This window comes from Hemiscyllium ocellatum, chromosome 9 (genome assembly GCF_020745735.1).
Source record: "Hemiscyllium ocellatum isolate sHemOce1 chromosome 9, sHemOce1.pat.X.cur, whole genome shotgun sequence".
Taxonomy (NCBI): domain Eukaryota; kingdom Metazoa; phylum Chordata; class Chondrichthyes; order Orectolobiformes; family Hemiscylliidae; genus Hemiscyllium; species Hemiscyllium ocellatum.
Genome location: NC_083409.1, coordinates 98,147,242 through 98,274,369, shown reverse-complemented (window position 1 = coordinate 98,274,369; position 127,128 = coordinate 98,147,242). Strand labels below are relative to the sequence as shown.

The 127,128-nt window shown below is 41.7% G+C and overlaps 1 protein-coding gene across 2 annotated transcripts; it reads left to right on the top strand.

Annotated features, from left to right (window-relative positions):
* Positions 1-5,732: 5,732 nt before the first annotated feature.
* Positions 5,733-106,128, top strand: cdc7 (cell division cycle 7 homolog (S. cerevisiae)). 2 transcript variants are annotated; one of them, XM_060829971.1, is made up of 12 exons: positions 5,733-5,921; positions 29,351-29,468; positions 38,593-38,676; positions 48,645-48,780; positions 65,967-66,060; positions 66,173-66,315; positions 66,809-67,043; positions 76,574-76,660; positions 78,775-78,950; positions 83,693-83,775; positions 97,552-97,701; positions 104,866-106,128. In XM_060829971.1, exons 2-12 carry the CDS (start codon positions 29,360-29,362, stop codon positions 105,270-105,272), a joined length of 1,704 nt encoding a protein of 567 aa, XP_060685954.1. In that variant the 5' UTR covers positions 5,733-5,921; positions 29,351-29,359; the 3' UTR covers positions 105,273-106,128. The 2 variants fall into 2 exon arrangements, with proteins under 2 accessions (XP_060685954.1, XP_060685953.1); XM_060829970.1 differs by having other exon boundaries at positions 38,590-38,676.
* The last annotated feature ends 21,000 nt before the right edge of the window (positions 106,129-127,128 follow it).

The window sequence follows — 127,128 nt, the reverse complement described above, 5'->3', positions numbered from 1 at the left end:
ATGTCTCTGAAATGGCCACAACATCGAAATCCCAGATACCAACCCATGCTGCAAGTTCACCCACCTTATTCCAGATGCTCCTGGCACTGAAGTGGATACACTTCAAACCAATTTCTTGCTTGCCGATGCCTTCTTGCGATCTTGAAACCTTATTTCTTACCTCACTATTCTCAACCCCCTGTATACTGGAGCTGCAATTTAGGTTCCATTCCCCTGCTGAATTAATTTAAATCCACCCGGAAAGCATTAGCACATTTCCCCCCCCCAAGATATTGGTACCCCTCTGGTTCAGGTGAAGACCGTCCTGTTTGTAGTGGTCCACCTTCCCTAGAAAAAGTGCCTATTATTTAGGAATCAAAAACCCTCCCTCCTGCACCATCCCTGTAGCCATGTGTTCAATTCTTCTCTCTCCCTATTCCTCACCTTGCTTGCAAGTGGCACAGGCAACAAACCAGATATTACAACTCTGTTTGTTCTAGCTCTGAGCTACCACCCTAGCTCCCTGAATTTCTACCTTAAGACCCCATCTCTCTTCCTACTTATATCATTGGTGCCTATGTGGACCATGACTTGGGGCTGCTCCCCCCCTCCGTCAAGAATCCCGAAAACATTATCAGAGACATCACAAATCCTGGCACCTGGAAGGCAACACATCAACTGTGAGTCTCTCTTGCTCCGACAAAACATCCTATCTGTCCCCCTAACTATGGAGTCCCCAATGCTCCTCTTCCCTCTTGCCTTCTGAGCAACAGAGACAGATTCTGTGCCAGAGACCTGTGCCCCATTGCCTACCCCTGGTAAGTCCCCCTGCTCCCCTCCCCAGCTGTATCCAAAATGGTCTACTTGTTGTCTAGAGGAACCGCCACAGGTGATCCTTGCATTCTGCTGGAGGAACATTCAACTGCCCTAACCTTCATTCCCACTATTATAAATTTCCAACGAGACTACTGAAAAACTAAAGAATAAATAAACTAGTCACCTGACCAATCAGGAACACAGAACCTTTCTTTATTTTGGTTAGAGGAGGAGGACGGGTGGGAGACACTACCCGAGTAGTGTTTCAGGTAAAGCAATCACCCAAATATAAAACCTCACTTATCCAGCAGTCCCATGTCCACTCCTGCTCAGTGTGCCCTCTACCTATACACGAGGTACGTTTTTATATTTAAAATTTACCTTCCCATCTTCGCCATCGCTCCTTCCACTCCAACTGCCACTGAAAAGATTATAACCTGTGTGATGTCATCTACTCTGATTTTAACAATGTATTTGACGATGTTTAGCAGAATGGATTAAGTAAGAAAGTTAAAACTTTCCAGCATCCAAAGGAAGACAGTAAATTGGATCCAGAACTGTCTCAATGGGAGGAAGCAAAAGGATTTGGTCAGAAGTGTAATATGTAATGGGTGTTTTTTATTATTTGAAGATTGTTTCCAGTTGGCTCGGGCAGGTTTTTGTGGTACAGTGGTAATGTTCCTACACCTGAGTCAGGAGGTCTGGGTTCAAGTCTCACCTACCCCAGAGTTGTGACATAGCCTATCTGCCTTGGTTGCTTCAAGATATCTCCAGTTGGCCCAGTTCAATTCTGAAGAGAGGTCATTGCAAATGAAACGTTAACTCTGCCTTCATCTCTACAGATGCTACCAGACCAGCTGAGTTTCTCTAGCACTTTCTGTGTTTCAGATTTCCAATACCTCTTGTCATGCTTGTAGGTATGTTCACCAGGCTGGGGAGTTGATTTGCAGACTTTTGATCCCCTGTCCTGGTGACATCCTCAGTGCTTTGGAGCCTACTGTGAGGTACTGTGTCTTCTGGAATTAATTTGGTATCAAACCGGTTGCCAGTTCCGGTTGTTTGTTGTAGTGGCCGGGATATTGGTTCTAGATCAATGTGCTTGGTGACAGAGTCCGTGGATGAGTGTCGTGCTTCTAGAAATTATTAGTGGGCGGCACGGTGGCACAGTGGTTAGCACTGCTGCCTCACAGCGCCAGAGACTCGGGTTCAATTCCCGACTCAGGTGACTGACTCTGTGGAGTTTGCACATTCTCCCTGTGTCTGCGTGGGTTTCCTCCGGGTGCTCCGGTTTCCTCCCACAGTCCAAAGATGTGCAAATTAGGTCAATTGGCCATGCTAAATTAGTCCACACCGACACTCCAAAGAGTAACCCACCCACATCCATTTCCCTCTGACTAATGCACCTAACACTATGGGCAATTTAACATGGCCAATTCATCTGACCTGCACATCTTTGGACTTTGGTTGGAAACTGGAGCATCCGGAGGAAACCCACGCAGACACGGGGAGAATGTGCAAACTCCACACAGACAGTCGCCTGAGGCTGGAATCGAACCTAGGACCCTGGTGCTGTGAGACAGCAGTACTAACCACTGAGCTACTGCATCACCCCACAAAAGCAACTTGTGGTATTGCATGCTGTTAGGCAAGGTACCACCTCAAGCATGATACATCCCAAACAATTTAGATTGAAAGCATGGCGGGAAAAGCACCAAGCAATATAATTGGCAGGATTTATGGTACAAAAGTGTTATCTGTGTATCTGATCCAGAGTCTGGGTTGGATTTGTGGTAGGGCTGTTTGTTTCAATCTTTTCATCACTGCCTCTGCTGTGAGCCCAGAGATGGGTGAGCCCATAGGTGTTCTATTCATTTGTCCCAATATCTCTAGATGGTGTGCGGTGGCCCAGTATTGGGTCCCTTATTTTTCAATGATTTTGACGTAAATCTAACTGGGATAATTAAGACATTTGAAGCTGATATGACAGTTGGAAGTAGCATTATCCAGGGTCCAGGCTGGATGGTGTTATTCTGAGTATGGAGCAGAGAGAAAGGGTTTCCAAGGCAAGAGGTGATGCATATTCATGGAAACATTGAAAATGGGGACAGGAGAAGCCCATTTCGTCCTTTGAGCCTGTTCTGCCATTTAATATGATCTCAGTTGATTATGTAACTCAGAACCTTGTTCCCACTTTCTCCTGATAACCTTTGACCACCTAAGAACTACATCTGCAACAATCTTGGAATCATTTAATGTTTTGGGCTCAACAATTTACTCTAATTCCACAGGCTCACCGCTCTCTGGATGAAGACATTCTGCTCATCTCATTTCTAAATGGTCCAACCTTAGACTGTAACCACTGGTTCAGGACTGCCCAGTCATCAAAGACATCCTTCCTGTTTTTACCTTGTCTAGTCCTATTAACATTTTATAGGCATCTGTGAGGTCCCCTCATTCTTCTAGATTCTAGTGAACATAATCTGATCTGATTAGATTATCTACAGTGTGGAAACAGGTCCTTTGACCCAACAAGTCCAAACCAACCTCCTGAAGACTAACCCACCCAGACCCATTATTTACTCCTAACTAATGATTCTAACACTATGGGCAATTTAGAATGGCCAATTCACCTGACCTGCACATCTTTGGACTGTGGGAGGAAACCGGAGCACCCGGAGGAAACCCATGCAGACATGGGTAGAATGTGCAAACTCCACACAGACAGCCGCCCAAGGCTGGAATTGAACCTGCATTCCTGGTGCTGTGAGGCAGCAGTGCTAGCCACTGTGCCACCGTGCCACCTCTGATCCAGCTTCTCTTCATACGCCAGTCCTGACATCCCAAGAATCAGTCAGGTAAACTTTTATTGCTTTCCCTCCACAGCCAGAACATCCTTACTTAGATCAAGATAAGAGAACCTAGGAGTCCTGGGTGGGATGGTGTCAGTTACCAGGCTTTGGGACAGGCTGTCAAGTTATCTGGAGTCTGGAGCAGGAGGTGCGGGCTACACAGCGTCCATGGTGAGAAGCGTAGGTTATACAAAGATGGGGTGGGAGTTCACGGGCAGGGATCTGTGGTTTATCCAAGGCCCCCACAAGGAGGTTTGTGTTATCCAGGGTTAGAGTGGGGAGGTGTCAGTTATCAGGGACAGGGTGGGTAAGTGTCAGTTATCAGGTTTAGGGGAAGGGATTTGTGTTTATCTGTGGTAAGGGCGAGAAGGTGTGTATGATCTGGGGTGGGGAGGTGTTTGTTATCCATAGTCCGGGTCAGGGAGTTGGCTGATATCCGTGATCTGGGTTGGGAGGTGATAGTCCATGGTAGGGATGTATCGGTTATCCAGGGACCATTGTGGGGAGGAGTAAATTATCTGAGGTCCAAGGGAAGGAGGCATTAGTTATTCAGGGTTTGTGGCGGGGAAGAATTAGTTATCAGTTATCTGGGGTCCAGAGCAGGGAGTTATTAGTTATTCAGAGTCTGGAATGGGGAGGTATCTAGGTGCAGGGCAAGGAGTATTGGTTATCCAGTGTGGGGAGATATTAGTTATTCAGGATCTGGGACAGATTAGTTATCTGTAATCCATGGTCTGGTGTGGGCAGGGATTAATTATCAGTTGTCTCGTGTCCGGGGCAGGAAGGGATTAGTTATCTCAGGTTCAGAGCAAGGATGATTTGGAGGTGCCAGTGTTGGACTGGGGTGTACAAAGTTAAAAATCACACAACATCAGGTTATAGTCCAACAGATTTATTTGGAAGCACTAGCTTTCAGAGCGATGCTCCTTCATCAGGTGGTCGTAAGACACAGAATTTATCGCAAAAGTTTACAGTATGATGCAACTGAAGATATATACTGAAAAAGACCTGGAATGGGTGTGTTGGTTTCTGAACTGAAACCAGTATTGGTTATCCAGTGTGGGGAGAGATTAGTTATCCCCTCTCATTTATCTCTCCACCCTGGAGGCTCCCTGCCTTCATTCCTGATGAAGGGTTTTTGCCCGAAATGTCGATTTCTCTGCTTCTCGGATGCTGCCAGACCTGCTGTGCTCTTCCAGCACCACTGATCCAGAATCTGTTATCCAGTGTCCCGGGCGGTGGGGTATCGGGTATCCAGTGTCCCGGGAGGGGCGGGGTGTGTCAGTTATCCAGTGTCCCGGGAGGGGCGGGATGTATCGGTTATCCAGTGTCCCGGGCGGTGGGGCGGGGTGTATCGGTTATCCAGAGTCCTGGGCGGTGGGGTATCGGTTATCCAGTGTCCCGGGAGGGTCGGGGTGTATCGGTTATCCAGTGTCCCGGGCGGTGGGGCGGGGTGTATCGGTTATCCGGAGTCCTGGGCGGTGGGGTATCGGTTATCCAGTATCCCGGGCGGGGCGGTGGGGTATCGGTTATCCATTGTCCCGGGCGGTGGGGTATCGGTTATCCAGTGTCCCGGGCGGTGGGGTATCGGTTATCCAGTGTCCTGGGCGGTGGGGTATCGGTTATCCAGTGTCCCGGGCGGTGGGGTATCGGTTATCCAGAGTCCTGGGTGGTGGGGTATCGGTTATCCAGTGTCCCGGGCGGTGGGGTATCGGTTATCCAGTGTCCTGGGCGGTGGGGTATCGGTTATCCAGTGTCCCGGGAGGGGCGGGATGTATCGGTTATCCAGTGTCCCGGGCGGGATGTATCGGTTATCCAGTGTCCTGGGCGGTGGGGTATCGGTTATCCAGTGTCCCGGGCGGGGCGGCGGGGTATCGGTTATCCAGTGTCCCGGGCGGTGGGGTATCGGTTATCCAGTGTCCCGGGCGGTGGGGTATCGGATATCCAGTGTCCCGGGCGGCGGGGTATCGGTTATCCAGTGTCCCGGGCGGCGGGGTATCGGTTATCCAGTGTCCCGGGCGGTGGGGTATCGGTTATCCAGTGTCCCGGGCGGGGCGGTGGGGTATCGGTTATCCAGTGTCCCGGGCGGTGGGGTATCGGTTATCCAGTGTCCCGGGCGGTGGGGTATCGGTTATCCAGTGTCCCGGGCGGGTACGGGCCGGCCGCCGGGGGGCGGAGTTACTTTCGGCGGGCAGTTTGGCGCTTTCTCCGTCGGTGTGCCGGGCCGGGCCGAGCCTTGTGTGTCGGGAATCGGCGGTCGGTGCTCACTTTCCTTCGGTAAGAGCCGCCTTTGAGGACGGTGCCGGGCCGTGTGTGTGAGATGTGGTTGATCCCGGGGGAGGACTCTCTCAGACCCGGCCCTGAGTGTGGAAGGCCTCCTCATGTGGAAGTGAAGCCAATTCAGTCAGAAATGTCTCCGTTTAACATTCAAATAAACCCGCAGGTTAAAATAAGGCAAGATTAGATGTGGGAGAGTGGGGTTGTTCTTTTTTGGCTCATTGATTATACAGTCATTAGAATCTGTACAGTGTGGAAGCAGGCCATTCAGCCCATCGAGGAACCAGATTCTGGATCAGTGGTGCTGGAAGAGCACAGCAGCTCGGGCAGATTTCCAGCTCCTCGGATGCTGCCTTGAACTGCTGTGCTCTTCCAGCACCACTCATCCAGAATTCAGCCCATCGAGTCCATACTGGCCCTCCAAACATCATCCCACCCAGACCCACCCCCATTCCTGTAACCCTGCACTCCCCACGACTAACCCACCCTAACCTGACAGAGATGCTGGTGTTGGACTGGGGTGTACAAAGTTACACACAAAAATCACACAACACCAGGTTATAGTGCAACAGGTTTAATTGGAAGCACTAGCTTTCGGAGCGACGCTCCTTCATCAGGTGGTCGGCAAGGGAGCATCGCTCCGAAACCTAGTGCTTCCAATTAAACCTGTTGGACTATAACCTGGTATGTTATTTTTAACTTTGTTCAAGGATGCGCAGGTGAGGTGGACACTATGGGCAATTTCCCATGTCCAATCCACCAAAGAGTTCAGTTCCATGCCCCAGTCTCAATGGGTAATAATACATTCAGGTGATAGTTTGAAGGTAATTGCTGACATTTTATCTGAGGGTTTCTCTTTGATACTTTGGACAATTAAAACAACTCAAATCTCCAGTAATCTGCTGACAGGGGTATAGTGATTGGAATGAGGCCAGTCAGGTGGACTCTCATAGAATGAGTTCCCTGATTTGAAATTGTACATCTAGTTCAGTTATAGAGATGTACAGCACAAAAATAGATCCTTCAACCCAACTCACCCATGCCTGCCAGATGTCTAAATAAACAATCGTCTCATTTGCCAGCATTTGGACCAATACTTCTCTAAGCCTTTTTCTGTCTAGATGCTTTTTAAATGTCGTAATTGTACCAGCTTCCACCAATCAGGGAGTCCTTGTTGACAGATATACTGTCAGAGGTTCTGTTTATTTGGAGCTGGCTTTGAGGAAGCTGGATCAGTGTGAAGGACTCTCCATGTGTAAATAAAGAGCCACTTGGAAACTGGATACCGGCCTCCGGAGTTATTTCAAGAAACTGGGAAATAAATTGGATAATCTGGTCCTTTTAATTGAAAAAGATATTCCACGTCCAGACAAAATCCAAGAGCTGCCCTGATTCTTGGGCTGACGTTAGTCAATCAAATCAATGCCAATGCCAATGAAGTGCAGACTTGCATTTATATAGTGCCTCCCACAAACACTGGATGTCCTAAACTGTTTTCCAGCTGATGTTGTCTTGAGTTGTGGACACTGCTGTGCTGTGGCTTCTCACAGCTTGTGTGGGCAAGAGAGGAGGGGAGGCTGCGAGATGGGTGAACAAACTGACTAAACCACTACATGGCAGTGTTCAAGCTGTTTTGGAGAATGCAGTTTTAGTCTTTGTGGTTCCTTATGCTGACAACCAATGTAGGATTGGCAAAAACTGGAAGCTACGTATATTGACACACAGGACTCTATTCACAACAGATAGGATATTTATACTCATTGCCCCTGTTTCAGCATCAACATGTTGACAGAAATTCTCTGGTTCCTTTTCTAAGGGCAGTCCCTTAACCAATCAGAGTGAACCTGTTTGGCTAAAATTTAAACAAAGCTGGCAGTTAGCTGTCAGTTATTATTAATTGGTGCATTTTCCATGGCAGTGGTTCAACATGGGTAAAAGTGACGACTGCAGATGCTGGATACCACAGTCTAGATTAGAGTGGTGCTGGAAAAGCACAGAAGGTCCTGCTGCTCCTCGGATGCTGCCTGACCTGCTGTACCTTTCCAGCACCACTCTGGACAGTGGTTCAACATATCAGGCACTGCTTGCTTAGCGATCAGAACTCCTCGTGCAGTACAAATATTGTTTTGCCTTGATTTTGCTCTTGTTAATTGACCTGGTGAGTGCAAAATGAAAAGCTTCAGTCGTGTTTTTTTTAAAGCAACAAGGACAAAATCACAAAAAAGAGAATTCAAAGAATTGAGAGAAAACTAGCTTAAAGTCTTAAACACAGATTGTAAATATTTGTTGGCACTCCTTAGAAAAATAAACTACTGGTGTGAGTGTACCTCCCTTGGAGGGCAAGACGGTGGAATTATTAATAGAAAACACTGAACTGGTGGAAACATCAAACAGTTTATTTTGTCTGTCTTCACTGTGACAATGCTGTGAAAGAAACTAAGGACAAAATAACTTTTGTTTTTAAAAGAGAAGTGGTAAAGGCAGAGGCACTCAAGTGTCCAGTTTAACAGTGACCATTCTCCCAGTTCAGGTTTTTTCTTGTTTGGTTTAGCTGTAGCAGTCGCAGGTGCTAGAGTCCAGAGAAAAGGTTCCAAGGTTTAGCGAATGACTTTTCTCTCTGAAGCCTCTTTGGAAGCTATTCCCTCCTGCCTGTAAGGCTCTGTAAGGCCCTTTTTGCCAAGGCATGTGTTTATGGAGCATTACTGGATTGCACAGCTCATTAGTTAAATTGCTGTATTGGATTGGTTAAGTTTTCCAATAGTTAAGATATTCTAAATTCTGTCTTGTTTTGTTCGTGTTTCAACTGTAGTGTTTAAATAAATTCTGTTTTGCTTAAAGCCAAGTGATTTGACCAGCTGTGTCACGTTTGGAATATCCACTTCACATCTGCTTTTAAAACAAGAAAAGTTAGGATCTAGGCAATGTTGTTAAAATATTTTGAGGGGGTCTGGCCTGGTCCGTAACATCACTTTAGAACTCAAAAACCAGTAGTTGAAGATCAAGATGTAAATGCATCAGAGAAATTTAAACAAATCACACTTACCGAGAAAGAAGTAATGGGAAACAAGCAGAAATAAAGTCTGACAAGCCCTCTCGTCTGGATGGCATGTTCTGTCAGTTTTCAACAAAATGGCTGCAGAGATAGTAGCTGCATTGGTTATGCAATCTAAAATCCTAGATTCCTGTTTCATCAGATTGAAAATTCGCAAGTACAACATCTCAATTCAAGAAAGGGGGAGTCCGAACGTACCAGTGAACACACAATACCATAAAAGGAGGAGTTCCAGACTTTTGACTTGTGCAGAGAAGTCCTGAAAATGAAATGACTGAGCTCCTACCATCTCAATGACCCACCTTTGTGTCAGGTATACCCCCAACCAGTACAGAATTGACCCCCCACCGCCATCCCACAATTCTCAGTGACTCCAGTTTTGGAGATTTCCATGATCCTGCTCTCGAATGCAGTCACACTCACATCGCCTCTGGAATTCAGATTTTGGGCAGCAACTGGAATAAAGTCATGAACTCTAGTCCTTGTAGAACCCAAACTGAGTGTCGTTGAGCAGATTATTGCCAGTGCTGCTTGATAGCTCTGTTGATGGTAACATGCATCAATTTACTGATGAGGGAGAGGGGACTGCTGAAGCAGTAATTGTTTGGGTTGGATTTGTCCTGTATTTTTGTGTACAGGACATATCTGGTAGTTTTCCCATATTATCGGGTAACTGCCAATATTGTAACTGTACTGGTACAGCTTGCGAGGGTTCTGCCAACTTCTGGAGGATGTCTTCAGTACTCTTGCTGAAATGTTGTCAGGGACCATATCCTTTTCCATATCGAATGCCTCCAATTCTCTCTCACATATCACAGAGAGTGAATCAAATTGGCTGAGGACTGGCCTGTGATGCTGGAAATTTCCTGGAGATGGATCAACCACTCTTCACTACTAGCTGAAGGTTGTTGCATTTGCTTCAATCTTATCTTTTGTGCTGAAATACTGGGCTCTTCCGTCACTGATGACTGGGATACTTATGGAGCCACCAGCTCCAAAAAGTGGTTTAATGTCCACCACTATTCATGACTAGATATGGCAGGACTGTGGAATCACTTAGCTCTGTCTGTCGCTTCAGATAATTTTGGCACACAGTCCTGTTTTGGAGTTTCACCAGGTTGGCACCTGTTATGGACCAGATCAGATTCCACCCCCCTCAAAATATTTTGGGAAGGTAGCCTAGACTCAAAATTTTTATTTTAAAGATAGATGTGAAGAGCTGTCTTCCAGACACGATACAACTAGTCAAACTACTTGATGTTAAGCAAAATAATTTGTTTAAGCACTATAGTTAAATGCAAATAAAATAAAGAGGAATTTAGAATGACTTAACTGCAAGGTTTGTAGCTCAGGTTGAGGTTTAGGGTGTAGGTTTGCTCGCTGAGCTGTAGGTTTGATATCCAGACGTTTCATTACCTGGCTAGGTAACATCATCAGTGGCGACCTCCAAGTGAAGCAAAGCTGTTGTCTCCTGCTTTCTATTTATATGTTTGTCCTGGATGGGGTTCCTGGGGTTTGTGGTGATGTCATTTCCTGTTCATTTTCTGAGCAGTTGATAGATGGTATCTAGATCTATGTGTTTGTTTATGGCGTTGTGGTTGGAGTGCCAGGCCTCTAGGAATTCTCTGGCATGTCTTTGCTTAGCCTGGCCCAGGATAGATGTATTGTCCCAGTCGAACTGGTGTTTTTTTTCCATCCGTGTGTAGGGCTATGAGGGAGAGAGGGTCATGTCTTTTTGTGGCTAGCTGGTGTTTGTGTATCCTGGTGGCTAACTTTCTTCCTGTTTGTCCTACGTAGTGTTTGTGGCAGTCCTTGCATGGAATTTTGTAGATGACGTTGGTTTGGTCCATGGGTTCTACTGGGTCTTTTAAGTTTGTTAGTTTTTGTTTGAGAGTGTTGATGGGTTTGTGTGCTACTAGGATTCCAAGGAGACTTAGTAGTCTGGCTGTCATTTCTGAAACTTTTTTGATGTATGGTAAGGTGGTTAGGGTTTCTGGCTGTGTTTGGTCTGCTTGTTGTGGTTTGTTTTTGAGGAATCTGCGCACTGTATGTTTTGAGTATCCGTTCTTCTCGAATACGTTGTATAGGTGGTTCTCCTCTGTTTTCCGAAGTTCGTCTGTGCTACAGTATGTAGCGGCTCATTGGAATAGTGTTCTGATACAGCTACGAAACAAGATAGAAGAGACATTTAACATCATCAACAACACCCTCATAGGCATAAAGTTCACCAAGGAGGAAGAAACCGACAACAAACTTGCATTCCTGGACGTCACAGTTGAAAGAAAGGACAACGGAGAGCTACAAACCTGCAAAAACAGAAAACCGACAAACACTGACCAAATACTTAACTACACCAGCAACGACCCCAACACACACAAACGAAGCTGTATCAGAACACTATTCCAACGAGCCACCACACACTGCAACACAGACAAGCTTCGGAAAACAGAGGAGAACCACCTATACAATGTATTCGAGAAGAACGGATACTCAAAAAATACAGGATTGAAAAGTGGCAGGGTGGTTCAGCATTTAGCACTATTGTCTCTCAGCACCAGGCACCCAGGTTCGATTCTGGCCTTGGGCATCTGCCCAAGTTTGCACATTCTCCCTGTGTCTGCGTGGGTTTTCGCCAGATTCTCGAGTTTCCTCCCACAGTCGAAAGATGTTTGGTGAATTAGCCATGCTAAGTTGTCCATAGTGTTCAGGGATGTGTAGGTTAGGTACATTAGTTAGGGATGAATGTAGAGTAATAGGGTCAGGGAATGGGTCTGGGTGGGTTACTCTTCAGATGGTCGGTGTGGACTTGGTTGGGCCGACAGGCCTGTTTCCACAATGTAGGGATTCTGCAATTTAAAAACATTAAAAAAAACTAGAAATCTTGGTCTGTAAGAGCTGGCCACACCCAGGCTGTTTCCATTGTTCCAGCTTCTTAAAAAAAACCCAAGGCCGTACAAATTGTTTACTTTCTCAGTGACAGCTCAATACCTCTGCCTTACAATCTCTTAAAGTGACAGCATCATCATTCATCTTATTTTTAGGTTTGCCCAGTGCTGCTCCTGACATACTCTCGTGTATTCTTTACTCAATGAGGGTTGTTTCCCTGGCTTGGTGTTAATGTGCTGGAGTATGATTTTGTCACTGCTGATGGCCCATGGCATCTCATGCGTGCCCAACCTTGTGTTGCTAGATCTATTCAAATCCAAGCCATTTCAAAAGGTGATAGTGTTGCAGAACACAATGTGAGATACTCTCAATGTAAAGGTGAGATATACAGAGGAACCTCAATTGTCCGAATTTCGGATTATCGCTAGGTTCTGATGCTTGGCTAAATTATGTTATCCAGCATTCGATTATCCGAACAAAATACTCACTGCTCATGTCATTCGGATAATCGAGGTTCTTCTGTAGTCTCCACAAGGACTGAGAGATGGTCTCTCTTACCAATACTGTCAGGGGCAGAGGAATCTACAGCAGGTAGATTGGTAAGGATTAAGTAGAGTATGAAACAAAAACAGAAATTGCTGGAAAAGCTTAATATTTTGGGTCCAGTTCTGACGTGTCATGAGATGTAACATGTTAACTCTGATTTCTCTCCACAGATGCTGCCAGACCAGCTGAGCTTTTCCAGCACTTTCTGTTTTTGTTTCTGATTTCCAGCATCCTTTGGGGTTTTTTATTAGGTTATATTTATATTTTTAAAAATGGATAATTTTACTCTTGTTGGTTCCCTCACCATCCATTCTAGCAGAAACTGATCAGTAGTAATGCTGCTGAGTCACTTGGTGAACATTTGAAATCTCCAGCTGAAAATTGTGTTGCTGGAAAAGCGCAGCAGGTCAGGTAGCATCTAAGGAGCAAGAGAATCAACGTTTTAGGCATAAGCCCTTCTTCAGGAATTTGAAATCCCCACCCAAGGTGCATTCTGTGCTGTTGGCACCAGCAGTGATTTTTGCAAGTGGTGCTCAGCTTGAAGAAGGACTGCTTGATCAGCTGAAGCAGGAGCTTTCCTTTCCCACGTTTAATATGCTGTCATGACATTGGGATCCAGAGTTGATTTTGAGGGTTCCGAGGGCAAGCCCCTCCTGAAAGTATACTACCGTGCTGGGTCTGTCCATCAGAGTGTTGGGGACAATGTTTGTAAGGTATCATACTGTGAGTATGTCCATATCAGGCTGTTGCTTAACTGGTCTGTGAGATAGTTCTCCCAATTTTCACAGTAGCCGCCAGATGTTGGTAAGGAGGACTTTGTGAGAATTGTATTTGCTGTTATCATTTTGGTGCCTAGTTCAGTGTCAGGTAGTGTGGTTTGCCCAGTTTTTGGAATATCTCATAGAAACCTATGAAATTCTAACAAGTTTAGACACAGTTAACACAGGAGGGATATTTCTGATGACTGGGGATTCTGGCATGAACAGTCAGTCTAAGGATACTGGGTAGGGCAGTTTGGACTGAGAGGAGAAGAAATTTCTTCACCCAGAGAGTGATGAGCCTTTGCAATTTTCTACCACAGAAAGTAGTTGCAATTAAAACATTAATGTTTTCAAGAAGCAGTTGGATGCTAAAGAGGTCAAAGAATTTGGGAGGGAAAGTGGGAACATGGCTGATCATACAACTCAGTCCCATGATTGTATTGAGTAGCAGTGCAAACTCCAAAGGTCTGAATGGCTTACTCCTGCTTCGATTTTCTATGTTTTTGTGTTTCTCTCCCTGAGCAAAACTTGCACATTTATTGGCCATTTGGATGCTTCTCTTCTTCTAAAACATAACACGTTCTGTTTGTTTCCCTGTGTCATAGGACACCTCATTGCTCAACCGCAGCCAATATGTTTATTCTCTTCTACCTTCACTTTAAAGCAGTAAACTATTCACATGATTTTTTTCAAAGCCTAATTTTAATGCACCTGAGCACATTTATACATGTCGTATCATCATTCAGAATTCAAGCATGAAACTAAACCTATGTCTCCAAATCAGTACAGAACTACAAATCAAATGTGAAGCTCTATACTTTGAAATCTAAGTTTCCAATTAATAAAACCTTGTGAATTCTTATCATATCAGTTACATGAAGACCCATAGCAGAAACTCATGACCTTCAACAACAATGACTTCAATGAGTCCATCTGCTCCCACTTCCTTCAGACCATGGGCACCCACATGGGCCCCAGCTATGCTTGCCTGTTCGTCGGATACATGAAACAGTCCATCTTCTGCAGTTACACTGGCACCATCCCCCACCTCTTCCTCCCCTACATTGATGACTGTATTGACGCCACCTCATGCACCCATGAGGAGGTTGAACAGTTCATCAACTTCACAAACACCTTCCATCCTGACCTTAAGTTCCCCTGGACCATCTCAGACACCTCCCTCCCCTTTCTGGACCTTTCCATCTCCAGCAACCAACTCAACAGGGACATCTTCAAACCCATTGACTCCCACAGTTAGCTGGATTATATTTCCCACCACCCATCCCCCCTCCTGTAAAAACATTATCCCTTACTCCCAATTCCTCTGCCTTAGCCGTATCTGCTCCAGGGAAGAGCAGTTCCATTCCAGGACATCACAGATGGCCTCCTATTTCAGGGACTGCAATTTCCCCTCCCACATGGTCAACAATGCCCTCCAGTGCATCTTCTCCACTTGCTGCACCTCCACCCTTGAACCCCACCCCTCAGGGAACATCAGTGGGACGCACACATCAAACAATCCCACCACCCTCTCTCCAACCACTTCAACACTCCGTTCCACTGTGCCAAGAGCATGCAAGTCCTGGGCTTCCTCCACTGCCAAATCTAAGCCAACCAACAACTGGTGGAAGAACGCCTCATCCTCTGGACCCTCCAACCACATGGCATCAACATTGACTTCACTGTTTCCTTATCTCCCCTCCCCTCACCTCATCCCAGATCCAATCCTCCAACTCTGCATCATCCTCTTGAACTGTCCTACCTGTCCATCTTCCTTCCCATTTACCTGCTTCACCCTCCCCACCGACCTATCATTATCAACCCCCATCTGCATCTACCTTCCCAGCTACCTTCACCCCACCCCCACATTCCAATTTATATCTCCGCTCCGCCTGTCCCCTCCACAACAAATACATTCCTGATAAAGGGATTATGCCCAAAATGTCGACTTGCCTGCTGCTCGGATACTGCCTGAACTTCTGTGCTTTCCTAGCGCCACACTTTTCCATCAGCTTGCAGACCAAGTATATCCAGAAACACAGAGCAGTTTCCAGGCTGACATCTATGTGGACATGATCACAATACGCCAGCTACAAGAACAGTATAAGGAACAAAGCATATCACTTTTTACTTTGTCTTAACAAAAACCTTAAAGTATTGAACACTGTCAGCAGAACAGAATTCTTCAAGATCTTGGGAAAAATTGGCTATCCACCAAAATTCTGCAGTCTCACCTCACCTTCCATGGTATGTCATGAGCCATGATGGGAATTTTAGACAAGTTATTGTGTTTAAGACCAGGGTGGTTATGTTGGAATTGCTTTTAAAAAAAAGTCAGGCCACAAGTAGAGTTTTTTTGTGTCCAGTTCTGGATTCCACATTACAGGGTAGACCTGATTGCACTGGAGAGTTTACAGAAGACATGTACCAGCATATTGCCTGGGGTAGAATGTTTTAGTTATGAAGAGAGATTGGATAGATGCAGGTTATTTTTCTTGGAATGGAGGAGACTGACAACGGGATGGTGATTGAAATGCATTAACATTTTCAGGAGTATCGATGGGAAGAAGCTTATTCCTTTCATCAATGTCAAGTGAACGTCATTTTAAGGTAAGGGGACAAGAGGATTAGAGGGGATGTGAGGCAGGTGGTGAGAATCTGGAACTCACTGCCTGTAAGGGAAGTAGAGACAGATACTTTTATAACATTTTAGAAGTATTTAAAGAAGCATTTGGCCTACAGCCTACAGGCCTTGGTATTACATGTGCTGGAAAATGGGATTAGAATAGTTAGGTGGTTCTTTTTGAGTGACACAGACTCAATGGGCCAAAGGGCCTTTTTCTGTGCTGCGGACCTTTGACTTTATGGAAGGGTGTGCTGGTGATCAAGCCTCATTATTTGTGATAGCTCATGGAATATATAAATAACCCATTGAATCACTAAGATGGTTCATTTATATGGCTTTAATTATAGAGTCATACAGCACAGAAACTGACGTTTTGGTCCAAACAGTCTATGCTGACCTTAATCTCAAACTGGACTAGTCCCATCAGCCTTATTTGACCCATAACCATCCAAACATTTCCTATTAATGTACTTATCTAAATGTCTTTTAAACATTGTGACTGTAGCTACATCCACCACTTTCTCTGGATACTCATTCCACACGAACTCTGTGTAAACATTTTTTTAAAATGCCTCTGATCTCTCATTTAAATCTTTCTCCTTCCACCTTTTAAAAATATGGTCCCTAGTTTTGAAATCCCCCACTCAAGTGAAAATACACTGGCCATTCACCTTACATATGCCTCTCATTATTTTATAACCTCTGTAAGGTCACCTCTCAACCTCCTTTGCTCCAATGAAAAATGTAGCAGCTTATCCAGCCTTTCCTTATAACTCAAACCCTCCATAAGATATAGGAGTGGAAGTAAGGCCATTCGGCCCATCGAGTCCACTCCGCCATTGAATCATGGCTGATGGGTATTTCAACTCCACTTACCAGCGTTCTCCCTGTAGCCCTTAATTCCTCAAGACAACAAGAATCTATCAATCATTCCATGCTTCATCCTGGTAAATCTTTTCTGAACCCTCTCTTGCGTATAATATCCTTCCTATAACAGGGTGACCAGAACTGGACACAGTACTCCAAAAGAGGCCTCACCAACATCCCGTACAACCTCAACCTAACGTCCCAAATATATTCAAAGGTATGCCAGAAATCTGTTGTCAAGAACAAAGGAAACTTGCCAGGTTTTGTCAATAAACTAAACTAAACTACTTTATCATGAATAACTTTTCCTTCAAGTGACAATGCACATCTTAAGTACTGCTATGCATACTAAAATTACATTTCGTTTAAACATAAGCAAGCACACTTTTAATTTTGTGGTGACAAGAGCAGGCCAGAGGCTAGGAATACAGTAAACATGAATTGGCTCTAATGTGATTGAAGAATTTAGACCATTATTGTAAAACGCCAACTTTCCTTACCTGCATTGGCTATAACGAAACTCCAGTCCCATTGGTTTAAATGGTGCTGCTATTACATGGTTTTCTTATAATGTGGAATCTCACGGGGACAGAACTATTGTGTTATATAGACTGTACTGTGGCAAGTAACTCATCACATGACCATAACCGCACACCCACATTTTGCTATTATCTACACAGCATAAGTTAGGAGTAGGATAGAAAGCTCTGTGGCCTATCGATTCTGTAAATAAAGTCTAAAAACACATTTAGAGTCCAGGTCATGGAGTTCCTCTCAGTTGATTAATGCTGTGCTTGTGGAAATTTAGCTTCAGAGACTTGTGGACTGTCTCTCCCAATCCTGCAATTTGACTAATGTCATTGGACAAGATGTTGCATCCTTGCCGAGAGCATGCTAAATAACACTACTGGAAATGGTCAGCAATTTCTGCTACCTCAGATCTACAGAGGCAAACAATCTTTCACTAGTTGGCAAACTTGCTCTACAGTCAATTCAAAAAATACATATAGGTTAACAATAAGCTGACTGTTGGGACCAAGCTCAGGATTTACAAGACCTGTGTTCTGAATACTTATCATATGGTGGTGAAACATGGTGACTTAGCATTACCACTACAAAATAAAAGCTCAGTTATTTCAACTTTTACTGTCAGTGGCATGTTATGGATATATCCTGGCAGGATAAAATCACACATATAGCATCATTGACGAAGCTCCCAATTTTGTTGGCACTCATCAGACAGAGGGCGAAAGTGAGGACTGCAGATGCTGGAGATTAGAGTTGAGAGTGTGGTGCTGAAAAGGCACAGCAGGTCAGGTAGCATCTGAGGAGCAGGAGAATCAACGTTTCGGGCAAAAGCCCTTCATCACGAATGAGGCTGTGGGCCGAGATTGGGGGTGGTGGTGGTGAGATAAATGGGTGGGGGGTGGAGCTGGGGGGAAGGTAGCTGAGAATGTGACAGGTAAGTGGAGGTGGGGTTAATGGTGATAGGTTAGAGAGGAGGGAGAAGAAGTGGATAGGTGGAAAGGAAGATGGACAGGTCAAGAGGGCAGTGTGGAGTTGGAAGGTTGGAAATGGGATAAGGTGGGTGGAAGGCAAAGGAGGAAACTGGTGAAATCCACGTGGGGAGTTCCTGGACCAGGTGCCAACTCTGCCCCCTCAACTATGGCCTCACCTCCTATCACGAAATCATCATCTCCCAGACCGTACACAACCTCACCACCACAGGGGATCTCCCACCCACAGCTTCCAACCTCATAGTTTGGGAACCCCGTGCTGGCTGGTTCTACCTCCTATCCAAGATCCACAAGACTTACTACCCTGTCCGACCCAGCATCTCAGTCTGCTACTACCCCACTGAACTCATCTTCACATACGTTGAAACTGTCCAGGAACTCCCCACGTATGTTCGGGAAACCACCCACACCCTCCATCTCCTCCAAGATTTTACTTACCCTGGCCCCCAATGCCTCATCTTCACCATGGACATCCTGTCCCTATACACCTCCATCCAGCATGACAAGGGCCTCCAAGTCCTCCACTTCTTCCTGTCCCGACATCACCTTCCACTGACTCGCTTTCGTTTTGCTGAACTGGTCCTTACTGTCGACAAATTATTCTTTGAATCCTCCCACTTCCTCTAGGTGCAAGAGGTAGCCATGGGCCCCAGCTATGCCTGTCTCTTTGTCAGTTACATGGAACAGTCTGTCTTCTGCAGTTACACCGGCACCATTCCCCACCTTTTCCTCTGCTACATTGATGACTCTATTGACACCACCTCGTGGTCCCATGAGGAGACTGAACAGTTCATCAACTTCACCAACACATTCCAACCCGACCTTAAGTTCACCTGGACCATCTGAGACACTTCCCTCCCAGTTCCTGAATCTCTCCATTGCCATCAACAGTGACTGACTCAACATTGAGATCTTCTACAAACCCACCGACTCCCACAGCTACCTGGACTACATCTACTTCTACCCTGCCTCCTGTAAAAATGTTATCCCTTATTCCCAATTCCTCCATCTCCACCGCATCTGCTCCCAGGAGGACCAGTTCCACCACAGAACATCTTAGATGACCGCCTTTTTTTAAAGACCATAATTTCCCCTCCCACGTGGTAGTTGATGCCCTCCAGTGCATCTCATCCACTTCTCGCATCTCTGCCCTTTAACCCCACCCCTTCAACTGCAACAAGGACAGAACCCCCCCCCCCCCCCAGTCCTCACCTTCCACCACCCCACCAACCTCCATGTACATTGCATCATCCTCTGCCATTGCCGCCACCTAAAAGTGGACCCCACCACCAGAAATATATTTCCTTCCCTACCCCTATCCACTTTCCATAAAGACCATACCCTCCATCACTTCCTCGTCAGGTCCATGCCTCCCAACCCGCCTTCCCCGGCCACTGCAGGAATTGCAAAACCTGCGTCCACACCCCTCCCTCACTTCCATCTCAGGTCCCAAAGGAGCTTTCCACATCTGTCAGATATTTACCTGCACTCCCACACATGTCATTTACTGGATCTGTTGCTCCTGATGTGGTCTCCTCTACATTAGGGAGACAGGATGCCTACTTGCAAAGTGTTTCAGAGAACATCACCGGGATGCCACCACCCTGTGGCTGAAAGCTTCAACTTCCCCCTCGCACTACAGGTAATTTACCATAGCCAATCAATTTTATCTGCACATCTTTGAACAGTGGGAGGAAACTGGAGCACCCTACAGAAACCCATGCAGACATGGGGAGAAAGTCACCCAGGGCTGGAATGGGGCTGTGGCACAGCGGTACTTACCCATTGTACTACCATGTCATAGAATGAAACACTTCTGCACTTTCTGGGCAAGTCAATGGCTGATCTACAGTCGTTCATCTGTATCTGCGAGAGTTCCATTCCCTTCCCTTCAAATAATGAAATTTGACTGCGGAGCTCCTTAGAAATGGGTTAATAATTAGATTTTTGACTGTGGCTGTTGATTTTTGGTTTTTGGTGTGGATAGTTGAATTCATGATTTCACTGATAGACATAATTTACTGTACAGGTAGTTCAATGATTACCTGCTTTTCAGCAGTGCAATTTGGCTATAACGTGACAAGAATTAGGGAATGGTATTTTGGAGAACACTGAGCTCGGTTGGCAAAAGTATCATTTCAGCAGGGTTCAGTTCACGTGCTTCATTCTACGCATGCATAGTTCTGCACGTGTGCTGGTGTTCTTGTCGTTCTGCATATGCTCTGGTCTGCATGCCATTGTGCACATGCACCGCTGTCAGCTTCCATGAGAGGTACTGTAGAGAGTAGGTTTTTTTTACAAATTTTAAATGTATTGTTTTCAATTTACTTTTGTTAATAAACATGATTTCAACCTTCATTCAGGCTGTGCTGTACTTTGCATTAGACTTTTGGGTGATTTATGAGTGATGGTCAGTGATATCTTCTGTTGGGTCTGCCCCAATCCCATTTTTCGCACAGGCCCCATTATTTATATTAAGCGATTTTCTGTTTTGTGAGGTTTTGCTGGAATGCAACTAAGGTGTTTTAGGAGAACTAACTGTACTTCACTTTTGTCTTGGGGTTTTTCTGTTGATGATTTAAAATCAGAACATTGCGATGACCGGGAAACAATCCTGGATCAACTGCTTGGAAGGTAGCTATGCTGACCACTATACCACTATAACCCTGAATCGTTTCATCTGTCATTGAGAACAGGTTTCTCACAGAGTGAAGGTTGGAGTCAAGGTTAGAGTGATGCTGGAAAAGCACAGCAAGTCAGGCAGCGTCCAAGAAGCAGGAAAATCAACGTTTCAGGCAAAAGCCCTTCAGCAATGAGGCAGGGAGCCTCCGGGTTGGATAGATAAATGGGAGGGGTCGGTGGGGCTGGGGAGAAGGTAGCCAAGAATACAATAGGTGGATGGGGGTGGAAATGAAGGTGACAGTCGGAGAGGAGGGTGGAGCGGGTAGGTGGGAAGGAAAATTGGCAAGTAGAACAGGTCATAGAGAGGCCTATACTGTGTTTGGCCATTTCCTTTAAATACTTCTCTTACCAGACCCACTTTTAGCAAGCCTTGTCATTACAGTGAAGCTATGTTAATGTTCAGCCTATCAAATCCAGGCTAATCGCTGCTTTCTTTGCCGCGTTATTGAGCAGATCCAAATTATCTGTCATGTTCATACCCATGGTTCTAATGTTTTAGCTTGCCACTCAGAGGTAGTGTCTTAAACAATCCATTCAAGTACATGGACAATTGCAGATCAGCACCAACTTTTAGCTGCTCAGTTTTTGAGGTGGATGCTGGCCGACTGTTGGGATATGATGAACCCTCAGCGACATCCTGTACCATCTGCTGTTCATGTCATTCAAGTTGAGCTTCTCATTCATAACTGCAGTCTTGCTATATCAACAATCTACAGTGAAACTAGAATGCCCTCTTCAGGGTGTAAGCCTGGTAAAGTTTATGGAGGAAAGTAGCCAAAATGATAAGGATCTCCTCACTTAGTTGCAGATGTTACAGAGAAACTTACCAATTAGACAAATAAGTGGCTCCACTCCAGGTTGTTTTGCTTGGATTTACTCCCTTAGTCTTCAGGGTCTCCTGAAAGTTCTAGGGGCCATATTTTTAAAGTGAGAGGAGAAAGATTTAAAAGGAACCTGCGGGCAACGTTTTCATATAGAGGGTGATTTGTGTGTGGAATGAACTGCCAGGGAAAGTGGTAAATGTAGGTACAGTTACAGCATTTAAAAGGTATTTGAATAGGTGCATGAATAGGAAAGGTTTAGAGGAATATGGGCCAGTTTGGCATGGACAAGTTATGCCGACAAAGCCATTATCACCAAGACTGGGCTTTTGGTTCATGTGTGGCAGGGTATGTCTACGCAGTAGCGTGCCTGCAGACTACATGTCTGAGGAAAACTAAATCTCCTTTAAAATTGTCTGAAGTTTTAAACAGGAACCACAAGGAATTTGTTTTGGTTTGTCACCGATAGAAGATAGTGTTGAGGACTGGTTAATGACAGAGAGACAAAATCAGTCAGCTGTCCTTTTCTTCCAGCTGGTGGTGTAGACTCCGAGTGAGAAGTGAACTAGCATACAAAAACAGGAGTCGTGCTAACCTTTTACCCAATGCTAAATAAGTCACAATGCACAGTTGAATGCGCAAGAAAACTTCAAAAGGCTGGAAGAGAGAAGTGGAACCATGGGATTTGTTTGAGGTTATTGCAGGGCCATGGGATGGATTGGTATTGAAGAAGCTGTTCAGCACATCATTCTTTAAGTGTTGTACATCTCAGAATCTACAGTTGGGTTTGTTTTGGTCCCTGTAAGTGGATAATGTGCTGTGGTTCTTGAGATGATAACCAGGAGTGTGACCAGGATATATTGTATATTGGAGAATCTAGTTGTGTATAAGCTGCATGCATTTGTTTGTTTATTTGGAGCAATACAGGCTTAAGTTAGCTTGATTTCTTGTCCATTTTGTATGTAAACATGGCTATTCTCAGCCCATGTCCTCAGCTGGACTGAGACTTCTGTCCTCATCATCTTGGCTTTTTTCATCTTAGCATTACCTCTACAGTGACTTGAGAATGTATTTTCCTGTGTGCGTTCAGCAATGTGTAAAAATATGATAAATCAGTCATCAGAAAGATTAATTCCTCTTTCTCTTTCTTTTACCCTGTTGGATCTACTGATACGTTTTAATCAATCAAGAGTTTCTCTTCTGAGATACTGTGACTCGAACTGGTTTTTACTGCTCCAAGCAAAAGCATAGAGGCATGCTGGTACCCTGTGTGACTGTGTTGTCACAAGGGGTTTTATTTAGTGTGTTTGATTAAAAACATCTTTAACAATGACTAGATGAAGGCAAGTTTATTTTTTCTAATAACTTGTTTTAAGAAGTTCTTTTTCTTTTCTTTGGCTCATGTCCAACATAACTCCTTGCCAATCAAAATCAAGAGAGGGAAGAGGAAGACACCAGTCACGTGTTGCGGTTGTGCAACACTTTTGTTTGTTTTTCTTTGATGGAAAACTTCTCATGGGCTTAGAGGTTTTGGTCCTTTGCCCAAGGTATGTGAAGGAGACTTACTGCTGTCCCGTTTTTTTGAAGGCTGTCTGTTTGTTTTAAGTCTTTTTCGTTTCACAACAAATGCTGTGATTAGGCCTTTGAGGATATTTGTCTTTGCACCAGGGGAACATGAGATGGTATACCACTTGATCACTTATACCTTTATAGTTGTGCAACATGTCATACACCCACTGTTTAGGGCAATGCATAAACAAAGAAAGAAAGTATTGCAATTTAGTGCTTTGGTTGTTGAATCAAAGGCAGTACTAGTAAATATAGTATCTCTGCAGTTGAGTCAATGATGTATGTTTGCTAAGATTGTTAGATCTAAAGGTCTCACCTAGATTCTTCTAGATTGTTAGCCAGAATAGGTAACATATAGCCAGAATCTTTGTAACTGTTTTGAAGAAAGTCGCACTTTAGTCTCACCTGGGGAATGATATGTTCTCAGAATTGATTAGATTAGATTCCCTACAGTGTTGAAATAGGCCCTTCAGCCCAACAAGTCCACACTGACCCTCTGGAGAGTAACCTACCTAGACCCATTTCCCTCTGACTAATGCATCTAACATTATGGGCAATTTAGTATGGCCAATTCACCTGACCTGCACATCTTTGGACTGTGAGTGGAAACTGGAGCACTTGGGGAAAACCCACGCAGACATGGGGAGAATGTGCAAACTCCACAGACAGTCACCCGAGGCTGGAATCAAACCTGAGACCCTGGTGCTGTGAGGCAACAGTGCTAACCACTGAGCCACCATGTTGCCCTTGTTGAGGCACAGAAAAAAGTCAGTCAGCCAATCGAGTCGGTATTGGCTCCCTATGGAGCAATTAGTCAGTCCTATTCCCCCACTCTATCCAAGTAACTCTGCAGTTAGTTCCGTCAAGCTTTTGTTTTAAAATCATTCCTCATCTTAGCTTCCACATGCAGTGAATTCCAGGTTGTTGCTACTTGCTGTGTGATAACAGTCCATGCTTTCATTCCCTCTGCATCCCTTGTCCAAACTCTCAAATCTGGATCCACTCGTCCTCCTACCATACGTTACAGGATTTGCTTTTCTTCATCTACCTTTTCTAAACCTATCAAAGTCTTGTACACTTATTATCAGACTTTCTCCTCAGTCTTTTGCTCCAAGGAACTAACTTCAGTATCTCCAAACTAATTTTTGTTGGTGAATTCTCTCATTCCAGGATCCATTCTGGCAAATCTTTATTTGCACCCTCTGAAGGGCCTCAATATGTTTCCTGAAATGTGATGTCCTGAACTGACCTCTTTATATGTCCAAAATAACCTTTCAGCTTTTGTACACAATACCTAGTAATAGAATTGGTTCTGGAAAAGCACAGCCAGTCAGGCAGCATCTGAGGAGAATCAACGTTTCGAGCATAAGCTCTTCATAGTGTTTTTTTCCAGCACCACACTCTTCGACTCTGATCTCTGGCATTTGCAGTCCTCACTTTCTACCTAGTAATGAAGCCCAAGATCCATTATGCTTTATGAACTGCACTCTCAATATGTTCTGCTGCCTTCAAAAATGATGGTCTGTTTTGCCTGTGTACTTCTGTCACTTTCTTCACAATGCCCTTCTACCAAAGTGTAACACCGATAGTGTCGTAGAACAGAGGTACCGAGGGGTACACGTGCTTAATTCTTTGAAATTTGTCTTGCACATAAACAGGTTAAAAAAGCTTATCTTCATTGCTCAGTCCTTTTGAGTATAGGAGTTGAGGTTGTACAGGACATGGGTGAGCGCTCTTCTGGAATACTGTGTCCAGTTCTGGTCACCCAGTTATAGGAAGGATATTATTATGGAGAAGGTTCAGATGAGATTTTCCAGGATGTTGCCAGGTATGGGGGATTTGAGTTATAAGGCTGGATAGGCAGAGACTTTTTTCACTTGCGCGTAGGAAGTTGAGAGGCGATCTAATAGAAGTTTATAGCATAATGACAGGTAGAGGTAGAGTTAATGTTGTTGTCTTTTCCCTAGGATGGCGGATTTCAAGACTAGCAGGCATTTTTTAAGATGAGAGTAGAAAGATTTGAAAGACATGAGAGGCAAAGTTTTTACACAGAGGGTGGTTTGCGTGTGGAATGAACTTCCAGAAGAAGTAGCGGACACGGGTGCAATTACAACATTTAAAAGACATTTGGATAGATAAAAGAAAAGGAAAGGTTTGGAGGGATACTGGTCAGAAGTAAGCTGGTGGGACTAGTTCAGTTTAGGATTATGTTCAGTATGAACTGGTTGGACTGAAGGTTCTGTTTCCATGCTGTATGACACCTCTGTTTTAAATTTCCCCTGCTGACTTTCAGCCCATTCTGCTTGCTTTCCTATATTTTGTTCAGTTGATTGATATCATTCTCACTATCAGAGACAATTCTTTGAAACGTTGAGGCATGACAATTTTTCCAATATACAAGTCAGTTGTGTTTTTCCAAAAGAAAGGCAGTAGTTTTGGCATTAACCCTTGAAGCATCAGCATCTTCTATCCTCCAGCTTAAAAAGCAACCATTTTAGCACAACTTGCTACTTTATATCCTAAAGCCAAATTTTTCCAAGCTTACACTGATCCTTCTAAATCATAAGCCACAGCTTTTTATGTGAAATTTATCCAATATTTTCTTAAAATTCAATTAGTTTCAAAATAGTCATGGGAAAAGATAGAATTGATCAGAAAATTAAAGTTCTACTTGAAGGCCAATTTTGACAATATTAGAGTGGAATTTTGGAAATTTGAGGGAGACTATTCACAGGTAAAGGGGTGGATGGGAAGTGGGAGGCCTTTAAAAGTGAGATAACAAAGGTTTATAGACAGAATGTTCCTGTTAGTGTGAAGGACAAAGCTAGTACGTGTAGGGAATGCTAGATGAGTACATTATAGCTTTCACTCCACAGCACTCCTCCTTAATTCATTTCAATTCTGTAATAAGGGTTTGAATAAACTGAAGTATGCATAGTCCCAGATCCATATGGATTTCATTAAGACATTTGAGAAGGTTCCCCATGGGAGACTGGTTAAAGGTTATTCTTGTGGAATACAGGGAGAACTAGCCATTTGAATACAGAATTGGCTCAAAGGTAGAGGACAGAGGATGGTGATGAAGGGTTGTTTTTCAGACTGGAGGCCTGTGACCAGTGGAGTGCCTCAAGCATTGGTGCTGGATCCACTACTTTTTGTCATTTATATAAATGATTTGGATGTGAACACAGGAGGTATAGTTAGTAAGTTTGCAGATGACACCAAAATTGGAGGAGTAGTGGACAGCAAAGAAGATTACCTCCGAGTCCAATAGGATCTTGATCAGATGGGCCAATGGGCTGAGGAGTGGCAGGTGGAGTTTAATATAGATAAATGTGAGGTGCTGCATCTTGGGAAAGCAAATCTTAGCAGGACTTATACACTTAATGGTAAGGTCCTAGGGAGTGTTGCTGAACAAAGAAACCTTGGAGTGCAGGTTCATAGCTCCTTGAAAGTGGAGTCGCAGGTAGATAGGATAGTGAAGAAGGCATTTGGTATGCTTTCCTTTATTGGTCAGAGCACAGAGTATAGGAGTTGGGAGGTCATGTTGCTACTGTACAGGATGTTGGTTAGGCCACTTTTGAAATGTTGTGTGCAATTCTGGTCTCCTTCCTATTGGAAAGATATTGTGAAACTTGAAAGGATTCAGAAAAGATTTACAAGGATGTTGCTACGGTTGGAGGCTTTGAACTATGGGGAGAGGTTGAATAGGCTGTGGCTGTTTTCCCTGGAGCGTCGGAGGCTGAAGGGAGACCTTATAGTGGTTTATAAAATCATGAGGGGCATGGATAGGATAAATAGGCAAAGTCTTTTCCCTGGGGTGGGGGACTCCAGAAGTAGAAGGCATAGGTTTAGGGTGAGAGGGGAAAGATACAAAAGAGATCTAAGGAACAACATTTTCATGCAGAAGGTGGTACGTGTATGGAATGATCTGCCAGAGGAAGTGGTGGAGCCTGGTACAGTTGTAACATTTAAAAGGCATCTGGATGGGTATATGAATAGGAAGGATTTGGAGGGATAAGGGATGGGTGCTGACAAGTGGGACTAAATTAGGTTGGGATATCTGGTCGGCATGGACGAGTTGCACCAAAGGGTCTGTTTCCATGCTGTACATCTCTATGATTCTATGATTTGCTGATAAGCTGGCGTTGCCAGTCAATTATTTTTCTGGTTGAATGCACTATTATTAGATCACATCAAACACTTAGATGCATTAACCTGTTGTTTTTGTAACACCTCCTGGTGTGTTCTTGCTGTGTCTTTTAAAGTGCTCTGTTAATGACACATAGATTGAAGTACAGCTATAGAATTTAATGTTTTGAGCACTGTACTGCAAACTGTATGTAATAAAACTTATAGATCAGAATTGCTTTCTGTGGTATGTAACATTATGGTGCAATTTAAACTAGGTTATTCCAGAGTGTTTGAGTGCCGTGTCTGAGTCCAATCGAGCACTCGCTTGAACATCAATGTCGAAGGATTAGCTTTCTAACTTGCCTTTTCTATGGCTGTTGCTGGAGTTAATTAGAGTCTTTGCCATGAGATCCATGTATTGCATTGTGGTTGTATTAGCGTAAAGCTTTCTTTATGGTGAAATTTAAAGATTTTGTTTTCCATTCCTAACAGCAATAACCGGAAAAATTATCAGTATAATACAATTGATTTTGAAGTCCTAAATATGGTGAGGGAAATAGAAACAACTTTCCTGTGTTCTTTTACTTGAACACATCTTTTGAGTTTATACTGGGAAAGTTGCATTCTAGTAATAGAGGAGAAGGCGTGATGCTGTTCAGTAGTAAACCTAGCTGAGAATGAAAGTTGAAAATTCTGCAAGCACATGGTTTTTCAGTCTGCATGTGAAACAGAAAAGATGGGTAGGTAAGTGGGCATTTATAAAAGTAGAGATGTACCCTGAAATGTTAACCCACTTCTGGCTGTCAGCTCTTTTTCCAGCCTTTCCTACTTTTGCAAGTTGTCAATCAGTATTGAGTACTTGTCGTTTTGAGGCAGGTAAAAAGTAAAGCATTCTCTGCTTTGCTGCAGAAGTATGCCTTGGCTCAAACTTAGAAAGAAATGACATTTTCCATTTCCTATATTGGTAATCCTATGGCTTCCATTGAGTGAGATTGCCAAAACAGGAGTAATTCAAACTGTGGGTTCCCACATACTAATTAATGAGTTGAGATTAGCCAATCTCATTTCATTTCATCAATGAGTTTCTTTTATAATCCCTTTTCATCAGATCACAAGGACTATGCAGAGCAATGATGTTTTCATTGCTCAGGGGGTGCAGGCTTATTAGGATCATGTGTTCAATGGCTCTTTTGAATATATTTTTATAGCAGTCAGAGCAATTCTACCCAGCTGGAATGCTTAACAGTCCTAAGGTACTGGCCAAGAACTGATTGACCGTGTATGAATGTGAATTTCAATGTTATACAAGTAATGAGCAACCTTGGGAGTTGAAGTTGTCATGATCTGGTAGAGAAGCAGATATTTCATGAATCTGCCTTGAGCTGCTGGGTGATTACAGCACTAATGCAATTCACTGATGCAGAAAGTTTACACTTTTTAAAGTTACACCTCCCATTTTAAAAAGCAAGTTCCCTTTTGCAAAGCTAGGAATATGATATAAACCAAAATGTCTACAGAGTAATCAACACACTTGCACTGGTTTTTTTTATTGCTTGTTGTTTCCAGTTTCTTCTTCAAATATAAAACATGTTATTAATGCTGTATTGAGTTCCATCTGTTAGTTAAGACTGTTTCTCTTGGATAAATTAATATAACTCGAGCTGCATAAAATGTCCACATCATGTTGTAAAATAACTGATCCCATCCAGACTCCTCTATGCATTGTGCACCATGAACAAACTAAATAACCATATAAAATCTAAATTGTCCAGGGAAAGAGCTGAAGAGTGTTTGTGAGTAGGGTATATTGAATTTTCTTTCAGGGACCCTTAGTATGTGCATTGGGCCTAATAGTCTTTTTCTGTGCTGTAAATCTCTCCTGGACTTTGAAATAATAATTCTCCTTTCCTGTGAAAATTAGTTCAGTGCATTGCCAGTTTTTAAATACTGATGTGCCCTTTTTTTCAGGGAGATACCATGACAACACCTTTAGATAGCTTGTCAAAAGATGCCATCAATCTGACTCTGCATAATCAAATGAAGAATGATTCTGGTAAAGAAAATGAAGATGGTTGCAAACTTTCAAGTAAGTTCAGTGAAGTACAGATAGAATGCATTTGTTTCTCCTTCAAGAGTGCCTGAGGCTTTTATACTAAACATAAATGTTAGCATTCAGGTTGTGCAAAACTTACATTAAAATTGTTATTTCTTGGTCTTTGGAAATGTTCAATATTGATCAGCCAACAATCAGAACAACCTGATTCCTCTCATCAGTGGTCAGTCACAAGCCTTGGCAGTGAGGATCAAGTTGCTACAGGATCAAATGTCTCCAACTAAACGAAGAAGCCTTCATATGTTGATTTTTTCCTGAACCAGAAAAGGAGACATGCTTTCAAATGTTTTTGTTTTGAACTCAATCAGTACAGATGCAAGAATGCCAAATTTCAAAAGTAGTAACATATTAAACTGCATGCAAAAAAAGTGCTGATTTGTTGACAGGTTGATTCTGTTTGGCTATGGTGTTACCATGTAGATTGCATGAAGGAACTGTTGTCTTCCACTTTATTTTTTTAATTCAGAAAAATAGTGCAGTGCCTGGATATATTCTTTCTTCCTGCAGAGGACAGGTCCTTATGTATGAATATATGTAGATTCTAGCAAGCACATGTGAGCAACACAATGAGCCCAACTCATAATCTTAACTTGATTCTTGGTTTAATTCATAGCATGTACACTATTTCAGATTATCAGTTGTGCCTGCAATGTAACCAGTTATACTTGAATCTACGTACGTTTCAACACAAGTATCTGTCTGAAATTTGATATTCTTTCGGCAGTCTGATGATTAGTGCGGGATGAATAGCAAATCTGGGCACCACAATTAGGAAGGATATATTGCCCTCGAGACAGTGCAGTATAGTTTTGCAAGAATTATGCCTGGATTTGTGATTATGTTACGAGGAGAAATTCTATAAATTAGGCCTGTTTTTTCTGAAATTTAAAAGGGGTGATCTAATTGAAGTCTTCAAGGTATTACCAAGCAAAGACAGGGTAAGTAAAGAGAAACTATTTCCACTAGGTAAAAACAATGAAGGCAAATGCTGGAAACCAGATTCTGGATTCGTGGTGCTGGAAGAGCACAGCAGTTCAGGCAGTATCCAAAGTGCAGCGAAATCAACGTTTCAGGCAAAAGCCCTTCATCAGGAATAAAGGCAGAGAGCCTGAAGCATGGAGAGATAAGCTAGAGGAGGGTGGGGGTGGGGAGAAAGTAGCATAGAATACAATAGGTGAGTGGGGGAGGGGATGAAGGTGATAGGTCAGGGAGGGGAGGGTGGAGTGGATAGTTGGAAAAAGAGATGGGAAGGTAGGACAAGTCCGGACAAGTCATGGGGACAGTGTTGAGCTGGAAGTTTGGAACTAGGGTGAGGTGGGGGAAGGGGAAATGAGGAAACTGTTGAAGTCCACATTGATGCCCTGGGGTTGAAGTGTTCCGAGGTGGAAGATGAGATGTTCTTCTTCCAGACGTCTAGTGGTGAGGGAGCGGCAGTGAAGGAGGCCCAGGAGCTCCATGTCCTCGGCAGAGTGGGAGGGGGAGTTGAAGTGTTGGGCCACGGGGCGGTGTGGTTGATTGGTGCAGGTGTCCCGGAGATATTCCCTAAAGCGCTCTGCTAGGAGGCGCCCAGTCTCCCCAATATAGAGGAGACCGCTTCGGGAGCAACGGATACAATAAATGATATTAGTGGATGTGCTGATAAAGCTTTGATGGATGTGGAAGGCTCCTTTAGGGCCTTGGATAGAGGTGAGGGAGGAGGTATGGGCGCAGGTTTTACATTTCCTGCGGTGGCAGGGGAAGGTGCCAGGATGGGGAGTGGACCTGACCAGGTAGTCACGGAGGGAACGGTCTTTGCGGAAACCGGAAAGGGGTGGGGAGGGAAATATATCCCTTGTGGTGGGGTCTTTTTGGAGGTGGCAGAAATGTCGGCGGATGATTTGGTTTATGCGAAGGTTGGTAGGGTGGAAAGTGAGCACCAGGGGCGTTCTGTCCTTGTTACGGTTGGAGGGATGGGGTCTGAGGGTGGAGGTGCGGGATGTTGATGAGATGCGTTGGAGGGCATCTTTCACCACGTGGGAAGGGAAATTGCAGTCTCTAAAGAAAGAGGCTATCTGGTGTGTTCTGTGGTGGAGCTGGTCCTACTGGGTGCAGATACGGTGTATTTCCCTCCCCACCCCTTTCCGCCTTCCGCAAAGACCATTCCCTCCGTGACTACCTGGTCAGGTTCACGCCCCCCTACAACCCACCCTCCCATCCTGGCACCTTCCCCTGCCACCGCAAGAACTGTAAAACCTGTGCCCACACCTCCTCCCTCACCTCTATCCAAGGCCCTAAAGGAGCCTTTCACATCCATCAAAGTTTTACCTGCACACCCACTAATATCATTTATTTTCCACTGTTTGGTGATTCTAGAACCTGCAGCATGGTCGGAGAATTAGGGCCAGACCATTCAGGGAAGATGTTAGGAACACTTCTTTAGGCAGATAGTATGAAGTGTTTGGAGCTCTTTTCTCCAAACAGCAGTTGATCCAGTATCAGTTGTTAGTTTTAAATCTGAGGTAGTTTTTTTTTGTTAAGCAAAGGTATTAAGGGATATGGGCCAAAAGCGGGTATATGGAGTTAGGTCACAGATCAGCCATTCATTGAATGGCCTATTCCTGCTCCTCTGTTCCTAAAATCAGCCCACCCAAGTTATGAATTACCAAGCAACTATATATCGAATTGTGCCGTCTAGCAACCACTCTGCAAAATGGTGAAAAGTTCCTTGCACATAGTGTGAATGGATTACATCTCAAAAAATATGACTCTTTTTAACCACTGTCGCTAATGTGCAATCTGCAGAAACACAGCTAACACAGCTATGCATGTTTTTGCTTATTAGAGCTGTATTCAGTTTAAGGCAAACCATGTGCTGTTTATCCCTAGTTAAAATATATAGACTATGTTTCGCACCAGAATTTGATTTTTAATTAGTTTTGATGCTTCAGGCATTTTTTAAGCTTCAAACTACCATGTTAGGGGTTGTGGTACTTGCATAGAACAGCAGTGGATGAGTAGACATAACATTGTAACTCATAAGTGCAAGAATTTGTTGTTCTCTCTACAGATAATGAATATAAAGGTAAAAGCAAAATGAATTAGTTGGAAATTGTGATGGATGGGTTCTGTGAAAAAACAGATTTTTAAGAATACAATCTGGACTTTGTTTATAGCATAGAGTATCAGTTTATATTTGCATGACTGTTCATTGGCAAGTAGTTTATCTGATTGTATCTCGATGGACAAGGCCACATGATGTATGGGAAGACCATCACCTGCATGTTCAACTCCAGTCATAGTCATACAGCATGGTAACAGACCCTTTGATCCAACCACTCCATGCCATCCATAATTCCAAACTAAACTAGCCCCAATTACCAGCACATTTAATAAGCTGATCTGCTTGTGTTTTAAATAATATAATCTCATCTATTCCTGATGACCTTCAGTTCCCTTGCCTAGCAACAACCCATGTACTTCTGCTTGAAAAATATGCAATAGAGATGGAGATTCTTGGAGAGGAACCTGTAGTGTTTAGACTTGGCAGAATGCATGGCACTAAAGGTAAAATAATTAGAAGAGAGGAAAGGGATGTAGGGCTGCAAGAAATTTCAAGAGTAGGGAAAGCAGTGAGACCAAGAGGAGATATGAGAGTTTAGATGATAAGTTTAAATGAGAAGTAAACAACCCAGCCAGCAAAGTAGATGGTGAATGGGAGTCAAGACAATTTAGGACACAGGCAGGTTTCTTGTGAGCACAACATGGGAGGTATAATGGAATTTAAAGTAGATCAGCAAACTGACCATGGCATGGTATTATGTGAAGACATTCATGTAGAGGGAGTTCACAGGAATATCGAGGTAACAGGGGACAGCCGAGGGATTGTCAGGAGAATAGATGTGGTTCTCTGCAGCCCGAGCTTTGCCACATGCCTGGCACCACAGACCTCCAGTCCAAAGATCAGCCGTCCACCACCACCCTCTGTCTCTTGCTTGTACAGCCAATTTTATATCCAGTTGCCAAGCTCATCCTGAATCCCATGTGATCTAACTTTACTAATTAATCTAACATGCAGGACCTTATCAAATGCTTTACTGAAGTCCAAGTAAACAATATCTACTACTCTGACCTCATCTGCCGTCTTGATCACATCCTCAATAAACTCAGTCAAGTTAGTGAGTCAAGGTTTTCCTCACACAAAACCATGCTGACTGTACCTAATCAGTCCTCTCCTCTCCAAATGCATGCAAGTTCTCCCTTTCAGAGTCACCCCCAACAACTTAACCACCACTGATGTCCGACCCTCAGATCTAGAATTTCCAGGTTTCTCCTCACAGCCTTCCTTTAACAATGTCACAATGTTAGCCACCCTCCAGTACTTCACTGGTGTTTATGGATGATACAAATGTTTCTGCTAGGGGCCTGCAATTTCTTCCCTAACTTCCCACAATATCTTGTAGTTGAGTGTGGCTTTGACATCAAGGGCTGTTATTCTCAACTCGCCTATGGAATTCAGCTGTTTTGTCCATGTTTGAAACAAGGTTCTAAATGTGGTTAAGAACTGAGTGGCCCAGGCAGAATTTGAACTGGGTGTCACTGAGCAGGTGCTGTTTAATGACACTATTGATGATACTTTCCATCGTTTTTGCTGATGATCAAGAGTGATGTGGTAATTGGCCGGATTGGATTTGTCCTGGTGTTTGTGTATAGGACATGCCTGGTCAAATCTCCACATTACCTGGTAGATGTCAGTGTTGTGACTATTGATTGAGATTTAGGTCTATTGACGTGTATCTGAAAACACATTGAAAAATGTTTTATCGCGTGTTAAATGCAAAGTGTCACCATCTTGAAGCACTGAATTCAATGCAAGATTTTGCTGCAGTAGAGTTCATCTTTCTCTCCTGTTCTTTGTCCATTGCTCCTTCAGTTGCTGTTTGACATTAGCTGGAGTGTCTGAAAAAGGCTCTGGGCTCTCGGTTAGGGGACTCCACTACTGTCACAACTGTGATTGCTGCCTCCAAGTTGGAGCCAAGAGTCTGGGGATACGTGGGCTCTGTACCCCTATTTCCTGTCCAACGCTCCTCTAAACGTTGCCACTAGTTGCCGGGATCTTCTGTCGTCCCTTTTGCTGATGCTTCCGCTCGTTCAGGTGCCCAGGCCGAACTGAAGACGTGGAGTTTTGACTCCGTTTGAGAGTCTGGGCCAGGGGAGTTGGCCAGGGACCTGCTCCTTGCCTCCCAGAAATCCTGGGCTGGGATAGAGTCATGTCAGCCTCATTCTGATGTTGCTGCCACTGCTGATGGAGGCCTCATCCTTAATTTTTCACTCCACCTCAGCTGCCACCATTCTCCAGGCTTTAAAGAAAATGAAGGGAGAAGAAATAAAAAGAGCAAAAGTAAAAAGAAGAAAAGAAAGAAAGTGGATGGAAGTGGAAGAGCCCTGGGCTCAGTCTTGCTCGTCTGCTGCCACCTTGGAAATGTCTACTGGAAGAGTTTAGGTAAAAACAAGGACTGCAGATGCTGGAAACCAGATTCTGGATTAGTGGTGCTGGAAGAGCACAGCAGTTCAGGCAGCATCCGAGGAGCAGTAAAATCTACTAGAAGGTCTTAGCTAAGGCGTGGCATGTCTGGAGCACAAATCTTTGGTACTGTTTGCAGAATGTTGTCAGGACCCATAACCTTTGTGCTCTCCAGTGCCTCTCGTTGTTTCTTTTATCACATGGAGCAAATGGAATTGGCTGAAGTCTGGTATTTGTAATTCTGGGAACCACTGGAAGAGGCTGAGATGGACTATCCACTTGACTGAAAATTGCTTTGAATGTTTCAACCTTGTGATTTGCACTGATGTGTTGGATTCTTCCGTCATTGAGGGTGGGGATATTTGTGGAGCCGCCTCCTCCACTGAGTTGTTTAGAATCATTGAATCCCTGCAGTGTGGAAACAGGCCCTTCAGCCCAACAAATCCACATCGAACCTTCAAAGAGTGACCCACCCAGATACATTTCCCCCCAGTCTATTATCCTATATTTACTTCTGACTAATGCACCTAACCTACACATCCCTCAACATACGGGCAATTTACCTAAGCTGCACGTTGTTCGCTTGTGGGAGAAAATCCACACAGACACTGAGAAAATGTTCAAACTCCACACAGTCACCTGAGGTTGGGCTCAAACCCGGGTCCCTGGAACTGAGAGGCAGCAGTGCTAACCACTGAGCCACCATGCTGCCCCAGATAGTCACCCGAGGCTGGAATCAATCTCTGGTATCTGGCATTGTAAGGCAGCAGTCCTAACCACTGAGCCACTGTGTCAGACAGCTGGACAACAATGCAGAAACGTGACCACCATCATTCACAGCTGGATGTGGCAGGACTGCAGAGCTTCGATCCGATCCGTTGGCTTTGGGATCATTTAACTCTGACAATCGCCTGCTGCTTATGCTGTTTGGTAGCTTCACAATGTTGGCCCCTCATTTTTAGGTGTGCCTGGTGCTGCTCCTGGTTTGCCTGCTGCACTTGCATTGAACCAGGATTGATCCCCTGACTTAATGGTAATGGTAGAGGTGGGGGATATGCCTGGCCAATTCTGCTGCTGTTGATAACCCACAGCCCCTCATGGATGCTCAGTATTGAGTTGTTAGATCTGTCTGTCCCATTTAGCACGATTATAGTGTCACACAACATGTTAAGTATTGTCACTGTAAAGATGGGACTTCGTCACCACAAAAATTGTGCGGTGGTTACTCTTAAGGACATCATGGCCAGCTGCATCTGCAGCCAGCAGTTTGATAAGGATAAGTTTAAGTATGATTTTCCCTCTTCTTGGTTCCCTCCATCCCCTGCTGCAGAAAAAGTCTAGCAGCTATGTCCTTTAGGACCTCACATGCTCAATCCATAGTACATCCTGCAAAACCACTCTTGGTGGACATTTAAAAACCCCCACTCAGAACATTTTGTGATCTTGCCACTCTGTTTCCTCCATGTGTTGTTCAACATGGAAGAGCACTGATTCATCATTTGAAGGCAGATGGTATATGGTAATCTGCAGGAGGTCTCCTTGCCCATTATTTAACCTAAAGCCATGAGACTTTGTGGGGTCTGGAGTCAGTGCTGCAGATTCCCAGTACAAAGCCAAATGTATGCCACTGTGCCGCCACCTGTAGTGGGTCTGTCCTGCCAGTGGAGTCTGGGACGTTGTCTGTAAGGTATGATTCCAGGAATATGACTGTCTTTATTTCATTTCTTTGAGTCTTCATAGTGCGTGGATTTAATTTGCTTCTTTCCGAGGGCAGTTGAGAGTCAGCCACATTGCTTTGGGTCTGGAGTTATGTGGGGCTGAGAGTGTGGTGCTGGAAAAGCACAGCAGGTCAGGTAGCATCTGAGTAGCAGCAGAATTGACATTTTGGGCAGAAGCCCTTCATCAGGAATGAGTTTCTCTGCAGTCATGTGGGCCAGACTAGATGAGGATAGCAGATTTCTGTCCCTGAGAGACATTAGTGAACCAAATGGGTTTTTTTCTGACAATCGACAATGCTTTCATGATCATCAGTAGATTCTTCAATTCCAGACTTTTTTTCTTGAATTCAAATTCCACCATCTACCATTGTGGGATTCAAGCCACTCACTGAGTTTCTGGGTTAATAGGCTTGTGGTACTCCCACTAGGCCATAGCTTCCCCCTCTTCATACATTAGCTGCAATGGTAGTAAGTTTGAATCCAGTAAATAGCTGCCATTTTGGTGTTCACAACATATGCACATATGGAGTAAAGTTGTTCTTAATTGTGGTGTGAAACAACTTTAAAGTTCAAAGAAATTTACTTGATACTACTAAGCTAATTTCTGATCAAATAATCTCTTCACCAATTTGTATTGGTTGTAAGCCGGTTTATGGTGTTGTAATATTGCCTACTTTCTTGAATTGTCTTGCACACATTTTGCAACAGGTCTGCCAAAGATCTGAGGCAAACTTGAAGGCTGGGAGGCAATGAATAGGAGGGGTGTAATTATTTGTGGTGTTTCACGAGTTGCAGTAATCGTTTTAAAAATTGCTGCTTAGACTACTAGTGCATGCTTTGCTCCTTTATCCAAAGGGCATTCGTGGGGTTCTCTTGTGCCATAGTAGTATCCCTATCACAGTATCAGGAGGCCTAGGTTAAGCACCACCTGCTCCAAAAATGTGTAACATCTCTGAACAGGTTAGGGAAAATAAATTAAGCATTTTATTAAGAGCATTGGTATCCTACATTCAGCGTAAGGCTCTGATTTCAATTTTGAAAAGAGACTTTTAGCAGTAATGCAGTGACACTGTATCTGATTCAAATCATTGTTGCAAAGTAGTTGAACTGCCAAAAATTGAGTTTTTAAAAAAATTCTTTGCCAATTTTACCATGCTTGGGCGAGGGAACTGACGTTATTTAGTCCCTTGAAGCTTTTGCGTTATTCGTGCTGCAGTGCATATTTCACCTCTTGATGTTCCTTTTGGTTATTACTGGTTAGCTGTTTGCTAGGCTGCTAGATGGATTATTGAGATTGTTGCAAGTAGATAAATGTGGAGAATTACAGCACCTTTTATATTGACTGAGGTTACATTGATTTTTATACAATCTGCAGTTTAGACTGCCTTGCCTTTCCAACTGAAAGTTAATATGTCCTAATCATACAAATCTGAAGAACTTTGGAAATTGTATTGGGAGTGGTAGAAGAGAGCAGTCTTAATATACTGGTAATATTTAATGTTGGCCGAACTCTGCAGTTGCTGGTCACAATGCTGCTTGTCCTATGGGTTCATCTATGGACCTTGGCTGAATTCTGTTAGTTTGCTGATTGCTGAATGGAGCATTATGCAAAGTAAATATACTGTCTTATTAACTGCATTGATTTTCCAATTTGCTACACATTGTGACATTGCTTGTCAAAGAACTTCATAGTATTCAAAGACAGTGTTTTATGGAAAGTCTTCGAGTAGACTCCTTTTTAGCCATTTAAAAAAATTCAGACAAATATTTAAAGGAGAAAATGTGAAATATTTAAAATTTATTAATCAAGATAGTGTATTTTAATTACAGTTAATCAAAGAGTTCTGCACTAACAAGTTAATTGTTTTTTTAATAGCAGAGATTAAAATGGATATTGACAGACTGTATGAAGTAGTACCTCAGTTATCCAAGATCTTTTTCATAGAAGATAAAATTGGTGAAGGTAAGTTCACATTTAATTGCAAATACTTGGAAACAATAAACTCCTTTTTGATCTTGATCTTTTATATCTTTTGATATTGCTCTCTGGCACACCTCAATGAAAATACTCTTGTTCCTAACCAAGCCTTTTATGGGAACTGTTTCAGCAATCAACTGTGATGTAAGTCTACATCAGGAGTTTAGTTGAAGGGGTAAAGACTGATTTATTAGATTCTGGCAGACACATCGAAAAACAGACCTGATGTATGCTTTAATATATCATATACTTTAGAATTGTATAATTTATGAGAATTTCAACAAGCAATTTTGGCAATGTAACATAACCAGAGCAAATGCATTCATAATGAAATTTTCTTAAGGTCATGGATCAGCATTATCTTTTTCAAACTGAAGAAGACTCCGCTTACAAATACACTGGTACTTTCTTCTCCCCACCCCAATAATTATTCAATTAAATCATATAGCAGTCAATTTTTTTTTAAATGACCGGCTTAAGGGTGTGACCATAAGACGCAGGAGCAGAAGAAGGCCATTCAGCCCATGTGTTTGGTAATTCGGTGAGATCATGGCTACTCCATGATCCCCATAATCTTTGATTCCCTTACTAATTTTAAAAATCTATGCATATGTCTTAAATATAGCCCTCTGTAGTAATGATTCCACGGCGTCACTATCCTGTACGAAATGATTCCTCCTCATCTGTTTTAAATAGGCAATCCCTTACTCCTGAGATTATGCCCTCTGTTTGCATACTCTCTGCAAGGGACAACAACCTCTCCGCATCTACACTGTCGAACACCTGAAGAACTGTATAATGGTTCAATAATGCTAGCTCTCAATTAGTAAAGTCCCAGCCTACCTTACGTCTCCTCATAAGAAAATCTATCTCTGTAGCTAATTCTTTAAAACTCCTACCTGCCAACCCATCATGTCTAGTGAACATATTAACCTTTAGCCCCATTAGTTTCCCAAATATTTTTTCTCAAATGAAATTTATTATTTCCTCAATTCCCTGGGCCCCTTGATTATTTAATTTTTGGAATATTATTCATGTCCTCTAACTTGAAGATAATACAAAGTGAGTTTTGAGAAGATTTGTAGCTTAGGTTGAGGTTCTGGATGTAGGTTTGCTTATTGAGCTGGAAGGTTCATTTTCAGACATTTCGTCACTATACTAGGTAACATCTTCAGTGAGCTTCTGGACAAAGCATTGCTGGTGATTCATGTTTTCTATTCATATGTTTGGGTTTCCTTGGGTTGGTGACGTCATTTCCTGTGGTGTCCTTTCCTGTTCTTTTTCTCAGAGGGTCCAAGTCCAAGTGTTTGTTGATAGAGTTCCGGTTGGAATGCCATGTTTCTAGGAATTCTCATGCGTGTCTCTGTTTGGCTTGTCCTAGGATGGATGTGTTGTCCAAGTCATAGTGGTGGTCTTCCTCATCTATATGTAAGGATATTAGTGAGGGAGGGTCATGTTGTTTTGTGTCTAGTTAATTTTCATGTATCCTGGTGGCTAGTTTTCTGCCTGTTTATCAACTGTAGTGTTTGTTACAGTCCTTGCACAGTATTTTGACATTAGTTTTGTTTGTTGTCTGTTCAACTTCATTAGTTGCTATTTTAGTGTGTTGGTGGGTTTGTGGGCTACCATGATACCAAGGGGTCTGAGTAGTCTGGCAGTCATTTCTGAAATCTCTTTGACGTAGGGGAGAGTGGCTAGGATTTCTGGACGTGTGTTGTCTGCTTTTTGGGTTTGTTGCTGAGAAATCTGCGGACTGTGTTCATTGGGTACCCCGTTCTTTTTGAATACACTGTACAGGTGATTTTACTCTGCGTGGTTCCTCTGCTGCAGTGTGTGGTGGCTCATTGGAGTGATGTTCTGATGCAGCTTCATTTGTGGATGTTGGGGTGATTGTTTCTGTAGTTCAGTATTTGGTCAGTATGTGTTGTTTTCCTGTAGATGCTGGTTTGACATTCCCCATTAGCTGTTTGCTCTACTATGACATGGGGAACTTCAAACCAGCATCTACAGGAAACCAACACATACAGACTAAATAGTGACTGAGAGAAGCAATCACCAACATCCACAAACGAAGCTGCATCAGACCATTATTTCAACGAGCCAACACACACTGCAACACAGAGGAACTACGCAGAGCAAAGGAAAATCACCTATAACGTGTATTCAAAAAGAATGGGTACCCATGAACACAGTCCACAGATTTCTCAGCAACAAACCCAAACAAGCAGACAAAACACATCCAGAAATCCTAGCCACTCTCCCCTACATCAAAGACGTCTCAGAAATGACTGCCACACTACTCAGACCCCTTGGCATCGTGGTAGCCCACAAACCCACCTACTCACTAAAACGGCAGCTAATGAACTTGAAAGACCCTATACAGAAGACAAGACAACATTTACAAAATATTGTGCAAGGACTGTAACAAAAACTACATTGGACAAACAGGCAGAAAACTAGCCACAAAACGACATGACCCTCTCTCACTAATATCCTTACATACGGATGAGGAAGGACACCACTTCGACTGGGGCAACACATCCATCCTAGGACAAGCCAAACAGACATGCATGAGAATTCCTAGAAGCATAGCATTCCAACCTGAAATCTATTAACAAACACATTGACTTGGACCTGATTTACCACCCCCTGAGAAAAAGAACAGGACGTGACATCACCACAGGAAATGATATCATCAACCCAAGAAACCGCAAACCTAGAAAGCAGGAAACATCAGTAGTGCTTCATCTGCAGGCTCACTGAAGATGATACCTAATATGGTGACGAAATGTCTGAAAATGAACCTTCCAGCGAATCTACATCCATGGCATGAAGTATTTTATTTAACTCCTCTGCCATTTTCTGGTTCCACATTATTATTTTCCAGCCATGTTCTTTGAGGTATTAGCATTCACTTTGGCCTGTGTTTTCCCTTTTATCCATTTAATGTCTTATCCCTGGTTGGATCCACAACATATTATTTTAGAAAATTGCCTTAAATGCAGTCTATGAATTCGTCTTCATGACTACATTTGCCAGTTTGATTTTCTGCAATAGGCTCATGGTATTATTGCAGGGCTATTAATCCAAAAACCCACGTATTGTTCAGGGCACATGACTTTGAATCCAGTTGTGGATGGTGGAATTTGAACTCTATATAAATCTGGAATTAAGTGTTTAATGATGACCATGAATCCTTTGCTGATGATGGAAAGTCCATTTGGTTCACTAATGTCCTTTAGAGAAGGAAGTCTGCCGTTCTTACCTGGTCTAGCCCACATGTGACTCCAAACACAGCAATGTGTTGACGCTTAACTACCGTCTGGGCAAACAGGGATGGGCAATAAATGTTGGCTTAGCCAACAATACCTTCATTCTGTGAACAAATTTTGAAAAAGAACAAAAAAATTGAAGACCTAGACATAAACTAAATACCTTACTTTGACATTAAAGACTAGAAATATGCAACAATCAACTGTTTTCTTTCGGCAGAAACAACCAAATACTTGAGTGCTGTGAGTGTAAGGAGTCCAGTAATAGATTCTTTAAAATTTGTATTCTTCGCAATTTTACAAAATATCACCTGAATTGCAGAAATATCCCCTAGAATATTACTCACCTAAACTATGACCTCACTCATATGACTGTTAAAATCCTTAGTTTTAGCTTCATATGCTTTCCTCATTGGTTTTCATTCTTCATAAATCTTAGCTACTTCAGAACTATGTGGACTTTGTGGTGTTCCACTGAAATGCTCTTCACATGATCCTTGTTGTCATCAACAAGCTCCAAGAGTACCTGCAGTTTCACAGTGCTCATCCTGTTTGTTAACTTTTATTCAACCTTATTTAGAAAATTAACTTCAGACTCAGAGCCTGCCATCTGAGTGTGGAGTACTGCTTACCTCAGCTGCTTTCCTCAGCTATTGGATGTCCACTATCTCTTCCTTATCTATTGAGTTTTACTACATTGTTGTTTCTATTCTCAAAACCTTTTCTTCCCCTTTTCAAACAGTTTCCTTATTTCCTCCTCTTAATGCAGAAAATGCATACTTTAAATGGCTAAAGTTAAAGCTGAGGATATCAACAGTGGAACACATCAATTTCCAAACATTATGGATTCAGATATTTTTTGTCTAGAATTTATTTAGAATTTTTTGCTTGTTGTAAAAGCATATCAAAACATTTTGGAAAATAAGTCAGTTTGGTTTTTTTTGTCTGACATTAAAAATATGAAAAAGAATCATAAGTAGATTAGATTAGATTACTTACAGTGTGGAAACAGGCCCTTCGGCCCAACAAGTCCACACCGACCCGCCGAAGCGCAACCCACCCATACCCCTACATATACCCCTTACCTAACACTACGGGCAATTTAGCATGGCCAATTCACCTGACCCGCACATCTTTGGACTGTGGGAGGAAACCGGAGCACCCGGAGGAAACCCACGCAGACACAGGGAGAACGTGCAAACTCCACACAGTCAGTTGCCTGAGGCGGGAATTGAACCCAGGTCCCTGGCGCTGTGAGGCAGCAGTGCTAACCACTGTGCCACCGTGCCGCCTATAACTTAAACTTTCCTGACATCACATTAGAATAAGTGTGGAAATGTTTGAGGTTTCTTGAGCTACTGTTATCTTAATTTCTGAAATTCTCAGACTGTTCTGTGATAAAAATACAAAGTTGTGTCTGTTCTGTTTGCAAGTACAACATAGTCCAGCTACCCAGATTCATATGGATAGACCTGAACAACTGATAAATATCACACTGATCCAAGATTCTGTAACCACCTTGAATGTTCTTCATGAAGTAATTTGTTTTGTTCAAAATGCTGTGGGATGTCCTGAGGCATTGTATAAATCCAAGTTTCCTTCACATTTTCCCCCTTGTTTCATATTATAGAATCATAAGTTGTCTGTTCATTTTGCTTTGTGTTTTTTTTTGGTTGTTTTCCCCTGGCAACCAGGCTTCTGTGGGTACCTCAACCAATGTAGTATATTTTAATAAACCTGGTTGTATTACATTGCTCGTTTTTTTTTTGAAGGATACAGCGCAGTACAGGCCCTTCGGCCCTCGATGTTGCGCCGACCGAATCCTACCTAACCTATACTAGCCCAATAACTTCCAAATGCCTATCCAATGCCCGCTTAAATGACCATAAAGAAGGAGAGTTCACCACTGATACGGGCAGGGCATTCCATGAACTCACAACCCGCTGTGTGAAGAATCTACCCCTAACATCTGTCCTATACCTACCACCCCTTAATTTAAAGCTATGTCCCCTAGTAACACCTGACTCCATTAGCGGTAAAAGGTTCCTAGTATCTACCCTATCTAAACCCCTAATCATCTTATACACTTCTATCAGATCTCCCCTAAACCTTCTCTTCTCCAATGAGAACAGCCCCAAGTGCCTCAGCCTTTCCTCATAAGATTTTCCTACCATTCCAGGCAACATCCTGGTAAACCTCCTCTGCACTCGTTCTAAAGCTTCCACATCCTTCCTATAGTATGGCGACCAAAACTGCACACAATACTCCAGATGAGGCCTCACCAGAGTCTTATACAACTGCAACATGACCTCAGGACTCCGGAACTCAATTCCTCTGCCAATAAAGCCCAGTACACCATATGCCTTCCTCACAGCACTATTTACCTGGGTGGCAACTTTCAGAGATCTGTGTACATGGACACCAAGATCCCTCTGCTCTCCACACTACCAAGTAGCCTACCATTAGCCCAGTAATCCATCATCTTGTTATTCCTACCAAAGTGAACGACTTCGCACTTAGCTACATTGAATTCCATTTGCCACATTTCCGCCCAGTTCTGCAACTTATCTATATCCCGCTGTAACCTACCACTTCCTTCCTCACTATCCACAACTCCACCGACTTTTGTGTCATCCGCAAACTTGCTTACCCAGCTTTCAAGTCCTTCCTCTAGATCATTTATAAAGATAACAAAAAGCAATGGTCCCAAAACAGATCCTTGTGGTACACCGCTAGTAACTGCGCTCCAAGATGAACATAATCCATCAACTACTACCCTCTGTCTCCTTCCAGCCAGCCAATTCCTAATCCAAACCTCTAATGTATCCTCAATGCCATACCTCCGTAGTTTTAGCATTAGCCTACCATGGGGAACCTTATCGAACGCCTTACTAAAATCCATATACACAACATCTACTGCTTTACCCTCATCCACTTCCTTAGTCACCTTCTCAAAGAACTCAATAAGGTTTGTGAGGCACGACCTGCCCTTCACAAAACCATGCTGGCTATCCCTGATCACGTTATTCCTACCCAGATGTTCATAAATCTTATCCCTTACCATTCTCTCTAAGACTTTGCCCACCACTGAAGTCAGACTCACTGGCCTATAGTTACTAGGGCTATCCCTACTCCCTTTCTTGAACAATGGGACCACATTCGCTATCCTCCAGTCCTCTGGTACTATTCCCGTTGACAATGACGACATAAAAATCCAGGCCAATGGCTCTGCTATCTCCTCCCTAGCTTCCCATAGGATCCTGGGGTAAATGCCATCAGGCCCAGGAGACTTATCTATATTCATCCTTTCCAATATTCCCAAAACCTCTTCCCTGCATATTTCCAGGGCATCCATTCTAATTATTTGTGATTCCATATTCACATCAGCAACAGTGTCCTGTTCCTGAGTGAATACTGATGAAAAGTACTGATTTAATGTTTCTCCAATCTCCTCCGTCTCCACACACAACTTCCCACTACTATCCTTGACTGGACCGATACCTACCCTAGTCATCCTTTTTTTTTTGACATACCTATAGAAAGCCTTTGGGTTTTCCCTAATCCTACCAGCTAAAGACTTTTCATGTCCCCTTCTCGCTTCTCTTAGCTCCCTCTTTAGCTCCTTCCTGGCTACCTTATAACTCTCAATCGCCCCAACTGAACCTTCACGCCTCATCTTTACATATGCCGCCTTCTTCCCTTTCACAAGGGACTCCAATTCCTTACTAAACCACGGCTGCCTCACAAGGCCCTTTACACCATGCCTGACTGGTACATACCTATCGAGGACACGCAGTAGCTGCTCCTTGAACAATCCCCACATCTCATTAGTGTTCTTCTCTTGAAGCCTGTTTTTCCAATCCACACATCCTAAGTCATGCCTCACAGCATCATAATTTCCCTGCCCCCAGCTATAGCTCTTGCCCTGCGGCGCACGATTATCCCTCTCCATCACTAAAGTAAAAGTCACCGATCTTACTGCCTACAAATTTGGCTCAGATTTTATAACAGTGACTATATTTCAAAAATACTTCATTGGCTGTAAAGCATTTCACGATTCCTGAGTTTGTGAATGATAATATAAATGCAAGAACCTTTTTATTATTACTGATGAAGTGATTATCTTCCATTGCTAGTGTAAATTTCTCCCTGTTTTGACTGCGGCAGCTGCTGATTTTATCTATGATGATGTACCAAAAAGAATTTAAATTTGTTTTCTTTAAATGTGCTTGCAAGATAGGACCTGATTTCTAATGGCATCAGTCAACAGTGAGAGTTTTATCCGAATCATACAGTAAAGAAGGAGCCCTTCAGACAATCCAAGTCTGCACCAACCCAAAAAAAACGACTCTAAATCCACCCTAGTCCCACTCGCCAGCATTTGGCCCATAGCCTTTGATGTTGTAACATTTCAATAGCTCATCCAAGTATATTTTAAAGGTTGTGAGGCTTCCCACCTCAACTACCCTTTTAAGTAATGTATTCCAGATTCCCACCATCCTTTGGATGAAAACAGATTCCATACATAGAATCACAGAGATGTACAGCATGGAAACAGACCCTTCGGTCCAACCCGTCCATGCCGACCAGATATCCCAACCCAATCTAGTCCTACCTGCCAGCACTAGGCCCATATCCCTCCAAACCCTTCCTATTCACATACCCATCCAGATGCCTCTTAAATGTACTATCCTCCGCCACTTCGTCTGGTAGCTCATTCCATAAACATACCACCATCTGCGTGAAAAAGTTGCCTCATGGGTCCCTTTTTGTCTTTCCCCTCTCGCCCAAAACCTATGCCCTCGCGTTCTGGATTCCCCCACCCCAGGGAAAAGACTGTCTATTTATCCTAACCATGCCCCTCATGATTTTGTAAACCTCTGTAAGGTCACCCTTCAGCCTCCGACAATCCAGGGAAAACAGCCCCAGCCTATTCAGCCTCTCCCTGTAGCTCAAATCCGCCAACCCTGGCAACATCCTTGTAAATCTTTTCTGAACCCTTGCAAGTTTCACAACATCCTTCTTATAGGAAGGAGACCAGAATTGCATGCAATATTCCAAAAATGGTCTAACCGATGTCCTGCACTGCCATAACATGACCTCCCAACTCCTGTACTCAATACTCTGACCAGTAAATAAAAGCATACCAAACACCGCCTTCACTATCCTATCTACCTGCGACTCCACTTTCAAGGAGCTATGAGCTTGCACTCCAAAGTCTCTTTGTTCAGTAACACTCCCCATGACCTTATCATTAAGTGTGTATGTCCTGCTCTGATTTGCTTTCCAAAAATGCAGCACCTCGCATTTATCTAAATTAAACTCCATCCTCAACTCCTCAGCCCATTTGGCTCATCTGACCAAGATCCCATTGTAATCCAAGGTAACCTTCTTCGCTGTCCCTTACACCTCCAATTTTGGTGTCATCTTGAAACTTACTAACTATACCTCTTAGGCTCACATCCAAATCATTTGTATAAATGACAAAAAGTAGTGGACCCAGCACCTATCCTTGTGGCACTCCACTGGTCACAGGTCTCCAATCTGAAAAACAACCCTCCACCACCACCCTCTGTCTTCTACCTTTGAGACAGTTCTGGATCCAAAGGCTAGATTTCCCTCATACCTTTTACCTTTAAAAGTATGCCCCCTTGATATTGTCCCTACAATTAACCAGAACAGTGCTCTCTATCCACACTGTTCATGCCCCTCAATCATACACCTCTCAATCAGGTCCCTTTTCAGCCTTCTTTGCTCCAAAGAAAACAACTGAAGCTTCTCCAGCCTCTCTTCATTGTTAATTGCTCCATCCCAAGCAACATCCAAGTGAATCTCTTCTGCATGTCCTCCAGTGCAATCGCATGCATGTTGGTGACCAGGACTGCACATAGTACTCCAGCTGTGGCCTAACCAACATTCAGTGCAGCTCCAGTGTAATCTTCCTGCTCTTACCATGCCACAGCAAATAAGGGCTGCCATCTTCAGGGATCTGTGGACAATCTCTCTGTTTCTCTGACCTTTCTGTAATTCATAGAGTACTGCCTTGTCTTGTTACTTCTGCTAAAGCTACCAGGATCAAATTCATCTGACACTGATCTACCTATTCTTACCAACTTACATATACCCTTCAGTCATCAAAAACCTTTTCACTGACAACCACCTGGCCAATCTTCATGTCATTGGCTTACTTATCATCACCGCTCTGCCCCCATTTTCTTCTATATGATTTTTATGTTTCTAAACCAAAAGGGACCAGCATTGATAACTAAAAGAAAAATGAATCATCTTGCCCCACTACTTGATGTTAGATGTCTGGTATTGTAGTAGTGTTCCAAATATCTTTTTAATGGAGGCTTAGTGGTATGATGTGCACTAACGCACAGCAATATTGACTGCTTTTATCGAAATCCACCTGCTTTTGCTGTACATATTTTTGGAAGCTGGGACACAGTTAGTTTGGCGCCAAGCATTGTAAACTGTGCAGTTTAAAATCTCTTGAGTTTTTAATGGCATGCAAAATATGTGACTCATTGCTTCTAGAGATTCTATATATATTTCTTTTTGTATTTTGTTTACATGTTTCATATGTAGGTACCTGGCTGCAAAATTTGACAAACTCTTGGATATTTCAGAAAAAGTTGTTTTTGCTGTTTAAGATTTATTATTTCTAACTTTTCTCAGGTACATTCAGTTCTGTGTATTTGGCTACTGCTCAGTTGAAGTCAGGAATGGTAGAGAAGTTTGCACTTAAACATCTAATTCCCACGAGCCATCCAGTGCGAATTGCTGCTGAACTTCAGTGTCTGACAGTTGCTGGGTCAGTATCAACACCTATATTTTTCTGTTGCTTCATCTGTCAGCTTTTGTACAATGTGTCGAAGCTAATGACAAAATTTTATTTGCATGACTGTTCTCTGACTAGCAGCCACTTAACAAGTTTCCTATCTGCTAATTTTTTGCATCCAATTAGTAGTGGTATTCTTTTATAGGAATGTAAACAAAACAGTAAAAATGGAAAAATGCACAACATTGGTCATATTTCATACAAAGATATTTAATGATCCTTTGCTTTGTTGAAAATATAATGAATGCTTTATAGTAATTCTGTACTTTGCTTTGTGGTTGTAGAAACACTGTTTTGACTGCAGATTTGACCTAGATATTGTTAAAATTCCATGTATGTGGCTCTATCACTATGTTTGTTTGAAAAGAAATGTTTGGAGCAAATATGCTGAAATCTAACTTTAAATCCACAATGATTTTTGTTCTAATTTTCAAATTTCTACAGTAAGCCTGTTATGTCCAGGTATATTATCAAGCCGTCATAAGTCATACAGACCTAAACTAGGAATCTGACTGACAAATGATAACATTACAAATTGAGAATATGCTTTTCCTTTTTTCCTAATTTCTCTCAATAGCCTCTTGAAGATGGTGAATTGTTATTGAATACACTTTTACTAATAGTACTTTGGATGCACCATTTTTAATTTCGAGTTCTGGACTGTATATTTTAGAAAGGAACTTGACTATTGAAGGCACCTATGTTAAACTAGTCCTGTACTTAATTCTTGTAATATCTTTCAGTAAGTTCCACTGAAAATATAGTAATAAAGACTAAGACCTCGTTTACTGTCTGTTCTACACCACAATCCTTGGGATGAAGACAAGGTGAATTCTACTTGTTCAGAGTATTGCAGCAGGGATCACTCGCAAAGGGATTCATTCTAATACCAACTTAGGTCCATACTTAGTTGCACAAAATTGAGGCGGCACAGTGGGACAGTGGTTAGCATTGCTGCCTCTTGGAGCCAGGGACACAGGTTCAGTTCCAGCCTTGGGTGACTCTCTATCTATGTGGAGTTTGCACATTCTCCCCTTGTCTGCATGGGGTTTCTGCCCAGTGCTCTGCTTTCCTCCCTCGGTCCAAAGTGCAGGTGAGATGGATTGGCAATGGAAAATTGCCCCATAGTGTTTGGGGATGGGCACGCTAGGTGGATTGCCAGACAATAAATGTGGAGTTACAGGGGTGTGGGATGCCGATCTGTATGGGTGCTCTTCAGAGGGTCTATGTAGACTTGACTGGTTGAATGGCCTCTGTCCTGTGGGGATTCTATGCAGATGGACATTTACTCAGCAGTCACATGAGCACCATTTCTCTTTAAAGTCAAACGACTTGTTTTTCTCATGTGACCTTAGACACCATAAGATTTATTGGATCTCTGCTGTAGTCTTTCATAATGTGGTAAAGTGTAGATTGATGGCTACAGACCCCTGACTCAAGACAGTTAATGTCTTCTCAATGGATAATTTAATGTAGACCAGCCACAAAGTGACACTGGAAAAACCTGCTGATATCGTGATAATGTCTATTACTGTATGAAAAGAGGGAGATGGAGAAGAAAATAGTGCCAATAGCTTTCAAACAATATTGTCTTTTAAAGCTTTATTTAAAGTTGGTCGTTATACAGTAGGTCAAGTTAAGTTCAAAGTTGGCCTGTGGTTTTTCATGAATTTCCATATGATTCATGGTTTAGATTCTTTTTGATAGATGACCATGGAAATATATTACTCATCAAAATAAACTGAAAATAAACAGTCTCATGCAAGACCTGAAACTATACAGAAGGCCAATACTGTCTACGATTACAAACTCACTAATTAGGAGCTGAAGGAGACCATTCTGCTGCTCAAACTTGCTCCCACTCAATAAATCATGCCTTCCCCGATTGATTGCTCCATATTCCTGCCTATCCCAGTAAGCTGTCACCTCCTGGCATTTTAAGAATCAGTCCATCTTTGCCTTTTAAAGAAAAATGTGAAGACTCTGCTACCACTACGTTTTAACGAACAGTGTTTCGTAGATTTTCAAAACTTAGATTCCTTATTTTGAAACAGAATCGTAGTTCCCATATGGCAACAGAATAGCACGGCTGCATGCAGGCTCTAGTGCCAGGTGCTCATCTGCTCCCGTATGCTTTCTTTACTTTTCCTTTTTTTGTTCATTTTCTTTGAAGCCTTTTGAGACGGTTTAATCAGTGGCATTCGGGTGGCAATGAAAGCAGGCCAAGTGCAGAATGGCAGCAAGCTCCCAGCAGGCAGTTGGGGTGGACGTGATTCCTCCCGGTGTTTGGAGGCCACAGCAGCAAGAATGTAACTCAGCATTTGGGACCAGCGGCGGCAAAGCTCTTCCAGCAATTGGAGGTGGCAGCAGCGGACAATTCAAGATGGTGGCACCATCAAGGTGACATTTGGAGGAGGGCAGTTGGAGTGGGACCTCCAGTTGCAGTAGGCCCAGAGCAGGGATTCCTGACATTGGCCAGGCGGCAGCGGAGCCAGACGCTTCTGGTTCCAGCCACGGCAGGCCCGGAGCAGGAACTCTGGTCATTGCCGAGGCAGCTGCAGCAGTTGCTGATTGTGGTAGGACCTGAGCCAGGGGCTCCTGTTTATCAGCGAGGCAACAGTGGAGCCAGGGACTCCTAGTTGTGGTCGTGACAGGCCCAGAATCGGAACTCCTGATTATTTACGTGGCAGCTCCTGGTTGCGGTAGGCCTGGTCTCCTGGTTGTCAGTGAGGTGTAGGCAGCAGAGCTGGAGACTCCTGATTGTGGGGGGAGGGTGGGTTCAACACAGGACCCAGCATCAGTGTTGGCAAGATGGGCCCAATGGCAGAGAGTGGCACCTAAATCGTGGAAGCTCCTACATTGGTGGTTCCAGTGCAAACGGTGGAGGTGCAAATGTTGTTGGTAAGCTGGATCAGGCCACACAGCGGAGGCAGCAGTACAATGATAGACTGTCCTTTTTCACTCTTAAACTATTCAAAGTAGCACTGGATTGTGATGACAATTGAAGGTTCTGTCTGTATTTTACTGTATTTTACACTGTAAAATGCAAGTGACAATAAATTATCCATTTCAATTCAAATATCTTATCCATATCCACCTCTCAAAAGACCTGTCACGATTTTGCTTGTTTCAATACAGTCATCCTTGATCATCCATTTAACACATCTGTACACCTTTGTAACCTTTTTGTGTCCGTTTCACAGAGTTGTGCAGATCTGTACAGAATGGAAAGAGACCCTTCTGTCCAACATGTCCATGCTGATGAGGTATCCTAAATTAGTCTAGACCCATTTGCCAGCATTTGGACCATATCTGTCTAAATTCTTCCTATTCCTATACCCATCCAGACACTGCTTGTATGTTGTAATTGTACCAACCTCCACCACTTCCTCTGGCAGCTCATTCTATACATGCACCACCGTCTACATGAAAAAGTTGCCCCTTAAATCTGTTTTAAATCTTTCCCCTCTCACCTTAAACCTATACCATCTAGTTTTGAACTCTTTAGGCCTCTGCACTCCCACCCTCCCACCAACGGGGTAAAGATATTGACTATTCACTCGAGGTCCTCATGATTTTATAGACCTCTAAAAGGTCACCCCTCAGCCTCTGACGCTCCAGGGGAAACAGGCCATTGGGCCCATCTTGCTAACAGGCCCCGCCTGTTCAGCCTCTCCCTATAGCTCAAATCCTCCAACCCTGGCAACGTCCTTATAAATCTTCTCTGAACCTCTTCAAGTTTCACAACACCCTTCCTAAAGCAGGGAGACTAGAATTGTATCCCTAAGTGGTCTAACCCACTTTACAGCCACAACATAGCCTCCCAATTCCTACAGTCACTGCACTAACCTGGTCATTATAGACCAGTGAGCCTTACTTCGGTTGTGGGTAAAGTGTTGGAAAGGGTTAGAAGAGAGAGAATTTATAATCATCTAAAAAGGAATACATTGATTACAGATAGTTAATACGGTTTTGTGAAGGGTACGTCGTGCCTCACAAACCTTTTTGAGTTCTTTGAGAAGATGACCAAACAGGTATTTAGGGTAAAGCAGTTGAAGTGGTGTATATGGATTTCAGTAAGGCATTTGATAAGAGTCCCCATGGTAGGCTGTTGCACAAAATATGGAGGCGTGGGATTGAGGGTGATGTGGCAGTTTGGATCAGAAATTGGCTTTCTGAAAGAAGACAGAGGGTGGTGGTTGATCGGAAATATTCATCCTGGAGTTCAGTTACTAATGGGGTACTGCAAGGATCTGTTTTGGGTCCATTGATGTTTGTCATTTTTATAAATGACCTTCATGAGGGAATAGAATGATGGGTTAGTAAATTTGGAGTTGACATTAAGGTCGGTAGAGTTGTAAGCTGCAGAGCTGGCAAATGGAGTTTAATGTGGAAAAGTGTGAGGTGATGCACTTCAGAAGGAGTAACAAGAATGCAGAGTATTGGGCTAATGGTAAGATTCTTGGTAGTGTAGATGAGAGAGAAATCTCGGTGTCCAGGTACACAGGTCCCTGAAAGTTGCCACCCAGCTCGGTAGGGTTGTTAAGAAGGCATATGATGTATTAGCTTTTATTGGTAGAAGGATTGAGTTTTGGAGCTATGAAGTCATGCTGCAACTGTACAAAACTCTGATGCAGCCACATTTAGAGTATTGCGTACAGTTCTGGTCACCGCATTGTAAGTAGGGTGAAGGCTTTGTAAAGGTTTCAGAGGAGATTTACTCTGATGTTGCCTAGTATGGAGGGAAGGTCTTACGATGAAAGGCTGAGGAACTTGAGGCTGTTTTTGTTAGAGGGAGGTTGAGAGGTGACTTAATTGAGATGTGTTATATGGGGTGGACAGTGAGAGCCTTTTTCCTCGGATGGTCATGGCTAGCACAAGAGGACATAGCTTTAAATTGAGGGGTGATAGGTATCAGTCAGATATCAGAGGTAGTTTCTTTACTCAGAGAGTAGGGGCATGGAATGCCCTACTTGCAACAATAATAGACTCTCCAACTTTAAGAGCATTTAAATGGTCATTGGATAGGCATATGAACGAGAACAGAACAGTGTAGGTTAGATGGGCTTCAGATTGGTTTCACAGATTGGTGCAACATTGCGGGCCGAACAGCCTGTACGGCACTGTAATGATCTATGTTCTTTAAAGGCAAGCATACCAAATGCCGCCTTCACTATTCTATTTACTTGTGACTCCACTTTCAAGGAATTAAGAACCTGCACTTCAGGTAGTGTTCAGCAACACTCCCCATGCCCTTCCCATTAGATGTCTAAGCCCTGCCCTGATATGTCTTTCCAAAGCATAGCACCTCTTTCATCTAAATTAAACTCCATCTGTCACTCCTCAACCCATTGGTCCATTGATCAGTTCTTGGTTTTCTGTCTTTTATTGTCATCAGCAAATTTAGCAATCATATCTTGAACACATTAATCTAAGTCATTTATATAAAGTATTAACAAATTGAAATCTGAGCACTAATCCCAAGGCATAACACTTGTTACATCTTGCCAGTTACAAAATGATCCATTTATGCCTCCTATTTTTTGTTAGCTGATCAATCTTCTGTCCATGCCAATATGTTCCCATATGCCATGAGATCATTTCTTCCTTGAATACCCTTTGACATAGCACTTGTTCAGATGCATTCAGGTAATCCAAATGTAATCCATTCACACTTTCATCTGCAACACATGTTGCTTATTGGTTAAACATGATTTAATTTTTCACAAAATCATGTTGACTCCAATTATCTAGAACTTCTCTAAAGACCCTTCTATAGCATTTGTAAGAATTGCTTTTAACATCATCCTTATTGACAGATGTTAAGCACCTGACTTGTAGTTCCTGTTTTCTCACTCCACCCCTCCTTGAATAAAGGAGTTAAGTTTGATTTTTTTTTTCCCAGTGCAACAGAGCTTCCCCAAATTGAGTGAATAATGGAAAATTTCAAGTCAACGCATCAACTATTTCTTGTAATGACATGACCAGCCCAAATTAACCTCCCCATTTTTGAATTTGCCACGCAGCTCCAGTGGTTTCTAACCAGAGTGTAAGAATACCTAAAATTGGACACCAGGTTTATAACTCCAAAACAGAAATGAACAATTTATTATTGACACCGTGTAACTTCAGCAGAGCAGAGCAAAACAAAACAAGATGATCCAGGGTGCCCACCGTAGCCGCGGGTCCAGTTACTGCGGTTTCGGTTATCTGCAGTTTACCGCGGCCCTAACATATTACCATGGAACGTTTCAGAATGGGGGCTGCCAGGAGGTAAGTTTCCCATTTAAATGAATGAGTTTACTTCTATCCGCAGTTTTGGGCATCCGCGGTAGGTCTTGGAGCATATCCCCTGTGGGTACTGTATTCTAATTAATTCTATTTTTCCATTATTCTCTTTGTTAGACTGGTCAGCACAGGCCTCCCTTTTGATGGTCCCTTTTTAACATCTGAACAATTTGTGAACTTTTGAGCATAATGCATTTTCAGAGCCAAAATGTCTGCAGTGTTCATTGAACAATAATTAGCCTGAAAATTTAAATTGCAGTTTATGTCCCATAAACGCACATCTGTTTATCTTTCTAATGAAGGTCTCAACATAATTCTCTTGAGACGCCAGGGTCAATCCAACAGAACCTGGGCATTTGTTAGCACACAGCTCCAACAATTTTTTTAGCACCATTTCCATGGTTATTATAATTTTCTTGGGTTCTTCCCTTTTATATTCTCTGGCAGCTATTAATGGAATGTTAGTTGAATCGTCCATAGTGAAGACTGTTGCAAAATACATGTTAAGTTCATCTGCCATCATCTTGTGTTCCCAAACACACTTTGTATGGGACCATTGCTGGCTTTATTAAGTCTGTTTTAAAAAATATCTTTGGGAATTCTTACTAGCTATTTTATATGTCTAGTAGGTTTCTGGCATAGTCTCATTTTTCCTTTCTTACTAATATTTTAGTCAGTCTTTGCAGTTTTCTTTTATGCTCTGTCTGATCATCCGATGTGCTATTCACCTTTTTGTACAATTATATGCCTTTTCTTAAAGTTAAAGCAAGTACCAAACTTGTTTACTCATTCCTGATGAAGGGCTCTGGCCGGAAACGTCGAATTTCCTGTTCCTTGGATGCTGCCTAACCTGCTGTGCTTTAACCAGCAACACATTTTCAGCTCTTGTTTAGTCAAGCATGGGACGTTTGTTAAAATTTTTGTTTCTTGTTGGAATGTATGTATTCTGTATATTCTGAAATATTCCGTCAAATGTCTGCCATTGCATCTGTATTGACCTCAACCTAATTTGCCACATTGCTTTAGCTGATTCTGCTTTCATGCCCTCATAATTGCTCTTACTTAAGTTTAATGTATTAGCCTGGGACCTACTCCTCTCATCTCGAACTGAATGCTTATTATGGTTGCGGCAGTGTTGGGATACCTTCACTGCAAGGTCATTAATTAATCCTACACATTGAACCATAGCAGGTCTAGAATATCCTGTTTTCCACACAGCCCCAGCATGTGCTGTTCTAGGAAATTATCCCTCAGGCTTTCTATAAACTTTTCCCATTTGCATTTTCCAGACTACGTGTAGTTTAAAAGTCCCCATGATTTTCACTATACCCTTTTGATAAGCTCCCATTGCTGTATGATTACTATTAGTGGGCCTGTGAGCACATATCACAACTGATTTCTTATCTTTATCATATCTCATTTCTCCCTAAACATGATGTCCTGAACTTCGTTCATCCTTCTGTATTGTGCTGGTACGCTTACTTATTAATAGAGCCAACTCTCCACATTGTCCTAGTTTTGTGTTTGGTTTTGTGTCCCTCAGTGTTTGGTTTAAAAGCTTCTTTCATTTGCTACTTATGCAGTATACTACTAGAACACCAGCTATAGCATGGTTCAGGTGTAGCGTCATCCCAGCAAATGGTTCTCATTTTCCCTAACATTGGTGCCAGTGTCCCAAGGACTAGAGTCCATTTCTCCCACACCAATCTATAAGAGAAGTATTAATTATTGTAAACCTCGCCATAATTCAGAGATGATTATCTTTTTGAGTATTTATTTATGATACTGCCTGTACAGAACCCCTCACCTTGACCCGCCGACATAATTGGTACCTATATGGACCACTGAGTGTTCCCCTTGCAAATAGATTTAATGCAGGTGGGAAGACTAAATTAAATGGTAGAACTGGGCATTAGTGGGTGGCACGGTGGCACAGCAGTTAGCACTGCTGCCTCACAGCGCCAGAGACCCGGGTTCAATTCCCGACTCAGGCGACTGACCGTGTGGAGTTTGCACATTCTCCCCGTGTCTGTGTGGGTTTCCTCTGGGTGCTCCGGTTTCCTCCCACAGTCCAAAGTTGTGAAGGTCAGGTGAATTGGCCATGCTAAATTGCCCGTAGTGTTAGGTAAAAGGGTAAATGTAGGGGTATGGGTGGGTTGCGCTTCAGCAGATCGGTGTGGACTTGTTGGGCCGAAGGGCCTGTTTCCACGCTGTAAGTAATCTAAAAAAAACAGTAATAACATACAAAGGGATCAACGTGTAAAGGTCCACAGTGCCTGAAAGGAACAGCACAGTGGATGAGGTGTTCAAGAAGTCAGATGATATGTTTGCCTTCACTAGTTAGGGAATATTGTATAAAAATTGGTGAGTCATGTTGCAGTTGTATAAAACTTTAGTAAGGTCGCATTTGGAATATTGTGTACACTTCTGGTCGGCAGATAACCAGACTGATGTAGAGGCTTTAGACAGGGTACAGAAATGGTTTAGTAGGATGTTGCTTGGTTTGGAGGGTATTAGCTGTGAGGAGAGAAAGGACAAACTTGGTTTGTTTTCACTTGAACATCAAAGGCTGAGTGGTGATCTGTTGGAAGTTTACAAAATTGTGAGAGTCAGAGTCTTTTAGGCAAAAGTGAGGACTGCAGATGCTAGAAATCTGAGTCATTATTAGAGTGGTGCTGGAAAAGCACAGCAGGTCAGGCAGCATCTGAGGAGCAGGAAAATCGATGTGTGGCCTGAAACGCTGATTTTCCTGCTCCTCGGATGTAGCCTGACCTGCTGTCCTTTTCCAGCACCACTGTAATGTAGTCAGAGTCTTGTCCCAGGGTAGAAATGTCAATTACTAGGGACGTACGTTTAAGGTAAAACAGGGTAAGTTTAGAAGAAGTGTGAGAGGCAGGTGTTTTTACAGACTCTGGTAGGTGTGTGGAATGTGCTGCCCGTGCAGGGGGACAATGGCAACGTTTAAGAGGCATTATGACAGATATATAAATAGGCAGGGATAATAGGGGTACAGACAGCAGAGCAGCAAAAGGTTTTTAGTTTAGAAAGGCGTCATGTGTCGGCACAGTATTGGTGGTCAAGAGGGCCCATTCTTTTGCTGGACTGTTCTTTGTGTATCTAAAGTCCTTGATTAGTAAGGGGATCGAAAGTTGCAGGGGGGGAGACAAGAGAAGGGGTCTGATAAACACCACAGCCACGATTGAATGGTGAAGCAGACGCGATGGGCCAAATGGCTTAGTTCTGTTCCTAAAACCTATTTTGATAGCAGAAGCAATTTGCTGCATTTTTTTATGCGTATATCTGGTGGCATGGAGAGTTTCTCAGTATTCAGCAATGAATTGATGATTGAAGGGGCTATAGCTTGTTAATTTGTTTAGTAACACTCAGTTATCAAATTTATATTCGGCTTCCAAAGTTAACAAATGTGCCAAACAAACTGCATGTCGAGCATTCTCATTGTAGAAGTCAAAGATGGTGCTTGGTGAAATTAGCTCACTGCTAGCTGTCTAAAGCCTCTACATCAGTCTGGTTATCTGGCGACCAGATGGGTAGGCGATTGGTGTGGCAGCATGCTCCTTTTGCTGTTTTTACCTGGCTTCCGCTTTATCCAGTCTCACTGTTCAGCATCTTTCCCAAATGCTTCTCCTCCACTTGGTTTTGGGCCATGGATTCCCAGGTGTCTGTGGGAATGCTGCACTTTGCCAGTGAGGCTTTGAGGGTATCACTGAAACGCTGTTCTGTCCACCTGGGGCTTGCCTGCCATTTCGAAGCTGGGAATAAAGCACCTGCTTGGCAAATCTTGTGTTGGTCATGCCATTGTAGCCAACCAAAGGTGGTCAGTCCCTCGACGTTGGGGATGTTGGCCTGGTCAAGGATGCTGGTTTTGATTAATTGCACCATGCCAACAGGTCTAACATTGGCACTTGACTGTTGCAGAAATTAGTTACAAAGCAAATGCTGTCCAAACGCTTCCCATCACTTGTGAAACTTCTAGGCTGTTTTGGTAGATGAGGGATATCTCTCTCTTCTTCTTATGTCATTTAAATATGACAAAGTTTTACTAAACGCAACACAAACTTGATTAATGTGAGTCTGGGATGACAAGGCGATTTAAAGGCACTATCCTTTTGATGGTCACTCATCTGGATGCAGCAGCTTCACAACATTGTTGCACATAATCATCTGCTTGACAATAATGCTGGATGCACTATGCTGCTAAAGGTACGGTTCCACTGCTTCAACCAGTCAGGGGAGGTGCTTCCAGTATAATCTAGACAAAGTGTGCCATGTCACCCTGGATGTATATTGTGCTTTGCAAAATTGGAGCAGACAAGGAGTTGATATGATCAGTACTGAGGAAATGGGAGAGCAAGAGCAATCCTCTGGAGGAGAGGACAGAGCTTTCTCTGTGCACTCTGGAGCTTAGTGCCATAGGCATTACAGGCCAGACAGGACCTGATTTCTACCAGGTCCCATTAAATGAGAACTTGGTGTAGCGGACCATAGGACTGTTGACTAGTCATTATTCATGATGCTCGCAAATGGTGTTCATTAGAACAACAGAATAGCTATTTATTGTCACTTGTATTCAGGAAAATAGGAATGTATATGTTGCCACTATTCGATGCAGTTTTGATTACAGAAATTATAAAAAGAAATAATTGAGACCAAGTTAGGACAGGTTTATCTTCTGTTCCCTCCTCGGCAGTCTGGGTTTATGGAGTGACTACAGGAAGCCTCTGCTGAGACCACCAAAACAAGGATTTCCAGATTTGACTCCTCAACACTGCCACAGCCAAAACCAGCACCGAAACCACTGCATCACCACCGTAGCAAGGCAGGACAGACCAGACGCACCAAGTCAGGAACGCTCAAGCCATTGCCATTTCAATTGCTGCCCGAAGCTGCCACGTTACTTCGGGGACTGTGTAGCAGTGATGGCTAGAGAGGGTGTCTAGATGGCATATAGTTAAGGAAAGGTCAACTACCGAACATGGTAATTACACCATAATTAGGGTGTGGAAATGGGGTTAAACATGCGAGGGATTATCAGCCATGTAGGCTGTATGCAGTGAGCAGCATGGCTTTACAATGTTGAACCGTTATGTTGCTGACGAGGCGCAATAGCAGATTGTTTCTCTGGGTGTACAGCAGCCTTTCAAAAATGGCACTGGCTGAAGGGATGCTGACCTTTCAGTGGATATCCGCTCAATGGCAAGTTGTTCTGGAAAAGTGCATGCTACCTAAGTAGAAGTGATAGATGCAGTTACAGTTAGAACATTTAAAAGATATTTGAACAGGTACATGAATAGGAAAGGTTTAGAGGATTAAGGGCCAAACACTGGGAAGTGGGGCTAATTTGGGAAACCTGGTCGACATAGCTGATTTGGACTGAAGGGTCTGTTTCGGTGCTGAATGACTCTGTCACTTCTTCTGGTAGTTCATCCCATAAAAGAGCCACCCTCTGTGTGAAAAAGTTACCCTCCAGTCCCTTTCTAAATCTTTCTTCTCTCACCTTAAAAATATGCCCCCTAGTTTTGAACTCCCCATCCTAGGGAAAAGACCTTTGCTATTCACCTTTACCTATGCCCTTCATGATTTTGTATACCTAAATAAGGTTACCCCTCAACCTTCTACACTCCAGCAAAATAGGTCCCAACCACTCCTTATGACTCGAAATCTCCAGTCCTCGCATCATTCTGGTGAATCTTTTCTGAACCCTCTCCAATTTAGAAAATCACTATTGTGATACCCCTATTCAAAAAGAGAAGGAGGCCAATTAACGGGTAACTATAGATCAATTAACCTAACATCTGTTGTTGGAAAATTTTTAGAATCAATTATTAAGGAAGTACGAGTAGAACATTTGGAAAATTATAATTTAATCAAGTAGAATTAGCCTGGCTTCATGAAAGGGAAATTGTGTCTTTGTTAGAGTTTTTCGAGAAGTCTCAACCTTCTCAAAAAGTTGGGGAAGGTTGAGGGGAACCTTTTGCCTGTGCGGAATCGGTAGATTTGCTGCATTTGGACATCCAAAAGACATCTGACAAGGTACCACACAAAAACTTAAGTCATAGGATAAGATGCTATGATATTGGCATGAATAGAGAATTGGCTCATGGGCAAGAAACAGCGAGTGGGGATAATGGGTTCCTTTTCAGGTTGGAAACCCAATGACCACAACAGGGATCAGTGCTCAGACCGCCACTGTTTGCAATAAATTTTTATTGACTTTGAGGAAGGAAATTAATATTACTGTAGCCAAATTTGCAGGCAACACAAAAATAGGTAGAAAGTTGAGAAGAATGTAGTTTACAGAAGTATTGATATGCTATGTAAGTGGGCAAAAAGTTGACAAATGGAATATAACATGGGAAAGTGCAACGTTGATTTTGGAAGAGGGAACAAAAGAACAAAATGTTACTTAAATTGAAAAAGCTGCAACACAAGAGGACTTGGGGGTGCTTGTGCATGAAACACAAAAAGGTAGCACTCTGATGCAGCAGGCTATCAGGAAGCTTAATGGAATGTTGGCCCTTACTTCAAGCGGGTTGGAGTAGGGAAGTCTTAATGCAGCTGTACGAGGTGAGACCACATCTGGAGTATTGTGAACAGCATTGATTCCCTTATTTAAGGAAATATATCATTTCATCAGTGACAGTTCAGAGAAGGTTTGCTGGGATGATTGCTGGTGTGGATGGATTGTCTTATGAGCAAAGGCTAAACAGGTTGGAACTCTACTTAATGAGTTTAGAAGAATGAGAGGTGATCTCATTGAATCTTAGAGGATTCATAAGGGTAAATGCTGAGAGGATGCTGCCCATGCCAGAATATTTTGAGTAATTTTGGGCCCCACACCTCAAATGTATTGGCCCTGGAGCGGGTCACGAGAATGATCCCGAGAGCCTTAACATGTGGAACATTTGAGAACTCTGGGACTGTACTTAATGGAGTTTAGAAGGATGAGGGGGGGTTGGAGGGATCTGATTGAAGTTTACAGAATACTGAATAACCTGGACAGAGTGGATGTTGGGAAGATGTTTCCATGAGCAGGAGTGACGAAGACCTGAGGGCACAGCCTTCCAGTAAAATGAACACCCTTTAGAACAGAGATAAACAGAAATCTCTTTAGCCAGAGAGTGGTGACTGTGGAATCTATTGCCACAGAGGACTGTGGAGGCCAGGTCATTGAGTATATTTAAAATTGAGATAGGTATATTGCTAAGGGGATCAAAGGGTACAGGGAGAAAGTGGGAAAATGGGGTTGAAAAACCTATCAGCCATGATTGAATGGCAGAGCACACTCCATGGGCTGAATGGCTGAATTTCTGCTCTTATGGTCTTGTGACCAAAGGCATAGTTTCAGAATGTAGGGGTGTCAGTTGAAGATGGCGATGATGAGGAATTTCTTCCCTGAGGGTTTTGACTCTTTGGAACTGCTTGCCACAGAGCTGCAGGGGCAGAGTCCTTGTGAATTTTTAAGGCTGGGGTAGGTAAATTCTTGATCAGTAGAGGAATCAAGGGTTTCGAGGAAAGGAGAGGAAAGTGGATGCGAATAATGTCAGATCAGCCATGATGCTGTTAAATGCCAGAGCAAGCTCAAGGGGGCAAACAGCCAACCCCTGTTTCTGTTTTGTATGATCTTCTAGAATTAATAAAGCTGCTGCGGTCATCTAAGCTCATGGACCCAACAATAAAATGGATTGTTTTGAGCCAAAATTAACATCTCTTTGATAGACCACTGGAACTCAGATCTGTATTCCTTAGCTGATACACACCTTTCTGGAAGTTACATCTAGAGCTGAAAAATTGTCTGCAGAATATTCAGCTTGGAAAAGCAATGAGCAGACTTGGTAATATACAAATGGACAATTTTATCAACAGCTGCATCTGAACAGTAAAAGAGAGACAACAAAACATGGATTTGTGAACAAAAACTGGAAGACTTGCTCTCTCCCTCTCAGTCTGAAATACGAGCAATGATTTACTGGGAACTCATGACATTTGTAGTTTGCCATTTACAGAGGGAAAAACCCAACAGCTAAACAGGTGGACTCTGGACTTCTCATTCTCACTATTCAAAGACTCGCTTTTAAAATAAAATACAACAGTCTATTGCAGATAACTCCTTCTCTTGCCCCTATTCTACCCTTTTCTTTGTAAGCTCATTATCAGTGTTTCTGTGTGTTGCGCTTTTTATGTAATAAAACTACACATTTGTTCCCCTCAAAAAAAACCTTTGAATAGGTTCTCCTTCATTTCTTAGATTTGATTAGGTTTAATTGAAATATGATGGACATGGGTTTCAAAAAATTGATGCTGCAGACTGAGGGATTTGTAAGATGGGGAGCTGTGACTCCTCGCATGGTCATAACAACTGTCTCACAGAAGATTTATTAACAAGCATCTCTATCAGATGCCATGTGCAGTCAATGTTTATCATATAATTGCAGCTATCGGTGTAGTATTTCTGGCATCTCAGTGATACTGCTTCTCATAGATCTCCCAGAGCTCATGCTTAAAAGGAACTACAAAACTCAGCAGCTTATGTACCATCACGTCATTGGGCTTTTATGGGACAATCACAGCGAGCAATCACAAAAGCTGACCTTTTGAGCACAGCCCCATTTGCCTGTCCAGTCAGATTTGCTGGCATCAGCCAATGTGCTGTCCCATTGTGTAGGCTTGTTGGTTCCAGTTATGCTTTATCCCTTTATCTCTAAGCATCTAACAAGCTAGACTTCTTGAGCTGAATAACATGGGAAAATTTCACCTCTAATACTGTCAGTGTTTGTGCAAAGTGATGACTGAGTCAAGTAACTGAAGGTTGTATTTTCCAGAGCTTGGAGGAAGGAATTTTTTCTGCCAGATACACCCCCATATGGTTGTTGTCATGAACATTCTTGCTTTTAGCTAACAGGATTGTGCCTGTGAGCGGGCTCCAGAGTTTGAGCATTTATGGCATGTTAATGAGTGCACAACAGGCTCCTGACCATGAAGACTTGAAAACTAAACCACCTGAAAGGTTCTGAGAACATTATGGCAAAGCATAATGCCATCAGAAAACTAAGTTCTTTCCTCCCACTGAAGTTCTCCCACCCACCCTTTTAAAAGCTCCAGGGTGGGCAAGGACAATTCTGCCTATTAGCACTTGTTTACTCCACAGATGCCATAAGATAGCTTCCATGGTATTTGCTTCTGCATTGGATTCCTGCATTTTGATTCTTTCTTTTGAGTTCTTTGCAACATGAAGGTTTAAAACAAGCCACAACTTTTTTATTCACGTCATCAGCCAGCTTTATTGTATTCAAATCAAGGTTTTGTTTGTAATGCTTGGTGAGATTGTTGCATAGACAAGCAAATACTAATAGATTTTTATTTAAAACATCTATTCCTGAGGATACTTCTCCTTTTCGTGTTTTTTCCACTCCCTTTTTGTTGGCCTCCTCCATGTTGCCCATCATCCTCAAGGGAAGCATAATTCTACAAATGCCTACAACATCAGCTGCTGGAACACAGAGAAAGAAAGTGGCTGTCCATTTAATACTGATCGTAGGGCATTACATTGTGAATCACCTGCTACTTATATGCTCAGCGAGTTTCTTAGTGCTCAAAGTATTTTTGGTTCATTAATTACTTTATTTGGAGGCACTGTGGTGTTCAAATACTCTGTAGTGTTATGATATGGTGATCTAAATGGTGAGTTTATTCGTATCAATAGTGACTCTCTTATTAAACTAGCTTAATAAAGGTAACCTTTCTCTTTTAATGCCTGTGCTGTAGACCCCAGTCATGTCTTTTACCTAAGCACTATTTAGTTAACTCTGCTATTGAGCACAGGTTGAAGTTGAAAAGCAGAAGTGATTAAAAAAATCATGACCTGCCATCTTTCATTTGAACTGCCTGCCCTCAATTTAAAAACAGTCTATGCGACTCTCATGCGAACATTGCTGATTTAAATTTGCAATTAGTAATTCATTTAGACAGAACACAACGGGTGCTGTTGATATGGATTTATCTTGTGTCTGGAACAAAGTTGTCATTCTTAATGAGAAACCTTGAACTGAGTTAGAACAGATGTGCTGCGAAGATTGCCTTGATGTGCTGAGGGAACCTATTTGAAAGGAAAAGGGCTGCTTTTGTATTTAGATTACATGGCTATTTTACGCCACATTAAGTACTTTTCTATTAATATGCTATTATGACAGATCACTGTTTAATTCTTTTATTTTAATAGAACAAATGGAAGTAATTATATATTATGTTCCCACAGAAATATTTTTCTATATTTGACACCCTTTGAACCTTCACCATAACAAACTATTTTTTAACTCTGTTGAAGCTCATTACCTCTTCAGTATTTGAGTTTTGATTTGACGATTCTTGTCTCCAAACTTGTCTACTTCTCTATATCAATTTGTTTACCACTAAGTATTTTAAACCTTGAGATATTTTGTGATGAATTGGCATCCTTGTTGCTTTAATGAGTTGTGCTGCTATTATGAAGTATTTAACTAGCTCATGTCAGTTTTCTTTAGAAAAGCAATATATAGATAATGAGGGGTGGTGGTGTTCTTGACCTTTGTTGAAATCAAGTTTCTTAAAGTCACTTTATATTACGCAACACATACCTATTGAATTATGTGCTTGAGAGTTATTGGTGTATTAAAATAGGCAATGTATCGATCTTTCTTTACTCTCCTAAGTATAGGGATAGCTTATTGTATATTCTCAAATTTTGACTACTTGCTTTTGACAACCATTGGATAAATACAATTACTCTCAGTTATTGCATAATACAATTTGATTTTATGATGAAATAGACTTCCTTCTTGACCATCTTCTGTACCTGTTATTTGCATTTATTCTAGGGGTGAAGACAATGTAATGGGAGTTAAATACTGCTTAAGGAAAGATGATCATGTGGTTATTGTCATGCCATATCTCGAGCATGAGTCCTTTTTGGTAAGTTTATTTATAATTCAATTTGCATTTGATATTATATTGCCAAGGATTAGCTAAAAATTGAAATGTTCTGGGAATGATTTTATTTTAAATGAAATGTGTTACTTTTCAGGATCTTTTGAGTTCTATGAAGTTGGAAGATGTACGGGAGTATATGTATAACTTATTAAAAGCCTTGAAACGCATTCATCACTTTGGTATCATTCATCGTGACATCAAGCCAAGTAACTTCCTGTATAATGGACGCCTGAAAAAGTATGAATTTCTATCTAATGCCTATGTTATGTAATTAAAACGTATTGTTTGGATGAAGAGAATGCACGTATTATTTCATGCCAGCTACCTTAATAGAAAAAAATGTTGTTTTATTTTGATCCAGGAACAATCCTTAAAAAAAATTGGATATGGTTATATATTACAATGTGCAGCTATCATAAATAAGTACTTTTACAAAACTAGAAACCTTCTTTTCATAAAATGTCTGTATCCTGGTGCATGTAGTTTTATCTTAAATTAAAATATTTGTTTTATTGCTTAATTGAGCTTTTAAAAGTTCATTATAATTTTGTCATAGCAGTTTTTACATTCTTATTTCATTAGTCTGAAAGAATAGATACTATAGACAACTGAATTCTACATAAATTAATTTCTAACTTGCTGAACACACCTAATTTAAGAGAATTGGACAAGATGATTGACTCTTCCCTAATTATTTCATTTTTTTTATTAATGTCTCATTACTTTACAGGTATGCATTAGTGGACTTTGGTTTAGCTCAGGGTACACCTGACACTAAAATAGAACTCCTTAAAGTCGTAAAGACAGAGGACCAACAGGGAAGTAGCTCAAAGAACAAACCGACAACCAGCAGTGGAAATAAGCTTCCAAACAGTGGAACAGCGAATAAATCTCTGGCTCAACATGCTACTGGCAAACAGCCTATTAAAAGGCCCTGGCCTCTTTCACAAGCTAAAAATGGAAAGGTTGTGTCTTGCCCATCTTTCACGTTTATCTTTATAATAGGTTGTATAAAAAAATTGAAGGAACTAACATTGCTGGCACATTCAATTATTGCATGTAAATTTTCTTCAGTCCTTTTTTAAAAGATAATGCTAGCCTCCTATTTTTAACATTGTAATCTAGCAGGTGAAAATTTTAGCAATACTCATAAAGTATGATAGGGTTAGGATTATTGCAGCCTTGAAGCTTATTCGACTTGCAGTAATAGCTACTTCACTGTTGCAAAATAAAATGAATAAGGATTGCTGTTTGACATGCTGTAGTTCTTTCATCTAGAGATATATGATCATATTCGAACATGAGAAATGGGAGAATAAACCATGGGGCCGTTGAGCCTGCTTCACCATGGAGTGCCATCATCGCTGATCTTACAAGCCTGGCTGGTTGGCAGAGTGCATGGATAAAAGGATCTTTCTCAGGGAGGCAGCTGGTGACAAGTGGTGTTCCACAAGGCTCAGTGTTGGGACCACGACTTTTTACTTTATACATTAACGATATAGATGAAGGAACTGAGGGCATTCTGGCTATATTTGCAGACAGCACAAAGATAGGTAGAGGGACAGGTAGTATTGACGAGGCTGGGAAGCTGCAGAAGGATTTGGACAGGTTAGGAGAGTAGGTAAAGAAGTGATGTCATGTACCTTAGTTGGAAGAATAGAGGCATGGACTATTTTCTAAATGGGGAGAAAATTCAGAAGCCTAAAGTGCAGAAAGACTTGGAGTTCTAGTCCAGGATTCTCTCAAGGTAAACTTGCAGGTTGAGTCAGTAGTTTGGAAGGCAAATGCAATGATGGCATTTACTTCAAGAGGACTTGAATATAAAAGCAGGAATGTATTTCTGAGGCTTTATAAGGCTCTGGTCAGGACACATTTAGAGTATTAAGTGCAGTTTTGGGCCCAATATCTCAGGAAGGATGCACTGGCCCTGCAGCGTGTACAGAGGAGGTTCATGAGAATGGTCCCAGGAAGGAACAGCTTAACATATGAGGAACATTTGAGGACTGAGTCTACACTCAATGGCATATAGAAGGATGAGGGAGGAATCTAACTGAAACTTACAGAACACTGAATGGCCTGGACAAAGCAGATGTTTGGAAGATGTTTCCATTGGTAGGAGAAACTAGGACCTGAGGGCACAGCTTTCGAGTAAAGGGAAGGCTTTTTAGAACTTCATCACCCAGAGAGTGATGAATCTGTAGAATTCACTGCCAGTTCATTGAGTATATTTAAGATGGAGATAGATAGGTTCTCGATTGTAAAGGAGATCAAGGGTTGCAGGGAAAAAGCAGGAGAATGGGGTGAGAAAGGGCTTATGCCCGAAACGTCGAATTTCCTAATCCTTGGATGCTGCCTAACCTGCTGTGCTTTAACCAGCAACACATTTTCAGGTGAGAAACTCCTCAGCCATGATTGAATGGCGGAGCAGACTCGATGGGCTGAATGGCCTAATTTCTTCTCCTTTGTCTTATGTTCTTCTATCTCAACTCTAATTAGCTGCTGTTTCTCAAATTCTTTGATTCCAGGAAAGTGTAAAATATAGTCACTTGGTAATATATAGGACTGAAAAGATTAGATAGCTAGTGCATATCCTGCAATTTGAGTTATACAGTATAGATACATGCCCTTCGGCCCACCATGTGTATGTCAGCTAACAAACACCAAACTAATCCCATTTATCACCATTTGGTTCATTCTTTACTATGCCCTGGTATTTTCAGTATTCATCCAGATGCTTTTTAAATGGTGTGAGAGTACATGGCTCCCTTAGCAGCACATTCTGTATATCTACCAGCCTCTGGGTGGAAACATTTTTCATCTGATCTCTCTAAAGCAGTTATTCCTCACATTAAAACTTATGCCCTCTGGTCTTAGATATATTTGTCATAGGGAAGAGATTCTCACAATCTACTCTATCTATGCCCCCAATAATTTTACAGACTTCTGTCAGATCCATAAGACGTAGGAGCTGAAATTGGGCCATTCAGCCCATCAAGTCTGCTTTGCCATTCAATCGTGGCTGATAGGTTTTTCAGCAGCATTTTTCCACTTGCTCCCCGTAACCTTTGATTCCGTTGGCCGTCAAGAACTTTTCTATCTTGATTTTTTTAGATATACTCAATGACCTGGTCTCCACAGCTTTCTGTGGCAATGAATTCCACAGATTTATTAATCTCTGGCTGAAGAAGTTTCTCCTTATCTCCATTCTAGAAGGCCTTCCCTTTACTTTAAAGCTTGTGCCCTCGGGTCCTCGTCTCTTCTGCCAATGGAAGTGTCTTTCCAATGTCCACTCTGATCAGGTTGTCCAGCCTTGTGTAAGTTGCAATCAGATCGCCCCTCATCCTTCTAAACCCCATTAACTATAGTCCCAGAGTCCTCAAACATTCCTCATATGTTCATTCTTTTCATTCCTGGGATCATTCTCATGAACTTCCTCTGGACCTGCTCCAAGGCAAATACATCTTTCCTGAAGTATGGGGCCCAAAATTGCTCACAATATTCTAAATGTGGTCTCACAATATTCTAAATGTGTAAAGCCTCAAGAATTTAAGCCCTGCTTTTATATTGTAGTCCTCTCAAGATGAATGACAGCATTGCATTTGCTCTCCTAGGACTCCAAGTCCCTTTGCACTTCAGATTTCTGAATTTTCACCCCATCTAGAATTTTCACCACTTCCTACCAAAGTGCATGGCCTCTCACTTCCCACATTGTATTTCATCTGCCACTTCTTTACCCACTTTCCTCACCTATCTAATTCTTTCTGCAACCTCCCTGCCTCCTCAATGCTACTCGCCCCTCCACCTATCTTTGTATCATCTGCAAACTTAGCCAGAATGCCCTCAGTTCCTTCATTCAGATCATTGATGTTTAAATGAAAAAGTGTGATCCCAACACCAGCCTTGTGGTGCGTCATTAGTCACCAGCTTCCATTCTGAGAAGGACCCTGTTAACTGCACTCTCTGCCTTCTGCTAAGCAGCCAATCTCTACCTACGTAGTACTTGGCCTCTGATACCATGGGCCCTTACCTTACTCAGCAGCCTCCTATGCGACACCTTGTCAAAGGCCTTCTTGAAGTCCAGGTCCATAATATCCATTGGCTCTCCTTAGTCTAACCTGCTCATTACCTTTTCAAAGAATTCTAACAGATTTGTTAGGCATGACCTCTACTTGATGAAACCATGCTGACTCTGTCCTGTTTTACCATGCACTTCCAAGTATTCAGAAAGCTCATCCTTCACAATGGACTCCAAAACCTTACCAACCACTGAAGTCCGTTTAATCGGCCTAAAATTTCCTGTCATTTGCTTTGCTGTCTTCTTAAACATCCGCCCTCATCCTTCTCTGCTCCAAGAAAAGCAAGCCCAGCCTATCCAGTCTCTCCTCATAAGTGAGCCATTTCAACCTGGTGAATCTCCTCTGCGTCCTCTCCAGTTAACTCACTTTCTTTCCATATTGTGGCAACCAGAACTGCATGTTGTAATCCATCTGTATCCAAATCGGATGTTTTATAGAGTTTGTAACAAGACATCCTTGCTCCTATATTGTACCCCTGCTAATGAAGGCAAGCATCCTGTATACCTTCTTTACCACCCTGTCTCCCTGAGCACTGATACCTTTCAGGATATATGGACTTGTACACCAAGGCCCCCTTTGTTCCTCAGTATCTTTGAAGGACTCACCATACATATCATTTCCTTATTGGATTTCCCAAATTAAATTTCATTAAATTGCAATTGCTGTGCTCAATTTATCAGCTGGTCAATATCAGACTGTAGACTGAGACAATCCTCCACATTATCAACAACAAAGCCGATTTCATGTCATCTGCAGATTTACTAATTGTTCCTTCTACATGCACATCCAAGTCATTAATGTACAGTACGTAACAAAAAGCAGGAGTCCCAGCAACGAATCTGTGGTTCACTGCTGGTCACAGGCTTCCAATTATAAAAACAACTGGTCACCATCAATCTTTGCCTCCTGCAGGCAAGACAATTTTAGATCTAGTTTGCCAACTTTCCTTGGATCCCAGGGGGTCTTACCTTTTGGATAAGTCTTCCATGTGGAATCCTGTCAAAGGCTTTACTGAAATCCAAGTAATTCACATCAATTGCATGACCCTCATCAGTCCATTTAAAAAAAAATGCAATTAAATTAGACAGCATCTCCCTCTAATAAATCCATGTTGATTATCCCTCCTTTTCCAAGTTAATTAATCCTTTCCTTCAGAATGTTTTCCAATATTTCCCCTATCATTAATATCATGCTAACTGGTCTGTAATTATCTGGCTTATCTCTGCAGCCTTTCTTGAACAAAGGAACCACATTAGCTATCCTCCAGTCACCTGATACTTAACCAATAGCCAATGTAGTATTAGATATATCTTCCAGGCCCTCAGCCATCTCCTCTTGCCTCTCATAGCAGGCTGGGATAATCTCATGAGATCCTGGGGATTTATGCTTCCATAAAACATCTAAATCCACTTCCTTATTAATCTTAATATGTTCTAGAGCCTCATCATCTCATCTGAAATCAACAGCTATAATTATTTCTCCTCTTTGAATACAAATGAGAAGTATTCATTGAAGACCTCACCCATGTCCACTGGCTCACGCAAATTGTTGCATGGTCTCTAATAGGTCCCACTTTTTTCCTCTTACTCTTAATATATTTAGCAAAATCTCAAGGCTTTTTCTGGATCCCATCTGTCAAAGATATTTTGTGGTCCCCCTTAGTCTTTCCAGTTTCCAACCTCTTATACATGCTATACTATTGAAGGACCTCATCTTAATGTGTTGTACCTGATTCCTTTTTTCCTTGATCAAACACTCTACCCCTTGACATCGAGGGTTCCCAGCATTTGCTGCACTTGCCCTTCTGAGAAATATGCTGGCCCTGAATTCTGATGCACTATTTTCAAAAAGTTCCACTTTGCAAATATAAACATACCTACAAGTAACTGCTCCAGCTTGTTTGCCAGATCCTGTGTAATAATGTTGAATTCCTTATCCTCCCCACCCCCCATGTCCAATTTAGATACTTCACTTCTGCCTTAACCTTATCCCTTTTCATGATGACTTTGAAACTTATTATTGTGGTCACGATCTCCAAAATGCTCAGCCACTGAAAGCTGACCAGCTTCATTCCTCTGGTTAGGTTTAGCACTGTCCCATCTCAAGTAGGATTATCTATGTGTTGGCAGAAAAAACTCTCGTGGGTGCACTTTGTAAAAATCCATCCCGTCTAAACCTTTCACACTAATGCGAATCCAGGTATTGTTAGCAAAGTTGAAATCCCCTCCAATTACAGCTCTGTTTCTCTCATAGTTATTAGAGATTTGTCTACATCTGCCCCTCTATCTCTCTGACTGTTGGAGACCAGTAGTACAATCCTGGCAAGATAATGCCCCAGATGGCCAAATTTGAAGACCCATCAAAGCATTCTAGTGTGAAGAAATTTCTCCTTATCTCAGTCGTAAAATTTTTAACCCCTTTTCCTTAAGCTATGACCCCTGGTCTGGACTCGCCCATCATCAGGATCATTCATCCTGCATTTAATCTGTCTGGCCCTGTAGAATTTTATAGGTTTCCATGAAATCCTCCCCTCATTCTTCTAAACTCCAATAAATACTATCCTAACTGACTTGATCTCTCCTCATACATCATACTGCCAACCACGGAATCAATTTCATAAACCATCGCTGGATTCTCTCTGTAGCAAGAATGTTCCTCATCAGACCAAAACTACACACAATATTCTAAGTGTGGCCTCACTAATGCTTTGTATAATTGCAGTAAGATATCCTTGTACCTGTTCTCAAAACTTTGCACTGTGAAGGCCAACATAGAGTTTGCATTCTTCATTGCCTGCTGCAGCTCCACACTTACTTTCAGCAGTTGGTGCACGAGGATACCAGGTTTAATTGAATATTTCCCTCTCTCTGATTACAGCCATTTAAATAATAATCTGCCTTCCTACCTTTTCTACCAAAGTGGTAAACCTCACATTTATCTGCATCTGCCATACATTTCCCCACTCAACCTGACCAAATCACACCGCGACATCTCTGCATCCTCCTCACAGCTCACAATTCCATTCAGCTTTGTGTCATTTGCAAATTTTGAGATATTACATTTACTTCCTTCTTCTAAGTCATGAACATATATTATGAGTAGTCATTGTTTCGTAGAATAAAGTGTGATCTTATTGAAATATAAGATTCTGTAGGAAATTGACAGGATAGATTCTGAGGGTATGTGTCCTCTTGTCCGGAAATGTAGAATTTGAGGCATAGTTTGAGAGTAAGAAAGAGCCATTGAATTGGAAAGGATTTTTTTATAAAGTTTATTGGCCTTTGGAATTCTGTTCCAGAGAGCATTGAAGGCTGACTTAGATTTTTGATCAATGCTGGAGTGATTCCTGATCGAGAAAGAAGTTGAGAGTTATGGGGAAAGGCAGGAAAGTAGAATTAAGACTGCAGCCAGATCAAATGGGCGGCACGATGGCACAGTGGTTAGACCTGCTGCCTCACAGCACCAGAGACCTGGGTTCAATTCCTGCCTCGGGCAACTGGCTGTATGGAGTTTGCACATTCTCCCTGTGTCTGCGTGGGTTTCCTCCGGGTGCTCCGGAGGAGTCCAGAGATGTGCAGGTTAGGTGAATTGGCCATGCTAAATTGCCCGTAGTGTTAGGTGAATGGGTAAATGTAGGGGTATGGGTCTGGGTCGGTTGCTCTTCGGAGGGTCGGTGTGGGCTTGTTAGACCAAAGGGCCTGTTTCCACACTAAGTAATCTAATCTAAAAAAAACAGATCTTATCGAGTGGCACAGCAGATATTAGCTGAATAAACTTCTCCTCCTATTTGTTGTCATTTTCCCTCTTCCACAAGGTTATAACCCTGAGCTTAGAATCTGTATCCATTCTGTTTATCAAAGCTTATCTTGCTGCATACCCTTTAGGACCTTGAATGCTTAGAATTCCTGAATCTGCTCTTAGAGTAAACATTTACAGCTTCTGTAACTTTTTATTGCTTGGATGTCTATGCAAAAATTAGTGACCGCATTTAGCTATCTTTTAAATGCTATAAAGTGTGTTTCCTTCACTTCCCTACCAGTATTAAATTTCATATTTTTAATTACTCTTTTCATGATGTAATATTTCCTCGCATTATATTGTGTTAATTAGTTTTAAATTTGAGAGGTACAAGCCTGTACTATGGCATAGTCTCCTGTTGGTCTCACTCTCTCTTTCTGAGTCTCATTGCCCTTGTTTGAGTTTGACATATTGTTGCTACATGTACTGAGATACAGTGAAAAGTGCTATTTTGCATGCTATCCAAGCAGATCGTACCATACACAGTGCATCAGGGTAGCAGAATAGAGTGCAAAATATAGTGTTAGCCACAAAGGTTCAGAGAAAGAAGTCTGTTCAAATGTCTGTTAACAGTGAGGAAGAAGTTGTTCTAGAATCTTTTCACACATGTATTCAAACTGTTTATATTTCCTGCCTGACATGAGGGTGAAAGAGAGTATAACCAAGGTGAGAGACATTTTTTATTATGTTAGCTTCTTTCCTGGGGCACCAGGACATATAGATGGAGTCAAGGACGGAAGGCCAGTTTATGTGATTTACTGGGCTGTGTTCACGACTCTAGTTTCCTGCAGTCTTGGGAAGAGCAGTTGTCATACTGTGCTATGATGCTTCCAGCTAGGATGCTTTCTATGGTGTATGAACTACCGCAGTCCATTTCATATGTACATCCAAAATGCTATTCTTGTCCTTCTAGATGGAAGTAGTTGTGAGTTTGGAACATGCTGTCTAAGGAGATTTTGTGAATTGCTGCCGTGTACCTTATAGATAGTAGAAGCACTTTGTATTGAGCATCAGTGCTGGAAGCACTGAATATTTATGAATGTGGTGCCAGTCGATTGGCTACTTTTTTCTCAGCAGTGTCAAACTTCTTCAGTATTATTGGAGCTACACTCATCCAGGCAACTTGGGTGTATTCCGTCTCATTCCTGACTTGTGCGTTGTAGATGGACTAGCTTTGGTGAGTCAGGAAGTGAGTTACTTGCTGCAGGACTCCTAGTCTCTGACCTTCTCTTGCAGCCACTGTACACTGTTGTTTAACAGTGAGGAATTCAGTAATGGTGATGCCAATGAGTGGCAAGCGACGATGTTTAGATTCACATTGAAGATGGTCATTGCCTGACACTTGTGTGGCACAAATGTTAATTGAATAACTTGTGCCGTTTCTGAGCAACTCTGATTGGAATCTCGGAATTGCTATGAAGAAAGAGTGCCAGAACACTCCTCCTGTTTTTGTCAACAGATATCACTCTTGCATATGATTCAGATTTTATTTTCAATTTGCATTACATTAGGTATTCTGCATCAGTTGCTATTCGCTTTAAAAAGAATTTGTTCTAAGTGTGCAACACTTAAGAAAAATGTTCAAAATTATAAAGAAATTTAAAATAAAAAAGGAGAAGCTAATTTCATTGGAAAGACAGGTAGTAACCAGAAGTCAAATCTGGAACAGAATTTGCAGAAGAGCCAGAGTGCAGTGATTGGAACCAGGTGGATCTTGTTGACTATGTGGCCCCTGATTGGAGTTGTTCACCTGGGCCAGTCAGGAGGCACTAACTGACTAATATTAACAGCAGATTGAGAATTTCCTCAGTATAGTGGACTGATTCTGAACTTGTCGGTTACAGCCAGTGCACTATGCGCAAGTAAATTAAGGGTGACTTGGTGAGGGGATACCAGCCTCTCTGCAATACTTTGTAGAGGAAGATTAAAAAAAATTTATGTAAAATTGAAATAATCTGAAATGCATTTCTGAAAGAATGGTGGAAGCAACATCAATGCTAGCATTGAAAAGAGGTGAATTGTTTGTCATGATAATAACACAAACAAGTAGGGAAAGAGGGTGGGACTAAATGGACAGTTCTTTCCTGGAGTGATAACCACCTTCTTTGCTGTAAACTTGTAGGTAATATGGGTAGCATGGTGCCTCAATGGTTAGCACTGCTGTCTCAGTGTCATTGACCTGGGTTTGATTCCCGCCTCGAGCGACTGTCTATGAGGAGTTTTCACATTCTCCCCGTGTCTGTGTGGGTTTCCTCCGGGTGCTCCGGTTTCCTCCCACAATCCAAAAGATGTGCAGGTCAGGTGTATTGGCTGTGCTAAATTACCCATAGTGTGAGGTGCATTAGTCTGTGGTAAATATAGGGTAAGGGAATGAGTGTGGGTGGGTTACTCTTCGGAAGGTTGGTGTGGACCTGTTTCCATACTGTAGAGAATCTAATCTAACAGGGTGCTGTGAGCTGGCTTAATGTAATGCACATTTCGTATTTTTAAACTGAGGATTTTATCTTACTTCAATATAATAACACTTACAATACAAAGATATGATTTGGTTTATATTTTATTTTACATATGTCATGCCAAATTCGGCCATACTAATAACTCCTTAATTTTTTTTATTTTAGGGAGATTCATCAGTTCTGCGCTCTGTATTTGGGGAAAGAAATTTGAATGTCCGTAGCACTGAAGTTTATGAAGGTACAAGCAGTAAGGTAAGGAGTTACTAACCTGTTGACACACAGCTTCTTTTTATAATTGTATAATTTTTGTGCAAACCTAAATCTGTCCATTCTGATTATCAATAACTGATGAATTTGATGGTTGTACTCCATATATTTACACACATACGTACAAAAAGACACCTACACGGAAGCATTTCTACTAAGCCTGGTCCAAACAATTGTAATACATTAAAGCACTGTTGCCTGGAGTTTCCTCCAGTTCCTCAAATTAGAATGTGTACCCAGATTACATTCTTCTCTCCCCTCCTCCACTTCAAAGGAATTATCTGTTCTGACTTCAGCTCTGATGTTGAGTCATGTCGATTTAATATTAGCTTGCTCTCTCCCCATGGATGCTGTTTGAACCTCTAATTGCCAGTTTTTATTGTTTTCTATGCAGATTCCAGCATCTACATTAACTTGCTCCAACTATCTGTTCAGTCCTGTTTGGCAGTTAGACACACCATTGTTCTCCCATTTTCACATTCTGATCACTTAAGCTGCACTATGACGGCAACACACGCTCTCCCTCCCTCTCCCCCACACACACACACGCACACAACCCCGGGCCAAACACCCAATTGCATAAATGCTGCCCCTTCACCACACTTCAAGTCAGCTCTGATGAAGTGTCATTGAGATTCGAAATGTTACCTTGCTCTCTGTCCGTAGATGCTGCCTGAGCTGCTGTGATTTCCAGCGTTATTTTGTTTTTTTCTCTCAAATTTCACTCCAGTTGCCCCACAAACCAATGTAAGTGCAAACACAAGTCTTTCCGCAAGTCAAATGTACTAAGCCAGTGTAATGATTGCCAAGAATTTAGTCTGTAGAATGTCATAATCCTAGAAGGTAATAGTTTACTCCACATTACACTCTTCAACTATTGCAGTTTACTGAAAGTTCAATGTTGCATCTCCATAATTTGTTAACCGTAAGTTTTGTTCTCAAATGAGCTCTTGAACCACATTTTACTACACACCTTTTAGTCGGTACTTGGGATTGAGGACAATTTTCTTCCATTCTTGTTCTCGGGATTCTGAGATGGCTGATAAGTCTTCATGACCTGCAGATCCCTCCACATGCTGGTGTTTGACAATTGGATAGGTTAGGTACTAAACAAAAAACTTAAAGAACTGCGGACACTGGAAATCTAAAATAAAAACAGAAATTGCTAGAAAAACTTAATAGGTCTGATAGGCGACTTGGTGGCTCAGTGACCAGCACTGCTGCCTCACCGTGAAAGGGACCCAGGTTTGATTCCAGCCTCTGGTGACTATTTGTGTGGAGTTTGCACATTGTCCCTGTGTCTGCATGGGTTTTCCTCCGGGTGATCCAGTTTCCTCCCACAGTCCAAAGATGTGCAGGTCAGGTGAATTGGCTAGATTGCCCAAAGTGTTAGGTGCATTAGCCAGGGGTAAATATAGGGCAGGGGAATGGGTCTGGCTGGGTTACTCTTCGGAGGGTCAGTGTGGACTTGTTGGGCCTAAAGGCCTGTTTCCATACTTTAGGGAATCTAATCTGAAAAGATAGCATCTGTGGAGAGAAATCAGTTAAATTTTTAGGTCCAGTGATCCTTCTTCAGAACAAGATGCTTCACAGATGCTGGATTTTTCCAGTAATTTATGTTTTGCTTTTATGGGATAGATTAGATGTTTGGAGGTTTGTGCATATTCTCTGATACCTCACCATAGCCTCTACATACTCCTGGCAGATTATTTCAGTTTGTTCAGTGCTTTCATGAGTGCATCTCCATTTTGGTTAGTTACCAGCCAGAGACCTCTATTATGTGGTGGATGTTTGATCTCTTCAGTGATAGTTTGAAGGCATGCCAAATGCATCTCCCTCAATCAGTGCCTCACTGCCAACCTCCAGCCACCAGTGCCAGGTCAATCCTAAGGTCCATCATAACAAGCACGCCTGTGAAACAAAACCCATGGTCCCTCTATCAGTAAATAACATGATAATAAAGACCAATGTATATGGGACCTAAATTGAGTATAAGTGTATAATTTCTGCTAATTACAGCACATGCACTGATTGGTCTGCTACATTGATTTAGATGTTTGTAAGGGCTGCATTTTCCAGATAAGCTCTTTGTTTTACAGCCAATGAGACCTACAAAAACTGTAGATGTTCCATCCAGAAAAATAATAGTGGCAAAACGCAAAATAACAACCAAATGTACAGCAAGCAGCTTAAGCCGGAGGCCTGCCATTTGTCCATCAGAACTAACTTGTGATTGTTACACAACAGATAGGATTTGCAGTGTTTGTCTCTCAAGGTAAAGTACAATGAACAATTTAAGATTTTTAAAAAATAAATGTATGATTTCTAAATGCATTATGGAATTAAAACTCTGCTCATTTGCAAAATAACTTTAAAAATCCAAAGTATTTTTTTTAGGATGAAAAGTCATTGTAAGTTTTAAGATTTGTCCACGGAGAGTTGCATTTTTAGCAGGTAATGTTTGACAAAAACAGATATTTCTACATACTCCTTGAACCACTAATCTCAACTTCACTAACATAGGGGCTAGAGGCAAAGTAAGTTTAATCTGTTCTTTATCAATGTACTTTGATGTGAACCTTTGATGCATTTAGTGCACACCAGTGGGAATTGTTTCCCTGCTTTATTATCTCACTATCTTCAGGATTTGCAGCTCAGCATTAATTTAGTTTTATGTTGTGTACTCAAGCCCACCATGAATTGAGTAGATACTGCTATTTGTGCCTCAGGTTGACAAATCTCATACTTGCTTATAAATACTCCATAGCCTCACCTTTCCACCCCCCCTCCCCCGTCCATCTGTCTTTCAATTTTTTAATGAAAAGATTTTTAAACATTTTTAATCCCTACGGCACAAATAGAAGCCATTTGCCCCATCAAGTGTGCACCGATCCTCCGAAGAGCATCCCACACCCTCACCCTATTCCCATAACCCCTTATTTTAATCGTGTCAATTCCACCTAGCTTGCACATCCCTGGACATTACAGACAATTTAGCATGCCAATCCACCTGATCTACGCTTTGGAATGTGGGAAGAAACCAGAGCACCCAGCAGAAGCCCTGACATACACTGAGAATGTGTCACCTCCACACAAATGCCCAAGGCTGCAATGGAGCCTGGGTCCTTGGCACTATGAGGCACCAGTACTAACCACTGAGCAACAGTGCTGCTGCCCACAATCTGGTTCTTTCCTCTTATGGTCATCTCTCCTGACATTTGTTTGCACTCTGATCCAGTTTGTTTGATTTAAGCTCCTGGAAAGCAATTGAGATATTTTTCCATGTTAATGGCATTCTATAAATGTTACATTATGGTTAAACCCAACCAGATTGTTTGAACGAAAGCCCTTAATTTATTGGATTATTTCTTTCATGAAACGGGTTTTGAATTAAATCAGTCTGTGGTCTTTTAGCTTAACCTGCTGCCTAAAACTGCACCCTATCAGCACTGAATTACCAACATCACTTAGGCTACAGATTGGTCTGATTTGGCAATTAGCAAGTAACATTGGTGCAATTAGTAATGTCATTCTGCAGCCCAGCCTGCAATTAGCTTGCCTTTTCCAGACTTTGTTAACATGTTAACTCTGGCACAAAATTTTCCAAAATGTTGAATCAAGTATAAATGAAAAACCATCAATTAATAAAAGCAGCACGTCTTATCAAGTGGAACGAGCTCATTATTTCTTTGCCACTAAAACTAAGACCATCCAATCAGCTGATTCTGGCAATCTGATCCCTACCACTGGGCAGTCAGACCAGACAGGCACTGTTCTAGGTTTAAAGTTACTTCGTTGTCTGGTTTCTGTTCGGTTTCCATACCTACCCTGTCCTCTTCAAGCTCATCATGTCAATCCTATATCCTTCAAATCACTGACCACACACCTTCCATGTTGCCTGACATTGCTAATTCTCTTCAGGTACTTCCATCTCTTGCTAATCTGAATTCACCAGTCCTTGACCATATGATCCTCAAAATACTATTGCATCACCGAACTCCATTTCCTCTTGGAAGTCCTGAGGGTGTTGTTGCCTTCTAAATCTATGCCTGTTTTCCCTGGAATTTGAGTTCCTTCAATTAAGTTTCGTTCCCTGCCACTTTACTGAAACCACTCTTATGAAAGTCACAGAAGACCTTTTATTTCACTGACAAAAATAAATTAGTCCTGCTTTTTCCATCTTACCTTGTTTGAGGCCTTCAACCGTCTTGACAGCACCACCATTCTTCTACAATGGCTCTCCACTATTGTCCAACTGTATGTGACTTAGCTTGCTTGGTTCCTTTTTTGGTTATCTAATTACTACCAGTGAATTATCTACAAAATGTGTTCTCTTTGTTTTTTTTCCCCCACACCACAACATCTGCTTTCTCAAGCATCTGTCCTTCCTCACCTCTTGATTCTCATTTGTGTTGCCCTTCATCAGTGACCTCCCTCGACATAGCATTAGTTTCGATATGTATGCTGACAATACCCACTTCTAACTGCCACAGTCTCTCTTGGCTCCTATTTTCTAGCTGTCAACTCCATGTCTGTTCTTGGCAACTGTCTTAGGCTGGTCCAGAATTTTAAAAGCCTTGGTCTTGTTTTTGATATGAGGATGAGTTGCAACCACATGTTATGCCATCATGATGGTACAGTGGTAATATTTCTGGACTCGTAAGACAGAAGTCCAGACTTGTGCTTCATATTCATGGGTTCAAATCACGCCACAGCAGCTGGTGGAATTTAAAATTCATTTAATATGTATGAACGTGAAAACTGGTCTCTGTAAAGGTGACCATACCAACAGTCCTCTGTAGTGGTAACATTTTCTTCGCAATATAATTGGCTCTTAATAGCCTTCTACATCGGCCTAGTAAGTCACTAGGTTCATGGCCAGTTTGAAACAGGCAACAAATGCTGGCTCTGTCAGTGTCTATATCCCGTAAAAAGCATATATCAGCTCTTTTTCACTTGAGTAACATTACCTGATTCCACTCCTATCACAGCTGATCAACTGCTGAAAGCTTCCTTGTTACTCAGACATGTCTTGATTATTTCAGCACTCTACATTCCCGGAATGGTCTCCAATATTCTACCTTTATATCATCTAAAACTTTACTTCTGTCCAGTTTCACAGCATCTCGTTTTCATTCTTGTAGTTGAATATTTTTGTGGAAAAGTTGATGTGACTACAACAGTTACAGAATTACATATTCATGCAACAGATAAACACTTTGTGGTGGCTCATTGTTAAGCATTGTTGCCTCACAGCACCAGAGTCCCACATTCGATCCCAACCTTGGTGACTGCCTGTATGGAGTTGTGCATGCTCCCGTCAAGTGCTCCAGTTTCCTCCCACAGTCCAAAAATGCGCAGGTTAGGTGGATTGGCCGTGCTAAATTGCCCATAGTGTCCAGAGATGTGTAGGTTATCTATGGAAATTTATAGGAATGGGGAGGGGGGGGTTGGGGAGTGGTGTGGATTTGCGAGGGATACTCTTCAGAGGGTCGGTACAGACTCAATGGGCCAAAATGGCCTGCTTCTGCACTGTAAGGATTCTATGATGATCCAATGATACTTTCACTCACTGAAAGCTGTCTGAAATTTAAAGTCGAATTCCAAATGTTTCGTTAAATTGTAGCAACTCAATCATTTAAATCGAAATCTGACATAAGAAAATTAACCATTTATTTTAAAATTTTGTAGAAAAAATAGCTCTGATAAGGGAGATGCTTACACTGTCAAAATAAAGAAAGATTTTTGAATAAATTCTAACAAAGATCCTGACATGAAGTTTAATTTTCCACACCAACTGGTGCTATGCTACTCACAAAGAAATCCATGTAACTTGGAATAATCCACATTATTGTTGCAATTCAGTGATCTAAATGCTCACCTCAGGATTCATTAAAGTCCCAATGAATGAGTATTTCCTACACTAAGTGCTTATTTTCAATTATTGTATTCAGATTTTAGAGTCACAGAGATGTACAGCACAGAAACAGACTCTTCAGTCCAACCAGATATCCCAACCCAATCTAGTCCCACTTGCCAGCACCTGGCCCATATCCCTCAAAACTCTTCCTGTTCATATACCCATCCAGATGCCTTTTAAATGTTGCAATTATACAAGCCTCCACCACTTCCTCTGGCCATTCCACAGACACACCACCCTCTGTGTGGAAAAAGTTGCCGCTTAGGTCTCTTTTTTTATCTTTCCCCTCTCACCCTAAATCTATGCCCTCTAGTTCAGGACTCCCCCATCCCAGGGAAAATATTTTGTCCATTTGTCATATCTATGCCCCTCATAATTTTATAAACCTCTATAAGGTCACCCCTCAGCCTCTGAAGCTCCAAGGAAAACAGCCCCAGCTTATTCAACCTCTCTCTATAGCTCAAATCCTTCCACCCAGGCAACATCCTTGTAAATCTTTTCTGAACCCTTTCAAGTTTCACAATATCTTTCTGATAGAAAGCAGACCTGAATTGCACGCAATATTCCAACAGCAGGCTAACCAATGTCCTATACAGCCACAACATGACCTTCCCAACTACTGTACTCTATATTCTGACCAGTAAAGGAATTAGTTTATTTGTGCTAACTAGTGAAGTATTAAGAAATTATTTTCATGAGGAGTATGGCAATATCCACCTTCAATTGTTTAATTCCTTTGATTTGTAAACGTTTGAATATGCTGGGTCCAGAACAGAGAGCAAAATTCTCTTTCTACAACTTGCCTGTTTTATGTCTTTACGGGGTATGGCGTGGACAAACAGCTTTCAGTCTGTTCTCTGATAGAATGTAAAGAAGCAGATTCTGAAGATGCTACTTCTGTTGCTGTACCCCTAGCCAGCAGGGCAGTCTGACTGAAGTAGTACAAAGGGGAAAACTGAAATTCAAATGACAGTCTCAGCTGTGGTTGTAAAACACCTGATTGAAAAGTATGTTCAACAGAAATGAATAGAAATATTTTATGTTTTTTTTCTAAATGGTTGTTTTCAAGTAATAAGATTACCTTTTTTTATCATTAGACGCCAACAAGTTGCCCCAAGAGCAGGTACTCCAGGATTCAGAGCACCAGAAGTCTTGATGAAGTGCCCACATCAGACTTCAGGTACAGAAGGGTTAAAACAATTTTTGTTTGGCTTCTAAAACTGAAATGAAACTTGTGCAGTGTTTTAGGTGTAATTAACTTTTCTATTCATGCATTCTTTAATTAAACATTTCTACATCTTGTGAGCAGGTCATAAAGCAGTTGTAGAGACTCCATGTCCAGAAACCATTGACTTGAACAGACCAATTTAGATGATTTACTGGAGGCTGTAACTTTGGCTAGGTGTTGAGCTGAACAAGGTTCAGCATCCTTAATGGAATTGGATTTATTGCTGGTACTCAGATTCTCATCATGACAGCTCAGAAATATTCCTGGTGTTTCCTGAAATCTGAGTGTGTGCATTTTCTGGATAAGAAAGTCGAACCTTTAATATGTACAAACAGCAATTAATTTGGCCTAATTTAGTTTATAATTGGCACTAAACTGAAATGTACAGATTAAATTCTGTAGGTATTCACCTTGGAGTCACAGCTGTACAGTATGGAGATAGGCCCATTGGTCCAAGTTATCCATGTCAACCAGATAACCGGAAGTAATCTAGTCCCAGTTACCAGTACTTGGCCCATATCCTTCTGAACCCTTTCTATTCACATACCCATCCAGATGCCTTTTAAATGTTGTAAATGTACCAATCTCCACCACTTCCATTGGCAGCTTGTTCCATACAAGCACCACCCTCTGCGTGAATAAGTTGCCCCTTAGGTCCCTTTTAAATTTTTCCCTCTCACCCTAAACCTATTTCCTTTAGTTTTGGACTCAGCCTCGGGAAAAGACCTTGGCTATTCACCCTATCCATGCACCTCATGATTTTATAAACCTTTATACAGTAACCCTTCAGCCTCCAATGCGCCAGGGAAAACAACCCCAGCCTCTAAACAAGTCCTCCAACCCTGGTAAAGCCCTTGCACGTCTTTTCTGAACCCTTTCAAGTTTTCCAACATCTTTCCTAGAGCAGGGGGACCAGAATTGCATGCAGTATTCCAAAAGTGGCCTAACTCATTTCCGGTACAGCTGCAACATGACCTCCCAACTCCTATATTCAATGCTCTGACCAATAAAGGCAAGCGTACTGAACGCTGAAAAGGATTGTTAGAAAGAAAGCAGATCAATTAAGAACCTGCTGAAATCCGATCCTCTAAGTGATCCAGACCCTCTTTAATGGGAGTGTACGCAGAGCGCTGATGTTAAGCTTCTTGAGGAGTGAGGCAGAGGAAGGAAAGAGGTGTTCGTTGATTGCTTTGCATAAACAAAGCAGCTCATTCAGTAGGATTGATGAGTATTTCTAATCTTTACAGTATAAGTAAGGTCTTTGGTTTGTTTAGATCTCTAGTCTTTTGTTTCTCTTTTTCTTAAAAATAGCTTGTATATAAGATTTATACTGGTTTTTCATGAACGGTAAACAGCAGGGATACTAGAGTGTATAAAGTTACCAGAAGATAGGCTGCTGTCTCATTAGAGAGAGAGAGAGAGAGACACCTGGTGGTGATTTAACTTGAGGGTCACCACAACTCTGGGAAGGGGAGAGATTGAAAAGAAGAATCCTTTGTGATAACCTCAACCACATCTCTATGTGGTGTTGGCACCATTCTGCAACAACCAGCCATCCAGTAAACTGAGTAATATCACCCCCAGTAGAGTATATTAGTAAATTAAATAAAATATGGTAGAGTTGTCAGATCAGGCAATATTTCTGCAACTGTATATGAGAGCTTCTGGACACTAATGTGATTCAGAGTTAAAAATTTCACAATACCAGGTTATAGTCACAGGTTTTTTTGGAAGTACTAGCTTTCGGAATGCTGCTCCTTCATCAGGTGGTCGTGGAGGTTAAGATCATGCTGACAGAATTTATAGCCAAAGGAGTCATGGGGATGTGATACAGTAAACAATCTCAGATAAAAACATAAAGTACAGAACAAAACAGGCCCTTCGGCTCACGATGTTGTGCCAAGGATTAATCCTAATCTAAAATAAAATAACCTAACCTATGCACCCTCAATTCACTGCTGTCCATGTGCATGACCAGCAGTCGCTTAAATGTCCCTAATGACTCTGCTTCCACCACCACCGCTGGCTATGCTTTCCATGCGTTCACTACTCTTTTCTTAAAGAACCTACCTTTGAAGTCTCACTATACCTTCCTCCTAACACCTTAAAACTAACCCCTCAAGGCAATCAATTCTGCCCTGGGCAAATGTCTCTGGCTATCGATTCTATCCATGTCTCTCGTTGCTTCGTACACCTTGATCAGGTCATCTTTCTTCCTCCTTCTCTCCAGAGAGAGAAGTCCAAACTTAGTCAAACTCTGTTCGTAAGACAAGCCCTCCAGTCCAGGCAGCATCCTGCTAAAACTTCTTTGCACCCTCTCCAAAGCCGCCTCATCTTTCTGAAAATAGGGAGACCAGAACTGGACACAATATGGATATATGTTTCGTCGCCGTACTAGGTAACATCTTCAGTGAGCCTCCAAATGAAGCAGTAGTGGTTTAGCCTGCTTTCTACTTATAATAATGTGTTTCCTTGGGTTGGTGATGTCATTTCCTATTCTTTTTTTCTCAGGGGGTGGTAATTGGGATCCAAGTAAACGTGTTTGTTGATTGGCATTCCAACTGGAACTCTTTCTTCTAGGAATTCTCGTGCATGTCTCTGTTTGGCTTGTCCGATGATGGATGTGTTGTCCCAGTCGAAGTAGTGTCCTTCCTCATCCGTATGTGAGGATACTGGTGAGAGTGGGTCATGTCGTCATAATGAGCATCAACTAGCCACATAATGACATGATCCACTCTCACTTGTATACTTAACATACGGATGAGGAAGAACACCACTTCAACTGGGACAACACATCCATTCTCGGACAAACCAAACAGAGACACGCACAAGAATTCCTAGAGTTCCAGTTGGAATGACATGCTTCTAGGAATTCTTGTGCGTGTCTCTGTTTGGTTTGTCTGAGAATGGATGTGTTGTCCCAGTTGAAATGGTGTTCTTCCTCATCTGTATGAAAGGATACAAGTGAGAGTGGATCATGTCATTATGTGGCTAGTTGATGCTCATTATGACGACATGACCCACTCTCACCAGTATCCTCACATACGGATGAGGAAGGACACCACTTCGACTGGGACAACACATCCATCATAGGACAAGCCAAATAGAGACATGCACGAGAATTCCTAGAAGCATGGCATTCCAACTGGAACTCTATCAACAAACACATTTACTTGGATCCCAATTACCACCCCCTGAGAAAAAGAATGTGAAATGACATCACCATAGAAAAAGATGTCACCACAGGAAATCACATCACCAACCCAAGGAACCACCAGCATATTATTAGAAAGAGGGCTACACCACTTGTGCTTCATTCAGAGGCTCACTAAAGGTGTTACCTAGTATGGTGACGAATTGTCCGAAAACAAACCTTCCAGCTCAACAAGCAAACCTAGATTCAGAACCTCAATCTGAGCTACAATTCTTCTCAAAACTCATGGTCACAATATTCTGAGTGTGGTCTCACCAGGGTTTTGTAGAGCTGCAGCAAAACCACGCAGCTCTTAAACTGGATCCCCCTGTTAATGAAAGCCAAAACATCATATGCTTTCTTAACAACCCTATCCACTTGAGTTGCAACTTTGAGGGATTTCCGCAGTTGAACACCAAGATCTTGCTATTCCTACGCACTGTCCAGAATCCTGTCTTTAATCCTATACTCAGTGTTCAAGTTCGACCTTCCAAAATGCATCACTTCACATTTATCCAAGTTGAGCTCCATCTGCCATTTCTCAGCCCAGTTCTCCAATCTATCTATATCTATATTCTCTGACAGTCCCCTTCACCATCTGCTGTTCCAGCAATCTTCGTGTCACCTGCAAACTTGCTAATCAGTCCACCTATATCTTCCTTGAGATCATTTATGTTTCGCACAAGCAACAGTGGTCCCAGCATAGATCCCAGTGAAACACCACTGGTCACAGTTCTCCGTTTTGAGAAGCTCCCTCCACTACTATTCTCTGTCTCAGTGTGAAAACAGCCCTTCAGCCCAACAAGTCCACACCGACCCTCCGAAAAGTAACCCATCCAGACCCATTTCCCTCTGACTAATGCACCTAATACTATAGGCAATTTAGCATGGCTAGTTCACCTGCCTTGCACATCTTTGGACCGTGGGAGAAAACCGGAGCGCCCGGAGAAAACCCATGTGGTTCTTTATCCATCCCGCTGGTATACCATGAACCCCATGCAACTTCACTTTCTCCATCAACTTAGCACAGGAAACTTATTAAACGCCTTACTGAAGTCCATGTATATGACATCTACAGTCCTTCCCTCATCAATCAACTTTGTCACTCCCTCAAAGAATTCTATTAAGTTGGTAAGAGATGACCTTCCATGCACAAAACCATGTTGCCTATCACTGATAAGCCCATTTCTTCCAAATGGGAATAGATCCTATCCCTCAGTATCTTCTCTAGCAGCTTCCTGACTATTGATGTCAGGCTCGCTCGTCTGTAATTACCTGAATTATCCCTGCTACCCTTCTTAAACAAGCGGACAACATTAGTAATTCTCCAGTCCTCCAGGGCCTCACCCATGTTTAAGGCTCCAGCTATTTCATCTCTCGCTTCCCTCAGTAACCTGGGATAGATCCCACCCAGATATGGGTATTTGTCCACATTAGCGCTGGTTAGAATACTCAACACTTCCTCCCTACTAATGCCGACTTGATCTAGAGTCTATCCCTAACACTTATCCCTAACTTCAACATGGTCATGACCTTCTTCTCAGTGAATACTGATGCAAAATACTCATTAAGAATCTCCAATTTTCTCTGACTCCCCGCATAATTTTCCTCCTTTATCCTTGTGTGGGCCAACCTTTTTTCTGGTTACCCTCTTGATCCTTTATATATAACTAAAAGGCTTTGTGATTTTCCTTTACTTTGTTGCTAAAGATATTTTATGACCCCTTTTAGCTCTCTTAATTCCTCGGTTCAGCTTGGTCCTACATTCCTGATATTCTTCCAAAGCTTTGTTAGTCTTAGTCGCCTAGACCTTATGTAGGTTGAGTGAAATAGGAGTTGATGGGAACGATGAGGGCAGTAACAAATTAAAAATACTATATATGAATGCACGAAGCATTAGAAATAAGATGGATGAGCTTGAGTCTCTTGGAAATTCGCTGATATGATATTGTGGGGATAACTGAGATGTGGCTTCAAGTGGACGGGGCCTGGGAAATGAATATTCAAGACTACACGTGTTATCGTAAGGACAGACTGACGGGCAGAGGGGGTGGGATGGCCATGTTGGTAAGGGATGATATTCAGTCCCTTGCACGGGGGTACCTAGAATCAGGGGATGTAGAGTCAGGATGGATAGAGCTGAGAAATTCTAAGGGTACAAAGACCCTCTTGGGAGTTATCTACAGGCCCCCAAACAGTAGTCTGGATTTCAGATGTAAGTTGAATCAGGAGCTGAAATTGGCCTGTCGCAAAGATGTTACTACAGTTGTTATGGGGGATTTCAACATGCAGGTAGACTGGGAGAATTGGGATGGTAATGAACCTCAAGAAAGAGACTTTGTGGAGTGCCTCCGAGATGGATTCTTAGAACAGCTGGTGCTGGAGCCTACCAGGGAGAAGGCAATTCTGGATCTGGTATTGTGCAACGAACCAGAATTGCTCAGGGACCTCGAAGTGAAGGAGCCATTGGGAAATAGTGACCATAATACAATAAGCTTCAATCTGCAATTTGAGAGGGAGAGGGTACAATCGGAAGTGACAATATTTCACTTGAATAAAGGGAACTATGGAGCTATGAGAGAGGAACTGGCCAAAGTTCAATGGTGCAATACCTTAGCAGGGATGACAGTGGAGGAACAATGGCAGATATTTCTCGGTATAGTGCAGAAGATGCAGGATCAATTCATTCCAAAAAGGAAGAAAGATCCTAGGAGGAGGCATGGGTGGCCATGGCTGACGAGGGAAGTTAAGAAACATATAAAGTTAAAAGAGAAAAAGTATAACATAGCAAAGGTAAGTGGGAAAACGGAGGACTGGGAAGCTTTTAAAGAACAACAGAGGATTACTAAGAAGGAAATACGCAGAGAAAAAATGAGGTACGAAGGTAAATTGGCCAAAAATATAAAGGAGGATAGTAAAAGTTTTTTAGGTATGTGAAAGGCAAAAAAATGGTTAAGATTAAAATTGGGCCCTTGAAGACAGAAACAGGGGAATGTATTACAGGGAACAAAGAAATGGCAGAAGAATTGAATTGGTACTTCAGATCTGTCTTCACTGGGGAAGACACAAGCAATCTCCCTGAGGTAACAGTGGCTGAAGTTAAGGGAATTTATATTTGCCAGGAATTGGTGTTGGAGAGACTGTTAGGTCTGAAGGTTGATAAGTCTCCGGGGCCTGATGGTCTACATCCCAGGGTACTGAAGGAGGTGGCTCAAGAAATTGTGGACGCGCTGGTGATTATTTTCCAGAATTCGATAGATTCGGGATCAGTTCCTGCAGATTGGAGAGTGGCTAATGTTGTACCACTTTTTAAGAAAGGTGGGAGAGAGAAAGCAGGAAATTATAGACCAGTTAGTCTGACCTCAGTGGTGGGAAAGATGCTGGAGTCTATTATAAAGGATGAAATTACGACACATCTGGATAGTAGTAACAGGACAGGTCAGTCAGCATGGATTTATGAAGGGTAAATCATGCTTGACTAATCTTCTGGAATATTTTGAGGATGTAACTCTGAAGATGGACGAGGGGGATCCAGTGGATGTAGTGTACCTTGACTTTCAGAAAGCTTTTGATAAAGTCCCACATAGGTGGTTAGTGAGCAAAATTAGGGCGCATGGTATTGGGGGCAAAGTACTAACTTGGATTGAAAGTTGGTTGGCTGTCAGGAAACAAAGAGTAGCGATAAACGGCTCCGTTTCGAAATGGCAGGCAGTGACCAGTGGGCTACTGCAGGGATCAGTGCTGGGCCCGCAGCTTTTTACAATATATATTAATAATATAGAAGATGGTATTAGTAATAATCTTAGCAAGTTTAGTGATGATACTAAGCTGGGTGGAGGGTGAAATGTGAGGAGGATGTTAGGAGATTACACAGTGACTTGGACAGGTTAGGTGAGTGGTCAGATGCAGTTTAATGTGGATAAATGTATGATTATCCACTTTGGTGGCAAGAACAGGAAGGCAGATTACTACCTAAATGGAATCAATTTAGGTAAAGGGGCAATACAAAGAGATCTGGGTGTTCTTTTACACCAGCCAATGAAGGTAAGCATGCAGGTACAGCAGGTAGTGAAGAAGACTAATAGCATGCTGGCCTTCATAACAAGAGGGGTTGAGTATAGAAGCAAAGAGGTTCTTCTGCAGCTGTATAGGGCTCTGGTGAGACCACACCTGGAGTCTTGTGTGCAGTTCTGGTCTCCAAATTTGAGGAAAGACATTCTGGCTATTGAGGGAGTGCAGCGTCGGTTCACGAGGTCAATTTCTGGAATGGCAGGACTACCTTATGCTGAAAGACTGGAGTGACTAGACTTGTATACCCTTGAGTTTAGAAGACTGAGAGGGAATCTGATTGAGACATAGAAGATTATTAAAGGATTGGACGTTCTGGCAGCAGGAAACATGTTTCCGCTGGTGGGTGAGTGCCGAACCAGAGGACACAGCTTAAAAATACGGGGTAGACCATTGAGGACAGAGATGAGGAGAAAGGTGGCTGTGTGGAATGCTCAGTGGAGGCCCAGTCTCTGGATTCATTTAAGAAAGAGTTAAATAGAGCTCTCAAGGATAGTGGAATCAAAGGTTATGGAGATTAGGCAGGAACAGGATACTGATTAAGGATGATCAGCCATGATCATAATGAATGGTGGTGCATGCTCGAAGGGCAAAATGGCCTACTCCTGCACCTATGATCTATTGAGTTGGTGGATGCACAATTAGTGACCTTCCAAGGCATGTAGTGACGTAGTGTAATGTCACTGGACTAGTCAACCAGAAGTCGGTGATAATTCTCTTGGGGTACTTGTGGCACAGTAGTAGAGTCCCTTCTTCTAAGCCAGGAGGCTTAGGTTCAAGTCCAATGTACTTAAGGGGTATATAGTAACATCTCTGAACAGGTTGACAAGAAAAAAATCCTTGAATTCTTTCAATTGGCAGTTTTTCAAATAACACCCTTATTCCAAAATGACAGCCGCAAGAGGAGAAATGGGCAACTGTATGCCAGTTAGTTTAATATCTGCATTGGAAAAATGTTGAGTCTAATGTAAAGGTAGAGCAATTAGAGATGCATAATATAGGCAAGCAGAGTCAGCATGGTTTCATGAAGGAAAATCATGCCAGGCAAATTTGTTGAAATTCTTTGAGGAATTCATAAGCAAGACAGATAAAGGGTAACCAATAAATGTAATATAGTTGAGTTTGATAAGGTATTAGGCATAAAGCTACTTATGAGTGTTAAGATAAGAACTTGTAGTTTTGGAGATAGTATATTCCACCTCCTGATGCTGCCTAGCTTGCTGTGTTCTTTCAGCCTCCTGCTTGTTGACCTTGGATACTGCAGGGTTTTTTTTTTGTCTTTAACTAAGTTTGTACCACTGGATAAAGGATTGGCTAACCAATAGAAAACAGAATTACAACAAAAGGGGCATTTTCAAAATGGCAGCCTGTAACTAGAGGAGTACCTCAGGAATTAGTACTAGGGTCACAATTGTTTACGGTATATCTTAATGGCTTGGATGATAGAAGTGATTGTACTGCAGCCAAATTTAAAAATGAAACAGAAATAAGTGAGAAGATAAGCCATAGGATGATACAGTCCACAGAGGGATGTAAACAGAGGGCGGCATGGTGGCACAGTGGTTAGCACTGCTGCCTCACAGCGCCAGGGACCTGGGTTCAATTCCCGCCTCAGGTGACTGACTGTGTGGAGTTTGCACATTCTCCCCGTGTCTGCGTGGGTTTCCTCCGGGTGTTCCGGTTTCCTCCCACAGTCCAAAGGTGTGCGGGTCAGGTGAATTGGCCATGCTAAATTGCCCGTAGTGTTAGGTAAGGGGTATATGTAGGGGTATGGGTGGGTTGCGCTTTGGCGGGTCGGTGTACACTTGTTGGGCCGAAGGGCCTGTTTCCACACTGTAAGTAATCTAATCTAATCTAAACAAGGTTGCCACCCAGGTAAATAGTGCTGTGAGGAAGGCATATGGTGTACTGGGCTTTATTGGTAGAGGAATTGAGTTCCGGAGTCCTGAGGTCATGTTGCAGTTGTATAAGACTCTGGTGCGGCCTCATCTGGAGTATTGTGTGCAGTTTTAGTCGCCATACTATAGGAAGGATGTGGAGGCATTGGAACGAGTGCAGAGGAGGTTTACCAGGATGTTGCCTGGCATGGTAGGAAGGTCGTATGAGGAAAGGCTGAGGCACTTGGGCCTGTTCTCATTGGAGAAAAGAAGGTTTAGGGGAGATTTGATAGAGGTGTATAAGATGATTGTATTAGTGGGCGGCACGGTGGCACAGTGGTTAGCACTGCTGCCTCACAGCGCCTGAGACCCGGGTTCAATTCCCGACTCAGGCGACTGACTGTGTGGAGTTTGCACGTTCTCCCCGTGTCTGCGTGGGTTTCCTCCGGGAGCCCCGGTTTCCTCCCACAGTTCAAAAAAAAATGTGCAGGTTAGGTGAATTGGCCTTGCTAAATTGCCCATAGTGTGAGGTAAAGGGGTAAATGTAGGGGAATTGGGCTGGGTGGGTGCGCTTCGGCGGGTCGGTGTGGACTTGTTGGGCCGAAGGGCCTGTTTCCACACTGTAAGTAATCTAATCTAATAAAGTAATCTAATGATTAGGGGTTTAGATAGGGTAGACACTGAGAACCTTTTACCGCTAATGGAGTCAGCTGTTACTAGAGGACACAGCTTTAAATTAAGGGGTGGTAGGTATAGGACAGATGTTAGGGGTAGATTCTTTACGCAGCGGGTTGTGAGTTCATGGAATGCCCTGCCAGTAGCAGTGGTGAACTCTCCCTCTTTATGGTCATTTAAGCAGGCATTGGATAGGCATATGGAAGTTATTGGGCTAGTGTAGGTTAGGTAGGATTTGGTCGGCGCAACATCGAGGGCCGAAGGGCCTGTACTACGCTGTATTTTTCTATGTTCTATGTTCTATGTTCTAAGGTGAGCAAATGACCAAAATCTTGATAGATACAATATAATATGAGAAAATGTGAGGTTATGCATTTTGGCAGGAAGAAAACTGCTGAGTATTATTTAAATGGAGAAAGTCTACTGGAGGCTGCAGTATAGATAGATTTCTGGGCTTTCTGAATCATAGTAGGCCAGCAGTAAAGTTGTGGTGGGTAATTAGGAAGACAAATGGAATGCTGGCCTTTATTTCAAAGATAACGGAATGTTAAAATAGAGAAGTCTTGCTAAAACGATGCAAGGCAATAGTCAGATCACAAATAGAGTCATATGAACAGTTTTTGTCCATCCATCTAAGGAAAGGTATAGTTATATTTGTGGCAGTTTAGAAAAGGTTCTAGAGGTTGAACTTGAATATGGAGGATTGTCTTATGAGAAGAGGTTGAGAAAGTTTTCATTGAAGCTTCGCAGAATAAGAGGCAACCTTGTGGAAGAGTCCAAGACCAAAGAGTATAATCTCAGTAAAGAGATACTCATTTAAGATAGAGATAAGGAGGAATTTTGTCTTGAGAGTAGTGAATCTGTGGAATTCTTTATTGTAGAGGCTGGATGTTAATAATGTTCAATACTGAGATAGGCAGAATTTTAATGAATAAAGAATTAAGTGTTAAGGGGAAGAGGCAGGAATGTGGAATTGAAGATTATCAAATGATATGTGCTGTGAAAAAGATGCAAAGTGACATCCAGAAAATTTGGATATTTAGCAAGTGGCCAAAAAAACATGACAGCTGGAATATGTCGGGGGAAAAATGAGCTTTTCCGCTTTGATAGGAAAGACATGTGCATGGAGTATTTCTTAAATACAAAGAGATTGGAAAGTGTAGATATGTAAGGAGACCTGGAAGTCTTTGCCAACAAGTCACCTGAAGTCTGATATGCAGGTGCAGCAAAAAAATTAGGAAGATGTTAGCCTGTATTAGAAGAGCATTTTGGGTACACGAGTAACAAAATCTTATTTAAGTGGTATCAAACTTGGAATCCCATGAGGAATCATGTGTGCTGAGGTTCCTTTACCTCAGAAGGATATTATTGCCATTAGAGGTGGTTCAATGAAAGTTCACCAGAATCCTTCCTGGGATGCCATTCAAAAGAGATCAGGGAAACTGTGCCTGAATTCTCTCGATCTTTGAAGATCTCATTGAAGCCTAGAAAATACATAAAGAGAAGGCTATAATAGATGTAGGTAAGATGTTCCCTTAGTTTGGGACACTAAAATCAGGGAACACCATTTCCAGATAGAAATAGTCACTTAGATTTGAGATGATGTGAAATTTATTTTAGTCAGCGTTGTGAACCTTTTAGATTTCTGTACCCCAAAGGACTGCAGAATTATGTTTAATGTAAGGATGTACATCGTCCTAAATACCACAAATGTAAAAGAATAGGGATATATTGTGAATAAAGGCTTTAAAGTAGATCATTACTAGTGAACCTGTTGGATGACTGAGCAAGCTTGACAGGCTAACTTGCTTCCTTATGCCCGTTTTGTTCCTATGTTCTCTCTGCTGACCCCACAGAAACTGCTGTTTCATTTTGATAGTTGCTAATTTGTCGGGGAGCCTGTAACCTGATCTCAAAAATAACTCCCCTGCATCATCATTTTGGTAATACCTGGAATCTAGGTAGAAGTGTTGATCTTTCATACCAATTTACTATCATCTTAGACGTAAATAGACAATTTACGGCACTAATGTTTATAGTTCTTTTCAAATTAAACTATTCAAATGTATGATGCACCTCTGAAGCAGGTGCAACTTGAACATGGACATTTTAGCTCTGAGGCAGGGATATGACCACTGCCACAAGAGCCCTCACTAATGTTTATAACCTGATATTATAAACATCTTTCTGAGAATTTAGGAGGTTCAAAGGCCATCCACTGTGAACCTGGCAGCTGCTGCTTTTATTTCCAATTGTTTACTCCTCACTCTCCCACCCTAGAAACAAAATAAGGGCCTCACTTGGATCTTTAACTGCTTCAGGCTTGTTGCCAGCAGATATTACCATAAGTGACAAAGCCCCCAGCATTTTACCCAAAATTTAATAATACGGTTGCAATAGAGTGTTTGTTTCATAATATATTCTAACAAAGTTAAAGCACTTTTAAACAAAATAGTAACTGATTCTAAGTTTTGTAGAATCTTCTTAAATTAGTTGATCAAATGCATGTTGGCCAGATCAGATGCACACCAATAATAGTCCTAAACAGGAAATCTCACACTTGGGATGTGTACAGATCAAGTTGTGCACTCACATCTGTGTACACACTTGGTTTTTTGAAATTGCCAGAAATCTTTTATTGTTTGATATTCATGATACTTTACAAATTTTGCAAAGAAGGCTGATTTGTCAAAACAGGAATGTTTGAAATTTAGATCCGCATACATATGGGATTAATTGTTTTGAGTCCTGAAATCTATTTCCTGTTTTATCTAATAATGTCTATTTACTTCCTTTGTTTTTTTTAAAGGAGAAATTTGCTCTTTGTGCTATGATTGAACCAACTCGTGAGTTGCTAATAATAGGTTTTTCTTTTTAATTTTAAAAATCCCACAATATTACTGATATGATATACAGTGTGTAGTCCAACAGGTTTAATTGCAAGCACTAGCTTTTGGACCACTGCTTCTTCACCAGGTAGTTGTGAAGCAGGATTATAGGACACAGAACTCATAGCAAAAGATTATAGTGTTATGCAACTGAAATGATATACATATGCATGACACTGTCATCATTTGCTAGAAATTCTGTGTCTCATGATCTTATTCTCAACAACCACCTGATGAAGGAGCAGCACTCCAAAAGCTAATGTGTCCAAATAAACCTGTTGGACTACAACATGGTGTTGTGTGATGTTAAACTTTGTCCACCCCAATCAAGCACCAGCTCCTCCACGTCATGTTTTTTATGGCCATGTTGTATTGCTTTTACATTTCTTGGTGACAAAAGTAGGTATTGTAGTGTCTCACACCATTATTATCCATCTTTCCATCTTCAACAGAATGTTTTTTTTATAATAGGCTGAAGAGCTTCAGCCCGAAACGTCGATTTTACTGCTCCTCGGATGCTGCCTGAACTGCTGTGCTTTTCCAGCACCACTTATCCAGAATCTGATTTCCAGCATCTGCAGTCATTGTTTTTACCCTATAATAGGAAACATCAGTGAATACAAATGTTTACAAATGTAAACAAGTTGCACCAAGCAAAGTTAAGATTAATTCAGCTTCACATATACATATTGTCATTTCAAAGCTATGCGATGAGTGTGTTTGTTTGATCCTTAGACAGAAAATGAGAAACAGATTAAAGTTCAACACCAGTGTTCCTGTTGTGGGAAATAGATTTTATTAAATGTATATGTTAATGCTCAATGTATTCAAAAATATGCAGTTCTATATTATGGTCATAGAAATGTAAAATCCCACTGCAAAAAATGTTTCAACAATAGTGAACTCTTCCATATAATCTGTTACAACACTCTTTAAAGATATGGTGTCTACTTGGATGCATATGACAAGTCATATGCTTTTATTTTTGGCTTTTGTATAAAACCCCAAAATGTGCTTTGCTTTGCAGCTATTGACATGTGGTCTGCAGGCGTCGTCTTTCTCTCTTTGCTGAGTGCCCGATACCCATTTTTTAAAGCCAGTGATGATTTGACTGCTTTGGCCCAGATCATGGCTATCCGTGGATCGAAGGAAACCATTCAGGCTGCTAAATCATTTGGTACGGAATATGTACTTTCAAAAATCAATAGAAACAGATTTGTCTTGTCTGTTTCCAATAATGTTTCAAGATTATTAAGACAGTTTTATTAAATGCTCAATAGTTCACAGGAATGTTTTGCTCTGATTTAGATTTTATTGTCATGTGCATTCGAGTATAGGAATGCAGGAGTACTGTGAAAAGTGTACAAAATCGCCATTCAACAGCACCATCTTGGTTGCACATTTGATTACAAAGCTGGAATAAAAACAGCAACAAATGTAAAGGAAACAAAGCCAAAAGGAATGAGAAGTGTCCAGATATTAAAGTCTTATTTAAACCTTATCTCTATGTAGGCACCCGGGCCAAGCCACAGCATGGAGTTTTAGGAGAAGCAGAGAGCTTGCTACTGCCTCCGGTCTCCTCCTGATCAAAGACCATGTTCAAGCATGCTTGAACGTGCCACAGATTTTTTAAAAGTCTTTGAATGTCTTCCACTATATATACATCAATTATTCTCTCCATGTTACTTAAATCGGATGAATGTAAAGACTCACCATAGAGATAATTTAAAGTTTTAAATATGAATTGCACACAATTTTGCCTTTCAGAATTCTGATTTCAAATTGTATGCATTATTTTTCCAGTGGAATTGTATGATTGGCCAGTGTAAGACGCAAGCAAAAAGCATTTTGACAAGCTAAGTTGACTACAACAAGTAGTATCTTGAATAACGTGTAATAATCTAATTTCTAGTATATGAATTGATATCAGTCCAGAAAAAAATCTTATCAGGCAGTACTCCTATACGTTGATTATGGGAACTCTAGACCACTAGTTGGTTTGTTAAATAAAGAGAAAGCTGTAAAAATGCAGACTAAACACATAATTGGAATATAAGAAATGAAATCTTTATAGAGAGAATTAATCAGCGGTACTTTTACAAGCATTTTGCTTTTTTTAAAGACACACAGATTAGAAATAAAGTGGAAAAAATTTGGAATTTTTTTTAAAAAAAGGTGAAATCATAATGGAGTAAAATAAAGAACAGAAGCAAAATGTTAATCTGAAATTCCAAGGCACCCATAAGCAACTGTCGTGTGCAGTCTGGTACTGAATCAGTGTTACCCTTAAAACACTCAGGCACACAGAGGAAAGGATTAAAAGAATATGTTGATGTTGTGAGTCAAATTAAAAAGTAAAAGAGGAAGTTTGTGTGGAATATAAATGCAGGCCAAATGGTGTGTTTCTCTGTTATAAATTGTTAGTCAATTTCAGCATATTAAGGCTAGTTTGAGCATATTAAGCTATGATGTGGAGGTGTTGGTGTTGGACTGGGATGGGCAAAGTTGAAAATCACACAGCTGATGAAGGAGCAGCGCTCCAAAGGCTTATATTTTCAAATAAACCTGTTGGACAATGACCTGGTGTCATGTAATTTTCAACTTTGAGCATATTAAAGTCAACGGCTATGGGCACAAATCAGAAAACCAGTCAGGTTCACGTAGCTGATAGTTGTGGAAGTTGGGCTAATGTGGACTAAAGGCAGGCCTTGATGCCTGAGTAATCTCAAATCTGGCCATAATTTCTAAATTTAGATATTGCAAATAAACTCTTAGCTGTTTTTGAAATGCTGCCAGTGCTTAAAATCTATCTCTCCAAGAGTCGTCATTTCTAAGAATGATTGATTGTAAAATAAAACTATATGGAAAGATAATAGGAATAATGTTACCTAATAGGAACAAAGGAAACACTTTGCATTGGCCACACTCTTCTATGTCGACCACAGCTCAATGCAAGATAACCGAAATGAATGATTTGAAGAGCAGTGAAAATAACCTGCAAAATACAGCTAATTAGGTCATTTAAGAGAGAAATGATCATTGGCAATATAATCATATTTTTAAAAAAAAGTCATTGAAGTCACATTGAGTTTGATGATGCAAAAACCTCAATTAGGTTTCTCAAACCTTTTTCACAGCTCTGAAAGGCTGAAAAATTTGCAAAGAGTCCTAGACTGGAAAGTTTGGCTACGAGGTGCTCTGCATCACAGCATTTAATATTGTAAAATTGACCAGGCATATTTCTGATGTAGCCAAAAATCATCGTACTTAAATATGCAGGGGGTAGTTGTGTGAGACAGCACGTAAATTGGCTGGAAAACTCAAAAACATGTTGTGTTTTAAATATGTCTCCTTTTTCTCCTGAGTTCATTTAAAGACAATGTTGGTATGTGGCCTTTTTGTATTTTTCAGAACTTTCAATAATGACTATGTGTTCCATGTTTGAATCACTTGCGACTATCATATGCAAATAACCCGTTAATGCTGGTTCGTTTTGTGCAATATACAAAATGTGCATTTTATTTTGTAAGCATTTGTACAAAATTGTTCAGTGCAGTTTAGCAATAATTTTATTTCATGTAATGCAGGGCTCATTTAAGTTTTATTATAGACAGACATGTCTTGCTTATTTAAAAAGTTCCAAGATGTAATTGGTCTTTTACTTGGTATACTCCCTTTTCAAATCCATGCCAATGAACGTTTTCATTGCCAAATGTAATCGTCCTGTCAGAAATGACTTTTGCCCAGTTTGACGCATTTCATTTTGGGTGCATTGGCGTGGTTTGTTAATTGTACGATTCTAAGACATTGCCAGTATACAGCACAGTGCTCACAGGCCGTTTTGTTGCCAGATGCCTTGTTTGAAAGGACTTTCACATAATGCAGTTTCAAAAGGATGAAATCTTGCAGCAGAATAGAATTGAAAAGCAGAGAGGTTACTTTAAGCTTTTGATAAAAAGATTTACCAAGACAATACCAAAACTAAGTGTTTAATTATCATCAACGTCAGAACAGGTAGGACCCGACTGTCTTAGAGAAAAGACTGTGATACCTGATGAACATTTAAAATTACAAAATAATATGACCAAATCTGTAGGCGTTTGCAAAGTCCAAAAACTAGAGGAGACAAATGCAAGTTGTTCACTAATTAATTCAGTATGAAATCCAGGAGAAACATTTTCCCTTAGGATTAAAATGTGGACCCTTCTACTATTTGGAGTATTTTAAGACCAGCAATATGGATGCATTTCAGAGACCGCTAAATTACCATGAAAGGAAGAGAATATTCTGATAGAATTAAATAAAGTAGGATTTGGGGAGGCATAAGTGGAACATAAACAACAGCATATATCAGTTGGGTTGAATGTTTAGTTTGAGTTAAAATGTTTCTGTTTTAAAAATAAAACTTTTAGGTTCTTCATAAGGTATAGGAGCAGAAATTAGGCCATTCTTCAATGAGAGCTGGTGAATGGGAAAGATTTGAGGAAGGGGGTAAGGCATTGAAAGTAGATTTTGGGGAATTAGTAAGGAAAAGAAATAAAGAAGCTCATGAACTGTAATCTCAGCAATAAACCTAGTGCTGTGCACTTGCAAGTAGAGGCATGATGTTTGATTGAACATGTGGCTGGAGAATTGGTGTAGCAGGGACAGCATCAGATTTCTAAGGCCTGGATCTCAAGATGGTATTTATTAATAAGGATGGAATTTGTCTGATCAGAAGAACTAAACGTGAAATCTGTTCAGAGCTAAGGAACAGCAATAAATAGTGAACATTGAGGGTTTTTGTTGTTGATAGGACACCAAATAGTAGTGGTAATTGAGTTGGAGACATTAATGGAACTAAATATTGATAACTCCCTTGCATCTGATTCTGCATTCCAGGGTGTTGAAAGAAGTAGCTGTGAGAAGATAGCAGATGCATTATTTGTCATCCTCCAAAATTGCTTAAATTCTAGAATGGTTTGTGCAGATTTGAAACTAACAAATATCACTCCATTATTTAAGAAGAGAATGAGAGAAAAAATGGGGAACTTGCACATTAGTTAACCTTGCATCAGTAGCTGGGAAAATGCTAAAATTTAAGAAGGATGTACAAAATGAATACTTGGATAATAGAGCACGGTCAGCATAGATTTACAAATGGTAAATGAACAATCCTGTTGGTGTTTTTTTTAAGGATGTTGCTAACAGAATTGAGTAGAGACAGGATACTTGGAGTATCAAGGACATTTGAGAGATTGGTCAGCAAAATTATATCAAGTGGTCATGTACTAGCATGGATTAAAGATTGGTTATCAGGCAGAAAACAGTGTCAGAACAAAAGGGTCATGCTCACACTAGCAGGCTATCATTCGTGAGATGTTGAAGGGTCCCAGCTGTTCACAATAGGTAAGTTTGGGGATCAGATGTAATGTTTACAGGTTTGCAGATGACACCAAGCTAGGTGAGAATGTGTGGTGTGAGGAACATGCAAAGGAGATTCCAGATGATTTGGACAGACTTGGTGATTGAACAAGATTATGGTGGATAGAATACCATATGGAAAAATGAAAGGTTATCCATTTGATAGGAAGAACAGATATGTAGAGTATTTCTTAGATGATAAGAGGTTAGAAAATGTAGGTTTACAATGGCACCTGGGTGTCCTCATCGATAAGTCACATAAGGCTAACTTGCAGGTACAGTAGGCAATTAGGAAGCCTAATGATATAATTTGCCCTTGGTAAAAGAGGTTTTGAGTACAGAAGTAGTGAAGTCTTGCCTTAATTTCATGGAACCTTGGTCAAAATGCAACCAGAGTACTGTCTAGAGTTTTGGTCCCCTTACCTTAGGAAAGATGTTATTGCTATTGAGGCAACGCTACAGAAGGTCACCAGTTCCTGAGATGATGGGACTGTCCTCTAAAGAGTGATTAGGAAAATTGGGCGTGTGCTAACTGGGCCTAGTTGACACAAGGAGGGTACAAACAAGATGCTTTCCCTGATTGGGGAGTCTTGAACATGGATTTGTTTTCAGAATGAAAGGAAGGGCCACTCTAGGACTGAGATGAGAAATCTTTTTACTTAGGGTTGCGAACCTTTGGAATTCTCTACACCAGAAGGTTGTGGAAGCTTAGTCATTGATTATGTTTAAAGTAAAGGTTGACCGCTTTCTAAAGGTGTAAAGGGATATGGGTTAGTGGGGTGAATGGCTATGATTGCCACAATTCTCTTGAATAACAACAGGTTCATTGACCGAAATGGCCTAATACTGCTCCTGTGTTTATTTTGCTATTGACTAGGTTACACCAGGAGTGCTTTATGTCACTGAAATGGATAACTAATGGATGCCAACACACAATGGAAAGGTTTATTCTGAGTAACAGGGCAGAAGAGAGCAAAATTACATGAGAACAACTGGAATTCAAAAGAGTAGATAAAGCTTTTGAAATGGCTTATTTATTCCTTTGTTTCCTGTCTCGAGAGTGTGGTGCTGGAAAAGCACAGCAGGTCAGGCAGCATTTGAGGAGCCGGAGAATCAACGTTTTGGGCATAAGCCCTTCATCAGGTTCCTCAACTCTGATCCCCAGCATCTGCAGTCCTCAATTTCTGCTAGTTTGTTTCCTGTCTGCCAGCCAGTTCTTTTTCTATGTCGCTATACTACCCCCAATCTCGTGCTTTAATTTTGCATGCTGATCTTTTATCTGTGACCTTTATGGAAAACCTGCTGAAAGTCCAAGTAAGTCATATCGACTGGCTCCCTTTATCAGCTCTACTAGTTGCACCATCAAAGAAAATTCCAGTGGATTTGTAAAACAGGAGTTCCCTTTTGTAAATGTGTTCAAATCTGTCCAACCCTGTCACCGTTTTCCAAATGCTCTGTTGTTAATTTTTTTTAAATGGACTCCAGCATTATAAGCTCACTTGTGTGCAATTCCCTGTTTCCTTGATTATTGGGTCCTCAGGATTTATCAGCCTTTAATCCTGTCAGTTTTCCAAATAGCATTTCCCTATTAATATTAATTGCCTTCAGTTCCTTCCTGTCACTCGACCCTTTGTTTTCCCCAACATTTTTGGGGTATTATTTGTGTTGTCCTTTGTGAAGACAAGTCAAAGTATATATATATAAAATTGATCTACTATCTCTTTTTATTTTCCATTACAACTGCTCCTGTTTCTGATTATAAGGCACTGATACTTGTTTTCTTTAATTTTTTTCCCTTCAAATACGTACAATAGCTTTTCCCATCAGCTTGTATATTTCTTCCAAGGTTATTCTCGAATTTTATCTTGTCACTCTCCACCAATCCCTTTGTCTTCCTTTGCTGAAATCCATAATCATTACCAATCCTCTGACTGTTTATTGCCAATTTGTATGTTCTTTCCGTGGATCTAATACCAGCCCTAATTTCCCTTGTTAGCCATGGTTGGGCCACTTGCCCATTTTGAGCCAGACTGGAATGGTTGTGCCAGTTCCTGTATGCACTGTCTAAATGTTTGTCATTGCCTGTCCACCGTCATACCTTTAAGTAACATTCCCTCATACCATTGCAGTTTACCTTATTTAAATTGAGGACCACAGTCTCAGAACTAACTGCGTCAGTCGCCATCTTGATGAAGTTGTGCCTCCCCCTTCAAAAAAAAGGGACCTTGCACAGCTTAATTTTTGCTAATTATTCCTTTCTGATTTGCACAATACCCATCTAAGATCGTGGATTTGCTAGTTGGTTCCTCAACGTATTGAGCTAGAAAGCCACACTTCAGGATTTCCTCCTCTGTCAATCTTGATTTGATTTGCCTATTTACAGATTCAGTTGGTCCAAAATTACCTTTTATTGCTTGCATGCTAAATATCTTCCCCAATGTTATCATTGTAGACATCAAACAGAACCTGTTTTTGCTGATCCAGGTAGAAATGTGACTGACCCATAAACAGGCATGCTTACTTGTAGGTCTGCTTCTAAACATTGATTCCAGCTGATGGTACTACTGGCCCCAGTATGAAACCTGCCTTGGAAGGCATTCTCATGTTGTGGCTGTACCAATGATCAACTCTCTTCAGGGATAGGACATTCTGCATGAGCTAATCCTCTGTCAAATTCCATTTATTGTGTCATGACCTGTCTGCTACTACCTGCAGCAGTGGTCTGTTTGCATATGGTGGCTGAACATTCTACAAAGTTGAAGACCAGATCAGAATGGTAATTAATATTTCTAGCAAACCAACTCCTAGTTTAAAGCACTGAATACATTTTAATATAGATTTTTATTAAATGCCATGAAATCTGTCGCTTTTATAATTTCATTGTGTACAAAGTATGCTGCCATACGTCAAAGATTTAACTCACTTGCATTTCTTTTAGGTAAAGCTGTTTCGTGTAGCAAGGAATGTCCAAAATTGGATTTGAAGACTCTGTGTGAAAGACTACGAGGAACAGATTGTTCAAGTAAAAGAAAACCAAACCAAAAAATTGAGCCAAAAGAGGGGTTACAAATTGCTGGCAATGTGACAGCTCCAACTAGAAAGGATGATGAAAAGACTGATTCCTTGATATACAAAGAAGAATTTCACAGCCAACCAAGAAGAATCAAACAGGATATTCAGGGGGACTCTAATTTCAAAAGCACAGCTAGATCATCAGATACAAAGGGCTGGACTAGAGTTCCAGACCTAGCATATGACCTCCTAGACAGACTTTTAGATTTGAACCCAGCAACTAGGATAACAGCAGAACAGGCTTTGAAGCACCCATTCTTTGAAGACATATAACTCATTGGAATATTAAATGATTTGTGTTGCATGTGTGGGATAAGCACAAAATGATTTAATACTAGCAGGTGCTTATTTAAAGCAGATTTTATTGACTTCAATTCTGAATTTTATACCAATTGAGTTAAATCAGCCAGCCTCCTCTTTCAATCCAGTCATGGAATTTATTTATTTCCTTCATATTCCTGACCACTGCCATTCCCTTGTCCCCTTTCTCCAATCCATTGCTCTCTTTTGAGAGTTTAAATGCAAAGCTGCCTTTTAAACAAACAAGTGCTTCTAATGATTTTAAAAATCATTTTATTTTCCTTCCTAACACTTCTATGGCACACAACAATCCACACAAAGGCAAAACATGTCGTAGGTCACTTCATTTCAGCCCATGTTCCTGAAGAGCCCACCACCTGGATTGACTGATTTACCATTGGTGGAGCAGCTGTGATTGAAACTAACATGAAGACCATATGAAATTCATCTCACCAATGACTTCAATGTGAATTTTTTTTGAAGTACAGCTGGAAGAATTGTACCTAATTAGAAGTTGCATTCTTTCAATAATACTGCCCAGTGCTCTTTGCATTATTTCACATTTGTATGTTTTACTTTAAATTTTTGCCCTTTCAAACTACTATCTTCAAACAAAATGATGTGGCAGTCTTGCCTACCTCAAAAACCATGATATTAAGCACACTCCTCGTCACATCAGTTATAGGTTGCAGTAGCATTTATTAACAGAGAGAGTTGTTTGACAGCTTGTGTGAACAGAAGAGAACAAAATTGAAATAAATATTTGTTTCTTTCTGAACTGTTGACGCTCATCTTTATCTCTGAATTTAGTGGCATCCTCAATGTTTGTGCAGTTAACTTGTACTTGTTTAGTTTTGGTTTTCCATTTTATAATTTTAAAATTTTGCTTTAAAGTTTTGATTAAACCTAACTACCAAAAGTGTTTTTATAATTTTGTTTTAGACATCTGGCAAAACATTAAACTGCTTCAAAATGTTTCTTGTTTTTAATTATTTTTTGCATATCCTTTTAAAACATGCTGTATATGCTGTTTCTGGCACAGTTTGATTATTCAGCTGTACATAAAAGTGAATCAGAAAAGTTATTCACTTTTGCCAACTACTACTTTTTTTAATTATAAAAGAAGCAATTTCATAACTTTGGTGTACATTTCCCTTCAAAGTCGAGAACTCTTAAATTTGAGAGATGACATGTAAAGTTTTTTTGTTGGCTGACGCTTGTTTTGGTGACTACAGGCAGTTCCCAGTTCATGAATGGATCACATATGAACACGTACTTATGAACAAGATTCCATTTTAATTTTAATAATCCAATGTGACACTTTGCTCGTACTTATGAACAGCTATTTTATCTTGTATTGTGTTCCAGCTTGTATACAAATTGACCTGGACATTTGTAACCTGGAGTCTTGCCTGTATTTTAAATATATTCCAGTCTTTGTTTTTATTTGTAATTTTTAGATGACCCACTGGCCAAGCTTTATTAAATCCTTCTCCCTCTATTCTACTATTTTTGAAAGTGCTTTTGTCCATCCTTCTGCTTTTTACTAAGTCACTTTTCCTAAGCCACTTGTTCTTTCCTCCCTTCCAAACTGTCTTAAGCTCCAAAGTTGTTTTCTGTCACCTTTCTACATTTTCCCATTAAAATCCACTTTCGTCTCTGTTTCCTCCTTAGTAAAGTACCTGCATTGTTTTGTCTGCTTTGGTGAATCTGTAGAGACACAAAAAGTGTTGTATTTAACACACACAGCAGTGAATGATGTGCACTAACAGCTGCACAAATCTCAGTACTTGTTAGTGTTTGAGCATAGTGTAGAAAACATGCTTGATGTCAATCACACTTGTCATTCGTTCTGGTTAAGAACTCAAACTAGTGTAGTTCCAGCATATTGAATCTATCGGAATCTATCACTCAATGAAACAAAGGGATCGGTCAAAGTGTGTCTGCTTTAACGCAAGGTGTGTCCGAAATAAGATTGACGAACTTAGAGCATGGATCAGTACTTGGGGCTACGATGTTGTGGCCATAACGGAGACATGGGTTTCACAGGGGCAGGAATGGTTCTTTGATGTTCCAGGATTTAGAACGTTTAAAAAGAACAGGGAGGGTGGAAAAAGAGGAAGCAGTGTAGCATTGCTAATCAGTGCATCACAGCTACAGAAACAAAGGTTGTTGAGGAAGATTTGTCTACTGAGTCAGTATGGGTGAAAGTTAGGAACAGCCACCGCAGTGGGGGTTTTCTACAGACCACCCCTAACAGCAGGAGAGAGATTGAAGAACTCATAGGCGGACAGATACTGGAAAAATGCAAAAGTAGCAGGGTTGTACATGTTTTCAACTTTTCAATATCGACTGGAACCTCCATGGTGCAGATGGTTTGGATGGAGCCGTTTTTGTCAGGTGTGTACAGGAAGGTTTCCTTCCTCAGTATGTAGACAGACCAGTAAGGGGAGAGGCCATTTTTTTATTTGGTGCTCGGCAATGAGCCAGGACAGGTGTCAGATCTTGCAGTGGGAGAATACTTTGGTGACAGTGATCACAACTGCCTCAGATTTACCAAAGCTTTGGAGGGGGAAAGGAGCAGTTACCGAGGGAAGATATTTAATTGAGGAAAAGGAAATAATGACGCTATCAGACAGGAGTTGGGAAGTACAGACTGGGAGCAATTGTTCCACAGGGCACAGCAGACATGTTGAGACTAATTAAGGAGCAGTTGTTGCGAGTGATGACAAATTTGTTCCTCTGTGACAGGCAAGAAGGGGTAAGATTAAGGAACCTTGGATGATGAGAACAGAGGAGCTTCTCATCAAAAGGAAGAAGACAGCTTACGTAAGGTGGAGGAAGCATGGATCTAGCACAGCTTGCTAGAAAGGAGCTCAGAAATGCATTGAGGAGAGCTAGGAGGGGGCACAAAAAATGCTTGGCAAGAAAGATTAGGAAGAACCCAAAGGCATTTACTCATACGAAAGGAATAAGAGAATGATCAGGCAGAAGGTAGAGCCTATCAGGGATAGCAAAGGGAATTTGTGTGTGGAGTCTAAGCAGATAGGGGAAGCTCTAAATGAGTTTTTTGCTTCTGTTTTTGCTAAGGAAAGGGCATTTGTTGTAAATGAAAATTTTGAGCTGGGATACAGTCTTGACCAGATCAAGATTGAGGACGTTGATGTACTAGAAATTTTGGAAAACATTAAGATTGATAAGTCCCCACGGCCAGACCAGATTTATCCTAGGCTGCCTTGGGAAGTGAGAAAGGAGGTTGCTAAGCCACTGGCGAAGATATTTGCCAACTCACTCTCCACAGGAGTCGTGCTGGAGGATTGGAAACAGGCGAATGTTGTTCCTGTTTTCAAGAAGGGTATTAGGGAAATCCCTGGCAATTACAGACCAGTCAGTCTTACGTCTGTGGTCAACAATGTTTTGGAAAGAATTCTGAGGGATAGGATTTATGACTATTTGGCAAAGCATAGTGTGATTAAAGGCAGTCAGCATGGCTTTGTGAGGGGCAGGTCACGCCTCACAAATCTTATTGAGTTCTTTGAGGAGGTGACAAGACAGGTCGATGAAGGTAAAGCAGTGGATGTGGTTATATGGACTTCAGCAAGACATTTGAAAAGGTTCCCCATGGTAGGCTCATTCATAAAGTCAGAAAGTATGGGATATAGGGAGATTTGGCTATCTGGATTCAGAATTGGCTGGCTGACAGAAGGCAGAGAGTGGCTATACATAGAAAGCATTCTGCCTGGAGGTCAGTGTTGAGTGGGGACCCGCAGGGCTCTGTTCTTGGGCCTCTGCTCTTTGTAGTTTTTATCAATGACTTGGATGAGGAGGTTGAGGGGTGGGTTAGTAAATTTGCAGATGACACAAAGGTTGGAGGTGTCGATAGTATTGAGGGCTATTGCAGGCTGCAGTGCGACATAGACAGGATGCAGAGCTGGGATGAGAAATGGCAGATGAAATTCAACCTGGATAAATGCGAAGTGATGCATTTTGGAAGGTCAAACTCTAATGGTGAATATAGGATCAAAGACAGGATTCTTGGCACTGTGGAGGGACAGAGGGATCTGGGTGTGCAAGTACATAGATCCCTCAGAGTTGCCACTCAAGTGGATAGGGTTGTTAAGAAAGCATATGGTGTTTTGGCTTTCATTAACAGGGGATCTAGTTTAAGAGCTGCGAGGTTTTGCTGCAGCTCTACAAGTCCCTGGTGAGACCACACTTGGAATATTGTGTCCAGTTCTGGTTGCCCTACTATAGGAAAGATACAGAGGCATTGGAGAGGGGGCAAAGACTGTTTACCAGGATGCTGCCTGGACTGGAGTGCTTGCCTTATGAAGAAAGGTTGAATAAGCTTAGACATTTCTCTCTGGAGAGAAGGATGAAGAGAGAGGACCTGATTAAGGTATACAAAATAATGAGAGGAATAGATAGAGTCAATAGTCGGAGACTTTTCCTCAGGGCAGGATTGACTGCTACGAGGAGTCATAGTTTGAAGATATTGGGAGGAAGATATAAAGCAGACGTCAAAGGTTCTTCATGCAGAGAGCTGTGAATGCATGGAATGCGTTGCCAGCTGTGTGGTGGAAGCAGAGTCATTAGGGACATTTAAGCGACAGCTGGACATGCACATGGATAGCAGTGAGATGAGGGATGCGTAGGTTAAGTTATTATATTTTACATTAGGATTAAACCTCGGCACAACATCATGGGCCAAAGGGCCTGTTCTGTGCTGTACTTTTCTATGTTCTACTGTGGCTCGATTATGCATCTCAACAATTTTGGGATTGAGGTAATATAAGGCAAATTGAATAAAAATCTTGCATTTGTCAACATTAGATTATTGTGTTTTAACATTAGAAGTTTGAATATCAAGGGATCAAAATTGAACACTTCAATAGGAAACCGATGTTAGTTTGGGATTGTGTTAAAACAACAATTTTATCATAGCACTTTAAACTTCTTGGGGCTGGAACACATCCTCCCACAAATCAGCAACTGGAATTTAAAATTGTCCTTTCAATCACATTTTCTGAAGTACTCTTCATTGTAGATTTAAAGTCCATAAGATATTTATCCACTTAACAACAGTGTAAAACTACATTCTGGAAAATATTGTAACCTAATTCATGGAATCGCATTTATTAAAACCACGTCATTAACATGTTGACCTTTTCAAGTTGGTCATTAGTCAGCATTTCATTGTGAATGTGTTTTAGTCTCAAATCAAGTTTTCATAAGCAACAGGTGCAGTCAGACTGTATCCATTAGTTTTGCTTCATAAATTTAGGCATAGCAGTGTTGACTTCTCATCTACCCAGAAATTTGCAAGAGAATTTGATTTCTGAGAAAATCAGTGTTATTTCTAGATTTAATCTCTTCCAACTCAGGTTTGGTACAGGAGCCTGTTTTTGCTCCAAGATTTGTCATGAAAGTCAACTGGTCACTGTTTTTGTTGTTATTTAGCAATGAAATAAAAGCCAAATTGAATCAGAAAATCAAGAGAAAACAGCAGTGGGAAACATATATTTCTAGTGATGATGCAGATTTGCTTTGTTATCCTACTTCCTGAACAATCAATGTTGCAAGAGAATCTTATGAATTTCATCCCTCATTATTTTTTGGTGCAATGTGTCAGCCAGAAATAAATGCAAGTACCTCGGGTCCAGTGGATGTATCAGAATATACTATTGATGTGCAAAATATCTTCAAAAGAATGTTATGTAAATAAATTTGAAGTAAGTTCCAGGTATTTGGAGCATAATGGGATATTTATAAAAAAGATTTACTTCTGGTAGGAAACATAAAGAAATGAAAAATTGATGTTGGGAATAAGATATCTCCAAACAATACCTCCTTGTTTTAAAGAGTTTCCTATTGCTCTGAAGAGGGGTCATTGGACCCGAAACATTTACTCTGATTTCTGTTGACAGATGCTGCTAAACCTGCTAAGCTTCTGCAGCAATTTCTGCTTTTGTTTCCTATTGTCTTATGTTCTTCATATCTGCTCCAGTGTGCTTATTAGAGTTACTTTACAGTGTGTATAAGCAGTTGCATGAAATTGGTGTTAATCAATTCCCTTATCCTTGATTGTTTCTATTTTCTTTTTATTTTACTGCTCTAATTTTAACAACATGTTCTCTTGTGCAGTCAGACATTTTGAGTCATTCAGATACTCCTGATGCATACTTAAGTCTGACACAAAACATGACAGATACATTTTTAAGTGCAAGATGTTTTATGTATTAGCAAATATTTCATAACATCCCCACTCTCATTAGGTCTGAAGATATGTTCTTTTACAATTGTGGTATTAATATCAAATCCAATCTGATAGCTTATTTGTTAGAGTTTCAGGGGTTTAGTTGTGTCCATTTCCCTCTTGAGTGAGTAGCATTGAGATTGCTTTCACCTCCAAACATTTGTGCCCATCTTTGAATTTGAATCTGTCCATTCTTTCTCCTGTAGCTCTTAGTGAAATTGCAGATTCTATCTTGTGATTTTGGGAGAAAGATTAATCCTCCTCACCCATCTGACTGGAAAGATGATGCAAGAGGGAGGGCTTTAGATCCTTAGGACATTGAGATTGCTTCTGGAGAAGGCAACATTTGTACAAACTGGACAGGTTATACTTAAAGCTGGGACTGAAATTCTTTTGGGAAGTTTTGCCAGTGCTACTAAGAGGACTTTAATTTGGCACAAGTGTGGGAGCCAATAAAGAAATAGCACTAATATAGAGAGTAGAAAGTCAATAGGTGCAATCAGAGTAGAGGTGAAAGTAATGAAGCTTAAATCAGAGTTATTGTGTGTGTCTGTTGGTGTGTGCAGTATAATAAATAAGACTGGGGGTTGTGATGTAAAAAAATTTTTTTTTGATGACAACAAATGACCTAGCTCAAGGAAGAGCAGTTAAATATTCCTCAGTATAAAGTTTTCAGAAAAGATTGGGAAAAAGGAGGGGTGAAGTTATTGACTTAGGAGAGTGATGCAGTACTGGGGGACAAAAGAACTTTTAAGGATAGAATCAGTCTGAGTAAAACTAAGAACCAAACAAAGGTACAATTACATTACTCAGTGTAGTCTATGGTGGGAAGGTAGTAGGGGAGCAAATCTGCAGGGAAATTGGAGATGCCAACATTATAAAGGAGTTACAATGAGGTACTTCTACCCAAATATTGATTTAAATTGTGATAGTCCAAGGAGTGGAGCAAATATCTGGCATTCTTAGATATTACTCAAGAAAGTTTCCAACATCACTATGAATCCAATCCGTCAAGAAAAGATGTAATCTTGCACCTGGTTCTTAGAAACTAGATAAGCTAAATAAATTAAGTATCTGCACTGTGAAGTTTGGGAAATATTGACCATTGTATCATAAGATTTAGGATAAAGATGCAAAGGACAGTAGGCAATCCAATGTAAGAATAATTTACTGAGGGAGAGTGCCTTCAGTGGGGCAAGAATGAGCTGGAGCAGATAGACTGGGCTAAAGGCTGGTGGAAAAAATCAGCTGAACCTTCAAAAGAAGATGGTTTGTGTACAAATTATATTCCCTCAAAAGAGAAAATGCGTGCAATCAAATCCAGAGTTCCATGTGAACAGGCAACAAAATAAAGAAAATGACCCCTATAAGTAATGGTCATACTTTAAAAATAAGAGGTCACCTGTTCAGAGTAAGAGAGAAAAAAAATTCTGAGAGATGAGAATCTTGGAAATTCTCTCCCTCAAAAGTGGATGTAGATTCTTTAAATATTTTTAAGGCCAAGCAGATAGATTTTTCAGGATGAAAGATTATTAGGGATTTGCAGGGTTATAGAGTTGAGGATAAAACCAGATCAGCTGTGATCTTGTTGAATGGTTAAGCAGGTTTGAAGGATCAAGTAGCCTACCCTTGTTGCTTTTTCATGTGTGTGCTTATGACTGGTATCAGGTCGAAAATATAGAGGGCACAGATTTAATTATTTGCAAATGTGACATGAGAAAGAATTTTTCCACACATATCATAATACACTGCTTGGAAGGATGATGGAGGTAGGTTTAATTCAAACATTCAAGGGCAATAGAACATTATTTGAATAGAAATGAAGTACTAGGGTTTTGGGAAAGGCAGGAGGTTGGCGGTATCATAGTGCTCGTTGGGAGAACCAGTGCAGATGCGACAGACTGAGTTGTATCTTCCTGTCCTATATGACATCTGTGATTCTCAACCTAGTTCTTTCTTGATATGGTTGGCTACACATTGTTGCCAAGTTGGCTAGAACTAGAACTGAAGCAAGAAAAAAGACATGGAGCTGGGCAAAGGCAGGTAGGTTTTTTTTATTGTTATCTCTCTCCATGATGTGGTGTCAAGTCTAACTTTAAAGCTATTTTGGCCTTCAGACATTTTATGATAAAAATCATTGCATAAATGCAACATAGTGTTTCTCTGCATTTAATGGTTTATGGTGAATGGTGTTCAGCAGCAGTGATGGAACAATTGCAGGGGTTGATAGCATGTTCTGAGAGAACTGGTAAGGATATAAATTTCTTCTAGCATCAGAATCTTTGGTGATGTCCAGAGCTGGGAGAAGAACTAGAAACCTGATTTCCAAATTGTCAGAAAAGTGGTAGTCTTGGAATTTGCTGAGATTAATTGTGGAACTTTGGATTGAGAGGGCGTATGCATTCAGTAGGGAAAAGTTAATACTGAAAGGGATGTGTTGGGTGTTTGTAAAAACTGGAGGCTGGCATAGTATTCTTGGACTCTGGGACAAGGGTGCAGTAGCAATCAGGAACACCGCAGGGAAAATACTAGGGGCAATGGCAATTGGGTCTCCTGCTCACAAGCACTGGAAACTAGGCTTTGAAAATGTACCCCGTGGTATAGAATGAGCCACAACAGCAGCAAACTGTCAGGAAAACATCATATCACATGTGGAAGCAGGGGCTGAGGACTAGGGATTTGAAGGAAGGAAATTAAGAACCATGGAAAAGTGAGAAGATTTCCCTCCCACTGATTCCAAAGCACAGAGGAAAGAAACTAGCAGCAAATTAAACAAGGTGCAGCAGGAATATCTTCTTCCAGCAACAAGGTGACAAATTTCATAACCCTAATATGAATACTTATGGATTTACCATTCCATCCAATGCCCCATCATTCTCAATTAACTCGATGGCAACTGTCTGTCCTCAATGCGGACTCACTCAATAGATTCACGTTAGACCTCAGAACAATGGTGTACAGTTACTCATCAAATGTCATTGATCGTGATTTTGAATTCCTAACTTGTCATGCTCTCCTGGGAGAAGGCTAGAAATGCATACTTAGATTAGACCCTTGTCCCTTCCAGTTTTATAGAGTGAGGAAGGTGGGTTATAAACCCTCAACTGCAGGCACCAGTTCCTGTAAAAACTGAAGACTGTTCTGTGCTTATAGGTTTTGACAACACCCTTGCACATATTCTCGCATTCTACATTAGAGATCACTAAATTAACCGTCCTTGGACAAATGAATACTTGACCTACTGTTAAAAACAATCACTAATACAAATGGATGATGCATATCTCCACACCGTGCCAACCTCTAGCAATACAGTCCAATGCTACATACAAAAATCAAATGATCTCAATGCATGTGGGACAGCTAACTGTCAAGGCAAATAATGTATAGTTAAAGAAACAGCAGGAGACATGAGGCCCCTTGTGATAGGACAGTCTCCAACTTATCCTAACCTCTCAAAACCAGACTAGCTTCAGGGACACCTGTCAGGAAACAGCCATGCTGTATGTCAATGGACTTTCTACAGCTGTGAACTGCTTTAGTAGTTCATCCCTCTCTTGTAACATTCCAGTTTCCCTGGGTAAAGATAGTCCTCTCCCTTGATATTTACAATTGTATTTCTATGTATGAACCTTACTCAATGTATTATGAAATGTATTCTTTCTTTTAAAAAAAATGGCATGGAAGGCAGCAAGCATCTCAAAATAATACAGTAATTTTTCACTTGTGTATATTTAAAGTGTGAGCAGAGGGAATGACATTGCATTAGAAAGAAAAGCTTGTATTTATGTAATACATTTTCCAATGAACAGTGCTTTATAGGCAATGAAATACTTTTGTAATATAGGAAATTAAGTATTAGATAAAGTTTTTGAATACATATGTTTCACTATGCAGCAAAGCAATTTTCAGTGGGTTCCAGAAAGCTGCTTTATGGCAATGTACCAAGCTTCCACATGTGATGGATAAAAAAGAACAACTTATGACAGGCATTGGCTTCCATGGGATTAACTTTCGCCCTGAGTCACAGATGTATCCTCCATGATGGCTGCATACAGCTGATGTGCAAGGAATGTAACACATATACTGTGAAGCAAAAAGTCACAAACTGCCAAAGGATATATATTCATTCATACATACACAACCCATGTTGGAGAATCTCTTGACTATCACCTTAACTCCTAATGGCAGTCCATTTGTACCACAGTAACTGGCTGCACATTCATTGCAGGTGAGCTAAAAACCAAAATGAGTCCCTTCCAAAAGCAGAGTGAATTTAAAAGTGTTCTGTTTCCGAGCACAGATACCACGTTTTGGATACTTTGGAATTGAGCAAGGTCTCAGGAATAGAGTAGCTGGGCCACAAAATGAATCAGCCTTCACTAGATTTTTAGTCAAAACCTAAATTTATTTCAAGAATTCAAAGAACATCGCTCCTGCGTAAAAGAAGATGATGGGTTTTGGCAGCTATCAAACTTCAAGGATCTGGTGCTTGAAATCTAGGTCTGTGTGTCCTTCCAAACAGATCATCATCAAGCTACTGCTGAATTCTTTCTTTTAAATGTGCTGCATTTTGTTTTTTAAACAGTACGTTCTGTGCTGACCTGAGATATTATGGCAAGTCGTTTTGAAGTAATTGAATGTCTAACAGGAAAGCAGATGGGTGAAGGCAATCGCATACTCCAAATATCACTTGACTGTGCTCATGAGAATTGATGATTTTAATAACTTTGGTTCTAACTTGTGCAGAAATGATTGTGCTTATATTATATTGTGACTGAAGTAACATTGACAGAATAGTTTTCTTTGGTAACTTAACATAAAATCTTTTAAAACTTGTTATTTTATTAAGATATGTCATATTTTACTTAGTATCAAACTAACTGAAACAAAAACAAATTGTGAGTGAAACTCAGCAGGTCTGGCAGCATCTGTGAGAGAGAAAACCAAGTTAACATTTCGGGTCCGCTGACTGTTCTTCAGACCCTTGCATTTTGAAACATTGACTGCTTTCTCACCACAAATGCTGCCAGACTTGCTGAGTTTCTCTAACAATTTCTGCTTGTGTTTCATATTTCCAGCATCCACAGTTCTTGATTTCACCAAACTAATTGAATTTGTTGCAGGAAATAATTTGAAGTTGGGGCACCTGCTCTTTATAGAGGTCAATTAAGTATTACATGAGGTTATTTAAAAAGGTGGTCTCACGGTGCTGTCACCTTTAAGTATTTTTTTCAGATGTGTTGCTCAAATGTTCTAGGAAGACTGACTGGTTGCATTGTATGCAGCGGAGGGTCTATAGAGGTTGTGATTTTGACCACAGATCAGAGGACAGGCTCCTTAATGACTTTGTAATATTGGGCGATGAAATCCCCAGGGATATATATATAATCAATTCTATTGCTGATACTTGAGTTACTGGCCAGATTCAGCACTTTGGTTACAGGGTAAGCCTCTGGGCATCAAGTCCAGAAACATTTGCTGAAATATCCCTTCAGAACAGGGGTTTGAGGAGGGGGGATTGGATTGAGGTGTTCATATGTTAGAAGCACTTAATAAGCTAGATACTGGGAAACTACTTCCTCTTTGTGAATTGTGTACGGTGACGGATTGTTTTTATTAAAAAAATGAACTTCTGATTAAAATCATGGCATAGTTTTCACACAGACTGAATTCTTTTCTCTCTCTTTCCCCCTTTGCCCCTCCATCCCTCCAAAATAGGGCTATGGAGTCAGTTGTAGCTTTTGAGGTTGAAACCAAATGTTGATGTTGAGAGATGCAGAGCAATTATGGGAAAATTAAGTTGTACTGAAGGTCAGCCAAGGTCTCAATGAATGACAAAGGAGATCTGAGGGGCTGAATGGCCTATGAATGTTTCTATTCTTAGGCTATCTCATTTAATTAATGAATGAACAATACATACACAAAAGATGTATTTTATAAATAGTGTGTTTACTGAAATGTTGGAAAGTAATAAATTACAGTTTACTTGTCTGAAATAATAAACTGAAATTTTCCATTGTTTTTAACAGATCGTGAATTTCTAGTAAAAAGACTGGAACTCCAAGAAAGAAACCTTTTCATTTGCTGTACTGTTCTCCTTGTACCTTAGTGTGAGTTAGACTTGGAGCTAAGGATTGTTGGCACTTTTAATTGGATGAACTACATTTACAAATGTGAAACAGTGGGCTAGCCATCTTTAAGTTTTAAAGCTGATATAGCCAGTTTTTACAAGAATGAAAAGACTTAGTACCATTAATTGATGCCAGCATTTTGCTTTGGGGTAAGAACTCTTATACTTAACTAAATTAAGTTTCTAGCATCTGGCAGTTTTGTACGTTTTCCAATAACACTGAGGGGGTTACCGTTTGACATTCTTTCTCCTGTAGAATTGTTCTTCGTGTTTAGTACTCTGTTCCAGTTCTGTGCTCTGCACTGTTGTTTTTAATTACTTACAAATGTTACATTGGCCATACTTTCGTTAAACAAGCCAATTTGGATTGTTGTCATTTTGAATTTGTACCTTTTTTCCTTGAATCTGGTTATCAGAATATTCAATTTTAATAAATTGCACGTTTCAGTTTTCACTTGCTATGTTGGTTTAACATGTCATTATGGTTTTAAACACATTTATGTGATCTAGTTATATTCTAGATCCAATGACATCTAAATCTATATTCAAAAAGCTATGAATTCTTTTGGGCTTGTCAATTCTCTGTAAATTCAAGAATTATATAATGTTATGTTGAAGGAAATGCTGTCTATATGCACACTGTAATTGCTTGTAAATCTGTTATAACTTGAGTTTGCCAAGTACTGTAACTGTTGACTGGCATTTATGTGCTGCTGTAAGCAACTCCAGCCTGATTTCTATTATCAGCAAGTGATTTAATCACGTTGTACTAAATTCCAAAGAAACTGGGAAAATGATAATTAGACATCTTGGGAATTGTAATTGTTTATGTGGATTGCAATTAATACATTGTTATAGGAGTGAAAAACTTAAACGCCCACTGTTCTTTGTAATTGTATACCCCCAGCATTAATTAATTCAGCTGAGTATGTTGTACCCCTTAGGGTTTCGGATGAAGAAGGTTGCAGGTTTAAATTCTAATCTTCTTTGAGTTATCTTTCCCAGCTGAGACAATAATAGTGTCTGCAAACATACATGAAGGAATGGAAAAGTTTCCCATTCACTTCCAATGGGTTCTGATAAGCTGCAGTGCAAAGCTGTGCAAACAATGGAAGGCTACTTTCAAGTAAGTATATTTGCCTCTGATGAGTTGATTCACTTAGGAAGCAAAACATGTTTATATCTTCTGAAATAAACTGAAAATGCTGGCAACACTAAGCAGTTCTGTGGCAAAACCATGTTACCGTTTCAGGTCATTTGGCCTTTTGTCAGAACTGGAAAATATTAGATGTTTAAGTAAACACAGAGGAGGGTGGGAGAAGATTGATGTGGCAGAAAAGAACTCCTTTAACATACTGTTGTTCATTCAATCTCTCCCACGTTGCATCCAAACACAGACCTTCCCTTATGTCATTTCACTATTGACCCTCTCCCCTTTATTTTATTTGTTCATTGGATATGGTGTCACTGGCTGGGCCAGGATTTATTGCCCATCCCTAGCTGCCCTTGAGAAGGTGTTGGTGAGCTGCCTTCCTGAACCACTGCAGTCTATGCACTGTAGGTAGAACCACAATGGGAGAGAGTTCCAGGATTTTGACCCAGCGACAGTGAAGAAATGGAGATACATTTCCAAATCAGAATGGTGAGTGGCTTGGGGGGGAGCGTTCATGTGATGGTATCCATGCAACTGCTGGCCTTGTTCTTTTGGGTGATTGTAGTCATGGGTTTAGAAGGTGCTGTTTAAGGAGTCTTCGTAAATTTCTGCAGTGGTTCCTCTGTTTGGGGCACAATGCTGCAACTTGTTTAAAACCAATTATTTTCAGATCTGATGAAAAATTGTCAACCTGAAATGTTAACTGTATTTATCTTCTCACAAATGTTGTGGAGTATTTGGAGCACTTTGTGTTTATTGATCTGATTTGTAACATTTTCCATTTTGTAATGTGAACCATGAAATTCTGAAACTGTGCCTTTGATTTCCCTCCTTGTCCTTCCTGACCTGTTTTCAAACCTTGGCATGGTCAATATATATCTTCTTGCACCACTTATATAGAACATAGAACATAGAAAAATACAGCACAGTACAGGCCCTTCGGCCCTCGATGTTGCGCCGACCGAAGCCTACCTAACCTACACTAGCCCAATGACCTCCATATGCTTATCCAATGCCTGCTTAAATGACCATAAAGAGGGAGAGTCCACCACTGCTACTGGCAGGGCATTCCATGAACTCACAACCTGCTGAGTAAAGAATCTACCCCTAACATCTGTCCTATACCTACCACCCCTTAATTTAAAGCTGTGTCCCCTAGTAACAGCTGACTCCATTAGCGGAAAAAGGTTCTCACTGTCAACTCTATCTAAACCACTAATCATCTTGTACACCTCTATCAAATCTCCCCTAAACCTTCTTTTCTCCAATGAGAACAGGCCCAAGTGCCTCAGCCTTTCCTCATACGATCTTCCTACCATGCCAGGCTACATCCTGGTAAGCCTCCTCTGCACTCGTTCCAATGCCTCCACATCCTTCCTATAGTATGGCGACCAAAACTGCACACAATACTCCAGATGAGGCCGCACCAGAGTCTTATACAACTGCAACATGACCTCAGGACTCCGGAACTCAATTCCTCTACCAATAAAGCCCAGTACACAATATGCCTTCTTCACAGCACTATTTACCTGGGTGGCAACTTTCAGAGATCTGTGTACATGGACACCAAGATCCCTCTGCTCATCCACACCACCAAGTAGCCTACCATTAGCCCAGTAATCCATCTTCTTGTTACTCCTACCAAAGTGAATGACTTCACACTAAGCTACATTGAACTCCATTTGCCACCTTTCTGCCCAGCTCTGCAACTTATCTATATCCCGCTGTAACCTGCCACATCCTTCTTCGCTGTCCACAGCTCCACCGACTTTCGTGTCATCCGCAAACTTGCTCACCCAGCCTTCAAGTCCCTCCTCTAGGTCATTTATAAAAATGACAAACAGCAATGGTCCCAAAACAGATCCTTGTGGAACACCGCTAGTAACTGAACTCCAAGATGAACCTATACCATCAACTACTACCCTCTGTCTCCTTCCAGCCAGCCAATTCCTAATCCAAACCTCTAATGCACCCTCAATGCCATACCTCTGTAGTTTTTGTATTAGCCTGCCATGGGGTACCTTATCGAACGCCTTGCTAAAATCCATATACACCACATCTACTGCTTTACCCTCGTCCACTTCCTTGGTCAACTTCTCAAAGAACTCAATAAGGTTTGTGAGGCACGACCTGCCCTTCACAAAACCATGCTGACTATCCTTGATCACATTATTCCTATCCAGATGTTCATAAATCCTATCCCTTACAATTCTCTCTAAGACTTTGCCCACAACAGAAGTGAGACTCACTGGTCTATAGTTACTAGGGCTATCCCTACTCCCCTTCTTGAACAAGGGGACCACATTCGCTATCCTCCAGTCTTCTGGCCCTATTCCCGTAGACAACGACAACATAAAAATCAAGGCCAATGGCTCCGCTATCTCCTCCCTAGCTTCCCAGAGGATCCTAGGATAAATGCCATCAGGCCCAGGGGACTTATGTATTTTCATCCTTTCCAGTATTCCCCAGACCTCTTCCCTACATACCTCAAGGCCATCCATTCTAATCACTTGTGACTCAATATTCACATCAGCAACAGTGTCCTGTTCCTGAGTGAATACTGACGAAAAGTATTGATTTAGTGTCTCTCCAATCTCCTCCGCCTCCACGCACAACTTCCCACTACTATCCTTGACTGGACCGATACCTACCCTAGTAATCCTTTTATTCCTGACATACCTATAGAAAGCCTTTGGGTTTTCCCTAATCCTACCAACTAAGGACTTTTCATGTCCCCTTCTCGCTGCTCTTAGCTCTCTCTTTAGATCCTTCCTGGCTACCTTATAACTCTCAATCGCCCCAACTGAACCTTCACGCCTCATCTTTACATAGGCCGCCCTCTTCCCTTTCACAAGGGATTCCAATTCCTTATTAAACCACGGCTCCCTCACAAGACCCTTTCCTCCCTACCTGACTGGTACATACTTATCAAGGACACCCATTAGCTGTTCCTTGAACAATCTCCACATATCATTTGTGTTCTTCCCTTGAAGCCTATTTTTCCAATCCACGCATCCTAAGTCATGCCTCACCGCATCATAATTTCCCTGCCCCCGGCTATAACTCTTGCCCTGCAGTGCACACTTATCCCTCTCCATCACTAGAGTAAAAGTCACCGAGTTGTGCTCACTGTCCCCGAAGTGCTCACCTACCTCCAAGTCTAACACCTGGCCTGGTTCATTACCTAGAACCAAATCCAGTATAGCCTCACCTCTTGTTGGCCTGTCTACATATTGTGTCAGGAAACCCTCCTGCACACATTGGACAAACACCGACCCATCTAACGAACTCGAGCTATAGCTTTCCCAGTCAATATCTGGGAAGTTAAAGTCCCCCATAACAACCACCCTGCTACTTTCACTCTTCTCCTGAATCATACTCGCAATACTTTCATCTACTTCTCTCAGACTATTAGGAGGCCTGTAGAAAACTCCTAACAGGGTGACCTCACCTTTCCTATTTCTAACCTCAGCCCAAACTACCTCAGATGGCAAGTCTTCTTCCATCGTCCCTTCCACCGCTGTAATACTATCCTTGACAAGCAATGCCACACCTCCCCCTCTTTTACCCCCATCTCTGACCCTACTAAAACATTTAAACCCTGGAACCTGCAACAGCCATTCCTGTCCCTGTTCTACCCACGTCTCTGTAATGGTCACAACATCGAAGTCCCAGGTACCAACCCACGCTGCAAGTTCACCTACCTTATTTCTTATACTTCTGGCATTGAAGTATACACACTTCAAGCCACCTTCCTGTTTACAGGCACCCTCCTTCGAGATCGATGCCATGTTCCTAACCTCCCTACACTCAAGGTCCTGCACCCTAAAGCTACAGTCCAGGTTCCCATGCCCCTGCAGAGTTAGTTTAAACCCTCCCAAAGAGCACTAGCAAACCTCCCCCCAAGGATACTGATGCCCCTCAGGTTCAGGTGTAGACCATCCTGTTTATAGAGGTCCCACCTTCCACAGAAAGAACCCCAGTTGTCCAGAAACCGGAATCCCTCCCTCCTGCACCATCCCTGTAGCCACGCATTTAACTGTTCTCTCTCCCTATTCCTCGACTCTCTATCACGTGGCACGGGTAACAAACCAGAGACAACAACTCTGTTCGTTTTAGCTCTGAGCTTCCAACCTACCTCCCTGAAAGCCTGCCTAACATCCTCACCCCTCTTCCTACCTATGTCGTTGGTGCCAACGTGGACCACGATCTGGGGCTGCTCCCCCTCCCCCTTAAGGACCCGGAAAACACGATCAGAGACATCACGTACCCTTGCACCTGGGAGGCAACATACCGATCGTGAGTCTCTGTCGCCCCCACAAAACCGCCTATCTGTGCCCCGAACTATTGAGTCCCCAATAACTATCGCTCTACCTTTATCAACCCTTCCCTTCTCAGCAACGGGGACAGGCTCCATGCCAGAGGCCTGACCCTCGTTGCTTACCCCTGGTAAGTCATCCCCCCCACAAGTATCCAAAATGGTATACTTGTTCTTGAGGTGAATGACCGCAGGGGGTCCCTGCACTGGCTGCTTCCTCCCACTCCCCTTCACTGTCACCCATCTTTCTATAACGTTCGGAGTAACTACTTCCGTAAAGCTCTGATCTATGACCCCCTCTGCCTCCCGAATGATCCGCAGTTCATCCAACTCCAGCTCCAGTTCCCTAACACGGTCTTGGAGGAGCTGGAGATGGATGCACTTCTTGCAAGTGTAATCAGTAGGGACGTTAATGGCTTCCCTCACCTCATACATGTTGCAAGAGGAACATTGCACTGCCTTCGCTGCCATCCCTCTAAAAGGTAAACTTTAAAAACTAGATCTAAAGAAACAAACAAGCAAAATGCAGCACTTACCTGCTTACCACAACGGGTCTTATTATTAGGTTAGAGGAGGAGGGCAGGTGGGAGGCTCTACCCCTGTAGTGCCTCGGGTTCCTCACCTGCGCGCTTTTATAAGAAAAAAAACCTTCCCAGGTCAGCTAGCGCGACACCAGCTTCCGGGTCCGCTAGGCGCTTAAAAAAAACTTTAAATTTTAGCCGTTAAAAAAACAATAACTGGACTATAGCGCGACTTAAAAAAAACACCAGACAGCCGTTACCTGCTCCGCCGTTGTCTCCATTGTTGTCTAGTTGGCTGGGAGTGCTCTCATTAATTCCATTCCTATTGCTTGCAGGTCACCATGAAATCATATACAATGGCTTTCCTTCCTCCTTCACAGCATTATCTCTGCCCTTCCTGGTCATCTATTCTTTTTCTCTCTTCCTCCCCCACTCACCCCAGCTATTTCTCACCTACAAGCTGCCCCTGGCATTATCATCCAGTTTTTGTTGTATGCTGACAACACCCAGCTTTACTTCACCACCATCTCATCACTGTTGCCAAATTATCAGACAGTTTATCTGACATTTGCAGATATTTGTTCCAACTAAATTTGGGAAGACTGAAGCTATTGTTTTTGGTCCTTATTCTGATCTCTCTTTCCAGTCAGCAAACTCCATGACAGATTTATTCCACTCTGACTATGCCACACAATGGCACTCCATGTCAAAAAATGTCTTCAGCAGCCAATTGACAAACTGTGTCAGAGTAAAAAGTGAGGTCTGCAGATGCTGGAGATCAGAGCTGAAAATGTGTTGCTGGTTAAAGCACAGCAGGTTAGGCAGCATCCAAGGAACAGGAAATTCGACGTTTCGGGCCAGAGCCCTTCATCAGGAAGGGCTCATGATGAAGGGCTCTGGCCCGAAATGTCGAATTTCCTGTTCCTTGGATGCTGCCTAACCTGCTGTGCTTTAACCAGCAACACATTTTCAGCGACATACTGTGTCACACCTGTAAAGAGTCTGGTGTGACTGTCAGCATCAAAAGTCTTGTTCCAGGATGTTGCCATCTATTAGCATTAGCAATATGATGCTGGATGGTGATGTCTTCATATTACTAGGCTCCACAATCACCAGCAATCTGCCCCTTGATATTGAAATTAACACATACATCACAAACGCTGTAGCTGTTATGTCCAACCTGAGTAGGAGTGTGGAACAATAGAGAACACCAAACTGAGAGTCTTGTGTTTTTAGTAAACTCCTCACCAGTGGTGAGACCTGGAGAACATATCTTCAGCATCGCTTGGCAGTATAAGGTCACAAACTCAGAGAGCCAGAGTTTACCAATTGCAGGTTTAGCGATTTCTGCACTGGCTTGACCAATTTCAGCTGACGCACCTCTTAAAACTACTTTCAAGGAACTTGGGAGTTGCTACCCTGACTGGGCAAAGGAGTGACAAATCGAGTTTAATTTAGATAAACTTGAAGTATTGCATTTTAATAAGGCAAACCAGGGCAGGATTATGCAATTAATGGTAGAGCCCGGGGGAGTGTTGCTGAAGAAAGAGACTAAGGTATGCAGGTGCATAGCTTCTTGAAAGCAAATTTGCAGGTAGACAGGTTGGTGATTAAGGCATTTGGCTCATTTGACTTGATTGGTCAGGGCACGGTGGCACAGTGGTTAGCACTGCTGCCTCACAGCGCCAGAGACCTGGGTTCAATTCCCGACTCAGGCGACTGACTATGTGGAGTTTGCACATTCTCCCCGTGTCTGCGTGGGTTTCCTCCGGGTGCTCCGGTTTCCTCCCACAGTCCAAAGATGTGCAGGTCAGGTGAATTGGCCATGCTAAATTGCCCATAGTGTTAGGTAAATGGGTAAAATGTAGGGTATGGGTGGGTTGCGCTTCGGCGGGTCGGTGTGCACTTGTTGGGCCGAAGGGCCTGTTTCCACACTGTAAGTAATCTAATCTAATCTAGACATTGAGTATAGGAGTTGGGAGTTGGGATGTCATGTTGCAGTTGTACAGGACATTGGTTAGACCACCTTTGGAATACTGCATACAGTTCCGGTGGCCCTTCTATAAGAAGGATGTTCTTAAACTTAAGAGAGTGCAGAAAAGATTTACAAAGATATTGCTGGGACTAGAGGGTTTAAGCTATAAGGAGAGGCTAAATAGGCTGGGACTTTCTTTCCCTGGAACGCGGAGGCTAAGGGAAAATCAGATGGAGATTAATGAAATCATGAGGGGCATGAATGGGGTGAATAAGCAGGGTGTTTTTCTGAGGTGAGGGAATCCAAAACTAGAGGGCATAGTTTTAAGGTGGGAGGGGAAAGATTTAAAAAGGACCCAAGGGGTAACTTTTCCATGCAGAGGGTGCTATGTGTGCAATGAGCTGCCAGAGGAAGTGGTGGAGACAGGTACAATTGCAGCATTTAAAAGGCATCTCGATGGGTACATGAATAGGAAAGATTTAGAGGGGTATGGGCCAGATTGGGATGTCTGGTCGGTGCATATAAGTTGGACTGTAAGGTATGTTTCCATGCTATATGACTCTATTACTCAATACCTAAAGATCTTTTGCAGCTGAACAGGTCACTGAGTCACAGCATCCTTGCATGCCATTCCTCTACTATGAAAACAACTGTGCAAGATAGGAAAGGAGACAGATGTTGGCTCTGACCACCGTGAGATAGTCACTAATGGCTGTAACGTCTGATGGCTCACTATTTGGAAGGGCACTTGGAAAGGGCCAGCAGAAATGACCTGCTCACTGACTGAGAAGCGGGTCCAGAGAAAGCCGAGCAGCAAATTGTGCCATTTCAAATTTGATGTGCCACACTGTACGCAGAATTGACCAATTCCGCATAAATCATTGATGCGGAAGGCTGTCACTTATATCTCCATCCCTGTCCCTGGCAACAGTCTGAGATTAAGCCAGGCCTTCCACTTGATTTGAAGATTAACTTGTGACATATTTTGTTCTCATAACAGGTCTCCTTATTTCAATCTCTGTAACATTGCCTGACTCCTTCACCCCTGTCTCAGTGTATCTGCTGCTGAAAGCCTTCGATTTACTTCCAGCCTTGACAATTGCGCACACACCTGGCTGCTTTCCCACATGGTACCCTTGCAGCCCTCAGCTGGAGAGTTTGCAACTCTGAGAAAGGGTCTTCAAATAAAAGAATCTTCCATTCAGGACTGAGATAAGGAGAGATTTCTTCACTCAGAGAGTTGTGAGTCTTTGGAATTTGGAGATTGTTGGTGTTCAGCTGATGAGTATAGCCAAGGCTGAGATTGATAGCTTTCAGGATCCAAGGGAATGAAGGGCTATGCGGTTGGGCAGTAAAGTGGGTTTGTGTTGGAAAATCAGTCATGATTATTTGGGAAAATTGGAGCTGGCTTGAGGGATTAAATGACCTACCCCTACTCCCATTTCTTATTTCTAATAATCCTCTGTGAGAAGGTGT

Bases quoted from the DNA above. Each gene is read 5' to 3' on its own strand.
- cdc7 (XM_060829970.1), top strand. From the start codon at position 29,360: ATGACAACACCTTTAGATAGCTTGTCAAAAGATGCCATCAATCTGACT. The intron at 48,781-65,966 runs GTCAGTATCAAC...CATTTATTCTAG, and splicing joins CAGTGTCTGACAGTTGCTGG to GGGTGAAGACAATGTAATGG. The intron at 66,061-66,172 runs GTAAGTTTATTT...GTTACTTTTCAG, and splicing joins TCGAGCATGAGTCCTTTTTG to GATCTTTTGAGTTCTATGAA.